A 137,485-nucleotide genomic window follows, 5' to 3' on the forward strand; every position below is an offset into this window, starting at 1 on the left:
AAATTTATGTAAAACACTACTCTTTACTCGTCAATAAAAAAAACCTCCAAACGCTGGCCCGTGAACCGAGCGGTATTTGTCTCCGTTTTATGGTTTTATGGTCACTTTTATGATCACCCAATCTTTCTGCCGGGGCATTCGATGGAATGGAAAGTGGACGATTATTACTATGCCATGGTCTATGCTCTCTGGCTGACCACCTGAGAAAGCAACGCGATAAGCGAAGGCGTTAAAATCAATTTTATTGAATTATCAATCTACCGGGCCCGAGGCCAACCTGGAACCCGGCCCCCGGCAGTCTATGCTAGATTGGTATTTATGTTATCGGTCAGCCCGTTGATCGGTTCTCGGAAGCTCAGCAGCAGCCGGCGGGCCGGTGGCCATTAAATGACAATCGCGGCCACGGCAAAGTGCCGAAGATTCGATTCGAGAGGCGATGTAATTCAATCTGGCAAACAGGGTTTATGCGCATGTCTTCGCCGCCGGCCACCGTCCATCATTATGCGCTACTCGTGAACTACTCGGAAGCCGCAAGCGGCTCGGTGGGAATCGGAAAGCCATTGGAATAAATAAAGTGTGCGAAGATATTGGCTGAATTCATAACTAGCTCCCGGTCCATCCCGGTTCCACTTCTGGCGGGTTCGTCGGGAATCTCAAATTTAGCGCCACAGCGCCGCGGATTGTATGTTTGTTGTTGTTTTATATTTGGGGATGTTTCTGGGGCGGATATTTAAATCATTTGCTAATGAGCCATAAACCGAGCGTGCTCTGTTTCTCTGCGCTGAAATACGGTCAAATGAATGATGATTTATCATCTTCGCTGTGGGCAAAACCGTATTGGCCGACCTACTTGGAAAAACAAGAAAAAGAAATTCAATAATTCATTCCCTATTCGATGTCCAAACAGTGATATTTTATTTAAAAATTATCAAACGATTGTCACTTTGTCTGGAGCTCCAAGATCATGCATGTCGCCGGGTACAGTGTGATGCGGTCCGTTAATCATTTGACGAAATGTTGGCGTCGTCGGCTCATCATTTGGCCAAATTCCCATGTTCGCCGACACATGCGGCGGAAACGAAATGTGCGACAAGCGCCAAACCGTTTCATTAGCGCCAATGTCCTCCGAGCAAATCAGCGCCTTCCAAGGAACTGCAAAGCCACTAGCGTCAAAGCGCGAGCGTCACCCGGGTTTATGCGCTCCCGTTTTTTATTATTATTATTATTTTTTCACTCGGTTTCGGTTGCCATGTTTTGGGGCCCCGTTTGAGAACCCGTCGCGAGATGCTGCGACGACGCCGGGATGGCTCATTTTCAGCACCAACCAAGCGTATCTGTTGCTATTAATCGTTGGCGCCAGGTCCCGAAAAAAATGCCCCCAAAAATCACGGGCCCCCAGCCAACGGCGGACGGTTCGGCCACGTTGCCGAGCAGCACGTTGCCGACTGAATGATCTGTTCGATGTCGATCGTCCCGCATCATCGCGAGCACCGCAAACCCTTGAATGGACAGACCGCAGCAAAAGCAGCGTGCCGAGCTGGTGAAGGTGAATGAAATGATTTATGATCGCGCTGTGAGTATGCAAAACACTGTGTCTTACAGGCCCTACGGGCGAACGGGCCATGGCCCGGGCTGGCCGGACTCGGCGGACTTGCAGTGGTGCGCTTCAACCCGCCCATCGCCCATCGGCCAAATGTGGTGGAGCGAAAGAAATTGAAGCGCCCGAACGGAAGAAAGATCGTAGACCTTAGGCCCGTGGCCGCAGCTTAATGGCCGTATTAAATTGGCAGTTAGCCGGGTGGTGGCCGAAAGCGGAATGGGCTAGCGTGGAACTAGCGGCTGAGACGCAGTTGCCCAGTTGGCCCACAGAAAAGCATGATCGTCGGCCGTGTAGAACATTGTTGTGCCGAGTTCGATCTCGAGTAGTCTCGAGATTATAGATGTTTGGGTTTTGCTAGAAGCATAATTAGAGCCGACCGGGGGTGCCCGGCCACGGCGATAGGGACAGACAAAGTAATCCTGGGGGAGAATCTTTTCCATATCTTCAAAGTATGATTATATTATTCTTGATCGGGCTGTGTAGCGTGTTCAATCTAATGTACCAGATTAGAATTAAGTTTAAAACAGGTAAAAATGCTGACACAATCTGAAATGTACAGCTACATGTCAGTTTATGATCTTAAACCTCTCTACGTAAACATGTCCAACAAAACGTCTCAACATTTCGAGCATCAACACGGATCATGCCTCACTTTTTCACACAAGTTCCTTAATATGATTCCATCGTAACATAAAACGATTCCAACGGGTGTGAACAACGAGGCGATTGAACAATTGAACGCACGCCACAATAGCCGCACTTCGGAGCACATGTTTAGCGGCGAGCTGTGGGCAAAACCGTATTGGCCGACCTACTTGGAAAAACAAGAAAAAGAAATTCAATAATTCATTCCCTATTCGATGTCCAAACAGTGATATTTTATTTAAAAATTATCAAACGATTGTCACTTTGTCTGGAGCTCCAAGATCATGCATGTCGCCGGGTACAGTGTGATGCGGTCCGTTAATCATTTGACGAAATGTTGGCGTCGTCGGCTCATCATTTGGCCAAATTCCCATGTTCGCCGACACATGCGGCGGAAACGAAATGTGCGACAAGCGCCAAACCGTTTCATTAGCGCCAATGTCCTCCGAGCAAATCAGCGCCTTCCAAGGAACTGCAAAGCCACTAGCGTCAAAGCGCGAGCGTCACCCGGGTTTATGCGCTCCCGTTTTTTATTATTATTATTATTTTTTCACTCGGTTTCGGTTGCCATGTTTTGGGGCCCCGTTTGAGAACCCGTCGCGAGATGCTGCGACGACGCCGGGATGGCTCATTTTCAGCACCAACCAAGCGTATCTGTTGCTATTAATCGTTGGCGCCAGGTCCCGAAAAAAATGCCCCCAAAAATCACGGGCCCCCAGCCAACGGCGGACGGTTCGGCCACGTTGCCGAGCAGCACGTTGCCGACTGAATGATCTGTTCGATGTCGATCGTCCCGCATCATCGCGAGCACCGCAAACCCTTGAATGGACAGACCGCAGCAAAAGCAGCGTGCCGAGCTGGTGAAGGTGAATGAAATGATTTATGATCGCGCTGTGAGTATGCAAAACACTGTGTCTTACAGGCCCTACGGGCGAACGGGCCATGGCCCGGGCTGGCCGGACTCGGCGGACTTGCAGTGGTGCGCTTCAACCCGCCCATCGCCCATCGGCCAAATGTGGTGGAGCGAAAGAAATTGAAGCGCCCGAACGGAAGAAAGATCGTAGACCTTAGGCCCGTGGCCGCAGCTTAATGGCCGTATTAAATTGGCAGTTAGCCGGGTGGTGGCCGAAAGCGGAATGGGCTAGCGTGGAACTAGCGGCTGAGACGCAGTTGCCCAGTTGGCCCACAGAAAAGCATGATCGTCGGCCGTGTAGAACATTGTTGTGCCGAGTTCGATCTCGAGTAGTCTCGAGATTATAGATGTTTGGGTTTTGCTAGAAGCATAATTAGAGCCGACCGGGGGTGCCCGGCCACGGCGATAGGGACAGACAAAGTAATCCTGGGGGAGAATCTTTTCCATATCTTCAAAGTATGATTATATTATTCTTGATCGGGCTGTGTAGCGTGTTCAATCTAATGTACCAGATTAGAATTAAGTTTAAAACAGGTAAAAATGCTGACACAATCTGAAATGTACAGCTACATGTCAGTTTATGATCTTAAACCTCTCTACGTAAACATGTCCAACAAAACGTCTCAACATTTCGAGCATCAACACGGATCATGCCTCACTTTTTCACACAAGTTCCTTAATATGATTCCATCGTAACATAAAACGATTCCAACGGGTGTGAACAACGAGGCGATTGAACAATTGAACGCACGCCACAATAGCCGCACTTCGGAGCACATGTTTAGCGGCGCACGTGCCGCTTTCACAGCACCACTATCGCTTGATTGCAACACTACGCCAAAACATACGCATCGCGTTCGATTAATCGGATCTTAAAATCGAACGATCGAAAGACGAGAGGGAGAGAAGAGAAAGAAAAATCACTTTTCTATCACAGGAAATGGAATGATTATCGGGCGAAGCAAAATAGAAGCAAGCGTAGCACAATGAGAACAAAAAACCAATAGAGTAATCCGGCCACCAGTTCGTGAGTGTTTGCTCGAAACATCCAGAACTCCGCTCCAGAGCTCCGAAAGGGCCACCGGACCGGATGTCAATCGGAATGGTCAGAACGGCCAAAAGCCAAAATATAGCCCCCCCCCCCCCCCCCCACCCCCCCCCCCCCCCCACCCCCCCCCCCCCCCCCCCCCCCCCGGGGGGCCTAAAGACGTCGAGTCGTCGTCTTGGCTCCTTAGAACGTCGTTGGCCCGCGGGCACCAGCGATGGTCCGTTTGTATCCATTTCCCATTTTCTAATTTTCAATTATGATTTTCTTCTTTCTCGTTCATCCCGGTCCCGGTGAGGAGATGATGGCCCGCCTCGGCAGCCTCGGCGATGTGGTCGGTAATTATCACATTTTGATTATGACGTTGCTGTTTTCCCTTGACTGATCGTTCCACAGCGATCACAGGACAAGGAGAGAGGAGGAACAAAACAATAGACAAGCGAGTAAAGAGGGCCAGAACTTCCGACGAAATCGATTACGCGTCGCCGCCGTGGCCACGAAAATGGTGGAAAATCATCGGCGTCATTGCGCGTTGATTAGCAGCACGGCGCATGGATGGATGCGCAGGTCCCAGGAGCAGCAACAGCATCATTTTTTGGCCAATCAGCGGGCCGGGTTCGAACCACGAACATGGAGCACGGTGGAAAAGGAAGGTACGAGCTTCACGCAAAACCGAGCGAAGGGTGATTTGCGGTGGCTGGGTGGCTCACCGATGGAGGCGCCTCGCGCCGGTGGTCGCCCGGAGCGCCCGGAGTGCGCTGGGCCACACGCAGACCGGCCAGGAATCACATTAACTAAGCCGCCTGGCCCCCTTCGGCTCCGGGGGGTGGGGGGCATAGATCATCAACATCACACTAGCGATGCCCATTAGCGGCATTCGGACTACTTTCGGGCGGTATTTTCATTGAAGAGAAAACCGGGGAGAGAGAGAGACAGAGAGAGACTGGAAGAAGGGTACCGGGTGCGGGGAGTAATGACTTACTTACTCGCGGGGATCTCGTTGACCGTTTGCGATCGACCCCCCCAAACCCGAGGGGGTGGGGGGAGGAAGCCAACCGAAGGAAGGGACCCCTTCGGCTGGGCTCGTTACGCTCGCCATCGTTAAGCTAATTTTCTCTAATTTCAGTCAAAACAGTCGGACCGTCGGGTCGGTTAAACGCAGAGTGGGGTCTGTGCGGGGCAGCAAGGCGCTTGTGGGACAGATGACAGCCCTGACACAGCCCAGCTTGCCCCCCTCCATGGAACGGCAAGATGTTACGTCGCGGGCCTCGAATCTCCGGTGGTCCGGAACCGACGGAGTCGTCTCCTCGTAAACGACATTTCCCCGAACGTGGGCCAAGAAAAACCCCGGGACGGTCGGGCTCCCGCAGTGAAATGGGGGGAAGTGAGGGCCGCGCACTCGTTGATTGTGTGCCTTGGGAAAAGGAAATGGTGCGGCACGCACCGATGGGAGAAGATTTTTACGGGGAAACCGGAGAGAGATGCCGTTTGTGACGTGAAATCGAAAGCCGAAACGAGTATAGCACGGCGATGGGAGCAATTATCGATGGGCACCGGGATGGGCACGGTTTTTAGGAATTTTGTTTCATCTGTCGGGCGCAAATGATCGGCCGTTGTGTCCGTGTTGTAAATATTGTAACAGTAGAGCGAAGAATATCAAAAAGTAATAAAAGCAAAAAGTAATAAAAAAAAGCGATCTTGGATCTCTCTTTAATTTAAAAATAAATAAAAAATTGACAAACAGACATGGATTTTAGCATTAAAATATTTCAGAATATTTGTAAACTCCCCACGAATGATCACTATTGAACTGAAGACAGATAAAATGGGTTACGTGTCAGTTCCGTTAAAACGTCCAATATTGCACTGAAACGAAGATTTATTTATTCGACAAAAGTCAACTATTAGAGAGCTTACTTTACACACGCTACCCTGGAATAGTTGCCACAAGGTCCCGCACTGTGGCGCCGCTCCGAAAGTGTCCCAAAATGCGTCCGCATTCAACAGCATCAAAAGGTCTGGCGCATTATGATGCAAATGTTTCGCAACAACCACCGTTGAACCGTTTCTCGGTCGGTCGCACTTCCGCGAAAGAGTGCCGCTGGGATGGCCCAGGTTTCTAACGCCGTTTGCATTCATGAATGGCATGCAGCGCCGACGAAGACGGCGACAGTCCCGCATTGGAACGGCACCTACCAGTCAGACACCCGCTGATCGCATCAGTTCCGAAATTATGCTAATTCCGAACCATGCAAAACCATTCACAACCTCCGCCGCCGCTCTTTCTCTCTCTCTGTGCCACGTTGAGACCATTGGGCCTGAATCCTAGAGCCATCTTGAGAGAAAGCGAGAGAGCGTGTATTGGATCAACACCAGACTCCGGCCGAGGAGCCGGGCTGACTTTTGACTCGCCGTCGGTCGCAAGGATTGCGGTGCCGCCAGCTTCCCGCAGCGCACAGCCGCCGCGTCTTCCGGATGGTCCGGAGTGTCGGTGTGTCCTTTGCACCACTGGCACCGCTGGACAGGATCCAGGGATGCTGCCGACGAGTGACACACCGACAACTGTGACGTATCGGTGGCGCGACAGCCTCCAGGCGCGGACCATTCATGCAGAAGATGCTGTCGGACGATACGGGCCCGGGGCGAGGCACTAAGTACCGAACCGGAGCGCCACAGGAAAACGCCCGACGCAGTTGACCCGGCGTAGCCAGAAGCCAAAAGCCAGCCAGCCGGCGCGCCATTCAGGCGGCGCATTGGTTATGCTTTTTTCCCATTCTCGCTTTTCTTTTTTTTGGGTGGAATCATTCTTTGCCGCCGGTTTGGCGCAGAGCTCTGCTCTCGTTCTCGAAAGCCATCGGTGTGCCATCGTTTGCCCGGTGGCCCGTTGCCGGTGTGGTGGGAACCGTGGCGCTCCTTTACGCTGTGGTCTGGCCAATCTCAGATCCGAGGCGAACTTGAGAGCATTTAAGATAAGAATCGTGTCGTACATGTGTCGCGACCGGCATTTTGTCAAACCGGGCCGCCAAGACGCGGCCAGCCTAGGCAGGTTCCTGCCGAGAGCCGATTCCTTTGCAGCTGAAAATGAGATTCAAAAGATGCGAATCAAAACATGATGGTGCGAAAATATCGCTATAAAAGCTAAACAATAGTTGTTTTAAATCAAACTTAGGCGAAATATAACGTGTTTTCACGAATGATAGAATCTAGAAAAGGATTTTAAAGAACTAAAATCGACGCTTTTTTCCAATTTTAAAAATCATACAATAATTTTTTCCTACAACTTGTCTAAAATTTTTTAAATTAAAAATCTTCAATGGAGTAAATTATGTATTTATATTTGTCGATGGCGCCCAAAACAGTTCTGGGTTTTGCAAAGAGCTCGAAAAGTTTCCGGCCATTTTAGAAAAAAATCATCTTCCTTATCGACATTACCTGTATTAGAACGGAATGTTCACTCATCTGATATCCACCGGAGACTCACATTCGCTATGGTAAATCGGAATCACTCAGCCATGACACTCTGCGAGTTGTCTGTCTCCTATCTATGGCGTCCGAAGGACAGCATAGTCCTCCGAGTTTTTTTTTGCATTTCCGTTCGAACAAGAAAACCCAAACCACTCGAGGAAGTGACTTGTTGGCGTGTCTGACGCTTCCAGCTTTCACCTTCCTTTGGTCGGTGATCAATTTTTGCCAATCATAAAAATAACATCCTTTCTATCCCTTAGGTGCGCTCGTTCTCTCTGAACTGAGTCCGCCGGCTCCTCCCGGACCGGAACGGGCGTGTTGTTGGTTTTGCTAAATTTAGGATCTCAGCTGGGCCGTGGCGACGGCCCTCGGCTTGACCGAGGAAAACCCGAACGCGTAGAGAGCATCGGGTAAAAGTAAAATAAATAAATAGCCAACCTTTCGAGCGTCATCCGTCAGCACCAACCAACGGCGTCCGGAATGGGGCGTGTTTGGGAAAAGTAGGAAATTCCAAACCTATAATTCCGGCCCGGGCGACGCCGCTGACCGCGCCACCCAACCTGGGCCCGAAAACTGTCCCAAATGTCCAAGGATCAAGTGACTGTCCGGCGGCGACTACGACGGCGGCGCCCGGTGCCGAAAGTGCACCCGAACGGCCAGCGCCTCGGACTCCGAGTGTTAAAAGTCAGATGGGAAATATGTGAACAAATCCACTTGAGAGGTATTAGTTTTCTCAAATTTGAAAATTGCACTTCACGGCGCCAGCGATCGTCGCTGATGGTGTCTGCGCCGTTGCCCGTTTCGGGTTTTGATGGGTTTCCTTTTGGGTCGCTTTTTTTTGTCGTTGCCTCTGCTCTATTCCTCTATTGTCCTGCCTGTCCCACTGACCGGTTGTTTGTTTTACGGACACAACGGCTGTGGCGTATGGCGTTTTGCCGCCCCCTGGAGTGCGTACTTCCGTTCAATGGACGGATCTTCCGGTGCCAAGTACCTCGGCACCGAGCACATTTTATTACCCTGCAGTCAATTGGGCAACCTCGTGACGATGACGGAGTCGGTCCATTTTCTGCAACGACAATTCCCGTACTGATAAGGACCTGCAACCGGAAACGTCACACGGAGGAATTTTGGAACTGCAACAAACCAACCAGAGGAAACGACAGACCAGATAAGGTTGCCATGCAAAGTGTGTATCGCCATTTCCGGGTTTCGTTGAGACGTGAGGAATTTTATCACCTTCTTTTCAGGTGGTACCTTCAAGGTCAAACCTGATCGGCGTGCTTCCGGTGTTTGAAAGCATCGAAAAGTAAGGAAGGAAATACTTTCACGGTTGCTCATGAGCACTGTTCACCTTGGGGGCCATGGTCAGAATTTCATTTTATGGTTGGAATATTTAAAAAAAACTGGTTTTTAATATAATTGGGTTTAAACACAAAACAATAGCTAAGGTTTCGAAGCGGCGCCATATCTTTCGGCCCCTTTGCCATTAGTGATCCCGTTGCGGCTGCCCGAAATCACCGATCGGAAATGGAACGATGGCGCCATTATCATTTCCGTCGTAAAGAACTAAATTAGTGGCACTTCGTTCGAAATTTCCAACCGATCCTGAGGTTCGCTTCGCCGTGTGGCGAAAAGATGACACCGTTTGGGCGAACCGAAGGAAGTAAATTAATAAACTCCTATCAGTGGTCATCTATATCGGAGGCTGTGGTCAAAGATGGCGCAACAACGGTGACGCCAACTGTCGTAAGAAATCAAACTTGACGGCGAGTGGCTCCGAAAGGCTAGCGTCACCGCCAAGAACGGACACCGGCGCGCCCAGCAGGGCAGCGCTGGGCACAGGATGCGAACACACGAACCCTTGCCCGGGGTGCCACGTCATGGCACGCAGAAAGAAGGCATAAAATATCAATTCGACCGACGATGGTCGGCCAATCGTTGGGGGGTCCCACCATTTGGGGAAGTTATCGTTCACAACTGGAAATTACCGCAGTGATGGAATAATTGTTAAATTTCGCTCTTCGCCAGTCGGTTCGCTTCTGGGGCCGGCCAAGATGGCGCCCGGCCGGTCGGGAGGTCGTGAAAAATGAAGAGTCCGTCTCGCCGCCAGCCGGTGGTCGCGCGGTGGGGCCCCTGGCGTGCCCGGGCTACGAGCAAGCGATGAAGATTAAGGCTCCACCACACGTCCTGCGCGGGGCGAACAGTGTTTGGCGAGTGTAGCGCATCAGTTTATCGTGTATGCTCCTTTTTTGGGGATTTGTTTTTCTACTCCGGACCGCCGTTGGGTCATTGGAAAAGTATCCGCGTGTTTCGACAGCACATTTCTAGCTGTAACTTTCGTGAAACGTTCTGAGATTTCTTCAACGGTGTTTGATTATAATGCTGCAGAAGCGATTTTTTTAATAAAAACCTTTGTAATTTGAATAATAAAAGACGACATAATTTGTCAACATTTTAGAAGCATTTTTAAGAGCTTGACAAATAATTGGAAAACATAGGACCAAGGACCATCTTAGAGAAACCACAAAACTTTGTGCTCAGTTGGAATCTTGAAATTACGCATAAAATAATAAAATTAAGGCTTGATAATGTTAAAGAATCCTTCAAATACTAGTGTGCTGTTGGACATCATTATTGACCTATTATTACTTAACTAAACAGGAAGTTAATGAACAAACGATGAAATATACTTAAAAGCCAACTACTAACAGAATGATTAACAAAGTGATTGTAAAACTTTCACAGAAAAGTGCACAGCTGCACCTCAATTCGGACCCTAGTCCTCCATTTCTGAAAATTATAACCAGCTTCAAAGGCTCGGTCGAAGATGATCCCTTAAACACACACGCTAACTGTAATTCCCTGTGCAGCCATCTTGTGGCCGAACAAAACAGGAAGTCAACGTCAGTTCGGGCCCGGTAATGAGGATCCTTCCTGCATTGCCCTACGCCGCGGACCAGTGTCCCAATCCCGTACCTGTGACCGCGTGTGGCCGCCCTGATCTGGGGCAAAGCGAAAAAATAAGGTAAAACAACCACCACCGGAGATAGCTTAGAACGGAATCGGTGAAATATTATAATTATGACTTGCCAGAAAATGAAACGAGACACGGGGCCGGTCGCTGCGAGCAGCAGGCAACAAGCGGAAAGGACCCTAGATCGGAGGAAATAGCCAAAGTCGAAAGGGGCGTGCGTGGAGAGGATGAAGTTCGAGCTAATAACGGTTGGTGAATCGAAAAACTAACAACACATTTACGATCCGCCTCGGGAGGACGAGCAACATCGGGACCGGGTCGGGCTGGGCCGGTGATTAATGGGTCCTAACGATCCGGTCCTCGATCCGGGCCCGCTCCGGGGATCGCGGCGGTGGTCAATAAAACAAACAAAAACCCCTACCATCGGAAGTGGTACGATCCGACGGGTCCCAGGATCGGGGCCAGTTCGTGGGCGGTACTCCCGGGTACTATCCGGGTCTCGGTCATTGGGCTTGTGATTTGATAGACTTCCTTCGGGGGTGCGTGTGGGAACTCATCGCGCAGCGGTCTAGAAGGACGAGGCACCGGCTGGAAAATGGCTGGCGCAGTTCGCAGCTCACGACGTCACGGTATCGCTACCGCTTTGAAGTGGCGGAACGTCGCGCCGGCCGTAATTGAATTTTAAGTGTACTAATTACAGCAAGAAGCGCCGGCCAGACCGGGCCTCGAGGACTCGAGAAAGGCGCAGAGGAAGCGTCCACTTTACGCACGGTAACGCGTCGCGTTTAATGTCGCGATCTACCATTTGATAGTCGGAAAATGGCGGCGCCTTTTTCGGTGATTTGTCGGTAGTTTTTTGTGTCACCAGAACATGTGTAGGTACATCGTTGTGGCACTTGAACAGCAAATTGAGATCGCGTTTGTCGGCAAAAGCGCCCGATCGTTTGCCTAATGCGACAAGTGCAACGAAGCAATGCGCCACTCTTGCTCTTGAACTTGGGATTCTTCAGCAGACTGACCTACTGAAGCCAGAGGATGACCTCATTTCCTTGGGAATGATAAAGTTTTCCCTAAAATGCAGCAGGATTCTTTGGATTGGCGTGAGAACACGCTACGTGTCGCATAGCGTCAAGTAAGTGGAATGTCATGTCCTTTTTATCTTTCCGAAAGCACCAACTTGAATAAGGCTATGTTTCTGATATTCCCGTCTGACTTTTTCGCAATTAATGTAATTTTAAAAAAAATCTTACATTATTTGCTGACAAATTCATACAAATAGTTAACTACAGAATTAATCCTTGTATAGCATAACAGACGTAAGACATGGCCTAATTATGTTCCGTAGTACATAAGCAAAGTTAACAAAATTTACAACCTCATAAAGAGTGTTTGTACAAAAATAAGCCCATATTTCATCAATGCTACTTTTAATCCTTATTAATACCCATAGCTATTCAAATGAAAATAGAAACCCATTGATTCGAAAATGGAAATTAAATTGAACTGAAATATTTATTCTGCTATAAAACTTACCCAAATATCATGAAAATATATTTTTTGGTCAGGTGCAGCTTATTAATACTCCACTGTGCCACTGTAAGTATTCATTTGACGGATGAACTCGTTCATTTGAAACGTCAGCACTTAAAAAAAAGCGGTGTTATGAAACACTATGGGAAAAAGGCGGTCAGAAACGTACTTTAAAAAGTATGGATTTTAGTTATATTTTCAATAAATAGATAAGGTAGCTAGGAGCTAATGGTAAATGATTGACACATAGATCGTTGAATTTAATCAAAACACATCCAAAGATAACAAAAGCGTAGATTCTTCCTAAAACAAAACATGTCCGCCTGTGCTATACAAATTCCCCACAGTGCATCAGCTTCGTAGGACATCTCCAACAAAACAAAACACTGTCTATTGGCTCTATCAGCTGTTCCCGTTGGAATATCGCTATCTGGCCATCGGGCGTTGTACGGAACGGAAGAATCCAAGGACCTCACGTAATCACGCGAGTTAGACATTTGTGCAATCGAAGTGAGAAATTTCAGGCACTAAACAATTGCGTGACGATCGTCGGCGTTTTGAACGTAGTCGATCATCGAAGCCTCCAGCTATTCCGGTTTCTGACGAGCAACGGGAAGCATAGTTCGTGTTCGTGTTGGTCTTTGATTGGTGGTGCCACGCGCGCCTCAAGGAGTCAATTACATAACGTTAAGATTGTGCACGACCGTGGAGTGATCCGTCGAACATGGCAAGAAACATTCTAAACATTGCCAAATGTAAGTGAACCTTTCCACCTTTCGGGACAACAATATTCACAACACATACACACTTTGGACTTTGACCCCTCTCCCTTCGAGTCCAATGTTTTGATCAAACGGCCACTTGTTGCCGTCGCGGTTTTTTGCTACTACCGAAGCGACGATTAAAAAACAGACCGTCCTCTTTTTTTATTGTAGATACCCGAACAATACTCGGCCAGCAGCAGTGCCGATGCTATTCGGATGCTTCGGCACAGTTTCCAAAAATTACGACCCATTACACGATAAGGCCACGAGACAAGGACTCGCGATGGACGGGTAAGCTAGATTCTCCTTTCAGTGGCTTGAACGAGTGTCTGTTTTCAGCTTGATGTTTATTTCTTCCGTAAAATAGAGGTCGACATGGAACGATTCGTCGACGAGGCGGATATCCTTATCGTCGGTGGAGGACCGGCCGGTCTTTCTGCCGCTATACGCGCGAAACAGATAGCGACAGAAAGCGGCAAAGAGTTGCGAGTGTGTTTGGTGGAGAAGGCAGCCGAGGTTGGCGGCCACATACTGTCCGGTGCCTGTCTTGATCCGGTTGCACTGAACGAACTGATACCGGACTGGAAAGAAAAGGAAGCTCCACTAAACACACCGGTAACGCACGATAAATTTTCCTACCTCACCACGTCCGCCAAGCTACCGATTCCCGTGTTTCCGGGATGGCCGATGGATAACCGAGGAAACTATGTGGTGCGCCTCGGGCACGTTGTCGCCTGGCTTGGCCAGCAGGCAGAAGCGCTCGGGGTCGAAATATATCCCGGAACGGCGGCCGCTGAAGTGCTGTTCCACGAGGATGGTTCCGTGAAAGGTGTTGCAACTGGCGACGTTGGAATAGGGAAGGATGGTGCACCGAAGGACACGTTCGCACGAGGCATGGAACTGCACGCCAAGACGACGATCTTTGCCGAAGGTTGCCGGGGGCATCTCTCGAAGCAGCTAATGGCAAAGTTCGGGCTAAACGCTCAAAACGATCCACAAACGTACGGCATCGGACTGAAGGAGGTTTGGGAAATTCAACCCGAAAACCACCATCCAGGGCTGGTGGAGCATACCATCGGATGGCCACTCGACAGGAACACGTACGGTGGTTCCTTTCTGTACCACCTGAACGAACCGACGCCACTGGTGGCCGTCGGGTTTGTGGTGGGGCTCGATTACGCCAACCCGTACCTAAGTCCGTTCCAAGAGTTTCAACGGTTCAAAACACACCCGAAAGTACGTGCTACGTTCGAGGGTGGCAGTCGCATCGCTTACGGTGCCCGGGCGTTGAATGAGGGCGGTTTCCAGAGCATTCCTAAACTAACGTTCCCTGGCGGTTGTTTGGTTGGTTGTGCGGCCGGTTTCATGAATGTTCCACGCGTCAAGGGAAGCCATTACGCGATGAAGAGCGGTATGTTGGCGGCCGAGAGTGCATGTGATGCGGTTCTTTCTGGTGCGACACAGGAAACAGTTGGGCTGGAACCCAAAGATTATCCGGAACGGTAAGAGAAAGAGAAGTTTTTTCCGGCGTCATTCGAATGCAAACTTTCGGTTTTTGTGTGCATTTTGCAGCATCAAGGAATCGTACGTGTGGAAGGATCTTTACAAAGTGCGCAATTCTCGACCCAGTTTCCACACGGGTCTTGGGCTGTACGGAGGAGTCGCCTACAGCGGTTTCAGCATTCTTGTTGGAGGCCGCGAACCATGGACCCTGCACCACGGTTCTCCCGATCATGCCCGCCTTCGGCCAGCCAAAGAGTGCCAACCGATCGAGTATCCGAAACCGGACGGAAAGATTACGTTCGATCTGCTCTCGTCAGTCGCCCTGACCGGCACCAATCACGAGGGTGACCAGCCTGCTCATCTTACGCTCCGCGATGACACGGTACCGGTGGCGAATAACCTTGCGATCTACGATGGTCCCGAAGCGCGCTTCTGTCCGGCCGGTGTGTACGAGTTTGTGGCGAATGATGAAGGTGGCAACATGAAGCTGCAGATTAATGCTCAAAACTGTATCCATTGCAAAACGTGCGACATTAAGGATGTGACCCAAAACATCAACTGGGTTGTCCCGGAAGGTGGTGGCGGACCTGCCTACAATGGAATGTGAGCACAGGTTGTCGAAACTTCGTTATGTCTCTCCAAGGCGCGAGCTGTGAGCCGAGTCGAATTTATTTTTGTAAGCAATAAAGTTGTCCGTGTACAAGTGAAAGCCTCCTCGGTGGTGTGGAATGGAATTACTTTTCGGCATTTTCAAAGAAACTCATAGGTAAAATTAGTTTTGTTTTTAACGAAAGAATAATTAAATAATCAACGAAAGAACCCGAAAATAAACACACACTTTGTCATCAGCTTATTACGCGTATCGCCATCAGATAATGCACCAGTATCGGGTACGACGACCAGCAGCAAGTCTCGCAATCTTATCTTCGGCAGCAGGAAGCAAATATGTCTCCAAGTCTTTAGCCACCTTAATACGCCTTCTTTTTCATAATTTTCATGAACATTACCATAACTAGAATGATGCAAAAGAGACAAATTATGAGGCGACGAATCGATGACATGCCTACTGTGTGCTACTCACAAATAAACACCATCATAACAAATGCAATCATCATCCACAGCCAACATTTGCATGCCTTTTTCGAGCTTTCTTGCAACTTTCCGGATTCCTTCTTCAGCGCCGAAGTGTTTTTGTCCGTCAAATTGCTCGATTTCATTAGAACCTGAAATGCCGGTCAAGCGTGAACGTTTGAGATATTCATTAAAGCTAACGCACCATACCTCTGTGTCATTTTTGATGATTTTGTTTGCAGTCTCCGTTTGCTCTTTTAGATTTCTTGTTAGCTACGAATAGGCAAAGAAACATATCATTACAGACAGTGCGTCGCACGGTCAAACGTTTTGCGTTTTACCCGTAGCATATCTTCCGCCAGCCGCTCCTGCTCGTTTGAGTATTGTTTTACCGTCTGCTCCAGATTTTCGGCCACTTTCTGTCCAGCTCGCCTTCGTATCGTCGAAAAGTTGCCATTAAACAGTTCGCTGCGTTGGTCTTTTTGATACTTTTCGTTATTGATCTGTCGTACCTCGCGCAGCACATCATCGCCGGCGGTATCGTTCCCTCGGTGCTTCGATTGCAATTTAAGTTTGTTTTCATCGGCTGAGTGGACGTAGTTTGCGGATTCCTTTAACGCAACAAAGCGCGCTTTATACTCGTCTATCGTAGTGGATTCGTTATGCCTGAAAGGTTATGCCAGTCATTTTAAGAAACATCCATCAAGGCGTGTACGAACTGCGTTCATCCGAAACTTACTCACAATCTTCCTCCAACTCTTTCAGCATGGTATTCAGGGAGCGAATATATTTTTTCAAGCGCCAGTCCTGCTTATCGACCGCCACCATTTCTTCGCACTGTGCTATCAGAGTTCGGAAATTTACTGCTAATTTCGATGTCATTGTTGTTTTCTGAGTCGGCTGTTCTTAAATCAACTGTTCTGCTCAAGCTGTCGTGATGGCAATTATTGCTTGGTTGTAAATACAAAGCATTTTTTGACGGATTGTTTCCGTAGAGCAAATAAACAAGTTAGAGATAGTGAATGTTTTTTTCACTGGGTTGCTCATCTGTTGCTCGTGTTTGAAAGTTCACAGGACAAATTGCTTCCCGGCCTGCTATTGAACAATTTGAAATTACTAACTTTCAACTAAAAAACATTGTTTAATCACACAAACGTTTAGTTTAGTGCTGTCTGTTGCTTTCACAAGATCATGAAATGAATTATTTGGCAACCCTTCGACTTTGACATTTTCCCTTTATTATCAGCTGTGGCCAAATTTCAACAGGGATGCCAGACGATAAAACTCGTCATACAAATTCCTTCACTATTCGCCGATTCGCTCAATAATGACCCTAGAAATATGTTTTACTAACTTTATTAATTCGTATGGAATTATTTTGCACCGTCCCTGATAATTTGCAAACGACATCGGTCCCTAGTTTAAATTTTAGAAATGCATCATGAATGGCCTGGCGCGAAGTTTACGCCATTTGGCAACACGGCACGACGTCTGCTTCGATTTGCATTTCCCTCATCAGTCTCGTTCAACACAGAGAGCATTGCCCAGAAATTGAGGAGTGAAAAACGTTTTCACACCGTGCGAAGAAAAGTGTCACCAGGAAAAGTGGCAAGTGAAAAACGTACCTCGGTCGTTTCACATTAATTCTGCACGTGCAGTGTCATTGGGATTACCGTGTTCCTCCGTGTGTTTGAGCGGCTGCCGAGCCGGAGGTCACACCACAAGAGCGCTCCGCACGACGGCGGAAAGTTCACCTTAGGCAAGTGAGCAGTGAGTGAGTGAGAGGAGCGGAGAAAAGGAAAAGAAAAAGGATTCACACTCAGCAAGCGGTCCACACACACGCACACGCGTGCACTTGCAAAGCCACAAACCGCACGAAAGCTGCTATTTGCTGGCCCGGAACTGTTGTGAAAGGCTCAGCCATCCTGCGCGACCATTTATCTGGTTGTTTTTTTCATTATTCGAATTGGTCTTCGGCATAAAAGGCCACGCGGCGCGTCTCCGAGAGTCGGGAAGAGTCGCTCGCTGGTCCAGTTTTCTGGCGCCACATTCGTCTGGGCTCACTTGTCACCCGGGCGCGGTGAAGAGTTCATCCTTAATCGCAATCGCAGCTTGCTGTTCTCTTCTCGCCATATCCGTGTGAACTGCTGGTATTGATATTGGTCGTGGTTTGCTTCGATAAAGAACAAAGGATACACCATCACCGGAGCGCGTAGTGCACGGCAGGATTTTCCTCAAAATGACGTGGGAACCGCAGCCGGATGGTCTGAGCCAGATCATAACGCTTCTGAAGCAGTCACAATCGACGGACAACGCGATGCAGCGTTCCGTGCAGATGGTAAGTGGCCTAGTTGCGGTTGTGCATCGTTCGGTGTTTAATTTTTCCTTTTGCCTGTTTCTCAGAAACTGGAAGAGCTCAACCTGTACCCGGATTTTAACAACTATCTAATCTACGTGCTAACGAAGCTAACGTCGGAGGATGAACCGACCCGTTCGCTGTCCGGATTGATCCTGAAAAACAACATTCGCATCCATGGAACGCACCTGCAACCGGCTATCATCGAGTACATTAAGCAGGAGTGTCTCATGGCTCTCGGGGACCCGTCACCGTTGATCCGAGCCACCGCCGGCATCCTCATCACCACCATCGCCAACAAAGGCGGTCTACAGAATTGGCCGGAACTGTTGCCCACACTGTGCGACATGCTCGACTCGCAGGACTACAGTGTGTGCGAAGGTGCGTTTGGCGCGCTGCAGAAAATTTGCGAAGATTCGGCCGACACGCTCGACAGCAATGCCCTGAATCGGCCGCTCAACGTGATGATACCGAAGTTTCTGCAATTTTTCCGCCACTCGAGCCCGAAAATTCGCTCCAACGCCATCGCTTGCATCAACCAGTTCATTATCAATCGCACCCAAGCGCTGATGGTCCACATCGACACGTTCATCGAGAATTTGTTCCACCTATCGTCAGACGATGATCGCGAGGTGCGCAAGAATGTGTGCCGCGGCCTGGTGATGCTGCTGGAAGTGCGCATGGACCGGCTGATGCCGCACATGAACAACATCATCGAGTACATGCTGGTCCGCACGCAGGACTCGGACGAAACGTCGCTGGAAGCTTGCGAGTTTTGGCTGACGCTGGCCGAGCAGAGCATCTGCAAAGAGGTGCTCACACCCCATCTGGCCCGCCTGGCACCGGTGTTGGTGCGCGGTATGAAGTACTGCGACATTGACATCATCATCCTGAAAGGGGACGTCGAGGAGGACGAAATGATTCCGGATCGCGAGGAGGACATCAAGCCACGGTTCCACAAGTCACGAACGCACACGCAAAAGTTCTCTGGCAGTGCTGTGGCAGGCCTCGGAGTGGGCCTTGGGGGAGATGCGGGCGGTACGGGCGGGCGCTCGATGGACGGCAATGACGAGGATGAGGACATCGATGATCCGTACGACGATATGGATGACGATACGAACCTGTCTGATTGGAACCTGCGCAAGTGTAGCGCGGCCGCTCTGGATCTGCTGGCGAACGTATTCAAGGACGACTTCCTGCCAATCTTGCTACCGATCCTGAAGGAAACGCTCTTCCACCAGGAATGGGTGGTGAAGGAAAGTGGCATCCTGGCCCTGGGCGCCATTGCCGAGGGGTGCATGAACGGAATGGTTCCCCATCTGCCGGAGCTAATACCGTATCTGATCGCTTGTCTGTCGGACAAGAAAACGCTCGTCCGGTCGATCACTTGCTGGACCCTGTCCCGCTACGCCCACTGGGTGGTCAGTCAGCCGCACGATCAGTACCTAAAGCCGCTGATGGAGGAGCTGCTGAAGCGCATTCTGGATGCCAACAAGCGCGTCCAGGAGGCCGCTTGCTCCGCGTTTGCCACGCTCGAGGAAGAGGCGTGCACCGAGCTGGTGCCGTACCTAAGCTTCATCCTCAAGACGCTCGTGTTTGCGTTTGGCAAGTATCAGCACAAAAACCTGCTCATACTGTACGATGCGATCGGAACGTTGGCCGACTCGGTCGGTCACCACCTCAACAAGCCCGAGTACATTAACATGTTAATGCCGCCGCTGATCCAGAAGTGGAACATGCTGAAGGACGAAGACAAGGATCTGTTTCCGTTGCTCGAGTGTCTGTCGAGTGTGGCCACGGCCCTGCAGTCGGGATTTTTACCGTACTGCGAACCGGTGTACCGGCGATGCATCTCGCTCATCCAACAGACGCTCAACCAGGACCTGGCCAGCACAACCAGCCCCGGGCAGTACGAGGCACCGGATAAGGATTTTATGATTGTCGCGTTGGATTTGCTGTCGGGATTGGCGGAAGGCTTGGACGGACACATAGAGACGCTCGTGGTGAGCAGCAACATTATGCAGCTACTTTACCAGTGCATGCAGGACACGATGCCGGAGGTAAGCGCCAACGTGCGCCAATGGCCAATGGACACCAGAGCTTTAATGTGCTTTCCTTTAAGGTCCGGCAATCGTCCTTTGCCCTGCTGGGTGATTTGACGAAAGCCTGCTTCCAGCACGTCCATCCTCACATCGCGGACTTTTTGCCCATTCTCGGTCACAATCTGAACCCAGAGTTCATCTCCGTGTGCAACAACGCAACGTGGGCCATTGGCGAGCTCAGCATTAAGTTAAGTAAGTTGTCACTGCCGGTGCCGCAACTGGAATCAGTAATTGTTGATGGTTATCTTATTTCACGCACAAACACAGCGGACGAAACCAAACCGTACATTCCGATGGTGCTGTCGCAGTTAATAGAAATCATCAACAACACCAGCACGCCGAAAACGTTGCTCGAAAATACCGGTGAGTGTCCGTTCGTGGCTTTTTAGAAATACGGAAATGATTTGCTTTTCTAGCGCTAGGATCTGTATTTGGGATAAACAGTGTGTATCTGTTGGGCAAAGCAACTAAATATTTTTTAAACTAGCGACTAACCGGGTTCGGAATGTCACTCATTCCCCAGCGGTGTTCATTCGTTTTTGTGGTAAATGTGGCACAGCGGTCCTGTTTCTGTTTTCTGTAGTCTGCGCGAATTGATCTATGTGTTATTATAGGCCTAATATTGTTTTTTGATTGTCCTTTTTCTTGTTGTAATAACACAAGTTTCATATTTGTGAATATTTGTCACTTACGGTTTCTCGCCGTACATTATCAAAAATGACAAGTCAAATTTTTGTTCTCTATAATTAATGGCGAAACCATACGAAACTAACTACAAAAAAAGAAACATTGATGTTGCAGCTTTTTTCGTGTGTAACGGTTCGATGAAGCAACACGTGATTCCGGTTTGTTTCCGTTATTGCTAACGCATGTTGTCCGCACTACGGTTCACCACAAAGGAGGCTGGAGGAAAGGAATTGGCCAACGGATGTGGCGAAGATATTCGGTTTGGCAATACCGAGCACACTCCTTGTGAAATACAGTTTTCCTTGCCGAAGGTTGCCTCGATGTGCTGTCATCGATTGAGGTGGCTCCCACATTAACAAGAATTTACCAAAAGTAAAAGATTATGCTAAAGCTATCCTCATCCATTGCAAATCCGTTTCCTGCGTCATATGTCATATGTAATGTGTATTCATAATTACTTTCCTATTTTCGTTTTCTATCTTGTTTCCGTTTTTTTTCTCTTCTCCCTCGTACAGCTATAACAATCGGACGTCTAGGTCTCGTGTGTCCCGTAGAGGTGGCTCCATCATTGCAACAGTTTGTGCGACAGTGGTGTGTAACTAAATTCTCTATTTTCATCTCCCCGCTCGTCTACTTCACTATCCTTCTCCCGCGCACTCCCGCGTTATCGGCTAGCGTTTTGTTGTGCTGTGTATACTTTTTATCATCGACGTGTTTGCTGTTCCGTCTGTTCCGTCTAACGGTGCTAAAAAGTGTCCCCGGTCGAACCAAAACGACACAACAAAATGTTCAAAAGGCTTGATTCGTTTGAAACCTGTTTGGAGGTTTTATTCGGGCAGAGTGGAGCAGCTGGAAAGGGGTTTGCCCCTTATTCTTACGTTTCACCATACGCAAAACTACCTTCCCCCTTTGTAGGTGCTCTTCGCTGCGCAACATCCGGGACAATGAGGAGAAGGATTCCGCCTTCCGCGGCATGTGCCAGATGATCACAGTCAACCCGGTCGGTGTGGTTCCCGATTTCATTTTCTTCTGCGACGCGGCCGCTTCGTGGATGAACCCGAAAAAAGATTTGCACGAAATGCTGCAGAAGGTAAGTGGTGGCGCTCAGCGCTCACCCGTTTACACCGTTGTCTGATGGCCTTTTCGAGTGCTTTCTAGATTCTGCAAGGATTCAAGATCCAGGTTGGAGACGAAAATTGGAGTCGCTTCGTGGAGCAGTTCCCACCGCAGCTCAGCGAACGGTTGGCCCTGATGTATAACATATAAACGGTAAATTCGGGGATTGCTATTATGGCTACAACCGGGTCTTAAACCGAGACCTTCTGATGGGAGATGAATTGCAGGAACGAATGGAATGTAACACACACTTAATTTCTTCCAATTTACACGAGAATCATGCATTGCCGACATTTTTACAATATCCCCCCACGTGGGGATGTTAACTTTTTGAAGATAATTTCTTTTAATCAAACCACAATGACTTGAGCCAATGATTTTGAATGGCTATGCATACGGTAGTTTTTTTCCCTCCTCCGCTTCAATTCCTTTTTAAATGTTAATCATGTAGAAATTCGCAGCAGGTGGATGGGAAGAACGGCACTCGGAGAGGAATGTGGCACCCTTTGGATGAACACATTGCCTGATGGCGAGGAATGAAAATAAAACGTTGAACCAAACGAGGAGTACTGTGTGAACCATACCACAACAAGACAAAAGCTGTGTCCAGAGCATCGTAAAGAGCGACCAGGGTCTCTACGAAGACACGGCACGGCGTTAAAGAGCAGCTCTTGAATGCCGCACCCGTTAAAGCCTCTGATGGAGGTCACATCAGAGATCGCATCGTTGGGCTTTCGCCGTATAACGCTTCGAAGGGTCATATTTATGTTTAGAGTCCTTTTACTTTACTGTGTTAAACCATACCAACCAAAACTGGGAGTTGCCCCGAGCGGTGTCAATACTAGTAGTAGTTTGCATTAGGAAATTCCCAACACAATGAACCTCCCCTTTTCATGTTCCACTTTCTATTCCCACAAAACATCCAAAGGCAACAAGGACCCCCTTTGCCAACCAGGAAAGAAGCAGGTAGGATGCCGCCCCGGACGGGCTGCAACGGTAGGTGATAGGATTAGGGCTGAAGACTCAAGTAACGGTAGGGCCAGAATGAAGGAACCATCGATTGAAGGCAAAGTGAGCCAACCAGATAAGGAAACATGAATCATAAAACTAGACGATAGGGGCTGTGCGTACTCAGTAGTATAATAGGAAGAATAGGCAGCAAGGTCAGTCATCCTTTGTTGAAAACATTGCCAAGGTACACAAAGAGAAGGGAGGAAAACGTAGCTTTGACACTAGGAGTTAGTAAGGGTAGGATTGTAACAAATTTTATTTAAATTCTAACAGACAGACTAGACACAGGGTATAAAAAGGGAGAAATAGAAAATTTAGTAGGGAAATTGCCGAATGTAGGTGTGTATGTGTATGTACTGTGTGTGAATGTGTTCCGTGCTGATCGTGATAATGATTCTATAGAACTATTCCTAACGAATTCGTTACTTTTGACATCCATTTTGTTTACGTAGGTTTTTCCCCGTTTCTTTGTTATAGATAACACAAGGCAGAGGGCAGAGAAGGAAGGTGATAGGTGATATTATGAATAGTAGGACAACAAACTTTAAGCAGGGAAACTAAGGCAGTTAGGGGTAGCAACAAACAAACAAACAAACAAACAAAGAATTAATCGCGCTCGCGTTCGGTTGTTCGTGTAATGTTATCGTCGGTATCGCGTCGCGTCGGGTCAGGATTTCGGGTCGTCGTACAAACAAAACGGTATCGCGTCTCGTGCTTAGGGTTAGGATCGCGTTCTCGTTCGTCCGTGAATGGCACACAAAAATTAGTCGTCGTCGTCGTCGCGGGTGGAAACTGTTATTGTTTTAAACGGGGTGGTATTATTATTTGGTGGAGAGTACAGAAACACGATACTGTAGTGTGCGAGTGTGTGTATTAATCGGTTTGCATACCTGAAACTCTATACGACTGTTTTCCGACTATCGCAATTTTGCATTTTTTAGTAGTTTATCGAGCAACTGGCGAGAGGAAAGCTAACAGAAACTATCGTTTTAAACGCGTGTGTACTTTTTTATGTAAGTAGAAACTTATTGTATCAAAATTACGTACGAAATACGAGGCTGACGCTCACTTTTCCCCAAGAGTGTAGGGTACTTAGAATTACTTGCTGCTGGAACTCTAAGATAGCAGGCCTATTCCAATCGGCACCCGGCTCTGCTCCGCGCTGACGGAGCAGTTACTTTTGGTTTGCACGGTTCTTAATGCTGATGGCGCCCCAATTTGCGGAGCGCGCTGGAGGAGCAAACTAAAATGAAAGCGAAAGAAATCTGTGCCATTAGATAGTGAGACATTATTTATTACACGTGCAAAACGAGATTTGGGATGGAGTGACCAGGAAGCTGTTAAAGTATTTTTCTCAAATCTACCAACCAATTGCCGCAGACCGCAGTGGCGTGGTGCAACATTAAAATGTCTGAACGTCTGTTCCAAAAGTAAAAAGTATTCTAAAAAGCAAACCAAAAGGACAACAATATACCGTGCAACAAAACAGGAACTTTACACTTAGCTACAAGTTAGGGACACAACCGGAGCTAACGAACTAATTATATAGGGACTATATTTGCTAACTATTTGCAAGCAGGGTTTAGAGGGCGCATCAGCCACCAGATTAGGGAAACTAATTTGTGAATATTAACTGAAATTCAACAACATTGTGGCCGAGGGAAGCGATCGCTCGCGCCGTTTCGCTTCCGTTGGCCAGCAAAAACAACTTAAAGACTGAACCAGTAACGCAGAACATATTTCCAGAACAAATTGAACAAAGAAGCTACACAGGACGCGTACCGAGAGTGGCGCCGCAGGGTGTCAACATACGAAAAAGGAGATAATTGCATCCGCCAAACAATAATCTGAGGGAAATTCATAGCTTCGCGCCGTTAAAGACTCGGTAGAAAATTATTTTCTTACTAGTTCCTTATTTACAATAGATGCTCTTCGTTGATGAGATTATTTGTTCGAATAAGTCAGCTAAAAAGTCACATTGAGCTTTCTCACAATAGGCAGCTACAATTGAAATCGACTCTTCTATCCACAGTGTTTTCACTCATCAATTTTTGCTTACGAACTCTCCCGACTCTCGGTCGGTCGCGCGTTGCATGTGATAGTGGTGGCTTTTGGGCCAACAAATCTCAGAAAGATAGGGTAACGGGACAAAGTAACACAAAACACAACAAGGAATCAAAGCCAAGCCAAATGAGTAGAATCCTACTAAACCACTAGCGTACTTAGGGTAATAGGGTACATAGTAGACACACGAGCACACAAAAAGCAGCAGCAGTTAGGTTTTTTGAGGGCAAACAGTGAACCAGGAAAACCTTTGAAAACGCAAAACAAATACGCCTGGCTGTGGGAAGAACTGAAAACTCTATGGTCTGGGATCTAAAACGATGTAGAAAGACAAAACTATTGTTTATCGCATGGTAGGAGTGCAGAGGAAAACGTTAGAACTATATGAACCAATGATAATGATGTTGGAAGTTATATTTATGGAAAGTTGATCAGAAACAAAGCAAAACTGAAGCACAAGTAGAAGCAGCAGCAGCAGAACGGAGAAGAAAACAAGGCCAAAAGAAACCCGCGTTACCTCCTGCCAGCGATGTTTCGCCAGTTAATCGACACGTGCCACACTGCGTGCGTGCTCGCGTTCATTGTTGTTATACTTTCCAGCCGTTTGTTGTGTTCCTTTCCAATTGTTGACATCAAAAACGCACGAAACTTGTCTGTTAATGTTTTTGCGTGTAACCAGGCGAAAGAAAGAAGTGGCAGCAACTAGCTTTTTCACGTTGTAGGGAAACACACTCCGCTGCCTTGTTTTCTGTTTCGCGTTGACGCTTTAACCGGAACTTAGGATCGAATCTTAGGGCTTAGGAGGAGAAGGAGGAGGGTTATGCAAATGAGTTAGTCCCAGTTTTCAACTAAATTAACCGTCTCCACCAACAACACACAATCCACACCGCCATGCCACCCGCGTCGGGTAACCGCGGTTTTCGCCACGTTAAAAATCAATACACCCAATAACTAGGCAGAGGACAGTTCTCTCGGGTCGTGTCGTAATTTACACCAAAACCAAACAAACCACCACCAACCACCAATAATCTCTCGTCGCGCGCCGCGTAGTATTCTCAAAGTGAAGCGTGGTGGTAATCAAACGTTAAATCGGGTAAAACTCGCGTATCAATCGCTCGTCGCGCGCCGCGTATTAGCGCAGTCGTCAGCTGTCGTCGTCGTCGGTATCGTATTATTCGTGATCGTGTCGGGTCTTCGCATCGTCCGTTAGGTTTAGGCCGATAGGTGATAGTAGGGATTTAAGCTTTAGCAGAATAGGGAAAATCAACTGAGATAGCAGCAAGAATATATAGTTACTATATACTAACTAGTAGGGCCCCAGAGAGTCTAGACCGAATTATTAGAAAAAAAAACTAAACAAAGACTAGGGAACCGGACCAGGGCTAAGATGATAGTGCTGATGAGTGAACAAAATCGGAACAAAACTCCGAACTTTATTAACCCCCCAAACACGTACTATTGTTTCGACAGGGTGCTGGGCGATCATTCGCTTTTCTTGGCGAGTGTTTGTGTGTATGCGTTTACTTGTGTGCATGTGTGTGTGGGTATTGTATTTTACACTCCGTGAGAAACCGTAATTTATCGTGCGGGACAGAGCCTTTTGTGTTTTGCGTCATGTGTTAACTTTTTGTTAAATTTTGTCATCAACTTCCCAACTTCGAGTGCCCAGTTTGTGTCCGGCAAATGTGGAACTTTTGTTACCACTCTCTCTCTCTCTCTTTCTCTCTTTTTCTCACCGGAAGCAATAGAAATGAGTTGCTGTGAATGTGTGTAAGGGATTTCTGTAATGTTTTGTCAACAAAAGAAACAACAAAACAAAAAAACAAATGTTAGTGAACCGTGTGGCGTGTCTGTGTGCCGTCTGGGTATTTAAGTAAGAATGAATGGGTCGGCGAGTGAATGAGTAACGAAATACCAACAGATTAGGAGCAGGCTAGATAAGAATATTGAGTGAAAATTACCAAAAAAAAAGTTACATCCCGTTCTCATTCCATTTTCCCCATTTCCCTTCCCGGATGAATCCCGTTCCCAATTTTCTAGTTTTATCGAATGCCACACCGATTGTCCTCTTCGCAGGAACCGTGTGTTGCGAACAATTGCTTCACCAGCATCTTCGTTCATATTTCGCTTCTCTTCCGTTGCGCAATGCACAAGAGCCTTGGTTAAAGAAGTGCTGAAACCACACCACCATCTACTACTACTACTACAAGGATGGCAAGCAATGGTGCAAAAAGGCCACGCGTATATCCTAAAACACACACCGCGTACGGTGTACGATGTAATACTGCAATGTAGAGAACACAACTAATTATCGTTCGAGAATCAGTGAACATAGTTTAATGAGAGAGCGAGGCGAGACAAAAACAAATGAAAGTAACGAGTAGATCATGCGGAAATTAGGAATTTTCAAACGAAGAATGTTTGTTGCTACACACCAATAACAACAACCACGGGATAATTGGTTCAGCGCGCGAATTATGCGCATTATTCTGAAACGAGTGAAAGAAGGTTGTTCTACGGATCGTTGTGTCACCACACACCGCGTATCTCGTTCGTAGTAATCGCAAAAGTGTAGGATAAATCGAGGAGATCTGTGGGCCACACTCCACAAATAGTGTGGAATCTTTCCCAGAGGAACTCTGAACCGGCAGCAGAAACCGTTCGGCCATCCGATCGGGTGTGCTCTGTCGGGACGGATTAATTCGCAGCGATCGCAACCGTGTGTAGCTCTTCCCATTGTCACGAGCCCTGGCGGCGTGTGGCACGGGAAGCCACCGCGGACATTAGCTTTAGATAGTGGCGCGCCCCTTCTATTGGGCCCCAAAGTGCGAACTACTATAGGTGAATCACTATATAAATTGGGTTTAGAGGGCACGGGCAGAACAACATGGCTACCACGTAGTATCATTGTATCACTGGTAATGAATTGAGGCAGTGAAGTGCTAGCTACTGAATGTAATACACATATTAAAAATCTATTGATAAAAGGACACCGACTGTGTATTCCGGGGTTGTTTTGTTATTACTTTACCGTCGAGAGTAGCATCGGCGATGGTATGTATGTCAGGGTTACTTCACTCCACTCGACTCCATTGTGTCATCATAACCAGCACCCACCCCGGAAGGAGGTGCACCAAAAAAAGCGACTCCGATTAAAATACTTAATTATACCTTTGTTTCAGTGTTTTTGCTCGATTTTTCTCTTTGTTTGTTTGATTCATCTAATCATAAAAACAAGTAATAAGAATTAATTTAATAATAAGTTTCAATCGCGCTCTGCGACCACACGGGCGACCACGAAAAACACCCCAAACCGGCGCGCTCAGTGGCCCCCGGGCGGCGCGCCCTTGAGTCTCGTTGTATTGTGACAATTCCCTTTTCGATAAGATTAACTTCTTTTCATTTCCTCTTTGATACACTGCTGTTGCTTTCCCTGCTATTGTTTTTCTCTTTCGATCTGTTTTCAGTAGTTCAATTCAGTAGTTTTTCCTTTCTGTTTCCTAGTTTTGCGCGCGCTGACAAACCTTTCTTCACATCTCTCTCTCTACCGCTTAACCGATATCATCCTGCCCTGGGTCGCACTTGGCCTTGGGTGACACGCCGGGCGATATGCACAGTCAGTTACTCGTTTTACTCCAACGGCCACACTTTTGCAGGATTCTGCTTAAGCTTAAGCTTACAATACAAAGTTCAAATTTTGTTACAAAAAGCGAAACAAGGTGGATATGCTTTTGACGCCGCCGAGCAACGCTCACGGTGAACCTGGCGCGACCTGTGCCGGGTTTCCGAGCCAGAGAGAGAGAGAGTAAGGTTAGTAATACGAAGAAACCGGGCACATTAAATTACAAATCTCATTTCGTCTCTCTTCCTGCCAAACTCCTCTAGGATCTACCTATCTAACGCTCCGTCGTGTCTATCTAACTCCGCTTTAAGCATGTTTTGAAGGCATTTGTGATTTTTATTCTTTTTTTGCGTTTTGCTGTTGCAAAGCTCCTGTTGCGCTGGCCGCTTTCACGTTACGCGTTTCCCTCTTCGGTTCCCGAAGTTCTTGCTGCTCCCCACTGCAGGGTAACAGTCTTCTGTTCGGGCGGCAACACCCATCACTCCGAGGTGTCTCGGCGCGCGGTCGAGAGTAACCCAGTTTTTTAGTTTAATTTCATCATTTACAAGCACAAAGCACCGGGGCGCAGCAGCTACAGCAAAGCTCTCTGATCAAAAGCGCAAGAGACGGCGCCACACGCAGCCATAACAACGGGCCGGTGGGCCGCGCAAGGCGATATGTGCTTCTCGAATTCGCGACAGAACGCACCCTGGGAAAACGAGGATTTTAGAGAAAATGGACGGGCAGGAAGGCAGACAGGCAGGCAGGCGGGCGGGCAGTCAAGGCACCTAAACTTCATCCGGAGCGATGGCACTGTGATAGTGACCACCGTCGTCGCCGGCGTTCGTTGGCGGGTGCGACGGAACGGCGGGCGGATGGTTCGCGGGAGAGGGCGACGAGGTGCTGTTGGTGGAGGCCACCAGACCACCACCGCCGCCGCCGCCATCCACCTCGGACATCCCTCGGTCGGTCATAACCTTTATCGTCGCCTCCATCGCTCGGATTCGGTTCTCGTGCTTCACGATGATTGCCTTTAGCTTCCGGAACTCTTCCTCGAACTTTGTCCGCAGCTCACCCAACTGTTGCTCCTGTTGAATACAGAGAAAGAGGATTAGGTTTAGCTTGAAACAAACGGGGGGACGCACAATCAGACTTACCGAAACGCCGCCGATTGTGATTTGCGGTTGTGCGCCATTGCTTGCGGGCGATGTGCTTCCTCCGCCGCCCGTCGTGCTGTTGCCATTGTTTACCGTCACGGGGGACCCGTTGGCCGAGGCGACCGTCGAACCGCCGCCACTGGCCGAGAGGCCCGATTTCGGTGATGTCTTCGAGCCCATCTTGTCGAGGACGTTCGATTTCTTCGTCACGGTCAGCGTGGTGCTTTGCGCCTGCGACACGTAGCCGCCCTGTACGAGAAAAACACGGTCCTACACTCAGCGGGTTTAAGAGAGGTGCCCTAGCGCTACGTATCGAAACACAGAGCTTACAAACTAAGCAAGTGTGTTGTGAAGTTTTGTTTGGCGCAGGGTATTTTTTGAAGCGTTTTCGTTTGCATGACGGATCGACCGCATCTTTCGGGCCTGTCTGGGGGCTCGTGACCATCGGGACACATTGGTTAAGGTGTGTATAAAGCTGGCGTAGTGTGGTCGATGATGTTTTTGTCCATTGTGGTGTTCAGGTCCCTTCCCTCCGATGCTTACCTTCAGCGAGATGAGCTGCGGATCGGCGTCGACGCCAGAAATCCAGTCCTCGGCCGAAACGGATGCTTCGTCGGCAAGCGTGTCCGGGTAGAGATCCTCCTGGAACAGTTCGCTCTTGCGCGGCACCGTCATCGAGATCACCTGGCACAGGCCACCGTTGTTGAGCCGATAGAAGCGAGCAACCTCGCACGTACTGACGTCGCAGCCCCGCTTCGGCATCATGCCGATGGCCCGCTGCGAGTCGGGCGTCTGGAACTGGTTGATGTAGTGGACGAACGGTTGCTCCGGGGTCACCTCGAAGTACCGGATCACCGAGTCACCCTTGCCGCACAGATAGATCATGTTGGTGTCCGGATCGTACAGCGGGAACATCACACCGTTCGACGTGTCCAGATCAACCATGACGATCGGATCGCCGAGGGCGTCCGGTGCCCGCAGCGAGTACTGCCGTTCGGACGAACGGTTAAAGCCAGTCGTAAAGATCAGTCCGTGCCGCAGGAAGATCGCACGCGTCGCTTTCGAGCCTTCGTGGGCCAGCGCCTCATTCAGCACGTCCCCGGTGCGCGGATTGAGGATGCGAATCTTCTTGTCCTTGCACGTCGTCACCAGCTGCGAACCGTCCCAGTTCCAGCACGCACTGTAGATCGTGTCCGGGTGGCAGTCCATACGCACCAGCACTTCGCCCATGCCCACGTTCCACACCACGATCAGGTTGTCTGAACCGGCCGTCAGCAGGACGTTCAGTGCCGCTGGGTGCCACAGGACGAGCCCGACGCGCCGCTGATGGTACACCAGGTCCACCACCGGTTCCGTCAGCGTTCGCGAAAGGCCTCCGTCCGGAATTTGCCACACCTGTTACAAGAATTAAAATCAATATAAATTGGGCCAGGGGACCGGGGACCTTGAGCCGTCAAAGTCGGTCAAATGCTCACCTTCACGACGCAGTCCTCCGATCCAGACGCGATAACATTGTCATTGTGCGGACACCAGGCAATGTCCAGCACCGGGCCCTTGTGTCCACCGACCAACGCATGGTCCGCCGCAATGCGTCCAACCTGTGAAATGGGGCGAAGGGAGAAGGATGGGCAGAAAATTTTACTTACGATCGTACAAAGTTAGAACAAAGAAGGAAGGATGTATGCCACTTGGCCACCCCCGGCGGCTCACCGACGCCATTAAGCATTGACCCAGTTTTTCTCCGTCCCATAAACCTTGAGGAGAAAGTCTTTTACCAACGTAAAAGTGATGAATGATCATCCTTGGCCTGAATGGAATTAAATGTTACCAACATCGATTTACTAATATCTCATTGCTTGATCAATTTTGGGCAACATTTCAGTTGGACTAAAAATGTTAACGAAAACATTGTTCAAATCTATATATATAAAAATCAAGTTGTGTCTGTATGTCTCAAGTGAACTCCGAAACTGCTGGACCGATTGACTCGAAATTTGGTATACAGGGGTTTTTGGGGCCGGGGAGTGCAATAGTCAAGGTTAGAAACCCCTCACCCTCCTCTTTCTTTGCCCTCCCATACAACTAACTGTTAAAAACATCAATTACTCCACAAGTTATTAATCGAATTTCATCAAAACTTGCACAATAGTTGATGGTCACCTGAGAAACCATGTGACAAAATTTGGTCCTTGCAGGACGAGGGGAAGGGGGGGTCCCCATACAACCCCAATCCTTAAAATACGTCCTACGGCAATATGGGTATCGTTTCTTAGGTTTTGGTGGTCTGTAAATCGATTGGTTTCACTTAAAAGCCTTTTCCTTCCTTCTTCCACCTATCACCACTCCTCATTCCATCCATCTTGAAGTAGTGTGATGTTGGGGGGAACTGCATAGTTTGCGTTTATTTTTGAAGAAGGTGCGAAAGAGAGGGAGAGAGAGAGGGAGAGAGAGATGGGGAGAGAGAAAGAGATAAAGAAAGAGAGAGAGTGAGAGAGAGGGAGCGCGAGATAGAGTGAGAGAGGGGGGGAGGGAGAGGGAGAAAGAGAGAAAGAGAGAAAGAGAGAGAGACAAAGAGAGAGAGAAAGAGAGAGATAGATAGATAGATAGAGAGAGAGATACAGAAAGAGAGAAAGAGAGAGATTGATAGATAGATAGAGAGAGAGATACAGAAAGAGAGAGAGAGAAAGATAGAGAGAGAGAGGAAAAAGAGAAATAGAGAGAGAGAGAAAGAGAGAGAGATAGAGAGATAGAGAGATAGCAACGGACTGGGGGGCTCCCATACAAACATAACATAAAATTCAGCATAATTCGGGTTATTTTCGAACAAATCGAAACAAATTCTGCAGGTGGAAGTTTTTGGGAAGAGAAAATGTTCTGGTGTATTTTTGAAACCCTTCGCCACTTTACAAAGGGTGGCTCGCATACGAAATTAGGGTAAATTGCAGCAAAATTCGAAAAGTGTTCAAACAATTTAAGTCAAATTTAGCTGGTGCGAGTTTCGCATGTATCAAACGGGAAGCGGGAAGGAAAGCCAATCGGATACATCCCCGGGAAGCCCTATCATTCGGAACAGAGTAACGGGAGGAGGAAAGGGAAACTGAACAAATACGTCACCGGGAAGCCCAATCGTCTGAAAAGTAGAAGTAACGGGAAATGCAAAGGGAAGCTGATCGGATACGTCACCAGGAAGTCCTTTGAAACGTCGGATAATCGAGAAATGAGGATGAAATGAGGCGTGGCAACGCGCGCCGGGATCAGCTAGTAAGGTATAAATAAGGTGTAAATTATATGTTAAAAATGTTAAAAACCTTTAAAATATCGTTGAACAAACTTTCATTTCACATGGAGAAGTTCACAGCCAGCGATCGCAACGCGCTCAGTGATCGACACGAAGGTTTCTACGGCCAACAGCCAGCATCCGATCCTCAGGCCGAACTAATTGAACCTGGCGGAACCTAAGGTTGAAGGTCACCATGTGGCGAATGACCTTCTTAAACATATCGACCTCCTACCAATCCCGCCCGGAGCGAACCGAAGCAGCAGCGTGGAAACGAGAAAAGTTTCCCGCTGGCTCTCAAAAAGAAGATCATATAAAAATAGTTTTGCACACGATCGTCCGGACACCGGCGCACTGTGGTCCGGAATTGGGGTTGCGATGAACGGGGCCCCAAAACGATGGATAAGATTCGGATTCTACAAAACGGCCCTCGTGACGGGTGCAACGGAACCTTCTCTTCTCGCCCTCAACAAATAGAGCAGAGATCAAACAAGGATCCCTAGTAAAGGGAGTTGGAAAAACTCCCGAAACTCAACGTACTAACCATGTTTATTTCGCAGCACGAAGGGCAGAAAAATATTTTCCAATGAAAATAAACTTGATCAAGATGATGATGATGATCCACAAGACGGCGGTTTGCTGCGCACTGCGCGTGTCCGAAGGGCTGTTCCATGCTCCTTTCGTCAAGGATGCTGATGACGCCATGGCGTAGTGAAGTGAAATGTGAGTCAAACGGTCGCGGAACGAAAATAGCTCCACGCGATGGGTGATCAACAAAACCGTCACCTTTAGCACCTACGCGCCGTCGCTTTAAATACGGCGTAGAACAGGATCATTATAAAGTCCTCCTGGCCTTTCCCGGCCTAAGGATCCGCTCCGCTCCGATGGCCGCGAATTAATGGGACCAGCAGCAAGTGGTCTCGCGCCATATAGGGAAATTTGTGGCGACCGCAGACAGTTTCGAATATAGAATATTACTGGCCCTACACTACTGCACCGGTGCCGATTGACCGGGTGCAGCGCCCGCCCGACCAACGTGTCTCGAGCGAGCGAGCGAAATATTTGGAAAATGGCACCCAATCAACATCATTATCCTGCCCCCCCCCCCCCCCCTCGGGTGGACCAGTTTTCCCACCGGCCATGGTGCGTTTCGCGGTTGCGGGCCACCGGCACCCACATGCGCCACGCGTGATCGCCCCACGGTTCGAAGGAATGAAGGACGAAATATTCGAAACATTTGGCCCATTGCCCGGCGGCTCTCGATCATTGGTTAACCGGTCGACCGATCGTAATGGGGCACACATGTGACGGTGGCGGACCGTTCGTTCGTCTAAGAACAGGAATTCGCTATCCTTTCGTGGAGTTTAAGTAAACAGTAAATTGAAACCTGCCTTCTGGAAGGCGCGGCGAGCAGCGTCGCTCGCCGTTGGCGGTCGAAAAGCATTTGGAGTGTACCAAGTGGTGAAAATATGACACCACACGTCCCACACGCGCACGCACACCGGGCAGCTACCAAGGGCAATGTGCATGTGTCGGTGCTTTTTTAACAAACCAAAACAAATAAACACAAGGCGCGGCACTACACGGTGGTAAACCTTGAATAGCGTTAGTTCAGCGTTAGAGCTGCTGGGGAATGCTACACTGTTTGGGTATTCGTTGGCGGCCATTGCCAGATCAGTTGGGTTCCATCCATCATCAAGAGGAGCGAAATGAGGGAGGAAGATAACATCTTACTATAAGGCTGGGGGAAAAGTCATGGACGTCTTTTCCTTCCATTTGCGAAATTTTGGCCAAAAGAAATTAAATCAACGTATATCTTAAACGGATGGGTACTGGGGATAAGAAATGAGATACATACGACAATATTGTCTAAAAATGATCGTGGTTTAGACCACGATTCCTACTGCCAAAAACTGAACCGTTCGAAGCTAGCGAAGTTTGAACCAGAAACGATCAAAATCGGCCAACGAAAGAGGTTTTGTGTTCCATCAGAACAACGAAATGTTTCAAACGTCTTTGGTCACTCGCCAGAAAGTCCAGGAGGTTGGTTGGGAAGTTTTAATGCATCCGCCGTATAGTCCGAACCGAACCACCAAGCGATTTACACCTTTTTCGCGCAGTACAAAATTTCTTGAGGGATGAAAAACTGAGATCAAAAAAGGGTTGTGAAAAGATTTTCCTCGAGTTTTTCTCCGACAACGACCAAGAATTCTACAAGAGAGGCATTATGAAGGTCATTTTAAAAAGGCAACAAATTATATTAGAATTGGTCTGTCGCAAAGCCATCAACAACTTATGGCACTAAATTTCCCAACGAGCTACGGACGAGCCATATGCGGTCCCTGCTGTTACGCAACCTTGAACCCATACGTTCTTCGAAGCTTTTCCGAAATCATGCGATGGTTTTGGTGAGTCTACCTTTCTATTAGAAACATTTGAAGTTCTTTAAGAAACATTCGGCGACTCTAAAAAAAATTGATCGTGCCCTTAACTAAACCCAAAACGCGAGTAACGCACGCACGGCGCACACTTTGCGCGCATTCATCCCGATCTCGCGACACACACACAGTGGCGGCCTTTCTTGAGCGAAGGGAAACTGCCGTTTTGCGCCACGAAACACGACGATAATGAGTCACGCACGGCTGTGATGGCGGATGGTGCGACTGTCCTTCCTCAACATCCGACACGTTCTCTGCGTCTGAAGAAGGTAACGGCGTGCGGCATCGAAAAATCGGCGCAAATCTCGCCGAAAACCCCCCCCGCGCCGTTGCGATCGATCTCACGTCACGATCAGCGTGCGAGCGCCTGCGTGTGTGTGGTCCGTGAATAGGAGTTTAAAATCAGAAGGAATGTTCCAATTTTAGCACCGATGTGAGTTCTATTTCGGTTACCACCCGGTGGACCGAACTTCGCCCGAGACCCGGACCTTCTTTCGATCCGTGCCGTGCCGTGCGTATTGCACTCGGTCCGGTCACGCGCGCGGTCATCGTGCAGCTCAGCGAAAAGGGAATCCGCTAAAGTGGCCCTTGCCGTGCCGTGAAGAAGGTGTTAGCGAACCACCCGAGAGAGAACCAGATATTGTTGTGAACCGCTCGCGTCAGACATTGCTCTTACCTTATTGTGAGGTAGTACGATGAAGGCACCGCCACCGGCCGACTCAACGATGATGGCCAGGAACTTTGGGTTGACGGCACAGAACGTCGAGTCCCAGCTGCTCTTCGAGACGCGTATGTTGTCGTAGCACTGCTCGCGCTTCAGTGCCTGGCCGTAGACGTGCCGGAACTTGGAGCTTCTAACCACACGAAACGACATAGTGGTTCTGTTGGAGTGGCCACGTTAGACTGCTTCGGACGGGTCGAGGGGGTCGCAGTGATGTTTGATTCGCAACGCTGAGCTTTCCTCCGCACGATCTTTGGGGTTAACACACAGCAACAACCGGAACCCAGCACGGACACCAAATTTGACACTGCACCACTCTCTGCCACTTTCTCTTTATCGACCCCGGGAGCACGTATTCCCAAGGCACACCGTCATTCGCCGCAGGATATTTTAGAGCTCACGAACGGGCGGGCACGAACACACGAACATAGACCCTTCTCAGTCACCTGGTCACACCCTAATCCTGTGGAAGGGAACAAAACGATGCGCGTCAGTGTGTTACCGCCGAAGCATCAAAGTAGCCTTCGAATGGCTGGCGCTAGAGAGAATGTCCATTTTTGGTCCGCTAAACGTCACTCGGGCGTTAACAAAGGGGATCGAGGGGTGAACATTAAGCAATGTCACGGCGTGCTTATCACTTATCCAGACCGGGCCCAGCCCGGGCCGGGTCCTTCCGTCGTGGCTCTTCCGGGGGGCGACGCGATAACATGTTACTACGCGTGTGCATTACAGAGCCCGGTTTTCGTCACCACTGTCGATCCCCGATCCAAGGTGGCTGGGGATATTCTCGCCTTTCCGACGCGGGGTGGCGATAAAGACGACTGCCTTTACTGAACGCTCTTGCCCAACGACGCACGGCACGGGGAGGGTTTATCGTGTGAATTGTGTTCCCCTATCAATTGCATTGTTTGCCCGAGAGATGCCCCGAGGAGGCTCTCGGACTTTGGTGACTAATTAGGGGAGGGCGGGCCAGGAAATGGTAGTGACACAACGGAGAGAGAGCCCATCATTCATTTGCTGGAGCCCCAAACGGACGAACGGTCGATCGAGTTTATATTAAAAGCCTCGGCGGCCAATGAATACTGACTGATTATGTAAAACTTCAGCCGTTTGGCGAACAGCCTCTCACAGCGTGTACCTCATTAAGTTTCGATTCCGATAGGATATCAATTTCCGGACCGGCTGCAGCGTTGCGGAAGCTGTTATGCCCAGGCATTGGCTCGACATTTCACCGAAAATCTATCCAACCATCGTCATCACAGTGTCTGCCGCACCGTAATTTCCTTTTTCGCAAACGCAAACAAAAGATGCGCAAAAGACGACGACGAATCGCAGACGGATTGGCCGCCACAATGTAACCCTCCCCCCAAACAGCGGTGTGGTGGGTTTACGTAGTTTTAATCACTTCATTCCATAACGCCGAAACGGTGTGCCCGCTTATCGCACCACCGCTGATGTGCGAAGCCATTTCTTGAACGGCCAACCGTGACGACCCGGGTGTAACACGAGAGATATGTCCCATTAGTTCGACGAATCCGCAGACAAGTCGCGGACCGGTCGGAAATTTATCGGATCGATGCCGAACGGGGTCGTGAGTGTGTGATAACGATCGAACGGAACGGGGTGGAGCATTAATTGCCGAGAGGTGCTTGGCCTCTACACCATCATCCCCCCGTGGTCTTTTGTATCATTTTAGTAAAAACAGTGACAGAGTCCGTCTTTCACTTTCTTCTGGAAAATGAATCCGAAATCCGGCGGGACAACTAGGTGAACCAAGGGTGCGCTAATATGATCCGCAACGTGCGATACACGATACCGATCTTTGGTCACACGGGTTTACGTCAGTGCAATAAATCTATTTGCTCTTCAAACCCCTTGTTTTGGGGTCGTACGTTATCGTGATGATGGAATCGACATTCCGAAGCAGACGGAATGGCAAGCCGCACCGATCATCGGGGTCGGGTAGTAACATCTCGGCACCAAACCTACCAATACATCATCGCCCGGGGGTTTACCTTCGGTCGTGAAGCACGGGTTCTGCACGGGCCTTCAAATCTCCGACCGATGACGTCACGATGGTGTCGGGATCAATTGTTGAATGGGCCCGTGTCGGCCGGGTCGGACGTCGAATGCTGCACTTCCTTGCCCTTGCCAGTCGTAAGACGATGCAAGCGGCCCCTTTCAGACGACAAAGGCTGAATGAGGCACACAAAAAGGCACAGAAAGTAGAATTCATTCTGCTGCCCGGCCAAGGGAGGCCCGTCGTCGCGTCAGCATTCCTCGCGGTTCGTGCGCGACGCTTGAGAAACATCATATCGGCGAATTATACAAAAACCGGATGTGTGGATGATATCATCAGTCAGGCAGTCAGTCAGTCAGTCAGTCCGTGTGTAGCGATGGCCGCCAATATAGAAGTCGCCACGGGACGTGCCTTGACGCCCGTAAAATTTCTACGATCGCGTCTCGCTGGAGGAGTCGCCAACTCTCTCGAAATGTGGTCCATTCTTTGGCACGAGCTGAGTTGTGGTTCGCTTTGCGAGCAACAACCGGCCAGACAACTGGGGCCACCTTTTCGTGACGCACTCGACCAGATTTACTCCGTGTAAAAGCCAGCTCCGTGGCGCGTCCGGAAGCGAAGGAAATTGGACGAAACGCGAAAGTGGTTTGCTGCCAAATACAGGCACAGGCCAGTTTCTCCGCGGCGTAGCATCTGCGTGTGTGTTGTGCGCGCACTCGGTACATCTTCTTTGCCATGCACGCGCTGGACACCCTCTCCATCTCACCCGGCCATCCCCGGGGGCCGCCGCGGCATCACACATCACCGGCTATTTGGAGTTTTGCGTTGCGTTTGCTCTCATTTCCCACAAATGCAATCAATACGCGAATCGAAACCGGCAGTCTTTTCCTTCGCACACTTTCTTCGCTTCCCCATTTTGAGCGGATAATTTCAAACGCCCCGGAACCGGTGGGCCGGTTCTCCGACGGAAAAGGAAGCGAAACCGCACTCTGGAGACACACTGGATTGCGTTCGATTTCTAGTAGCAACGTCCTGTTGTGTCCCTACGATGCCGGGAAAAGTTGACTCTTTTCGTCGTTCTTGTCAGCCCCGGACAGTTAACCATCGGCAGGTTGTTTGATTGATCGATTTTATGGTGGCTGACCCGTTGCGACATAAGCAACAGGATGAAGAACAGCAACCGATGCATGCTGCGATGGTGGTGGCATTTAAAGGGCCGTTTACACGTTGCGATATATCGCAGCAATCCCTTGTATCCATTATTCGTAGCGATATATTGCAGCCAAGGTGGAGCGTCTACACGCCACGATGTATTCGTTGCGATTTGCAATCGCAGATCTCGGTGTCATGGAAACAGCCATGGAAGAAACACTGTGTTTGTCTGCCTTTGGATTGTGCGTTTCGGTTACAAAGCAAAAAATAGAACGTACCAAGAGTACTAATCGGTCACGGTGGTCAAGGGAATGGCTTTTAAAGCGAAGCCATTATTCTCACGTTAAACTTTTGCTTTAAAAACATTCAAAACAACATGTCAAACCGCCATCAACACACGCACACATGTCTATCCACCGTCAGCACACGCACACATGTATGGAGATTGGACCGAAATTGATGCTCGGCGCATTCAATTTTTTTGATCTGCCGATCTGGTCGTATACAAGCAATTTGTTCCTTTTTTCCTGTCTACACGTAGCGATATATCGTGGCAATTGGTTTCATACAAGGGATTGCTGCGATATATCGCAACGTGTAAACGGCCCTTAACACTTTCTCTCCAAATGACTGTCATTAGCGAGTGTGGAGGGAAACAGGCAAAGTAGGCTTCCGATGGCTTCTATGTAAACTATGTTTAGGTTCTTTAAGCGACATTTGACCGAATCGAAACGATTCAAACGTAACATAACCGGTGACCGGTGTTCCGAACGATCCCATGAAGGTGCCACACTCTGGACACTGTCGGGCCGGGGTTGGGTCTAAAATGGGCCAACAAGTCAACCGTTGCCGCAGGGCCGCGCAGGTGTACGCGACCAAAATTAAAACAAACCACCGTCTTGCGGTTGCTGCAGAGTAAACAAAGTGAATAAAAACAATTTGAGAAACAAAACCTCAAACCACGGTATCAACCGCGGTCCATGGAAGTGGATCACACTCCACACCACCGGGCGCGCGGATGACCCAATTCTCCTGGCCACTCCGCTTCGCTGTTACGGAGAAAAGCGGCCAACATTATCATGCACACGACCGCGGCCCCTTGTCGCAGGCAGCAACAATTGACGGAACAGCAACAACCACCGGTGACGTGACCGTGGCGGGAGCAGAAAACGATGGGGCACACCACCACCCTTTAGAACGGCGGATTTCGTTGCAAAGCAGGCGATGGTGACGATGATGATGACGTGCCGCGTCTTGACGTTAATACCACTCGCAGAGTAATGTTCGCAGGAAACACCTCTCACTCGCGGAGGCTGGCTCACGAGACGGACCTTGGTCAAATATTTTCAGAACGTACTGCTGAAGAAGGAGCAAAACTGTGAAGAAAACGAACGCCACTTGATCGGTGACCGCGATGACTGGGTCTACGCTTTTAATGGCACTGGTTTGGTGGATGTGGTAGATAAAAACTTATAGGCCACGGAAACACACCCACTCGCGCTTGCCAACGTTTCACTACCTCAAGCGCCCAGAACCACGATCCGCGCCGCAACACACGATACGCGCTCGCTTTCGAGGATCAAATTGATGATTTTTTGTGAACCGTAACTCGTTGGCGCGATTTGTTGACGCAAGGAACACAAGGGTGGATCAGGAAAGGTACCTCCGACACCGGTACTTTAGGATCCGGCGATAGCCACACTACAACACGATACAAGAACCGATCGAGCCACAACGTTCGGGCCGTGACTGACCAACCGACGTGAAACGCAATCCGCCGCCGGAATCGTGCCACTATCGTGGTTCGGTGGTTCGCTTATCGCGCCGATTTCGGCGAGTGACCGGATCACTCGGAGACCCGCAATGTGGCGCATACACACACGCGAAACTTCCCACGTACGCGAACGGTTCGTTCGGCCGCGGGTCTCCGCCGGGAGCCGATCAAGGCCTGTCACCCTGCTTCGTTTACCCAAAATCTTTACGGCCCCAAACCGAAAACAAGGCGGCGGCGACTACACCGATGACGAACACTACGGCCTCTTGTTTATCAATCTTACACTCGCAACAAAATACACAGCAGCCCTCTACGGCGCGGAGCGAGAGCTTACTTACACGTTCCACCACACGACGATGTCCACTATTCAACTGACTCGGGGGTGGCCAGAAAAGTTTTGCAGCGGCGCACACACGAAAACTAATTTTTAATGTACCACGATCAACCCAAAAAAGGCAATGATCAAGCCAGTCCCGTGTATTGAAACGTCGCGAACTGTCAAACGCTCGCAAGCGGGAAACTAGTTCCGGTGCACGCCGCTAGGCTGTGACACTGTCCTGCGTTACGGGGCGTTACGCGCATCTGGTGAATTCGAATTTGAACTGTATTCGTTGCAAAAAAACCGGTAGTTGAAAACAAGGTTGGAAGAAAAAATCTGTTTTACGGTTAGATGTGCGATGCTTCTGATACATTCAATTTACGAATACGCTTACGTTCAAACGTTGACCGTTACTCGAACACGTGCCCGGTGCATATTTCCTCGATATACTACTCCAAGCATCAGCGTTTGTTTTGGATAGCAACTAATTCGAAACACCTTTCGCAGTACACTTCAACTACGGCAGAGAAAATGCGAAATGGACGTTCCGGTGTTGCTGGGGCGAAATGCAATTTGATTCTATTTTTAGTTCAGCTACATGATTGTAAGGCATGATGTCAGAGACCTGAGACCTTAACCTTAGGTGCATCCGAGCCCGAGAATCCGTTAATCCCTTCGACAGCCAGCCAGCCGATAAAAGTGCCACTTCGCTAGTAGGGCTACGAAGGGCACAGTTCGGTTTTTGATTGTAGCCAATCCTAATCGGTGTCGCCCAGCAGCTTCCCATTAATTACCGCCTACCGTGCCCGAAGACGCGTAATGGCAAGCAACGAAAATGTCAGAGATGGTCCATAATTCGCTGGATGATATTTTCTATTGGACCCCTCGTGTGCATCATTTATGCTAATCGAACGATTATTATTTGTTGATGTGCATATGGTTGGTGTTTGTTTGGCTCGGCCAATAAAAGTCGTGGCCCCGTAATTACGTATCACATTTTTCATTTATTTGTCCTACGTTTGTTGCGTTTCAGAAAGACCACGGACTAATGTCGGCTGTGGGCTAATTAAAGCCAAAGAGTATTGGCCTCCAGCGTCGCCCAAGCGCTGCACGTAAACGCGGCCAACTGCAGAAGGAGAATGCGGTGCGAATAGTATGGCATTTGCTAAATTCCAATCACCTTTTAATCGTTAGCATCATGCCAGCAAACCTGAAAACCAAGATGTTAAAATGAGGAAGATGTATCCCAAGAGCATAATTGAATTTCTACTGTACTAGAACTAAACTAAACAATTCATTAGGTTGTAATAACTCATGTGAATTGTCTTCCCAACTTCCCAAAGTATTTCAATTTAGAAAATCTGATTCTTCTCCAATATTCCATTATTTTATAGGAATACCGATATTGAGATCACGATGCAGGTTTTTATGTTTTCAAAAAATCGGATTAATATTCTAAGTCCTTACAGAAGAAATAGAACATGCATTTCCGGTACCGGCCATCTTGCCGTACGGTAGGGGACACTAGGAATAGAAACGCGCTCCAGCTACAAATAATAACACCCTCGCCATCCCAACGAGGTCGAGGCTCACATCAATCATCCTCCCAGACATGTGATCGCACGCCACCCCGACAACATTGTGCACTATTCCGTGGCGCATCCTCCCACCGCAGATCGGTGCGCAAAGCATAATCGATGGGCGATCGAGCAGAGCTCCCGTGCCTCCTTCCCGGCAGTGGCTAAAATGTGACTAATTATTTGGTGAACTATTAATCGCCTCGACTGCCGTTCGGATGATAAATGGACCACGATCTTGTGCCTCGATCGTGGTGCGAAAAGTCAGCTTCGCACATCGCTTCGCACTGGCGGGGGCGGCGCGCTGTAGAGCAAATAACGCGAAGCATTACTTTAAATTATCTCCACAATTAACATTGAACGGGTACGCGCCTCGTCGATTGGCGGTTGTGACCAGCTGCGTGGCTGGCCGCTCGCTCACTTTAACCTTTTCCGGAGGCCCGTTTTATCGGGCCACCGGCCAAGGCTCGCTCTGCGCAGAGCCACCCTGTACCGCGCACTGAGAGGGTATTAGAATAAAGTTCTCCTCCTTCTCCACGACATTGAATATTTCACTCAGGCAATCGCCCGCGGAAACGCCACGCGGATCAGTTGACGGTTAGTACTATTTTGCGTGCATCAGGTGCATCCCTCCTCCGCAGTGGGCCGGGGCGTTAGGGCGACCGGCAACTGGCTACTGCAGTTGTTTGCGTTTGCCCGTATCCTTTACTGCCCGTCCAACTATATAAAGCTGGCCAATTAGCTTAATTTTCATCCAGTATCGAACGAGCAGTACGACACTAGCGAGCTAGCATAACGTGGCGATCCTAATTTGTTTGCAATCAACCACTGTGTTCGGCGATTCACTCCTTAGCAAGATGTTCAAGTTTGTGTTGATCAGTGCCCTGTTTGTTGCCGCAGTGTTTGCCACCCCGGCCGATAACAAGCCGGGCCAGCACGGCGGCCAGCGTGGGGATGGTCTCGATCAGGCCGAGACGGCCTGGAACAATCCGGCCGGTTGGAACAACCAGAACACCTGGAACAGAGATCCGGCCGCTTGGAACCACCCGAATACGGCCTGGAACCATCCGGGAGCGTGGAACGCTAACAGCTACAACCGGGGCTACAACAACCGTAATGACATGATCGCAGCAAAGCCAGGTTTTTACAGTGTGACCGGCTTTAAACGTTTTTGAACTACCCTCTCGTCCGATAGGTTATGACCCGGCCAACCGTTGGCAGGCCGATCCGTGGAACCGTTGGGGAGGTGCTGGTGCTGGGGCTGGTGCGGGTTGGAACAACTATGCCGGACGCGGCGGTGCTGCAGCCGGAGCCCCGGGTGCTGCCGGATGGCAAGGCGGTGTTGCCAACCGCTGGAACGCCTGGTAAACCCGAAACCAGAACCAGTGATCCGGTGGCCCATTTGCAGTGCACCCTTCGTGTGGCGTGATCATTGTCACGATCTGTTTTCTTCCCCTTATATCTACACCTTGATGGAACAATAAATTCTTCAATCTGCACCACATGCTGTCCTTTTAGTTTAGAAATGACCAGCACTTAAATATCGTCGATTCGCCTGGTGTGAAACCACTTTACGGAGGCTCAAACACTCGCCACTCTTCAAAAAATTTAGATATTTGTGGATTCGATTCCATACGAAAGTCCCTTTGAAACGGTTGATTCGCGCGCGCAAAACGTGGGCCACGTGGTCCATGGCCATCTGGGCCTGTCTTAGCATCCGGCAGGAACGAACCAAAGTCTCGTCCTGCATCGATTGAAGCAAAATTGTTAATAAACAGTCACAAAGCCACACTTAAGGGAACCCCGGCCAAACGAAGCAAATAAGCGCCAGGCCGGTTTCGTAATTTAGGCGCATTGATTTGTTTTTGCTTGGTGATCCTTCTTGCCGAAGACACTTGAGGCCTCCACACACCGCCGACGTAAATTTCGGAAAAACGCGTTGTCTTGCATCAAAAGATTTAGAAGGGATGTCCAAGCGCCCGAAGTGTTTTAATAATGTACTTAAGTCGTCGATAAGTCGATTGATGTGCCCATAAACAGCGACAGAGAAAGTCGAATGAAAAAAAAACTTATTAATGAATGTGATCAAAAGGTTTTACCCTGCTTTGAGTGTGGGTAGAACTGTGCTGAAGTATTGCTGAACGTACTGAACTATATTAGAAAACCAGTTTGGGAGGTTGGACACGTTTTCCTAGTGGCTCATTCGCATCACGCTTTCGGATATCACGAAACAGAGCCAAAATTGCTATTATTAATGGCCATGATATGGTATGTGATTGGTATATAATTAAATAAAACTGAATATCTTCATTTTTTAACAATATTCATTTTTTTGTATTTGGCACAGTTCGATGAGTTGCAAGGTAAAGAGACAATAAAAGAATGAAAGAAAATCTCTCGAGGATCAAGCGTCGTTGTGTCCGTAATGCGAGATAAGGCGCAAGAGCACCGGTGATCAACGGAAACAACTTTGAAATACATTCTGCAATGTCACATACTCGTTTAGATGTTTTGTGTGTTAGATGTGTGAGGATGTAATCCTTCAGATGTCCCTCTTACTTTTCAAACTAAGACTTTATCTCAGACTAAGAATATCAATTTTCCACAACCTTACCATGCCGTTCGAATCACGTCCAGAAAGCCTGAAAAGAATAAAGAACAAGAGATACGGAATGAACAGACGAGAATACACAACCACTTCTGTTCCTTTGGCGATGATTAGCGCAGCGGCGAATGATCTGTTTCAGATCACTGCCTTCGGGGGGGGGGGGGGCATCAGCAGTGAAATTGTTAGCAGTTTCGTTCTTCTCCTCGACCGATCTACCATCGCCGCTGATTACCGGAATTACGTTAGGCTGTTAGGCGTTGAGCCTCAAGCAGTCGGTGCTGGGAGCGTGATGATGACGATGCTGTCTGCATGTTTGAAATAAAGTCTAACAAAAAACAAACCCGTCTAACCGGTTTGGTATTCGATAAATAGTCTTCACACCCTTCAGCTCCAGCCCTGGATTCCTTATCATCGTTCGGCTTCGCTCTCTCCTTATGGTTCCCAAATTTACTCCCAAATTGTGTGCGTATTTCTTGGCAGAGGGTAATTGGCCGAACTTCGGCTGTGGACCACCGGACGCTAAAGACGTATCGGATATAAGATTGTCTTCGCGTTTGCTTCGCGTAGTCGTTGTTCTTGAGCAGCATGTAAAACAGTATTCAAATATACATTTTGATGTTTTTTTATGGTTGATGGTTATTCCGCGGCTACAAGGATTTGTTTACGATGACCAAACATCTGATGTGACTCTGTCCGTTCTTGTTGATGAGAGAAGAATCAAACATTTGATCGCCTGTACCACCGTTTCCACGATCGACGTTAAGAGTTTTACGGTTTAAGAACTTCTGCGTGTTTTCGTTTCTCATTTTCTGCCATTGTTGTGCGACTCAACTGGCTGTTGATGATGATGTCAGTGAGCTTTTAAACATTTGCCACTATTCTCTTGGCCATTCCCATTTTTTTCGGCATAAACTCTTCATCATGCTGTCGTGCGTCTCACATCCCGAATAGGGAAAGCTTCAGAACTCAGGTTTGTGATATTGTTTACGCGTCTACAGAATTGAGCTGAGCAGTTAACAGTAAACCAACATTTATTTCGTAGTTTCAAATTTGCCTAGTATCCGTGTTTCTTGTAGCCGTGGCCGTGACCGCCGCCTCCGTGACCGCCACCTCCATGACCGCCACCCCCGTGGCCTCCTCCAAAGCCGCTCTGACCTCCGAAACCTCCTCCATGTCCACCGCCCCCATGGCCACCGCCCCCATGTCCGTGCTGCTGGAAGCCACCTCCATGGCCGCCCCCTCCGTGTCCGCCGCCGTGTTCACCTCCAAATCCTCCGTGTCCACCATGTCCTCCAGGACCTACAATGGTTGTAGTAATTTTGGAAGTTTGAGGAGCTCTTGATTTACTTTTTACGCTTATTGCGGTCAGTTTTCCTGGCAAAGATTTAGCTAAATGTACTTTATCCTTAAGAACACGGAAGTTTTGAATCACTGGTAACGTTAACATGAAGCGAAAGACTACTTTCAATAATCATTTTGAAACTGATTAGCCACTTGTGAAACAATTTGTTCATTCCGTTTCATGCACTTTGCCAAAAAAGGACATCCCACGAGGCACGGTAATTACCTTGGGCGCTAACCACCATCACGGCGACAACCAGCAGGAAAATGGACGAAACCTGAAAGGGAAACCGAAAAGTCGAACCGGTAAAACACTTGCTTTCACTGTACGCCCAAACAGGGCTCACGATCGTGCCGTAAGCTGCACTTCCGCACGTACCAAAAACTTTGCCATCGTGAAACAATAACGAACCGAAATGATCCAACTTTTAACGCACTCTGTTCGTGACTAATAAGAAGCTCAGTGATGCTCGTCTTCTTATATAGCCACCGATCTTGTTGATGTAAGCCGAACCTGTTTCGGCACACCGTTCGGTGGTCCATCCGGTGTGTGCGTGTGTGTGTGTGTGCACGGCAGATTCTGCCGTTTCCAGAACGCGGCAATAAACCGAAGCCGGTCAGATCGGATCGAAGGGCAACCTCAGATTGCACCGTATCTCGACTGCCCGACAAACTAAAGATGGCTGTTGCTTTTTACTACACTACTCTGCCCACAAGAAACAGAAACGGCAACGGCTCAAGTGGGCAAAACAGTAAACAAATTGAGCAAGAAAAAAAACCCAATCCGACCGACCGACGCGACGATCGTGAAAAAACAGAGCAAAAATCGTTTTTCAAAACACGGCCCAACGGAAGGTGATTAGAATGTTTTTACAAGATACCGGTTTGTTTACATGCCGTCGGATCGGGGGGGATTTCGGACAGGAACCATCCGCGCTGATGATCGCCCGCGCCCGCGGCATTATTCATCGCGTCCTGAGCCCGAACAAAATGTAGGTTGACTGCCAATCAAACCGGTAGTGTAAAAACCGGATTGCCCTAATCATCCCTACGAGTTCATCAATGACGCCCCATTTTTCAGCAGCAAATAGCCACGTCAGTTGAATTTATTGTTGTAAATGTCCTTGGAGTCGAGAATGCAATAAAACAGCAACTAAGATGTCGAATGATGCATAGGTGATCTTGTAAGTGGTACAATAAAACACTCCTCAAAGAAGGATACGGGGCTCAGTGTAGATCGAGCAAAGTGTCGATGATTCATTAGAAAAACTAAAACACGCATTGCAAAATTCAAGTCAATAAATGTATTCGTTTCTTGCAACATAAATCATACATGTTGGTTAAAAGTCTTTACAATTTAAGCAAACCAAATTGTGCACGGTCCAGATATTCGGCGATAATGCTAATGTCCAGAGTTGCCGTGATTGTGATCGTGGCTGTGATCGTGGCTGTGATCGTGGCCATGTTGGTCCTTGCCATGCTCTCCGTGATGTGAACCGCCGAATCCTTCACCGTGCTTCTTGTGCTTACCACAACCCTTTCCATGATGGTGGTGTCCGTGCCCCTCCCCTTCGCCATGCTTGTCTTGTCCATGCGATTCACCTCCATGCTCCGTTTCTTCCTCGTGATCCGCTGTAAACGAAGTAAGATCAGCTGTTTCAATTTGTTTGCCGTCTCGCTACAATTTGATGCTCTCACGTACCTTGCACTGACGCAATGGCTACAATCACAAGTGCAGCAAGAAGCAGAGAAACCTGATCGGAACACACATTGATTGTTGAATTTCGAAGTTGTGTACAATCTTTATGCTGCCCAAGGAACTTACCCAGAACTTTGCCATGGTTTTATTATTTGAATGATGCCACCGAAAGTGTAATCCACAAGTAGTGCACTATGTTTAAACGTCTTCCGAAGCCAGTAAAGTGATTCGCAGGGCATCAAGTCTGCCTCTTTTATAGCCCTCCCTCAGGCAATAGTTTCAGTCTGCAGCGGGAGCTTATCCGTGCAGCAATCTCTCCGCGAACTCAGCATCAGTATGTGCTGGATGTTTTCCAACGTGACGTGTACAAGTTTTATATAGTTTAGCAAGGCGCTTGTTGTGATAACAAGTGGAAGGAAACCCCCTGCCGAGCGGGTATTCCGCCAAGGGAATGCATTCGGGACTTCGTTGAATCAAGGCAGTCATTTCTGTTGAGGCTGATAACTTGGGGCTTACCTAAAATATAAATGGAATATGAGCTGAGATTCATGAACAAAATTTCCGCGAAGACCTGAAGTATGATACTGCGATGACACCAGGGTTTACAAACAAAGCCTAGACACAATAAGACCCAATTACGAAATGGTGCGACAAGGAATCAACGCACAATGCCAGTGTGAAAGGTTATCTCAAAATAGCAATTGCTGGGGAACCACCAACTGATTCAACCGTTTCACAGTGCGGAAAAGATTAATCAGTAATTCCACTCCGCAGCTGGAGTTTTAAATGATTGAAATATTGTTGAAGGTTATGGGAAATATTACCCATCGTTGAGTATGAGGACAACAGTGATGTTTATACTGATAGAATACTAAAAACGAGTATAAAATTAAGATTTTGATTTTGAAAAAAATCAAAAAGATAATCTCCGTATTTTAAGTACATAAAAGAATCTTAAAAGTAGTAATTGATTAAGCACAAATTTCAATTGTCTCGGTCATTCTGCTATGCTCTCAACGGTACTCAAGTGAAGCGTTAAATGCACGATTGAACTATTGGAAACTTTCGAAAAAATGCCTACAATTTCTTGATTGGTGGCTTGATCGTTGCATAAGAAGCGTACATGAGATGCGACCCTTTTTGTTTCGAAACAGTACAATTTTAGCCGCCGAAACGATTAAAGCACGTGTTTTAAAATTACCGTTGGCGTTGTGTGTATCAATAGCATACTTTTAGGCGCAATGCTGTCCGCGGATATTTTGGATTTCGGATTTTCGGATTTACATTGAATTACTAACGGTGTGAGTTTTGAGAAAGGGATTCAGATTGAGCGCCACAACCCATTTTATTATTGAAACATCAAGAAACGTTCTTTATTAGTTAGTAGTTCACTGAGACGGTTGGCAATGGATGGCTGTAAGATTACTGTTACACAATTTCGCGGGTACGCAACCTCCGGTGGCAATCTACTCCTTGGACTCGCTGATCCACTGTTCATCGGCAGTGGCGTTATGCGGAATGGACACATTGCGTCCCAACAGCCACGGATCGAAGCGTTTCAGCTCCTTAACGAAATCTCCGTACACTGGATTGGCAGTTTCCGTGGACAATTCGGGTACCTTGTCCTCGATGTGCTCGCCAAAATCTTTATCCTCGCTAATCAACGAATCGGCCGGACGTTCCTCCCGTTTGAAGACGGCATGTCCGGTCACCGACGGGTCAAACCGGGTCAGCACACGGATGTACTCGTTGTAGGCTGGGATTGCCTCACTTCCCTGCGGAACCGAGTCCGCAAACTCGACCGGTGTTCGTACGTGGCGCGTTGCACCGAGGGAGGCTGCTTCCGGTGGCAGATCCTGGTGCAAGGCATCCGTCACCGGGTCAGCCGGAATCGGCACTTTCTGACCCGTCACCCAGGAATCGAAGCGGGTCAAAACGTTGGCATAATCGTGGAACTTCTGGTTGTGATCGTTGTTCGGCACCGGATCGTCGAATGCTCCGTTCGGGTACTGCAGTTGGATGTTGGTTTGTGGAAACGACACAACATCATGCACCAGACAGACCAATAGAACCATGAGCAGCTGGAAAACATATCAACAATGACAAAGATTTATTAAACTTATCCTTGCTGGATACCCTTTCAAAAGGAAGCAGATGCATGTTTGAAATAGCAAAAAACACATGGCGTGTACCAGATGTGTTAAACTCGTCTCGTTGAATTCCACTAAAGGCAAAGGCCAACGGTTCCTGCTATTAACACGCCGAACTGCAACCGAAGGCTTTTGCCGGGCGAATCCGGTCTTCTAAGCAATCATGATTCATGATTGATTGCACAAAGGATCGGTGCGATTTGCCTTTGCAATTCCATTAAAGTAGAAATTTTAGCACCATTTGCGTAATGGACACTCGTCGAACTGGAAGCTTCGCTGCAAGATGTGAGCGTACCGCGATTTCGCCCGACACGCTTGATGACAATTTGGCACATTTCCGATATGCACGGCTTTTGGCATGGCGGGTTAAAAAGAAATGTTTTTAGCAAACATTATCTAACACTTTCGATTTTTATCGCCATTGATGTAGAAATTTGCAAATTATTGGAATTTTCGGTCGAAGAGGTTAACGGCAAACGGCAATCGGTCGCCATTTGGATGCAAATGCATTTAAACCCACCTTTCGGTTCCTAAGAAAAAGCCATTAGTTCCACTCCTAGGTTTTGATTAGGCTTCAAATTTTGTGCAAAACTTTAAGTCGCAGCTAGAGCGTTACGATCTCTTCTAAACGACGTGCAAAACCCGTCTTCACACTTTCACTCTTTTCTGTGCGACGGTCGTGCGAACTCCCATGCCATTGCGAACTTTTCCTTTAAGAACTCGAACCATCGAAACGGTAATGACCAAGCTGCCCTTGACAATATTATATTTCGCATCCGATGACACTTTGCCTGCGCACCGATGTCGGTCAGCCAAGTGCGGTTAAGTAACGCACCGTGAACCCCCGATTAGCGGTCTAACGCTAACAGGCCGGTTCGGTCAACCGTGTCCACATTCCTTCCTAGGAGTCGTCTTTCCGACCTGAGTACCCTAGTGCCCAAGTGCGAACCAATGCCGATAGGTAAGCCAACCAAATCTGCACATTTCCGGTATGAAACGATCGAGATCGTTTGGCTGGCGGAATTTCAGCGAATGTGGGATTTCCAATGATGCGTGATTAGCATGTTTCGTTTTGTATAATTTCTTGTAACTGCTCTTCGCTATAGCATAACAGAACGCCGGGGGACAGTAAGATACTGGAGCACTTCTCGCATCTAGAATAGCATTATGGAAACTAAGCTACTAAACTCACTTTCAATGATTGCGCCATTTTTCCCAATGCGATCTTCGGTTCCGAATCGACTGCACACACCGCAAAAGAGCAACCTCGAAAACACTTATCACTGAGAAAATGAATTCACTACGCTGGTACTGCCAGTATCTGATCTGATCTAGTATCTGAGCCTCGTGCAGCCACTAGCCAAGCTCCGATACGAGATCCGGCAGAGTCGACGAGTAAAAGCAGACTGACGGTGGCTACCGACCGGGTGATAAATTTTATGCAAAGATCATATCATGGATGTTTATGATATTTTTTCGCACCTTTCCGACACGCTCATCCATCTAGCCTGGAGGACGCCGGCCACCAGTTCGCTTGGGGTGATAGATGACGCTTGACGATGACGTGATGGACACACACCAAAGTGGTGCAGCTAAGCCAAGGTACCACCGGAACGGTTTTGTGCGATGCCGTGATAGCTAACCTATTGCTATTGTCGCCATTCTCGACCGCGCCGGAGAATCGACTCTTGGCCACGCGCACTTCAACCCTCTTTGGTCGATCCGGAACGAAGAACTTTCGGTATTGCATTAGCGCAGCCGGTTTTTTCCGGCTCCCCGGAACAGGGGCAATAATTGACCGGTAGATAACCGGTATCGAGTGGAAATGTTTGAAGTTCACCATATTGACCGTATAAATAGCATGCGACCTTCGGATTCCGCTCGCATTACCTCAGAGGACACCAACGACGCCTCACTCAGCAATCTTTAACTCTGCCACAAACACCGGAAGAAGTGCAAAATGTCAGCCAAACGTGCCCAACGACTGTCCGTGTCCACGAGAGCGCTTTTGGCGGCAATGTTGGTGGTGACGATCAGTGTGCAGCACTGTAATGCAGCCATTTTGTCGCGAGCGATCGAAGCACAGAAGACGCTAGTCGAACGGGAGGAGCAACTACTCGGGCAAGCCAAGGAGGAGATGTACCGGAGGGCACAAACCGCACTCGAGACGTCCCGGGATGCCGTTACGAACGTGGCCGAACAAGTGCGCTACACGCTGCTGTCCCCATGGCGTGTGGCTTCCGAAGCACTCGAGCGGCCAAAGTTGTACGCAAAGTATCTGCTGGCGAAATCGTTTCCCAAACCGGCGGACGAGGCAGCGCCGGCCGTAGTGGATCTGAACGATAGCGAGGCTTCCAGCTCGTTCAGCCAGCTCATCTCCAACGTGCCCGTCGTGCGGTTGTTCCTCAACGAAGGCTCAACTGAGACCAGCGTTCAAACGAAACCAAGGTAAGAGTTTACGCAGCATGTAAAAAGTCACTGAATCTCATGCACTTTGCTTATCTTTTGCAGTTCACTCATCGAACTCTCGGACCCTAGCCCTGCCGCGTCGGAAACATTGTTATCACCACCGGCGGAACCGGAAAAAATAACGCCGATGAAAGTGATTCTACTCTAAGCCAGCACGCCATCGGTTCACGAAACGTAGCGATATATTTATTGAAAAGAAATAAACCTTCAAGTAACACTAAAAGAACAATAGGCGCGTTTCGGTAATTTTCTTATAGAAAGATTTTATTGCAAAATCAATAAATATCCCACTTTAGAACGCTGACAGCCACTTGCGGCGTAGCAGCTTAAGATTACATCTTACCGTAGCCTACGGCTAGTCACGCCTGTTACAGAGTAGGCCGCTCTTTCCGCCCGGATCGGCGGATCACAACCTGCGCCGCCGAGTGCACGTTCGACACTCTGCGATTCTATGGAGTAGCTTTCGCTTCGTAATTACATTGCTCCGGACGTCGCATTTCTTATCGCTACACACCAGCGTAATGGAGGATTCCTGCTTCGGTTTACTCTGCGCAGATCGCGTATGGCATTTGAAAGAGAGCACTTGCAATATCATCTTTCACCCGGTTCCCCCCCTTCGTCGGTGGGTGACGGAATACTGATCGCAAAGCTGTGCACGGCGGGGCGTTGGGCGCGAGTGCGAAAAAATGTTCCGTTAAGCGACGCGTTCCGTACCACGTACTTTTGTTTTTGTATGTCCAGTAAACCCTTAGTCTAATATCACAATCAATTTTTCACAAATCTCAAGCTCAAGTAGCGAAGGTAAGGCTAACGCATCAACACCCGATACCGCTTGGTGACCTCCGGCGTGTGAACGGAAGCGACCGAGAGTAGCAGATCCATATCGTTGGCGGTGATGTCCATCGCTCCGGTGATGGAGCTCGTCGTGCAAAAATCCGTGGCCAGCATAATGCTGGCAATCGTTTCCGACTGCAGGTACAGTTCGCGCAGTTTCGATTCGATATACGCCATACACTGCAAAGAGGAGAGGAATAAAATGGAAAGTTAGCGCTAGAAGCTATTGTAAAGATTTAACGTTGCTGGAAGCAGATTGCCAGCCAATACATTACCTGATAGGCCGAAATACCCGCCGTCCACATTGCGCTGACGGCTTCCAGCATCGAGGACACCAGCTGCGACATCCCGACGGTGTAGCCGTCCACTAGCGATTGGGACGAGAGCAAACGCACCTCGTGTTTGTCCAGATTGGCGATGATGGCGTTGTTCTCGGTGAGGTGCTGTTCGAACAGCGTAAACCTGGCCGCCAAATTGAGATCGCGCTTCAAGGTCACTTCCCAGTTCGCAGGCGGTGCCGTTGTCGCTTGCAGCACCATATCGGGCATGTAATGGTCGGTAATGCGGCTGAACAGTGATGGCATGAATCCGGTGGTCCGATAGCAACGCAGTCCCTGTCCCTTGTCAGTCTTGTCACTCTCCCGCCCACTGCCCATTCCAGTCGCGTCCAACAAGTGGCTCGATGGTGAAGCGTTTGCTACGCCACTACCGCCTCCTCTACTGCCGCCGCTGTTGTTGTTCTCATCGTTTCCGGTGGCTCGTAAACCCTTGGGAAATGGTATCTCAATCAGCTTCAGGATGCTGCCCGGATGTTTCACCTTCAGTTCATCGTTCTCATCCAACGTGGCCATATGAGACGAAAGCACAATCTGAGGAATGTTGTGTTCGGACCACGACGGAAAGCTATCATGCTCATCGCATCTGTTCGGGTCATCACCGGCCTCCGGTAGCCCGACATCGGCCAGGTAGCGAAAGGTGGCTTCAGAAATGTCCCTAACAAACTCCGTTTCCGAAGCGTTCGTTGGTGTTTGCAGGCAAAACATGGACGGTATCTGACGGCATGTGGCACATTCATCCTGCTCCACGATTAGCCCACCTGGAGCCATTGGGGAAGTCTTCGGTGTCGAAGCATCCTTCGGTTTGCCGCGTTCCAGCAGATGGTAGTCGGGAAGGTTACGACTTTTGAGAAAGTTGGCCGCTATCTGACGGTACTTATCGAACCGGTTCAGCTTCTGATGGCAGCAGTACTTCAGCGGAGTCGCTACCGATTGTAATGGTTTCTCCTTCGCCGCCCCTGACGCTCCTTTCCGGTGGATATCTTTTAGCCGATCGTTGTCCCCGAGCACAAACACTACTTCGTCTTTGTTGTCCTCTTTCGGACCCACTTCTTCCTCTTCGGTATGGGTTGAGTTCTTTAGCAGATTAAACTCCCCACGTAGACAGTGGATATACTTCAACTGCTCGAAAACGATTCCTTCCTTTGTTTTCTCCAAACCCCAGACTAGCCGCTGCTGTGGTTCACCTTCCGGCTGAGATTGACCCAAACTGTTCTCGGTGATGAGATACGACAAGTGAACTGATTCTCGAGCCTGCTCTCTGCCGTCTTCGGCGGGCTGTTCCTCCAGGGCCAGTGCTTCCTGCGCGAGCTCGGCCGGTGGAGACTGTCGCTGGTGTTGTTGTTGCTGTAAGAGAACTGCCACCTGCGCCGGCTGCAGCGCACCCGTCTTGCCGATCTGATAGTGTGCCTCGAGGTACTGTTTCTCGCGATCGTTCATCACGATCCCGGTGTCCATGCTCTTGTTCCCGATCCGAAGCTCCTGGCGGACGAAGCGCGAATCACGGTACACGAGCACGTTTGGAATGTCGTTCATAACGTTTTTCTTGAGCGCTTTTTGCACCTCTTCATTGCCACCTTGGGCGGCCTCGGGCTCCTGAGTATCGTCTGCTTCTGTTCCATCGGCGAGTGTGGCCAGATTCTTCATCCGTGTTGCTGATCGTACCAACCCACTGGAAGCTATACGTGATAGTTTCGGCGATGGAAGTAAGCTTCCAGCAGAGGACCCCGCTGGTGACATTTCATTCGAATCGGACTGCAGATGATCCTCTTCCGGACTGCCGGTGACGTTGGCCACCAGTTGCTGCGATACAAACGCTGTCCGAATGTTGTCCTCGTCGAACGCTTCCACGTACACGGTGCGCTTGATTTCCGAACAGCGAATGAAGTACGACAGCACGTTCAGTATTTTGTCCATCATGTTCCGGAGCTGGCCGCTGCCGCAGATGATGGTCTTTGAGAGTTTCGTCGGATAGCCTACGGCACCGTACAGATCGCCTAGCTGCGCCCACAGCACACTGTACGGATGGTTGGCCGTTATCTCCGTCATGCGCGTCTTTTCGCGCCGTATTAGGTCCAGCTTGCTGCTCGCGGACGTATCATCGCTGGTCGTCATCGCCGCAATCGTTCCCACCCAACCGAGATGATGCGTCAGTACGGCCGTAATCATCGTGCTGATGAAACTGAAAAGGAATTAAATGAAGCAAACACTCGCTTAATCCATTGTAATTGTCAAATATTTCGTCATCCGACTTACAAGTTCGTGTCCTTCGTGTCGGCTAACGATAGGAGAGAACATAGGTCACTCATAAACGTGCCGGCCACCGTGGCCAGGTTGCGATCAGTCAGTGCACTACTGCTGAGCGTTAACCAGACTGGGTTGCTGAGGCGCGGGGCTGTAAAGAGATCACCCAGCCACTGTTGTGCGCAGTGCCAAGCGCCGAGCATAATCTGGAACCGGGAAAACAATAATCAATCGACCGTTGCTTAAGTGTGGCGCCACTGGTCCGCAGAAAAGCTTACCTGTAGGAACAGTTTCCAGCGAATGTATGCCTTTTCGACAGCAACCCTCACCCGGCACAGGATCGTCTCGAACACGGTCATGTGCTCCGAGCAAAACGTGTCCGTGTCCTGCAGCATCGCATCGTTGAGTTTGATGCAAACCGCCACCCCTAGGCGCTGCTTTTTGCTGGGCGCTTTCCCCTGATAGTTGGTGGCCGTCGACAGAAAGTCTCCGCTGATCGCTTTCCGCCGTGCAAGTTCGATAGTTTCGCTGTTACGACGGTTGCGTGTCACAACGCACCCATCGCTGGCAGTCACATTCGTCTGACCGGCCGCCGCCGACGCCGCCATCGCCAGCATGGGCCCCAACTCATCCAGGTGGCCCACGTGATCGGCGATCGTATGGCGATTCTCGAACGACGTCGAAAGGTTCTTTGCCACCCGCCGGTGGAAGCTTCCGTACGACTGGCAGTCACCCAAACTGACACAGTTCGGGGGCGGTGGAATGTCCATGCTGAAGTTGTCCGCACTCATGCGCCGAATGCAGTCAAAGTCGCTGTAGATCGACGACAGGCTGCTCCGGTGCGACGAGGACGTCGGATGGCGGTAGGAAGCGCCGGACGAATGGACCCACGGATCCGTCCCACCGTAGCCCGAGTCGACACCGCTGTGGGAAGAGTGGCGCATATCGGCGAACCGGTCAAAGTTACAGAACTCGACCGGCAACACCGGTCTAAGGCGGTGCTGCAGGGAGGGATCCTGTTGTGTGGCCGTGGACGAAGACACCGTGAACGAGTGCAACGATCCCGTCCCGAGTGAGCTGAGATCGCTGACCGAAGGATTATAATCGCCATTTCCTGTACCGGCACCCACACCACCGGCCATCGGCACTCCGATGGGGCTGTCCGACCCCGGATACGTCGAGACGGACGACTTCTTCGACCCGGTGTACATCGGTGCGGGAAAAACGAGGGAACACATTAGCGTTTTCGGCGCCTTCATCCAGTGCACCTTGAAGCTGCTACCGCGAAAGGCGATCGGTGCCGAGCCGAAGATCATCTCCTCAAACTGTTTAACCTCCGTCTTGTTGATCCCATCGTTTTGCTGGTGCGAAATAGAAGACAAAATGGTATTAATTGTCGTGCTAGAACTCAATTCTAAACGATTTTAGGCCCAAAACTGAACCTTAGCGGTTTTACTCTGTTCGCGTAATGTTACCTTCCGTACCCGGTATACCACGTTGCAGTGTTCACACTTCTGAACCTGCGGGATCGAGGCCGGATGGTGATCGGAAGCGTTCGTTGCGGCACTCACACTGTCCGCCGGTACCTTCTCGACCGCACTGGAATCGAACAGAAGCTTACGACCGCGAAGATCGCACTCTTTGAACAGCAAAATGCGCACCTGATCCGCACTGAACGGGAACTGTCTGTGGACGAAACGAAAGGGAACAGAGTAGATAAGCAGGGGGGTCTGTGTAAGCAAACATTAGCCTATCAGTGCCACGCGCTCTGATACTGCTTTTTATTGTTTTAATGCATTTCATAAAAATCTGAGCCAATCTTCTGGAACGGAACAGGGCGTGAGGAACTTTTAACGACGGGTCCCGCCTTACGATGTAGATCTGTTCACCCACAAAGAAGCCACGATAATTCTCCGACGGTGTCCCACACGAGCCGACATGCTATCCGCAATCCCAGTAGTCGAGGGCGGCGGCGGTGGCGGACACCCTCGGGTGGATTACAACCTTCACGGGTGGTTCGGTAGTGATTACAGTGAGGCTCTGCCCAAAGCCCGGGTATCCCCCCGGTGGCCAAAGTGTAGACAGTAGGCAATAAAACGATAAATGAGACCCGCCGAGTGTTGCAACCGGCAGGACGCGACTGTCAGGTTTGGAATTGTCGCGGTATCTGGCTCATATCTGGCCAATTTTGCTACCGCCATCCTTCGCATAACAACGCCAGGGGTCAATCGACGATGGTTTCCAAAGGTTCTCCCGTAAACAGGGTTGATTGATTATTTTTCAGCCCAATCTGTTCCGCTTCCCGGTAATCTTATCATTTGCTTTGGGTCAACATTATATCCCTCGTCCGATGATGACGTTGCTAAGTCAATGAAAACATTCGAAGCCGAACCAACGCAGTCAATGAGTTTTTAATCCTCGATACTCCCACGCCGGTCTTGTGTTGTTGAAGACATTCGGTTCACTTCTTCTTATCGCACTAATGGCCCGTGCTGCGCGTGACTTGGGTGTTTAGAAGTCACGCGAAATTCCTAACCACAGTCACATGACCGCATCCAGATTAGTTCACACACAGCGTCATCGTACCATCTGAACAAGCCCCTCGGTGAAGCCATACCCCGCTACGAACCGGTTATGCAAGCTAGCCCAAAACACACTCTGGCCAAACAAACTTCCGCAACGATGTGATAAAGCATTTACAGCACGAGCTAGCTTAAGCCCACCACACCCCGTCGTCTGCGGTCGCCCTCTGGCCAGACTGAACAAACTGATAAATATTTTGAAAAAAATAATAAAAAATGTCCATTCTTAACATGTTCAGGGAACCCCAAGCGACTGAAAAAACTGAGCAAATTTATCAGAACAGGGCAGGGCGTTGTGAAATGATCGTCTTCGGCAAAAACAGCGAAGTCGTGGGGCAAATCAGCGCAACTTCCCCGATAGCGATACGGTAGACAGCTCGGCTGCAGCCTAAATCGACAACCTGAGGTGAGGCCGGTAAGCCACGGTACTTGTGACGTCGGCCCCCAATGGGAATGACACGACAGCGGCGGAACCAGCGGAATCTAAGTTGGGCAACAAACAAACATGACGTTCATGAAGACGTAACGCGTCGGTCACGTGGCGATCAATTAACCAATCTTTGCACCGCCGAACACTGAACTTTGGGCACCTCGAGGGGGCACCTGTTGATGTGGGTGATTCCACCCTCCCGCGTTGGCCACCTTTTAATTATATCTTTCGTGCGGAGTGAAATGTGTGTGTCATTCCCAATTAATCTCGGGCCAGCCACTGGATGGCGCGAAAAGGGATTTTGAATGGGTTTTACAACCACTTATCGTTTCACTTCAAATTCTTGCATTTTTGGATTTTTTCTTCGTGAAAACCAGTTTCAATTGTGGCTCGTTCTCTTTAATACTGACTGCCCTGTTCAGTTGAAAAATTTCCGTAATACCTTGCCCATCGTCACACCATTAGGTAGATTAACGCAGGTGATATCGCTTAATTTACAACAGGTTCGGGGCTTAGAGTTTACCGACATTAGTAAACCAGAATTTGTTTCCAGAGTTGCGGTAGACTTACGCGCGGATTTTTATAGCATCCCAACAAAAACAGAGCGATACGCCGGGCGATAAATAGCTTTAGGATAATATTTGGGGTTCGCAAAACCCCAACGATAATAGACCACGCGGTCTGGTGACTACCGAGTGCATCATCCTGATAAAGTTTCACCATTCTTTCTAATGACGGGGAAGTTTTTATTCTCTCTTCACGTGCCGACCGACCGATGCGTGTTTATGGGCCGAGGAAGTGTTGTGTAAATAGTAGAGTCCCCGCAACGATTTATATCGCGATTAATTGCTTAACATAAACAGTCCTGCTGTCGAATGCGAATGAAGTGCAGTGCATCTCCTTCGCGCCAGCGCATAGTTGGAATTTTACACATTCCTCGTGGCCACCCAGTGACGCCAGTGGCACATGACACGAGACTGCACGAGTTAGTGCAACCGCGCAACGACCCAGTTCGCGATCATTGATCGAACAGCACGGCAAGGGTTCCGAAAGATAAGGGCGCCGTCACCACCGAGATCGCCATGAATGAATCGATCGGTGAGCTGCAGGATCGCACGGATCGACGCAAATTCGTTAGTGAAATTGTAACCTATTTAAAGATAGTTGAATACACCTATACAGAGCGAGGTGTCGAGGGTCTTGAGAACACTTTGTGCAAAGAGGGCGGTTTCATCCTGTTTACTCAGGTCGGGCTTTCATTGATCGGTCGCTCGGTGATTGGCAGATCATGTGCCATGATTCACATAACTTACCGTTCCCAAAATGGACAATATAGCGGGGTGTAAATTAACCAAAACAAACAACAGTTCATTTGGAGAGATTTACTTTTCAACAAAAGACGGCGAATAACAGAATGGCAGCTGTCGGACCCGCTCCGTTCCTGGTCCCGTCGCCGCCATGGTCCCTGGCCCACTTACGCAAGCTACGCGCGCGTACGCGTCTTGTGATGCACGGCTGTGAGCGCTGTCTTGTGACCGTCCGAGTGACGATGGGTCCGCGAAAGAAATAATTAACACTAACGCTTAAGACACGACACGGCTTGGTGCCGCGCGAGTCGCCAACAAATGCAACGTTTTGGCGAAAATTGGGACAATTCAGTTCAGGGTTCGGGGTGGGTGTTTCCGCACCCGCGCTTTGAGTGCGTTATTCATTTGATGCTGCCCACGCGAAACAGCAGACCATTAGCATCGTTATCTGCGGTGCGCAAAGAACGCAGTTTTTGGAAAAGATCCAAAGAGGTCTGCCCCAGGTCTAAGTAAATTAAAAAAAAAACCCTCACGACGAAGGTCGGTCGATAGATGACTCATGGAAGCCTTCGCTTTCGAAGAGGATCAACCGCCCATCGAGTGAATGGAGTCATGCTCGAAACAATACAAACTAATGTCCTCCGTAAGTAATGACGCAAAACGGAAGGCATAATTAGCTTGAGAACACTTGAGCGCGAGTGTGTCACTAGAGCATGCGATCGGATGTGCAACGGATGCGGTTCGGTTACTACCGGCATCAGTGCATGCGTCATCACCGATCGGCTCGAATGTTTCCGATTTTGTTGACGACAATAGAGGTGTTCCCCTTTACTGCGGTGAAACTCAACACCCCAGCTGCACGTGGTCCGTCTCGGAACACATACGAGACCTGCCGCTGATCGATGATCGACGGTGATCAATCAAGTGAAGCATATCGCGCGCGCGTCTGGTTCTACGCCTCGAGAGTGTGATCGTCTTCCCACTGCGGTTCCTTGTCTCGCCGCACCTTCCCCCCTTGGTCAGTTCCCGTTCACGTTTCTTGGCTGGTTTTCGGTTTCGTTGCGCTAAAAATAAGAGCAATATCAATGGCAAAAAACATACACACACACACGAGCGCGAACGAAACAAGACCACAAATGCTCCACACGGACGCCGCGCCATCGGTTATTCGTGGTGGCCGCAATCTAAAATACACGCAACACGAAACATACAACGATCCACCGCCCCGCCCCGCTTCGGTTCTTCGTGTTCCGACAAAACGGAATAAATTTGCACAACAACACGAAGGCGGCAACGGACGGCGAGGCAAGCACGTGATTTTTCGGTTTCCGTACGACGACACTCCGACGGCGCGGATGATTGATGCGGCGGCCCAAAAGGATACGGAAGTGTGCCGCGGGGCAAGGCGTGACGCGTGGAAACACCTTCCTCAACCGATCGCGCAGGACGGCGTCGGTGGGTAGAGGGTGGAATAGAGCCGTCGATCACCGTTGGTGTGTGCCGGACGTACAACACTTTCGCACGCATCTTGGCGCCTGTTATTGTAGTGAAAAAAGTGCCGACGCCGAAGGCTTATTTCTGAACGGAACATGATAACGGAAATTGGGGGTCTAGAAACTAACGTTAAATAAACGACGTTATCCTCAAACTAGTTTCGTTTTCAATTCCATAGATTTAAATATTAGATACTGTTTTACCGGGAAGCCAACTTCACCTTTATGAGACAAGTTCACCTCTTGGGGACAAAGCTTATCGTCATAAAACCGCTAGACAGAGGAATAGATTACAATAAGGAGACGAAACACTTCCTGCCAATCCATATTATCATCGGCAAGCCCCCGCCAAAAACAAAAAAAAACGAATCAGGAAAATACCCTCCACTCCGTGGGTAACAGAAACGGCACAGCGCGGTCCGCGGCGTGTCAGCCGGCAGAAAGGACAGAGACGGATAGCGAGGACAAGACAAGACTGGCAAGATTCTCGTGACCTGGTAGCGTCATCATCAAACAGTCGGATAGACACTCTCAACACACGCACAAACAAACGTTACGGAACCAGCCAAAGGGGTGGCCGCGAGCGCGAAACCGGCAACAGGCGTTAAAAGTGGTTGGCCGTCTCCCTCCGTGGCTCAGTGTGGCATTTGTTGAATGGTTTTTTTTGCTATAAAATGTACGATAACGGGTTTGCCAACGACAACGACTTCTTGCTTCGACCCTCTGACCGGGAAGCGGAGGGAATTAAGACTGTTTGCATAAGGGCGAGCCTCAAATTAAATAATCCAATCCGTTCACGCATTGTAGGAGGGGAGGAGGGTTCTGGTCGGGTTTTTCCCACGCCAATGATAAGATTCGCAAATGAAATTAGGTTGCGCACCATCCATCCACGCTATCGTGTCGGGCCAATTGGAATGTGATTATCATCGATTTGTCATCACCACTGAACACTGACCGGTGGAGTTGTAATTAAAATTTGTTAAAATTAACATTCGCTCTTGCTACTTTCACACATTGAGCGTGGTTGTAAATATTGGTTTTCGCTAAAAAGCTTTTAAAAGCCAATATTTGTTAGGTTCCAGCTGTACCGTATAGAGTTTGATGGGTCGCGGAAGATTAGGTAATTCCTATCAATCCAAAGATGTGCCGGTTCGAAGAGAAAGTGGAATTTGAGCGTTCGCCCAACGGAACAGGATATACGCAATGGTTTGGCACGATGGGACCATTTGCATCACAGTTTTCTCCGATCATCCAACTTGCGGCTTTCGCCGAAGTGACGATCGTCAATCACTTGATTGATCTTTCACCTTTAGCAATGGTCCGCTCATTAACATCCGGCGCTTAACATCCGAAAATCGTAATTCCGCACTGCGTTACGAGAAGCCATCCCGAAAAGACCGGTACCCTGATCCTCGTCACTAAACTTACCCCGGACTCGCCTTCTGCGACGTCGATGAGTTTGCACTTCGTTTCTTGTTGAACAGCAGCTTATTGAACAGTGCCATTATATATTAATAGTCCTAGAAAGTAAATCCTTCCCCGGCTTGTATTTGATCGCGCTTCGCGCACGATGAGCGTTCTCGATGATGTTGGCGTATGATGCTTTTTTACCATCGACGACGGCCACCGAAATTGAAAAACTAGGAAAAAGGTTTGCTTCACAATTCACATCCACTGCACACTTTGATGCTCCGTATCCGGGCTCTGGGCTTAATTTAATTCACGTTTTCAATCACAGCACCAGCTCCACATCGATGCACAGCACGCGCGCATCTTCTGTGCGACTTTCCGATCCATTTTCGGAAGGATCCACAACTATTCGTCAGCCATACTTTGTACCCTCCGTGACTAAGTTCGGTTGGAATATCGTTTCTCTTCTTACGCTAGACGCTCTATTCTGATCACACTGATAACCGCACGCTAATTTAATTCCAATCGTGCCTACATGGTAATCCTAGGAGTCCTTTTTTCACTGGCGCGCGCATCGCCCAAGAGGCGCCCGGGTCTAAGTAATGATATGGGGCACAAAGACGAGATGTTACCACCATCCGCTGGTGCTGTACGATCGCAACTGCCGGCAGCGCAGTCGGTACTGCCACCCGCAACATCGACGGCCGTTTGCAATTTAAAACGGGCAAACAAAAAATAAAACTCGTCGTCCCGAACCCTCGCGCGAAGCAGCTGTGGCGACGTTTGCGCACACCACTTCGCATATTTCGCGCACGGTTGATACGCGCAGGCGCGTACTGTGGCCACCTTTGGCGCGCGCGTAACGCTGGCGGTGGAGGATCGTCGGAGCTCCGGTCGGGCGGGAGTTGTTCACATCTTGCACGCTCTGCACGGCGCGCCGTTGTCGTTAGATACGTTGTTGATGCCACGGATCGCTTTCGTCCATCTTAGACCACCTGGTTAGGGCAACTCCTCTCCAGTCCACGCTGCCCGGCCTTTAAGCCGCTGTAAGACGAGAAGAACAATCGGTGAAGAAGTTACAATCGGTGTATGACAAACAAAAACAATCCTGCGTGACGCTCTGTGCTTACGTAGTGATGACCCGTCCGGCAGTCATATGATTGCTGTTCGCACACGCCGCACACCGTTCCGATGGAATTCTCTGCGTATGTGTGATTGTCATCAACTGAATCCAAGCCCCAACTTTCAACGAAATAAAAGAACGCAAAACACTAGGAACGAACTGTTTCGACACCAATTTTCAATTGGTCACATTTCGACGCGTTTCGCTAATGACCGCGTTAAATAAACAACACGTTTTGGAAGGCACACTTTGAGCGGAACATTTTATTCCAGCGCTAAACATAAGAATAAGATAACTGTTCACTTTAATATTTTCATGTCGATGAACACTTTAATGAAATCAAATGATACGGAACCGGAACCGAATGAAGGCAAAATGTAATCGAAACAAACGAAACCGAAAACGAAACCATCGATCGAAGCAAAAAATAATAAATTTTGCAGTGCCTGCGATCAGCTGTCATTCGCGCGCCGCTGAAACGTCAACTGCTGAAGTGTTAGCCCCTTCAGAAACGATTCCCTAAGTTCAAATGAGAAATTCAAAAGCTTTTAAAACATCGCGCGTTTTAAAAATTATTTAATTAGAACTGTTTGTCGTCTGATCAGCTGTTATCAATTATGTAATGGTGAAAAGAGTATGTATTTCTTAAACGACAGTCGGTCCTTGAACCGCTTACTGTCAGTTAAGCGGCGAGAATATGGATCTGCCCGCTTAACTGTCGCAACGACTGCGCTACTGGCCACGGGAGAGCGATCTCGCTTGAACGCCGATACTAATACCACCAGGCCGACCGGGTGAATGTCCTTGCCCGATCGGCCTGCGCGCGAGAAATTGTCTCGGGACAAGCGCCTAAGTGCCAGCAACGAGCGGTCTTTTTGGATTCGCACGCGATAGCGGGAAGACACGAAACTTTTAACCTCTGTGAATAACTCCGTGAATAAAGCCTCAAAGTTATAACGTGTTATGCAAGACGTGTTCTTAATATTGAATTATCTCCCGAGCGAAAGAATCCAATAGCTTACCATACACATAACAACCAAAAAAAGGTTGCCCGATTTACCAACACTGCTCACCATTGAAGTAGATTTAAAAATACTCAGCTTTTAATTTACTTTTAATTCATTTTATTTTTTAGTAACATCTCGGCCAAACCAAGAAGCCCACTATTCACCGCATACGTACGAAGAGAGAAGACGGAGTATTGATCAAACGGTATGCGCCGTTCTTGAACAAAGTGCACTTTGAAGCTCTTGCGGCATTGGAATTCTATTGTGCGTTAGTTGTAGAAACGTATGTAAATGGTAGAGGAAGAAAATTTAGTTTTGTTTTGTTATTGCACGGTGGTGGAGATGGTTTTGAAATGTATTCAGTTATGTGCAAGAGCTTCAAACTCTCTGGAGGAGTAACGGATGTTTAGAAACTATGCGAGACTTATGCTTTGCTTAAGAGAGGCAAGAGAGCTAGTCGAAAAATGCCCGGTTTTTGGCTGCCTCCTACCATATCGAGTTTTACGGACTATATATCATTTCTTGAGCTACCCTTTCTGGTACAGTTCTGGGCTGTGGAAGGAGATATAAGATTAAAATTAACCTGCGACCTTCGTTCTTGCCACCGCGACCGAATTAACCCTATCTACTGTCCTGTCCGCTGGTTCATCCAACACCTTTTCCAGGCTATCGGTTTAATACTTTCGCCAAACTCTACCAATACCCTACAATGGATGATAATAAATAGATCGAGATAACGGTATGAGGTAACGAGTCAAATGAAAACGAAACAGCATAACGTTGCACAAACTGCTGCTTAACTAGTGTGGTGGACAGAAAAACAAAACAAAACCTTTGAATATGCCGGGAATGCATTTATAACAAGGCCGCTCATCCGCTCCCAGCCTTTCAGAATAACTCTAAAACAATATCACAAAACACGCATTCGATTGACCAAAGGGGCAACCGGCACGATTGCAAGTGAGGAAAACACTTTACCAACCTCTTTAGCCCCACCGAATGTCTAATTAAGAGATGTTACCATAAATATCATAACCAACTAAACGAATGATTGAAAACATTCCCCAACTCACCACACGTTTTCAAACGCCCTTTGGGTTCTCAGAAAAACCGCCGCTTCTCAAGCACCCGCCAAATTTTGTAAATGTTTGAAACCAATTCTAACACCTAAATTCATAGCAATTTTACGGAAGCTTTCGTTGTCACCTTCGAGAGGAGAAATTTCACGCTACTATTCTCGTCGGCTTGCTTGAAGTAAATGTGTGCAAACGCAAATTCGTCCCCAAAAGGAAGAAACACCAAAGGGATCCCCCCTTTTAGAGGGCCTTTTTCGCTAGTCCCTTTGGTCCGTTGGCGGGCGGCTCCTCATCACCGACCGGAAGATGACGATTATTGCTGTCGTTGTTGTTCAACTTTGGCGAACTATTACCACTCTTTGGCAGGGCCGAATGACCGCTGAATGATTTACGCTTCAAACTGGCCACGTCATTGTCGGTGGAAGGATTAATGCTGTTGCTACACTTTGCCGGCTTTTTGTTCGCCTGCTTTGGTTCGAGATTGTTAGGAATCGCACAGGTTGGCTGAGGTACCTGATCGGTGACATCGTTTCCATCATCCGAGCATGGTCTCCTTTCCGATTCGCGGCGGTTCGTTACATGTTGGTAAACTTGCAGTCTAGCTTTCCAGTCCAAATTGCCATCGATGTTAGCGATCCAGATGCGTCGGGCCGTTAGCATGCAAACGTCCTTAACGTACAGGACGCAGCTGAACGCCTTGCACAGTACACCGTACACGGTGTCATACTCGTTCGGGATGATGCCATCGACCGAACTTTCGAAGTAGCTGAACATCGGAAACCATATGCGGGTCCGATTAGAGTCGTGTGACATCAGAGCCTAAAAGGAATGAAGAAAAACAAAACACAATCAATGCGGGAAGATGCTAGAAAGCGATTGTGACGCAAGAATCAATCGTTCCATTAACGCTTCGCGGTTCTCACTCGCTGTTCTGTTCCGCGCAGCCCTACCTGATTGTTAGCTAAAGTATGGTAATACAAAAACAGTCGCGACGTTATGTAGAACGCCACGAACACGTCGATGGAGTAGTGCTCGTGGGCGGCCAGGATGAAAAAGATTCCAAACATGTTCAGCAACCAGGTGAGCGTATGCAGGAAGTACAGGTTCCGGGGAGTATCTGTGGTTTGAAGTGAAAAAGTAACGAACGAGCCGAACCGTTAAGCCAATTTCGTAGGGAATTGAGGAGAGGGAAGAGCCGACGTACATTCTGTGATGAAAAAGTTCAACAGCGTCAGGGCCACGGTGTGTCCGCTAAACATGTAATCACCACAAGTCCGAACACCCTGAATCGACATGCCGAGTCCACTCCAGATTGTGTAGGCACGACTGATTCGGAGATAAATCATTTCTGTTATGCGAACGCTGTAGGAGAAGTGAAAGACAAAAGGTTTTAGTCAGTTCTAGGACGATAATTAAACCGGATTGGGCTTTTCTGGGACTTTTCTGGCACACACACTTACTTGCTATCGTTGAACTTATGATCGTGCGGCGTACACTCGAGGTGCGTCCCGGGAACACTCAGCGAGGTGATAAGCATCGTTACGCAGCGCAGCAAAAACACGGTTCCGGCCAGCGCAAAGAACCGTCGTAGGAGCACCATTCTACACACGGGGGGACAAAGAGTTGAAAAAAGTGGTTCAAACACGCGTAATCACTATTGCGACCGGGACGGCAGGACATCCAGAGCGGCGGCTTACCGATGCCTGTGGACCACCAGGACGCACACCCATATGCAAAACAGCAACGTTCCGGTCACTTCGCACATGTGGAACGCCCACGGAATGTGGGGCACGTTGTCGAGGAAGATGTCCGGCAGCGGGGGGTACTTTTTCATGTCCGGCACCCGCTCGTGCACGACCACCATCACGAAGGCCGTGATCCAGGTAACGAGAAAGGCATAACCTGCAAGTGAAAAAGAACGCAGACGGAACACATGAGCGCAATTTGGGACGGATGCAACGAGAAGTGGGCGACCGCCGGAGAAAGCGACGGCAAGTGGTGGCCGGTTACCGTCATCATTACCAGGCGGCAGTTTTCTGCACTATCCATCCATCAGCACACAGAGTATTATGTTGTATCACCACCGCCAAGCAGCACACCATCGGGTGGCCCCCTGGCCGAGCTTTTTATTTGCTTCTCAGTGGCGTGGTCAAGCCATGACACAACGTGCGAATACCCAGGCTCTCTCGGGGCGGGTTATGCAATGCGTAGACTCCGCGAAAAACATGTAGTAAAACAGAAGATCCGAGCCGAGTGCTTCTCCTTTCAACTGACTTTTCTTTTTATTACCCCAAACATGTCCTAAGCAACAAAGAAGACATGTATTGTTCAGAAGACACCAAAACCGCGGACGGGAACTGACAATGCTCAGAGTTTGGAGATCCAGCCGTACCCAGCGCGATGCGGGGTTCCCGGAATGTATTTTCTTTGTTCAAATGGTCAAACATCGTAAGAATTCCTGGTAGTGTCCGTGAAACAATGTGCCATTAGCGTTCTGTGTGCTATTTGGCTGTTATAAAACAAAAAGATGCATTCGTGGTACGTCTACGAAAATTACGACTAATGAGAACATAAAACGATTTTAGAAAAAAAATATAAACCAACAATCGGTGATTGATTAAACAGTATCAAAGCTGAAAATCAACACATCTTTTTAAATAGAATTCAACTGATTGGCGATCAATTCCTTCGTAGACGTTCGAGCATTGAATCGAGCAGCATTGTGGTCTCATCTGGCCTTCGAACAGCTGTTTTCGTGATCAGAGTGAGACATCTTGTTGAGCGGACCCAACCCAAACAACGGTCACGGAGCGCAACAAGGCGCGTGAATAATCATGAAAACCCATGGCTTAGGGTTTAACACTTGCCCGTTTATCTTATCGCCAATGCTGCCGAGGGTGCTTTCTTAGGGCCGGTTGCTTACGAAGGACCGGCCGGAACAAAGCGGCCAAAGGAACTCGTGTTGAGACGTGTTGTGTGAAGTGTTTCAGCGTGAACCGGGTGGACTTTACCCTCCATCAAACGAAGGGTAGACACACTTTCGATAACGCAACATCCAGACGGACGGGCTGACGCGTTCGGTGAATCGGTGATCGCGACGCGTTCGGTGAATCATCAAGCCTAAGCCATCATCAGCATCATCGAGGACTGCGAATGTGAGCTTTGTTTACTGCTCGGATCCGTATCAACAACAGCCGGGGTTCTATCGATTGCCCGGTTCGCTACGGCGCACAATCTTTGGCACACTAAAAACAATTCTGATAAACACTGATTACCGTCTAGCGTCAACAAACCGACCGAAGGCCTTCGAATGGGGCCCGCCTGTGCACGGACAGGCGAAACCAAATCGCAACGGGCAGTTGTTGTGGGTGATATAAAAAAGTAAATAAAGTTAAACACGCCAACGGACGCCTTTGAAAAACGAATTAAGGTCGTCACGCAACCTCACCCTTCCACCGATCGCGAATCATCCGTCGCGTGGCCGCGTCGGGTGCCCGCTTGTTGACCGCCGACATTTGCTCGGATGGTGCGCGAGAAACGTTCGATGAGCGTTCGATTAGGCGACGGATTGTCACCGCAATGCAAATCGTGACACGTGAACAAAATTCATTAACCAACGAGCAAGACCACGGGACACGGGACAGTTCAAAAAGTGCATCTTCAATGTCATTGTTCGAAGCACAAGAAGCGTGTGTTAAAATCGATCAAAAGAAAACTAATTGTTCTGTCCGTCTGGGGAAGCATCTTTTGCCCTCGTCAGGACGCGGTTCTGCATTCGCGGACTTTTGGGTTTCGCCGCCGATAATTAGTGATTATCATGCACATTAGCATTACACTAGGCAGCGCTTGGAGCTTTCGCGTCAAAGACGCCACTAATTGCGAGGCGCCTAATGTTCTTCTTTAATTAGATTCTCTAAAAAGGCGCGCTACGGCATTGCTTCTCGAATCGCGCGCACAGCGCAACGCCAATTGACGTAAATGGTTATCGTAATTTATCGATTAGCCAAGCACAAATCATTCGCGCTAAAATTGTTTATCGAAATAAAAAAGGAAAGCCGGGCGTTTTTGGCAAAACTCGTGTTCCGATGGCAAAAATGTGCCGTGCTATTTAGATATGCCCTACCTAATATTTTTTCTTTCTTTGCCCTTCTGCCGTGATAAGTGATTCTTGTTCTTATCCGGCAATTACAACGGTCTTGGCCTGCAACAAAGAAAATGTTAATCTCTGTTGTTTACTATAACGTCTTGTTTTTACGGAACCGGTTGTTGTCCCCACACTAACCACCCTGTCACGCCGGTCTAGGCAATCGATCGCAGGCCACCTGAGTGACTAACTAATACTAATTTAAGTAGCATAGTAGTACAATAGTAAAATATAAACATTTGTAGCATATTTAGTTCGGAATGATTATGACCACAAAAAGGGCAGATAGAGTATATCGTGTAAAGCATTCCATGTCGATTAATGCAAACTGGTGACGGTTGAATGTACTTGCAAGTAGAGCTTGTAAATTGTTTGCGTAATTTCTTTTATCGCTGACTGCGTCGGCTGCGTTGCTAGGCACCGATGCCGAAGAAAACCTGTTCGAACCTCCACCGGGCCCCCAGGATGGCACCACTTTACGCAGCACACTGCGATCAAATGACGCCGGAAAGTCATCCTTCGTGTCAGCAGTTCCGTTTAGGTGACGAAAAGTGACAAACGCCATAAATCGAACGGGAGATAAGCGACCGAATCAGTATTGCAAAAACCTCTGATAAGTTCTACATTCCCCCAAAAGGCTGACTCATTCGCTCACCAATAATCCGGGGTCCGGTCGGCTTGGGTGCCAAGAAATTCATTTCCGTCGATTCCATGGGTGAAAGCAAAACCAAAAATCGCACACCGGAACAGAGGAAAACGCAATTCGAAGAGTGCTCCTGTTCAGTGCGCGGCGTGCTGTTGAGGTCGGAACCAAAAGCGTGCAGTGCGGAGCACATAATTGATGCACTGATCAATGAAAGGTGCTGCTACCGGGCGGGGGCTAAAAATAAATTCACGGTACAATAGCACACCCAACGCCTGACTCGCGGGGAAAAGGTTTTTGCATTATAGAACTCTCTAAACCGGGTCGATGGGCAGGAAAAAATAGACGTCGCGTGTAGAACAACGCAATTACTGTCCGGGGAGCTTTTGCGCCCTCCCCCAGCCGCCCTATCGCGTGTCATGTTCGGTCGACAGAAGGCGCACACCGATCCGATATCCACCGGCATCTTGCCAAAGCCGGCCGGGTAAACGGGGTACGGGCAAATCATTCTTTTTATTTTTGGACATCAATTTTATGTTGGCGCTACAACTTTTTCATTATCAATATGCCACCGAAATGTAAGTTACCCATCAAGAATCATGCCATTTCGAAACGATCCACCACAAAACGTTGCATGAGCCTATGCTTAAATTATTGCCCTTCAGTTCTATCGATCCAACATATCTATCGTAGGAAATTGAATTAAAGAATGGCACCCCGAATGCAGGGGGCCATTTAACCGACCGCCAACCGTGTGCGGAAGTGGTATATCGGGTCATTGACAAACGGTGTGAGGCGGCCCTATTCTCGACCAATTTACACCGTGGCTATGCTTGGGAGTATTCTCCATGCTGCGGCCCATCAATTGAGAGCATTCACTTGCAGTGATGTATGTTTCCGACGTGCCGTTCTCAGGCACTTTCCACGGTCCCGACGCATCAATTAGGTTCAATAAAGGGCTCGCCACGTCCGCCAAGCCGACCTTACCGCGCTCGCTGCGGATGCATCGATAATCAGACTCACCCAAACTTATCATGGTTTTGAAAAATTCTGGCTGAATGCAGGTCGCACAACCGTCGATGGACATCGGGGGAGAGATCCGTTCCAGGTCACTGTAGCTATAACTAACCGATCCGTAGCTCGTTCCCATGCTGGCGAGCAGAGAATGGTGCAGGTTGGCCGCATGGTGCATCGCGGGATGCACTGGCCCATGAGGATGCGTTTGGTGCGGAAAGTGGTGCGCCTGCTGATGCTGTGGCTGGTGGTGGTGGTGTGGCATGTCCGGTAGCCCTCCAGCCACGAGATCCGCAGCCCACAGCCCCGTCAGCCCGAGGGGTCCCATGGTGGCCAAGTTTTGCCGTTGAAGGTTTCGTGTCGCAAACCAGAACCGCTTGATGTCGCCAAAGCGCAGTTCCGCCGAACAGTGCCGTGGCAGATCGTGCACATCCTGCTCGGTGATCGTCAGCAAACAGCGCCCGTCGATGTCTTCCTTCGCGATCCACTCGATGATCCGCCGCGATAGGCCTTCCCGCCGGCCCCACTCACTGACCGCCTCGCAGGTCCAGCTTAACACGTTCGGTGCCTCGGACATTTTGCCACCGTCAACACTGGGGGAGGAGGAGCTGTTTGCATTGTTTTTTAGCAACTGCCCAAAATCGTACGCCACCTTTTGCGTTGACATCGAAGCAGGCCAAGCATACAAATAGCAGCACCGACCGACCGAAACGTCACCACGATGTTCGAGACAGTGCGACGGGGTGATTTTGCTTTTTGTTTTGCAATCCGCTCCAAAAGGCACTTCACTGGCGGACGGAAATGTGCGTGAGCGGGAGGAAGTAGGTTAATTTCACTTTTCGGTCGCACACACTACGCGCCACGTAACGGCGATGCACCCGAATTGGCATCGGTAAGTTTAGCAATCAGTGCACACTGCGACGAAGGCAAATTTCTTCCACTGGCAGCTCTTGCGTTTGCTGCGATGCGCCACCTTTCGAATCCACGCTCCGTCTACGACACGACGCACGGCCAGTGTTTTCCGCAGGCCTAATATTGAAACGCACACATCACCTTTTGTGTCGCAGAAAATATACGACGTCTCCTAGCTACGAAAGTATGCGCTCAACAAAAACTCAACAACCCCATCGCCAGATTCCGTAATCTCGCCGTTTGACAGTCGAGGTGCAATGTTTTGTTTCTTCTTCTCATCTTTCGCGCAGTCGTCGGTGTCAACTGTCAGGGCGCCCAACGGGTGGGGGTTTTGGCTACCCTGTATTATTCAAACGTTCCCAAGAAACCGTTACCCGATGGTTTTATTGAATAAAAGGATACGTGCCTAAAATACTATACACAGCTTGAGGCGCCTCCTGCAATTGGCGGACGAGATGTTTCACTCCATTTTGTATGCAGCTGAGGTTGTCGAAATTGGTTTTTGGTCAATTGATGGGTCCATTATTTAGGTTGCACAGCCAAAATGTATTTCCGGACGAACTTTCTGCAACGCCATAAAACACCAAAAATGCAAACACATATAGCCACATTTATTGACCATTATTTATTTTTCCATCTTCTTGCATTTTTAAAATATAGCAAAAAATGTAATAATAATACAATAATATAGTATTCGTACTGATAAGAATGATTACACAGTAAGCTGTCGTGTCTAGTAATATGTAGTACAAAACATTCCCAACACGTCCGGATCCCTGTCTGGCTCTGGTTTTTAAAGTGTGTTTTGTGTAAAGAAACTCAAGCTAAACTCTTGCCGCAGTTCGTGGCGATCGACCGTTGGGGCGTTTTCCTCCCTGTTCCAAGTAAAATGTGCAGGAACGCGAACGCGGTGTATCACCGGCGATTGTTGGATATCAACCAGGCAGCTTTTCGTTTCGTTCCGGTTCAACCCGCCGGTCGACCGTGTGTTGGCCAAACAGTTATCGTGCTTCTCGCACGACGAGATACCGACCACCCTCAAAAACCTTCTCTGCCGTAGAACAATTTCGTTAACAGTTTCCATAAATTTAGCGCTAATCGTAGTCCAGGTTTAAACAAGCATCACATTTATGGCCAAAATATAAGCCGAACACAATCTTATAGTCTGGTATTTCCGTGGTTACGTGTAGAAAGACTTTGAAAAAAGTACAACGTGAGCGATCGTTTCTGTCACACTTGGGCGGGTTAAATATTTTAAGCGAGTTTAGATTCGGTTTGTATGCTTTTTTTCTCTCTTCTATTTCATTTGCATTCAGCACTCTTCGTTATTGCGCCTATCGACGCCTGAACTTGCTTTTTAATGCTAATGGTGTAATTGAAACAGAATAATAGTATGATAAGGCATCATAAATTGTAACACTACACGAGCCGAAAGTAGACCGGAAAATTATATCCTTTCAAGTAAGGTAGTGAAACAAGTATCGAAAGTACGTATTACAGTTCGCGTATAATTGTAAATAGTGCCCCACGTTATGCTAAGGATCGCAACGAGTACCAACTTTCAACGGACGACCATTGCTGTTTCCATCATTATCCCTTTACCTTGTTCTTTACATAATTTCTATTCATCTGCTTGTTTCATTTCCGAGCTTCGTAGGTCGTATGGGGCTTTGCGAAAGCGGATTACTCAGTACCTTAGTTCCGTACCATATCGGTAACGTTGTGTTTCGATTTTGTTTTCCGCCTTCCCCCGATAAAATAACATTGAGATACGATTCTTAGTCAGCTCAGAATGCATTGGATTATCTATACAACTAACATTACAGTAACAGCTGCAGTTTAACATTCGAAGTGAGAGAAAGATGCAATTGTTTCTTGTGCTGTGTTATAGCGGGTAGCGTGTTGTGTGTGTGTAACTTCCTGTTCCTGTAAGTTCCTGTTCGAACGCTGGCACCTATTTGATCTGAATTCCTTCGATTTAAGTTCTTCCCGATGTCGGTTTGAATACGTTACGGTCGCTAGCTATTCTACCCCGGTGGTAGTTGATGTTTATAGTTATATCATTCTGTTATGTTTTTTTTGTGTTACTGTTCTCCGTTTTGTAGCATGCTTGATTTTAAAAAGTACATTTTTTCTTGTCTTAGATGTTTTATCGTCTGAAACGGGTTTTACTATGCTTTTCTGTGCTAATTTTTTGTTGCTCGTGAAGCTTTCAGCTATTGTTTATGCTGTGGTTGCTATGTTTGGATTACATTCGACATTCCTTCTCTCGAGTTGTAGCACTATTGAGAGACCACCATTCCTATTGTGTTCGTGTGCAAGGTATGTAGAGAGTCCAAGTAGAGAAAGATAGTTTAGCGAATTTTTACCAAACAGAGTGCCCGTCACACGACGTGCTCGAATTTTTCACCTTCGGAATCATTACATTTATTTTTTTCATGCTTGCATGCCCATTGTGAAATTTGCGTTTTGCGGATTTTGGTGCTACATTTACATAGCCGAGCTATAATATTTAACCTTTTTTCATGTAGCTCCGCGTTAACCACGAACCATTCTATGGTTTCGAGCCAAACAGAAAGTAGAAAGACATAATTCTACCATGCTTACCATCGAACCGCGAACTTGGAACTAATTTACAAACGCGCTCTCTGCATTACCATTCATTATCATCTCCGGAAAAGGTGACACCCGAAAGATCCCCCAGTATGTATAATTTTAAATCCTTCGATTCGCCCCTGTAACGCTTTTGTTTTCTCTAACCTTGCCTTAATAAGTACGATGCGTTGGAACGTATTTCGTTCGTTGTGTGCTGACTTTGGACACTAGACGCACTTAAACATAAGATCCACACATCAAATTCGTTATTTCCGGTTTTGCATAACCCATTTCAACGTAAACTCACTCCCATACAAACACGACAATTACTAGTAACTTGTTTTGTTTTTGTTTTTGCATGAACAATTCTTTCGCGACATATTATCGACGTGTGCTGAAATGGAATAAATTCCCAAGAGGCATGACAAGTTGAAACATAAGACTACCTTTTCGAAGACGTTCGAGGAACATGTTCAGTACTGTAAGCATTCTACATATCCTGTTCCTGTTCAATGACGTGTCTTTTCCGTGTAGGATTCAAGATGAAAAAACATGAATCAAATAAACCGTGTACAAACCGGTGGCACGTTTTGCGCTTGGCGTGTGGTTGTTTTTGAATGTCTTTTAGATTACGGAGGTCACATGCTTCAGGCTTCCCAAGAAGCGTGAAACACACAAAAAACGCAGTTTGTTATTATGCACTGCACTGCATAATGTTCGGGGGCCAGCGGCAGTAGGTGAGGAGAAGGCTGATAAGAAATGATCACCCGATCGCGGAACGAGTGCGGTCGAATTTGCATGTTTGTGTGTCTTCGGTGATGTTTTGAGGAACTGTGTTAGCGTATTGAAGTTACAAAGAAATACAGCAGAATGTAAAGTTTTTTTTTGCTTGTTTCGAAAATTCACTCAAACCCTCAAACCAGCCGGCGGCACAGAACCAACCGACGACAAAAGGGATTCGGTCGTGCCGTGGCAAATCAAGAAACGGGTGGGGATTCGTACCACACCAAACCGTTCCTCCTGTCTCCTTGCTAGTTCTCCCGTACGAACATACATTTAATCCTTGCACATCGAGGTATCCATTGGACTGGCCGGCTGCACAAAGGACGTCGTCGACGCCGAAACCACCGTGTTAGGGCCGGTGAACGATATATTACTGCTAGTGTTGATCGAGTTCGAACCAATGCTATTGTTGAGCGAGTTCACACTGGCTCCAGTGAGCAACGGAAACAGATGGCCACTGTCGCCCGCGCCCTGAGCGCCACAACCGGTGGACGCGGCGGCCACGTGTGAGGAAAGCACGTTCGGTGCGGATGTGTTCAATCCGATCGGGATGGCAGGTTTAATGAACCGCTCACTGGCCCGCCGGCTGACGAATTGGCCGCAGGCTATGCAACGGGTTAGACCCCCGGGGCTGATTGGCCGTTGGCTGGCAAGGGCCGATACGTTTTCGTTGAACAATCGCTCGTCCTCGAACTCCAGGGACGACTCCGATTCGGACAGGTGCCGGGAGAGTGCCTCTCGCCGTTCGACCTCTTGTTGCAGCTTACGCTGCAGCCGCTTATTCTCGTCCCGAATGCACTTTTCCTCGTGCGCAAACTGTTGCGTCTTTTCTTGGCTTTCCTTTTCAGCCGCCGCCAAATTACTACGTAGCTGGTCGACCTCCGACCGAAGGTTGGTGATATGAGCGGTCAGTTTCGACGCCGTATCGTTACCGTGCTCATTCCCATGGTGACTGATCTCTCTGAAAGGGATATTTTTGCTAAACCAAAACACTTTGCTTGAGGACACGACAGAGGTGCTATGCTTACTTTGGACTGGTCGGATCGGAAACCGGTTGATCGAGCTTAATCTGCAGTGAGCGCTTTTCTGCTTCCAGTTTGTCCATGCGCTTCCACAGCTTGTTTACCAACGCTTCCTGCTCCTGTTCGAGAGTGTTCTCTAGCTCCACCATTTCGCGCCGTAGCTGCTCGAGGTGATTCTGCTTGGCGGAAGTTTCCGCCTCTAGCTTTTCGATCTTGCGCATCAACTTGTTGACCAAACACTCCTGCTCCTGCTCGAGTGTCTGTTCCAGCTTACATTTCTCCTGCCGAAGCTGATCGAGTTTGCGTGACAAATCGTTCGTCAGGCACTCCTCCTCGCGCTCGTAGTGATGTGCCAGCGTTTCCTTCTCTTTCTTTAGTGCCTGTATCTTCTTGAGCAGCGTGTTAGAGATGAACTCTTCCTCCTGCTCCGCCTTCGCTTGCTACAAAATACATACCGAAAGCGAACGAATAGACATGAATAGTTGCGATCGCAAAACAAACATAAGCTTGGTGATCGATAAGCGTCGTGCATTACGAAGAGCTGATCTTCCGCAGCAACTGATTCGTAACAGCAATTGTTTGTCAACTTACAATAAAAACGGATGCTTGGCGCAGATTGCGGTTCTCCTCCTGGATGACTTTGACGCGAATTTTATATGTTTCCAGCTCTACTTTCAGAACCCTGATCAAGGAAAGACAAACAGAAGTTTGTTGCAGATTAAAAAAATGCAGACAATGTCGAGTAATGGTCTATCCGTCTCAAGAGTCAAGATTCCCTGGTGGTGTGGTTATTGTACTTACTTGTTCTGCTGGGTAAGGCTCTCGATGCGCTTTTTCAACTGCTCCCGGGACACCGGGCTTGGTGGAAGCATGGCCCCGCCATCGAGTGAGCTTTCCGACTCACACGGGCTGTCCATTTTGTTGGTCTAGGAGATTTCGAAATTCATTGGTTAGAGAAAAACAAACTGCCGGTTTTGCATAGTCTACTGCAATAGAAAAGGTTGCTGTCCTTGGAATAAACACTATGCTGCCTACTACGTATTGCTTCTCTTTATCGTTGTTTTACCATTGCGAATCAAATCACCATTGCAGATAACGGGATTGGTTTTTATGTCAAAATTTGCAGCCTCTTAGTCATCATCATTCTAGGGCGTTATAGATAAAAGTTCCGAAAAATTGCACTGCCTCAATACGATAGCTCAAAAGCCTCGGTTGTGCCATAAGAGTTGCCATCGCGCTTGTCACATAGGATTGGTTGATACATTTTTTCACGAACCTCACCAGCCCACAAGGCTTTTCTTTTACTTCACTGAACAGCAATCGGTTACCATCTGGCAGCTGCGAGGATGATAGCTGCTTTAGTTTAGAAAGCAACGCAAACCAAATGAGCCAAAAAATTCACTTCCCCACCTGACCTTCTTGTACCCGTAATCTGACACCATCAGGAAAAGCAGCAACAAATGGTCATGACGGAAGGACAATAGATGGTCGAAACGGAAAGTGCATTCTCACAAACGCGAACTCTCGCACCTTGTTCGTGTGTTACGAATGCTTTGCTTTTCTTTTTCTTCTTCCTTGCTTTCGCAAGTGTGCCGTTGTTCGCCGAGACGTTCTTTTATTGCCTTTCCCTGTAGCCACACTTTGATCACACACTCGTCACAATCTAACCGATTTATTATCCATCGATGACGGCGGATGTGAGGGGGGGGCGATGTACCTGCCATCCAAAACCGCACAACCGCAAAACCTAGTCGAGCGAACTGGATTGAGGATACGAAAACCAAGAAGACATCGTACGTTCGTACGTTACCTCTCCCGTCGAGCCAATCGCGTGCTATTGCTTACGCCGATTTGCCCATGTTAATGCAAATGGTTCAAAATGTCACCAGCCAGCCGCCACCATGGGCAAGGCGAAAAAGGAGGCTATGAATTTGTGCGGAAACACTGAGTGTGGACTTGCGTATCTCGAGATGCACCACCAGCAACGTTGATCCGTCGAAGATCCCCGTCAGGAGCCCACGATCGACCCACCGCGGAGGAAAACCCATTTCCTGTGTGCAATGGTGAAGACGTTCCACTTCCACTTACATCCAACTTGACGCAAGAACCGTATGTCTTCAGGGGATCGATTTGGTTCTTGATTAACTGATTCCGATACGCCGTAAGATGCCTTTATCACTGCTAATTTGGTTCACTTTCAAAAGCTGAGACGAGCGAAGAAAGTTACCGATATTTTCAGCCCGTACTTCTTGCAACATCAAACATCAACAGCAAGACAGCAAGCTCCCGCGAAGAGGTCGACCATTTGACAGTTTAACGGTAAAAAGCTTCGTTCAAGCTTCTTCGTTCACGACGCACGGAAATCATATTGAATAGTTAATTTCAAGCACTTGCTTATTTTGGTGAGTAATTTTAATCATCGGGAAGTATTTATCAGCAAGTATTTGCTTATAAATAGTTCAAGTGTACCCGCATCTCTTTACATTTCCAGGCGTTCATGAAATAAAGCAAAGTGTTATCCTGCCATTAAATGCCAACGATGGAGCGGACGATATAGACGTATGCGTGGCGGAAGTAGAAAGGTTGAACAATTGCTAAAATAATGAATGAATATTGAAATAATATCCTCCTAAATGTGCCTGAATCGAATTAAGGAACCGGAAATGGATGGAACATCTAACCATTGCGCTAGGATCTCAACAGTTTCTTTTTACTCCGTTGGAATGTTTGAAATTCAACTCTGGCTCTGTTCTCGGTTTCTCTTAAGTCAGGGTTGAGCAAAAGTCTATCAAATAAAAGTTCAGTCAAACTAATGTAGCTAAAATCTAATCGAATAAATGTAAACAAGAGAATAATGTTAGAAATAGAACACATTTGAAAAAGAAAGGACAATTTGTTCCTCTAATCGCATTGTGCGTTAGACGAGCTTGTTGTCATGTCCGAGAATCATGGGCCGTAGTTTGACAGGCCAGTGTTTTCATCGTCACAACAGCAAAAATAAAAGGTGCCCAACGCAAGGCAAACAACGGAACCAGTGTGAGTCACAGGCATTAATTAAAGTGAATCTTAGCTTGTGTCCCCGGAAGCACACAGTTCCACCATGTTTTCCAGCGCACCGAACTACACTAAACTTAAAACGAACCTGCGGTTGGCCGTGAATCGGTTGAAGCTGCTCGAGAAAAAAAAGAGTGAGCTGGCGCAGAAGGCTCGTAAAGAAATCGCCGAATACCTGGAGGCTGGCAAGCCTGAGCGGGCCAAGATTCGGGTCGAGCACATCATCCGCGAGGATTATTTAGTGGAGGCGATGGAAATTGTAGAGATGTACTGCGATTTGATACTGGCCCGCTTCGGTATGGTAACGCAAATGAAGGAGCTAGACGAAGGGATCGAAGAAGCGGTCAGCAGCATTATTTGGGTAGCCCCGCGGCTGCAAGCGGATGTTCAGGAGCTGAAAATATGCTCGGATATTTTTACCGCCAAGTACGGAAAGCAATACGCGGAACAAGTGCGAGCGGCCATACCGCCGCACAAGGTATCGGACAAGTTGATGCACAAGCTGGCCATTAAGGCTCCGGCGCGATTGCTGGTGGAGAAATATTTGATCGAAATAGCGAGCATCTTCGACGTGGATTACAATCCCGATCCCACGGTGATGAAGGATGACCGATCGAGTGTGTTGGATAGCGATGATATACTGATCGATCTGGCCGATAAGAACAATCTGGATGGTTCCTCAGGAGGGGCGAGTGGTGGCGGGGGCAGCTCCGGCAGCGGAGGAGCAAGCGGTGGTGGTGGTTCGATGACGACAAACACAGCAACAGTTCCTCCCTCAATGGGATTTGTGGCTTATCCTCCGGCAATTCCTCAGCTTCCGACCGCTGCACCCGTCGTTCCATTCCAGTACCCGGTGAGTGGAGAAAAACTTGCCTTGGTGTTACCCATATTTTTAATTCCGATGTTCGTCCTCTATGCTTTAGGCCGGTCCGAGCGGAATGCAATTTGGAGGAGCATCTGCGCCCCCGTTTAACTACAACATCCCACCGAACTCGTCCGAGAAGGAGGAGATTAAGGATTTGAACATCAACTCAAACTTCATCAAGGAGGAGAAAGGAGCCAGCGACACGGGAGGTCCGCCGCCCTGCTATGCTTCCCTCAGTCCAGATGACAACATGCAGGTAAGTCAGTGTTGAAGATTCGCTATCCCGTTTCAAATGGCCAGCGTTTGCAGACCGTGGCGTAATATTTTTGTTTTCTTTGGGTTCGCTTATATTTTGGAATGATTGTTTGTGAGTATACGAAACCCAAAAGATTCATGTTCCATTTCGAGACCTTCGATGTAAGCTGATTCCTGGCCCAACGCAATCCTGACGCAATCCGGTTCAATAAATGTTTCTTTTTTGCTTCGCAGAACTCAACTAAACCAAAACCTCAGCCACGGTCAAAGTTTTCCCCGGAACTCAACTTCCCGCCACTGCCGAACGTGCCACTCGATCTGCCCGACATACCGGACGACAATGAGAACAAAAATGCCGACGAGGACACCATCGACTTCGATGACCTGTCGCGTCGGTTCGAGGAGCTGAAGAAGAAAAAATAAATGCTTTCGATTTTTCTGCGAGAGGTCAGATGAAGCATGTGCTTGGTGACCCGTGCTACATTACCGTTGATGTTAGATCTTTCCTTTGTTCATGTGTATTGTTTTGCCAATATGTTTACCATTAAGTTGATAATCAAATAAAGTATGAAATTACGGAAACTATGGTGTTCTGCCTACCATTTCTTTCAACTTTCCGATACGCTTTGTTTGGGTTTTGTACGAATTTTAGTATTGTTCATTCGGCGGTCCTAAATTTGTTCGCTGGCACTCCGCGTATTTTTTTCACGAAATCACCTGATCAAACGTATTGAACTGTTCGATTAAAAGCGCAACATTTTTATTACGTTAACAATTTTAGGCTGTAAATATCAAAGGTAAAGCAATCTGAAAGAATACGTAACAGTGCCGTTTTTTATGAAAATTTGAAACCAACCTCTATCATAAATGACCATCCAATAAATCAAAACTGGCCAACATATAATACAGAAACAATGAACCAATAAGCCCACTGAAGAAGTTTCACACTCAAAACCAAAAAATGCTAATAGAAACAACAAAGCAGACGTTACGAAAGGTTGACAATAAACATCCGCAGCCGTTCCTGAAACATCCGCACTGACATTCTGTGTCAGACGGCATTTTCACATTCGCCATTACTTGGAAGCCATCGTCCCAGAGAGGTGGTCCCGTGGTTGTTGGCGTTGGCGTGGTCCCTGTAGCATCAGTGGTCCCTCTAGCAGCCTTAGTGACGTCACCGATTGAGATATTGCGATAATACCTTGCACAAATACAGTGTAGCAACAGCGGAGCAGTGCTTCAGGTGTACAGCAGCCAGTGTGAACAGGGCGCACGCACAGCTCAGCATTAGCATTTGGGTATCGATCACAAAGAAGTGTGTCGACCGTGTGCGTGTGTGTGCATGCGACGGGTGCAAGCGCTTGCCCGAAGCGTACCCAAAAACTGTGGAGCATTTACATAATCTCGTGCTGGTCCTTTTCCCGTGTGCCAGTTGAGGAAAGTTGAAGTGAAATAAACTTTCTGCGAAAGAGCAAATTCACAAAGAGTATCGCAATTCGCTGATGGTATCTGCGCTTGCCAAGCCTCCCGTGTAATTCGCGTTCCTTAGAATCCCATGTAAGGCAGCGTCACTTTTCGTGACAGCGGCGAGTTCCAAAGGATTCCACTAGGCGGCGCGGCAGTGTCCGTCGCTACAATCGGTCGTGAAAAGCAGGCTGTGAAAGTGGGAGCATAAAGATGCTGTGAAAAATTCGTAGTGTCGCTGGAGTTTTTCGGTGTCCGTTGAGTAGCGATAGTATTTTACAATTTTTAATAGTAATGAGTTAAATCAGTTAGTCGAATAGAATAGAACAAATTTTTAATTACTTGCCACGCATCCTGTGCCAAGGGGCGAAAGTAGGAATAAATCTGTGGTCTTCAAATTGTAAACTAATACCGAGACGAGGTAATGGCTCGTTTGGAAGAATAAACACTAGCTAACGGTAAGCTGCTGTATTGCAATTCTGTACTCACCGCAAAATGGCTCAGTACTACCAAATTGTGGAACGCGAAGATCTAAAGAATATGTATCCGCAACTTAACCTTGACGAAGGAATCCAGCTCGTTATGGGCGATGAAGTGCAGTTTGGCCAGCAACAAGTGATTCTGTCGCAGGAGTCAACGAACGATCTGCAGCTGCAACTTGGTGGCGACTCCACCAACCAGCATCTCCAGCAAATCGTCTACCAGACTTCGCCGCAGACGGCACCACCACCACAGCAAATAGCTCTGCAACAACAGCAGCCGCAGCAGCAACAAAATATCATCGAATCGAATTATCTGGTGCAGCAAGACGATGGAACCATGACTGACGCGTTCGTTGGTGGCCCCGGCCAACAAGTACCCCCAGGGATGGGTATAGTCCCTCAGCCGCCATTGACACAGCTTCCACAAACGCAGCAACCACAGCAACAGCAGATTTATTACACCGACGACACAAACGGGCAGCTGGTGCACACGGGAAATGTTGCGCAAAACCACGAGTTGATGCATGATAATTCGCAACAATCCACACTCCATACGCTGCAGACGGCTGCTGAACAACAAATGCAAAACCAGCAACAGCAATTTTTTTCAAACCAGCAACAGGAACAACAACAAATACAGCAGCAGCATCACCAGCAGGAGTTGGTACAACAACCACAGTCCAATCATCCGCCAATATCATCGCATCAGGTAGTGCAGCTGCATTCTTTACAACGGCAAGGCATCATTTTTCGCCAAACCGACGCGACGAAGCAATCGGTTTCTATTAATCAATCGCAGCTGCAAAATGTGCTGAGTGCTCAACAGCAAACGACGCAGGTAATTTTACCACATCCCGGAACGAATCAGATAATGCACCGACAGCCGACGTTAACCCAACCACAGTCTCAAATTCATCAACAGCAACCAAATCAGCAGCCGCAACAGACAGTTCAGCAGAATCAGCCACAGATCGTTTACGAGCAAGTTCCTAACCAACAAAATGTTGCCATTCAGCCACAGATGGTGCAACACCAAGGGGTGACCGTGGCGACCACTATTTCCCAGCAGCAACGCATTCAGGTGAACAAGTCTACGATAACGTTAACACCGCAACAACACCAGCAGGTATTTCAGCAACAGCAGCAGCAGCAGCAGCAGCAACAGCAAACGATACACGGGCAGCAACAGCCCGGCACCGCAGGCAATGCGATACTCAACCAGAGTGGAATGCGTCACTTGCTTTTGGTTACGAAAAGTCCCCAGTCTCAGATCGGCGTAAGCCAGTCCCAACAACAGCCCCAGCACTCTCAGCAGGCTCAAGCCATTCAAGTTCAGTCGTCAATGGCATCGCAATCATCGTTACTGGTGCAGCAGCAACCACCGCAGCAAACGCAGGCTCAACAACAGCAAGTAAAGATCATCGTAAGCTCGGCTGCAACTCGAACTCGAGCCGCACGACCGCGGATGAGCAAGCCATGCGTCTCCAGGGCACCGCGACAGCCTGCTCCAGGTGTGGTGCAGATGCGAGCCCCGTGCGTAAAAGTTATGGCTGCAACAGTTAGGGCTCCAGCACCGCAGCAGCAGCAGCAGCAGCAGCAGCAGCAGCAGCAGCAGCAGCAGCAGCCACAATCGCAGCAGCAACAGCCTACTTTACAAATCACGGGCCGAGGAAACTACGTCTTCACTAATCCGCGTCAGAAGTTTTTGACGATCAATCGTCCACCGGCGACACCGAGACTGGCAATCTTCCACCGTCCCGCCAGTGGCCCGCTGGGTCAACAACAAGTACAGCCGATTCAACAGCAGCAGCAGCAACCACCGTTGCAACAAATAGGGGGCCAACCCGTTCAGCCATTGGTTGTCAGCCAGGCATCTGCCGGTCCGGCGAAGTCGCTGGTCGCGTCCAGCGTTCCCGGTGGCGACACTACCGAGCTGGGCGATCTGGAGGACAGCATTCAAGCTGTGTTTTTACAGAAACGATCGGCAGATGCTACGAAACCCCCGTCCGTAGCTTCGACACCGCCCGCGGGCGGTGTCGTCCCTGGAGTCATCTACCAATCACAGCAACCTGCGCAACAGCAAATGAACCAGCAGCAAGTGGCGATTCCGGTACAGTCGCAGCTTCCGGTGGCGTTGGCCGATGGCACTTCTCCGGAAGGGTCGACCAGCTTCATTCCGTTGCCCGATGGACGGTTGGTGACGCCGGCTGCGTACCGGACGTTCCAGGAAAAGCAACACCTTCGCCAGCAGGAAGCACGGATTGGTGGATTTAATCAGCAATCGCGTGTCAGGATGCCATCGCGAGCCATGGTCATTAGGTCGCGGGCGCCGTTGTCTCGCCAAACGGTTGCAATGCACGTCGCACAGCAACCGCCTACATCTGTGCCACAAAGCGTCACGCTCTCGTCCACGCCAATACAGCAACCGATACAAATTCCTTCTAACCAACTGCTGCAAACGATGAATGTCGGACAGTCTGGTTTACAGCAAATGCAGCAACTGCAAACGGTGTCCCTTCAACCACCGAGTCTCGCACCGTCGTCGGTGCTACCGACGATCCAAGTCGTACAGGAGCCAATCCAAGTGGTGCAGGAACGCGAAAGTGCGCGGATGTTGGTTATCCTGCAGAGCGGTGAACAGCGACTGATCACGTTTACGCTGCCCAAGGAAAGCTGCACGGTCCAGGAGTTGCTGGAGCAGGTGGGAGTACAGTACTCTCCGGACAGCAACATCAAGTGTATCGCAAACCTGGGCGGAGAAATTGACTACATCGTCTGTGTGGGTCTTGACTCGGAGGAAACGAACGAAGTGATCAAACAGGCAGAGAATACCATCAAAAACCATCAGCTACACAGCTTGCAGCAACAGCTACAGATGCAGGAACAACACTCGCTTCAGCAGCAATTGCTCCAGCAGCAGCAGCAACAGTTGCTACCGACGGCTGGCGTCACAATGCAGCAGCAACATCTTCCCCAGCAGGTGACGGTCACTCTGCAGCATCAGCTACAACCGCAGCAACCACCGCAACTGCCTACTATTCCGGTGCAACAGTCAGCACCGTTGCGATTCAATGATAGCTTCTGCCAAACGATCACTACCGGTGGGGTCTCGTTGGCAACGGGCGACTCGAAGGTAGTGTCGATTGTCGATGGTAGTACGCCCGAAGCTAAACGTGAACCACCGGCGAAACTGGTGCGAGGCTTTCTGGCCGTTTGCGCATCCTGCGGTTACACGGGAGCCGATCACGCCAAATGCCAACGGTGTCGGCGGGTGTTTACCGAGACACCGCGGCGTATCGCCGAACCGGACAAGGGATCTCCAGCTTTGTCGTCGAACCCACCGCCACTCATACCGACGGTCACTTCGACTCCGATCGTGGCCAGGAAGTACGACATCTACGGTAAAAAGCAATCGATGAGCATCATTCTGGCGATGCGCGGTCGAGGCGGATCCCGGAGCGGTCGCGGACGAAGCCGCAACGCTGCGGTGGTTAGCAAGTATGCCGATGCGGAACCGGTTGTCTTTACGCTGAGCAGCGATGATGAAGATTCCTCTTCCGCCGACCGATCGAAAATCGTCTATAAATCCATTAGCAACATCTCCAAGGTGAGCTACATTTGTTGTTTAGTTTTGGGCCGTTGAAAGTTCCCGTTTTTAGAATCGGTATTTATTGTGATACGTTAAAATATTTTGTTATGCCTGCCGCATTTATCGCATTGGTGCAAAAGAACGCTGGCAAGAACGGCTTAATAAGGGGTTTCGAATTAATTTATTAGAAAGGAAAACTTTCAAATCCGTGACATTATTGTTAACTGCTTTCTTCCTAAATCGTTTCCCATTTCGGTCATAGATCGCATCGCAGCCGTCGGAAAAGCGAGAACCTTTGCCGTGCGAACCAACCATCGGCGACGTCGAAGTAACCTCTGGTAAGTACTTAACTGCCTTTTCTTGGTCGCTATTACATTTCTGAAGAGAGTTGATGGATGTGAAAATGCACATTTAAAACAATCAACGATTGAATCTAGCGCCCTCTGGCGGATACCGAGGTGTACCGATTTTCGGGCCGCCTTCCACAAAACTGTCAGAGCAAATTGCTTGATGTACACACACACACACTCACACACATATTGCATGCACATTTCCAAACGTCAACTTTGACGCGACTTTTTGCAATGGCGCTGGTCCCCCGGTACTGCGACTGAGCTGGAAAGTGCTCGGTAGAAAGATTTATTTTCGGGGAAGGTGACAAGCCAAATTGTTCCAGACACGTTCGGTACAACTTACTTTTGTTGCCTCACTCGCTTTACTTGGTGAAAGGCATACAAACTATCGGCTAACTCGGGGACGCGCTTGCTTCGATCAGGTCGTCCCTTTTTCGGCTTCGTGTACCGCAAATAAAAGTTTTGCTCAGAATTGGTGCACAACTCACGCGAAATCCTCCGATCAGCGGAATGGGTGATCGATGTAAGCTGAAGGCGCACGCCCTTTCCTTGTGCTGGATCCGGGTCGTTTTCTGTTGTGTTTTTCTTCATTCCAATTTCTACCTTTTTGGTACGTAACCGTTTTGCAGATAAACCTCGGTTGGATGTGACAGACGTGAAGAATTTGCCGGACGGGCAGATTACACAGCTCGACTGTACGACCATTCGCATCGGTTCGCTCAAGTATGAGGCCAACGAGAAGGTAAGAAGTTTCGGTTCCCTCTTACTGCACCGCGGCGGAAGGAAGGTGTGTCGTTAGTTAACGTTGTTCTTCTGTTGCTCCCGTCGAAAGGTGACGCTCTCGTCGAAAGGAATGCGGATTGTGGCACCGAACGTAAAGCGTCCGGCCGAGTACGTCAGTTTGGATTTGCAGATGCACGAAATCGTGAAGGTTGTGGTACACTTCTCGAAGGCTCTCAACACAATGTTCGTCTACACGTTGCCCTCGTGCGGACAGTACGTACGCCAGCACTTGGAGATGGATCTGAGCGAAGAGAAGCGTAAGTGGAGAGTGTTCCCGTTCCGGCACAAGTTTTCGGCTCACCTTGACTTGGTTTCTTCTCCCTAGTTCCGTACTTTAATCCAATAAGTCGTGCGAACGAAACGCACAAACGAATCACACTTGTGATGGAACGAATCACGGAGGAATCAAAATCAATTCTGAAGAACATCTTCATCGGCCAGCAGCTGGAGGAAATAAGTGTGCGCGATGCGAACGAGCTGCTGCTTCGCTGTTCACCGGTCCGTTCCGCATCGCCGGCGTCCGGTGATGGCAATGGCAGTAGCCACGCCACAAATGGCATCGACAGCGCTGGAATGCTGGATGCCACTGAAATTCGTAAGATACTCATTTACCCGCCCGGCAAGGGTGGTATTTCGATCAACACGGAGGACTACATGTGCTTGGCGATCGATCAATATTTAAACGACGTGATCATCGATTTCTATCTAAACTACCTGCGTCTGGAGCTGCTCAGTGAGAAGGAGCGCCGCGCCGTGCACATTTTTAGCTCGTTCTTTTACAATCGGCTTACGACGGTTTCGGCACGCCAACGTGCCACGGCCGGCAGCAACAGCAGTTCGACGAACGAGCGAGACCCGAAGCAAACGGCGGCTCAAAAGCGACACGCCCGGGTCGCTAGCTGGACCAAGCGCGAGAACATTTTCGACCGTGACTTCATCGTCATTCCTATCAACGAGCAATCGCACTGGTTCTTGGCCATCATTTGCTTTCCCGGACTGGAGGGGCCAATTTCGATGACCAGTAATGTACCGACACCGGTTCGCAAAGCAAGCAAGTCCGGTGTGAAATCGACACCCAAAGTGTCGAAGCCGCCTGGCAACGTTTCGCTGCAGATCGGTAGCACCACTATTACGCCCGTTTCGAAGCGCGATCTGGAATCGATCAATCTGGGCGAGGACGATGACTGCGACGAGCGGGATGAAGCGGAAGGGGATGAAAGTGAGCTGGCAAGCGAAACGGAGGAAACGGAGGATGAAGAACCCACGGATACGCGGACGGCCGTCAAACAGTGAGTGACCGGCGAGGAATCTTTGTCCTTGTGTACCAGATTGCTTTCGGTTCCGACGGTTTCCAACCCTCTCTCTCTCTTTCTGTTATTCTACGCAGGCCATGCATTTTAATATTCGATTCGCTAACCGGTGCCTCGCGTAGTCGGGTAGTGGCGACGCTACGCGACTATCTGACGTGCGAGTACCGGGCGAAGATGCCGGGCAAACCACCGAAGCTCTTCAACAAACTCAACATGCCGGGCCACTGTGTGAAGGTGCCACAGCAAAACAACTACACTGACTGTGGCCTGTACTTGCTGCAGTACGTGGAACACTTTTTCCTGGTAAGTGGATTGGGCTTTGGGTCGTTGAACGCGCTTTCGGGGTGGGTCATTAAACTATGTCCGTTTCTTCACCATCCAGCAACCTATTACGGACTACAACCTTCCAATCAAGCAGCTGCAAAATTGGTTCGACACGCTCATCGTTACGAAAAAGCGGGAAGATCTATCGAACCTACTTAAAGAGCTGATCGGTAAACACAATCCAAGGGAGCTGCCATTGCCTAAAATAGAGTTCCCCACACAGGACGGTGTGTAAAATGCAAAAAGAATGACAAAGCCAAACAGTGCGCCTCTAATCGCTACGTTTATTTTTGTAGGAAAATTGGTTGTTGAATCCGAAGACGGCTTGAATGATCCCGAGTTCGAGGAGGAAGAGATGGAAGATGAGGAGTTCCATACCGCTCTGAACAACACAACCGACTGCGCTGACGCTGAACAACCATCGGCCGACACCGAGGCGGACGGCGATACCGAGAATAGCAGCGCACCCAACAACGTCACGGCCACGCCCGGTACCAGTCTCATCAAAATGCTCGTCCCGAAACGCACTTATCCAATCACGCGGCCCGTCAGACACACGTTCGTGAGCCGTACCACCGGCGGCGTCAGCGCGACCGGGGAAGGGGCTGACGAACCGCTTACTTCGCTGGTGAGCTTGAAGCGACCGATGGAGGTTACGGTTGCGGTTGGCAAACAGCAATCAACATCCGAAAGCATTAGTAATAGGTCCAAGCAACCACGGCTTACAGATAGTTCGGGTAAGATCGTATCGTAGACTGAAAAGGACGACGCAGGGATGTGCACAAGGATGCGGCCGATGATGGATGCCGCGGTGATGACTTGAAATATACTGTGACATAAAAAAATGTCGCTTATGTTGCGGTGCGGTAGAAGGAAGATAGTCAAGAGACTATTTTTCTTCTCATATTTATGCGACCGATATTATAGTTATTTTTGTTCGTTTCCTATTATCATTCGATTCGCCGGCATTGCGGTTTTGTTGTGATTGCCAGCGACGTAAGCACCCAATGTCTGCCAGATGCCGCGAGCTTTGGCTAGGTCACAGCCAGTTTTAGTTCGCCATCGTCACCATTTGATCGTTAGGCTTGTGATGCAGGAAATTCACAGAATTCAGATTCCTATTCATTGCAGTAAGTTAGCTTTGTTTTGTACACCTCCTAAGTTGTTTAAACCGAATTACTTTTACTGTATGTATGTATCGGTGCGACTGTATGGTGTAGGTATGTAAATAAATCCGTAATCCGTTTTCACTCTATACATGGCGTGCGCAATTAGCCGGGGGTGGCATTCGTACGAAGGGTGGGCCATGTTCCGGCTAACCTAACATTTAGGCGACAAACAAGGAACGTCGTAACTTGTAAGTTTCCATTCCATTCGTTGAAACAACGTGTCCGTAAGGTAAGTAGATCCAAGCAACTCAATAAAACACCTATTTTTAACATTTTCTTTGCTTCATGCTTCAAGGTCATACCATGCCATGTATGAGTTAAAATAGGAACCCCCTAATAGCATCCGTACCTGGAATCCATTTTTCGACTATACATGACATGTATCGGACGTGTGACGTCAGGGGACCTTTTCGGATCGTGCTCCATGTACGCACGCTATAATTATCGGCCTATTCACCACTACCACAGTGGAAAGGCGCAGGCTGTATGTATGGGTGCCACGGGCGGTGGGGTGGGGTGGGAAAAACAGAGGAAAGAAAGAAATCAGCCGAGTGGGGTGTTAATAGTGTATGTGCGTGCGTGCGTTTGTGGCGTGGCCGCTCTGTGTAACCATGGCAACCAAGGGAAACGCCGTGAACAGTAATCAAGGTATCGAGCAGAGGTCACTGTGAAAAGTGACTGTTTACATCCGAACCACCTAGCGCGGGGTTTTGCTGTCGCTTTTGCCTGATGCTGATACTCAAAATAGTACATGAAGGACATGCCGAATTGATTTGTTATGTTCGGTAAATATTGAAACAAAAAATACGTTTTTATCAATAGTATGGCTGAAATGCGGTGAAACTTCCCACATCAATAGTTTTATTTCAAATTTTCGACTATATTTTCATTGCTTCGCTAACTTGAAGTAAAAGTTGTTGCGCTGCAATTGGAAGCAAAAGTGGTTTAAAGTAGCGTAATGTCGATTATGAGAAAACTAGTATTCGACCCATTTAATTACAGAAAAAAGCAGAAGAGACGTTATCGTGAAACTGAAAGTCTAATTTAAAGTAATTCATTATGCTAATTAACAATTTGCTTCGTTCCTAAATTTGTTAATACATGCACGCCGTACATGGATCATCTCATAACCTCACTTAGTACGCGTGGCACACAACAAAATCCGTTTCGTAGCTATACATGGCATGTAGTACGACGGTGACGTCATGGATCGCCCCAGAAATATGCCTACACACTTCGCTCACCCCTCCCGAACGCTCACCCCTCGCTGCATGTATGCGTTGCGTGCTAATGCCGAGTGCGGCTGTGTGCGCGGACGTGCTTCTGTGTGTGGTGTGTAGCAACGCGTTGAGAGAACGCACACCAATGCACAAACTGGTTACGCGTCTTCGCTACTGTTCTTACGGTCTACGCGGAGATAGACTGTTGAAATCTCCTATTGGACCCCAGACGGTTATTAAAACAGTACTAGTGTTGAAATAATGCTAGGTAAATTAAATGGATTCATAACAAATGGATTCAAAATAACATTAAACATTGCGTAAATGGTTTCTCTCTCCGAATGGGCTGAAATAAAAATCGAACAAACCAGAAACTACGGAACCGGAAAGAGTAATGAGAAGTGATTTTTATTTTCAAATTTCCGGTGACCCGCTCCAGCCACCAACACAAACAACTAACAGCTCTCTGGGGGGACTGACGAGTGATCGCACTTTCGCCAACATTCGCTTCGTCATCCTCTAGTGTTCCGTCGTCACGGTAGAAAAGGCACTTCTGGCCGGCCGGCACCTGGCAGCGAATTTGGTTCCGGAATACACACCTAAACACTCACACACAAACGGCACACGCACGCAATTTGGAAACCCCCTTCCGGTGGTTGAAGAAAGTTTCTCTCGCTTTTTTGGAAGCGTTCCTACGCCCCGTGGAAAAGGCCACCCCTCAGCCCGCACCACTGGCGCCATCCATATCACAAATGCGGTTGATGTTCTTCGCTCTTAAGCCTCACTTTCTTCGGTGCCCTTGGCGGTTGCTTCCGGTGGAGCTTCGATAGTTTGGACTGTCCCATCGATTTCCTCGCCACCGCCGGCATCACTCGGCACGGGCTCGTCTGGGGCGTCATCCGGGTCCACTTCATCGTACTGGTCTTCGGCGGTCACCAGAAGCTTCTTTTTGTGCTTGACAATTTCGCGTATGATATCTGAAAGTTTGGCGTAAGTTAATGTTAAGGTAGCACTGGGTGGTTGGCACCACGACGCGGCATACCTTCCAGCAACTCCCGGGAATCGATCCACTGGCCGATTTCGTGCGCTACTTCCCGCGCCAGCCAGGGCGTGATCTGGCGTTCGAACTCTTCGCGGTCCTTCTCGCTGTCGAGCTGGTCGGCGGCCGCCATCACTTCCGGTACGAGATCGTCGATCCTGCCCTCCAGCAGTTTGGCCGCCGTAATGCGTTCCTGCATCTCGCGGTCCAGATCGCCGGTGATTTTGTCCTGCAGGAAGCGACGCTCGCGCTCCCGCTGGCGCTTCTGCTCGTCGAGCTCGAGCCGCCGCAGTTCGGCCAGTTCCGCTTCGCGCAGTGCCAGAATTTTCTGCTGCTGGCGGCGCATTTCGGCAATCTCTTCCTCATGCAGCACTTCCACCAGCGCCTGCTCTAGGGTCCGGCTGACGAGCACCTCGATGATCGGCTGTACCTCGGTGTCGAAGTCAAACAGCTCACCATCGAGGATCTCGGTGGCCGCATCGCAGCCGCTCTTGGCGGGAATGTAGGGCGGCGACGGCGGTCGGTGGAGGAACAGGTCCGTCTGGCAGCCGGCATCGAGCTCGGGCGGGTGCAGAAATAGCTGTTTCGGGGGGAAAATTTGAGGTTAGATTCCCGTTGGGACTTCGCCGAAGTATGTGGGCTTTCTTACCTCCTCGAGGTACTTTTCCGTTTGGACCGTTTCGTGCCGTCGGCCACGCACCGGAGGCGGTGTCCCGATGATGCCGCGCTGATTTCGGGAGACGTACTTCTTGCGCAGCATTTGCCGCCGTCGGGCTTCCGCTTCCTTCTGCGTGCTGTCGCCATCGCCCTGTGAACGAACGAACAAATTTGAAAACTCAGCAGCAGGTAACTTAGTGGACAGAAGCCCAATTGGGGACTGGCAGGTGCACAAGCGATGCGAACGGGGCCTTTGTACGGGGCCATGTACAACTCTTAACTATTGACGACGATACCAGACGTTTCTGGTGAATCTACTTGGAACCTCTCAATCACGGCCGTCAATCTAGTCTAAACTATGTCTAGTCGATACTCTAATCCAACGAAAGTATGCAGGGCACGATAGCAAACAATAATAAACCAATGATAAATGAAAAGATCGCTAATATAGCAAGGAAATGATTGGAAAAGAAAAGGCAATAAATAGGAAAATTTTGCCGCTCTCCTACTTGTTGCACCGCGATGCTCAAAGGCTAATGTGCTACAATCAAGTTGCAAATTAAGCTAAATTAAACAAGAAGAGATTAAACCAAGAAGAGGAAGAAGAAAGGTAGAAGAAAGTTTAGCACTAATTGTGGCACCCAGGATGCGTGCAACCATCGGAACTCTTCCGTTCCGTCTCGACTTCCGCCGCCACACGAATGATTGGTCGGCAAACGGTGCACCGAAACAATATTTACACCACCCGGACGCACCCCGGGGCTGGTCAATTTCAGCCAACGGAGCAGCCAAACCCAAACGAAAGCCGAAAAAGCGGGGGTCGGTGAGAAAAACCAAGGAAAAGCGCGAAGCAGCTATTTCTTGTATCAGGCGGCAGGGCAGGACCACGCTTATTCGCCAATTTACAGTGAACAACAATGAACCCGGGGCGCAATGGAAGGGCGACGAGACAGAGCGTGTGCGTGTGTGTGAGTGAGTTTGAGATGTTGAGATTTTGGTTTGGCATTCTTGGCCAGCTGCATCGCGCCCGACCCGGCCGATCACAAACTCACCTTTCCTGATAGAAGACCAGCGTAACCGAAATATGGATTCCACTTGGGCAACCCACAGGAGTTCGCATGTTCCGGCTTTTGGTTTGGTGTTGGGCGTGAAAAAAGGAAACCGCGGACAAGGTTTAGGGTTGTTGTTCCCCCAGGTCGCCAAATTGGGCCAACGAAAACGGAAGGATAAAAATGACGCACAAAAAGAGAGAAGAGGAAGTTGAGATTAAGAGACACCGTTTTGAACGGAGCACGGAACCTCGGATTTGATTAGCAACGGGGAGGTGGCCAAAGCTACTAACGAAAACGAAAGATTCACACCATTTTCCACGGTGGAGTACGAGAAGAAAACAAAAATGCCGACCAAACTATGAAGCTACGGGAAACATCGAAGGAACTGAACGTCACTACACTCGAGCACAACTGACACAACCGAGGACCCGGCTTTCGGCCGGTTTTCTGGGCCGGCCAAAATGGTCCCGGTCACGGTGCGGTCGGTCACACTTACCAGCTGTAGGTTGCTGCTTGAGGTATAATTGCTGCCGCGGACGACGCGCCGATCGTGCATCACGTTCTGGTAGTTGCCGCCAGGCTGCGATTGGTCCCTGGAAAATCGGAGAGGGAAAATGGTAACAATCACACACACAACCCGTCGGTCGGTCGGTCACCGAAATACGCAGTCGATTACGCATCCGCTCTCCCGCGAAACCCCTCCTCGCCGTCGCCGCCGCCGCCGACGACGACGCTAATGGAGTGGCCATTTGGAAAGGTGAACGATCCTTGGTTTCTTATGTACTAACGCCCACTGCCCACTGACCGTATCGACCCTTAAAGCGCGCGGCACGAGAAAAACTGGCCCCGCAGAGAAGAAAGTGGAGAAGCGAAGCGAAAGTTCTGTGAACCTCGGCAAACACAAATATGGATGGAGTTCTGTGGGCTTTTTTTCTGACACATTACCAGGGGCCCAAGTCAATGTGCTTGCCAGGAACTTTGCTACGGTTATTATGCCATCGCAATGGAATGGATTGATCTTTTTTTCTGTACTAATTAGGGGTTTGTTGAGTGTACATGCTCCGTGTATGTTCGTTTTCTATATGTTTCAACGTAGAACTATAGTACCGCCAGGTCGGCAGGACAACCGTTTCAAACCTACAGATATTTGATTGATTCATAAAACGAAATTGTGTTAAATTTCTTTCCAAAATTTAAGTCCATTCAAAAAAGTCCATTCATGGGATTAGCATCTCGGGAATCGGAGAGACAACAGCGTGTGGACGAAATGATGACACGTGGTTCGTTACCATTGCTTGGTTTAAGGCGCTTGGCAAGATCCATTACTCCAAGTAATCTATTATTTTTGTGTGAAGTTCCAATGGTCCGAAATGCTTCAAATATGCACCATTTTGTTGGAAAATTTGTTGCTTTTTTTAAATTTGGAAAATTTGGAACCTTCACAATGCCTCTCTTGTAGAAGGCTGAGTCGTTATTGGCGAAAAACTGGAGCAATCCATTTTCACGATCCTTTCTGGATCTCAATTTTTCATCATTCAGAAAATTTTGCAATTCGCGAAGAAGGTGTCAATCGATTGATGGAAGGTCCGGACTATACGGTGGAAAACACAACTCCTCCTGGCCGATGCTTTGATTACTAAAATACTGATCAACTATGCGTATTTCAATGCAACTGCTTATTTCTGTGATTTTAGCGACATTTTCGACGGCGGGCCTGCCTGTGCGAGGTGCATCTTTAACATCAAAAATAACTAAACCGGTTCAACGAAATTCAAATTGGACGTAACTAGCTATTAGAGTATCGGAACTACAAACATCATGCACAATTTCAGCGGCCTAGCTTAAAGTTTCGTCTTTTTTGGACAAAAACTGTAAAATGTACCGAATTTTCTCTTAGTTGACCTCCATTGTTAACACCCTGTAACTCACAAACGAATGGAACAAACAAAAAACAATGAAAGCACTTTTTTAAGTGTAAAGTATCTGCTTTACAACGAGCCTAAATTTGAAACTGTACGATCGATACTTCACGAGATATCGATCACTAAAGGCATCTACCGAAAAAATAATGGATTACTTTTTAGCCAACCTGATATTTTCTTGGTAATAAATCACATTGACTTTGACCTCAGACTCGTGTTTTTGTTGATAAAAACGGATAATTTATGAGTTTGTGTACTGGCAACTTCAGGCCATCAGAGAATCACAAATGAGTTCTTAAAATGAGCCGCATTTTCACTTTCCGATCCTTTTCAAGTGATATTACGGATTTGTGTCGTCCACTTACAGGGCACTTGTCGGTCCTACCGATTTTATGGTAAGATGCACCAATTGGACTGTTCTCGAGTTCTCGAGTTTCTGAGTTCTCGATTAAACAGTTCTCGTGCTGATCCCTCTATTGGGTATAGTAAGACTCCAATAGGAACTCCATTGTTTTGCGCTCCAAACTAATTACACACAGTCCAGCCAAATGGCACCAAGCAAAGTTCTATTACTTAAAGTGCTTCCACTTAGGCTTAAGCGGTACAAACTCTAGCTGTATTTAATGAGAGTTGATTTGCCCGCTGTTTATTACCTAATCAGAGGAACGCAACGAAGCAATCCTAACGACTCTGGTGCGTTCGGTGCCACCATTAAACTTTAATTCCGACTGGCGACTTCGATTGGCCGATAAAGGCTCCGGGATCTCCGACAAAATCGTGCTCAAGAAATGGACGTTGAAGTTGGAAAACCTGGTTTTTAATTGCCAAGCTAAGGCAGGAGGGGTGCTGTGGTTCGGTAGCAGGAAGTCGACAATTGTCGGTGTAGACCGTAGCCAGCTATCAAACCGGGGTGTCCCCCAGATATGTCACTCGGCTTGATGGCCCATGTTTGATTAATGTGCCCTCATCGAACCGACTCCTTAATGATCGTCTCCGGGTTGAAAGTCCTGGCTGGCCGACTGACCTACTGGCCAGCGAGACCAGAACTCTATCTGTCCAACCGCCGGGCGGCCGGACAATACAATGACCTGTGGTCGATGCTTTTTTGGGGTGCTCACGTTTCCGCAGGGCGCAGTTGCGTGAAATGAGACGATATGTTGACCGGGAGTTTGTGTCTGTGTGAGGAGTCCGTTTCGAGTGGTTTCGTAGTTCGGCAACATGCAAGCTGAAAGGATGACCCAAAAAGCCTACGCTGGTCGGAAGGCAAACTACACACTCTTCCGCACGTTCCGAGGCGATTCCGATTGGATGCGCCGCCGCCGCCGCTGGCGTATCTTAATTCGTAATCTCGGAACCATAACTTTGGCGTACCAGGCGCCTCCTTCGGTTTAGTTTGTTGTTTTTTCGAAATCGTTTTTGCAAAACTTGCTCCCCGAACCGCAGGCGGGGACTCGCTTTCCGTTTGTCCGACACAGACCACAAATCGATGCCGTTCTCGGAAATAGGCCATCCAGGGGAGTCCTAGACGGGCCACGGTGCCGACCGGAAAGCCTTGCCGGCACGGGAAGATTAATTATTGAAATCTAATCAACTGCGCGGGCTCCGGTGACGATGGAGTGTCGCACCCGGCGCCCTTTACGAAGTGGCGAGCCGAAGGTCGTGCGCCGTTTTTCGGAGCTCCCGGCGTACCGATCGATAGTTTGAATATTATATTACGCAGCAGTAGCAGCAGTGAGTGATTGGGGAAGGCAACCTGCGACTCGATCACGGACCCGTTTGCTGCCATTTTTAGCTCCTGCGGGTCCATCCCGCGTGTGGAGTGACATGCGAAATTCTTTCAACACAATTATGATACGGCACGCTCGGGTGCAATCGTACCGTTGCTGCCGCGGTCCTGACGATGACCATCTGAGTTTGCCTCTTCTCCTCTTGGAAGGTACCAAGTACAAAACAATATGCAAATATCACACCACGCCTTAAGGACTTTGTGGCGTTCGGGTCCTTTCGACTGGACTCAAGCACCGCGCGGGAAAAGGGGAATAAAATAACTCCGTTTTTTGTTACTTCTTAAATCATTAACTGCCCTGCGCCCGCTCCTCGACGGTAACCTTGGCGTGTGCGAGTGTTAAAACGGCAATTACCTTGCCGTACGGTGGCCCCGGCCGGTCGCTCCGATCGATTGCAGCTCCGTCGTCGTCGTCGCCGCAGTCACCACCTTTCGGACCGTGGTCTCCGTCGGCACTTCCGGTTGGATGCCGGGGCCACGGGCCAGCGGTTTGTTGTAGTGATGGCTGCCGTGCTTGCAGATGTACTCCAGGCCCGGATGGTTGTAGTTCGGGTGGCTGGTGTCATTGTTGTTGTTCGGAGCACCGGGCGGTTTGCCGGCAGGACCGTGGGCCGGCAGGACACGGGGCCGGCTCTCGAACGCGTACAGGCGGCGCTGTACAGGCGCCGGTGCGGACGCGTGCAGGACCGGCAGATCCTTGCACGGCTTCAGGAACACACCCTTCGGGACGGTCGTGATGAAGAGTGGCCGCTTCCTGGCGTTCACCTCCTGCGTGCTGCCCTGCGTGACGCAACCGGGGGGGGGGGGAGGTACGGGGAAAGGAGTTAAACGGGAGGTGGCTCTAACTCCAAGGTGGGGACATCCTGGCGGCAGGTGGCAGGTTTGTCTGTTGGAAGCCGGCACCTTCTCGGTCCACGCCGTTTAATGGCACCAAAGGGCCGAGCGGGCTTTAAAACGATGCCTCCAATTAGCGTCATGCAAGGGCCTGTGAAAGCCGGGCGAAGATAACACCCGGCCCCGGTCAGTAGGTCAGCTGGAGCACCCTTCTTTTTATTTCCTTCTAACAAGCACTCGATTAGAGGGTTCGAAAAAAGTTGCTTCAAAACATCAAAAGAATATTTTTGAGGACAAAATGAGTAAATAAAGAGTCACAAGACGGCCAAATCAAGTTGGTCTAATGACAAACGAACTTGCTGGTTGTTCCAATTCACAAGCCCGAATGATGGCGAGTGGATGTCATCTCCTTGAAAAAATCCACAAAGTGCTGTGTTTTTGTGCGACCGAACGAATCTGGGTTCCATCACAAGAATCCAGGATCCAAAAGTTCTTCCTCAGAGCCAATCAGAGCGGATTTCTGATCCCAAACGACTAAATGTCGTACAGATACATCGGAACGGTCTCCCTGTTAAGGGATCCACAAGGATTACCATTCATCGACTATAATAATGATTTTTTTGAAAATAATTTAAACATCATAACAGTACAAATGACTTTACGTAACGACTGTTTGTCTGCGGCTCTTCTAATTAGAAAACACCGCCGCTGTGAAAAATCAATCAATTTTCTGTTTTCCCTTTCTGTGAACTAACATATCATTAGGCAGATGGGAAAGTACGATAGTGCTCTAATTTGTTTACCACTTGGATCTGTGGCGTTTTTCAGCGAAAAGCGAACCAACGGCTATGGGAGGCCTCGGAAGGGCTTCTACATTAAACCAACGAAAGGTCCTTGAAACCTTGGAGGCCCTTGCATGATTTATACAACATCCATTTAAGCGATCGGCTTCACCGGCCTCCGGAATATTTCACTTGTCCCACCCCAGCGGCCTGTTTTCCATTTACTCCGCCGCCAGACGTCCACCGCCAGAATGTGGTTAAAAATAGCGCAGCGTTTGCTGACGCATGTGCGAGGGTCGATCAACTGGACCTTCGCAGGGACGGAAAGTCCTAAAGTGGCACCTACATTTTTCGACGAACGCTTCGAGGAGTCACCCTGCAGCATTCGAAGCTTGGCGTCCAGCTCGCGGCTAAACTCGTGCGTGAAAGGACGACTCTCCTGCTGCTGCTGCTGCTGTTGCTGCGGGTGTTGATGGTGTTCCTGCTGCTGCTGCTGCCCGTTGCGGTCATCCTTGGGCTCGCTGGCAGCGCTCCGGCGGCTCTTCCGATTGCTCCGGATCAGCTGCTGCTCGAGCTCGTGCAGAAGCTTGTAGTCCGGGTGAAGACTAACAATGTGCTGTCCTTCGATCACTTCCCGTTGCTGTTGCTGTGGCTGTTGTTGTTGCGGCTGCCCGGCATGTCTGAGGGGTCGTACGATCGCGTTCGGTTTACCGATCATGCTCCGCTGGTACTGATCGCTCGGTACGATCGTGAAGGCTGGACTTTCCAGTTCCAGCAGCTGTTCCGGCCGTTCCTGGGCAGCCGGTTCCTGCTGGCGGTGCGCCGATAACAGCGGCATCCTGTTCGTTTTCCGGTCCGAGCCTGGTCGCGGTGGGCTGACACCGCGTGGTGACGCCTCCAGTTCCACTTCCGCCTCCAGTGTGTGGCAAGTGGTGGGATTTGCGCGTGCCCTTCAATTAGACCTTCCTAATCGCCGTCATAGCACGGGATTTGCGGTTCTGATGAATTATGCATACGCGCTTTCCGGACTAGAAACTAGGGAATTTTGCTACTTTGCTTCACCAGGCACCAGTCAGGTCTGCATCATTAATATGGCCAATGTTAAAGCGTCGCACATGTTCATGGCCTACATCGTGGCGTAGCCGTCCTTTTCGTTGTGTGCGGCAATTGAAGAATATTTCTCCCTGTCTCGCTCTCTGGAACTGGAGTGACCCAAATTGCAGTTAACCTCCGACGGCTTGACCTAACCTCCAACTGACTGCGGATGTGGCTTCTGGGGTTCAATCTCGTATGTCACCGGGTGCGGCCGGATCTGGCAGGAAAGCCTCATGACATCCGAAGGCTCTTGCGGCTCAAGGTTTTCGGCCCACGCCTAGCTATGCACCGGGGAGTCGCACTAAACCACAGTCACCATCACTAACATCACTGTGGGGGCACCTACAACACAAAGGACACTGGCCGCAGGACTCGACCAACTCGGACCAACCGCACTGGCCAACGATCCGACTACGAATGGCCCACGAGTGGAGCCGTGCGCTCGGTTATGTGGTGCTGGTCCGTGGTCAACCTTGCTGGAAGCTCTTACACTGGAATTGTAACCCGACCGACGGAGGGAGTTGAGGAATTTTCCGAGCTTTCGCTTTCCATACGTACGAATCGGTAAGGTGTCGAGTGAAAAGCGAATGAAGCTATGTAATGTGTGTCCCGGTGTGTATGTGTGAGTAATGGGCAACACCCTACGGGCCTAGCTGTTCCGCCGGGGGGTCCTTCTTTGGGGCGAGGGAAGTAAATGGAAATTATTAGCCCGATGGCAGGTTCGCGTGACGCTTGACCAACGGCCACAACGACGTTCTGCGGTCCCGAGCGGTCAACGGCAAATAGCGTCAGAGTCGCAGAGGCACCGTGCGGCACATCGCCATGGAACGCCCAGGATCGGTTAGTACATAGGGGATAGTGTTTTAATTACCACCAACACAAGTGCGAAACTTGGTGCGCAAGGGGAAGAGAACTGTCCACAGGCACGGATTCTTTTGGCGCGATCATCCTTTTTATTAGTAAAATTATGTGCCTTTTTCTTTTTGGAAAATCATGAGCTTGCCTTTAGAATGAGTCTTTCAGATGGGCACGCAACAACTGTAACGATCGGTTATTGTTGGCTTAAAACCACTAGACAGACATTTTAATATGTTCCTCACAATGACCACCAATTAGCAACTAACTAATGACGATTGAATAGACCTGATTATTAAATTAGGGAAGGATTGTGAGAAGATATCAAAATATAAGTGAACGATTTGGCGTATTTAGTTTATTTTTAATTTCATTTCGTGGCTTCCGAAAGCAGTTCAAAACTCGCGCCGCTGTTGATTTAAATATAATGTTAATAAATAAGGCAATCGAGACAAATTTATTGTGTCGCGGCGCTACAGTCTGGAGTTTCTCGGCTTAACCCTCGCCATCCGTAAATCAGTTCTCCGGACGGGTGGTCCGTTGGACAAGAAACGGCCATTTGCTGCCCACAGGACACCCAAGTTCGTGCGAACTGACCAGTTAAGACCGGATCTCCCGGTGGCCAGGCCGAACGGAAATGATAAACAAATGCACGAAACGTCGGCGACCGCTGCGCTGCTGTCTCCAACCTCCCCCACTGAGGCCCCCTTTTTTCTTTGGGGGTCCTTACGTTTAACACGCAAGCCGATTGCGGTGACGCATGAGAAACGCGTTTCTTCCGTTTGGCGAGAGGACCCTTAGAAATAGTCGTTATAATTTTTCATCAACTCCGTTGGCTAATCCGTGTAATTTTCAAGTTCATGATCAATTGGCCGACTCCGGGTGGTAATTTTACACTGGCCAAGCCCGAGCCCCCCTGTTAAGGGGGCAATGACTTTCGTATTGTTGTTTCGGATGCCGATTTGTTTCGTCCGCATCACGTCCCTTTATCTCACGACAGGATGTCCATTAATTTCAAGGTTATGCCGGGCCGGTCGGTGAGGTCATTTAACCAGAGGCGGGCCAGAACCGGCATGACCGCGAGTGACCGGCCAGTGGGCGGGCGAAAGGATTTTCTCAAACGCAAAGGAGTCTGAAGTGCCGAGGTCCCAGCGGAGGTCCTGCTTTTCGACGGAGAGCGGTCTGATCGAAAATGGAAATGCTCCGAAGGTGGTAATGTAAGTGGAAGTTGGCTGGGTTTCGGGAAGGTGGCGAAAGACTCCCAACACGTGCCTCACCACGGGAGTTCTATGAACCTCCGGGTGGCTTAGAACCTACGAATCGAATGATGACCGATTCGAATGGAGGGGCAGGAGCCAAGTAGATTTACCAGGCCTCCGCCTTGGGGCCCGAAGTAATGGAGGAATAAACCCTTGACCTTCAAAGGACAAACTGTGAAATGTCCTGCCGGTAGTTGTGTTTTGGCAGCCCGATTCGGCTGACCCACCCACCGGATGAACGTGCCGTGGTCGTGTGGCTCTCGAACCGGCCGACGGTGGTGGTGATGATGATGGTTATTTATACCGGCCACAATGTTCCGACACCAACGGTTGGTTGTGGTTTTTGTGTTTGGCGAACAAGGCGGCGACATGACCATTGGATCGAAAGGAAATGTTCAGGTTATAAATTTGATACAGTAACAATAAATATCGCAAAAACTCCTTCAAACAGCGACCTGTTTGCAAATTGTCTGGTCACTTTATAGAGTGGATATAACATTCGTTTCAGTTAAAATTAGAAGGCTTTTCGAGTGAATATAAATACAAACATGAAAGACGATGCAAAAAGTGGTCAAACTCTACACGCGAATGCACCGTTCAGTTTAGTCGTTCTTGTAATCCGCAAAGCCGGCCAACGAATCGTTGAAAGGAAAACCGTTGCGAAAGTGATCGAATGCACCCGGAAGGAAACTATTCCTGGGCACCGACGCCATTTGCGCCAAAGGTGCTTGGCACCCCCACATGCGGTAGCGGTAGGTTGACATATTTCTCACGGTAACACAAGAATAGGTTGCACCGTAAATCAGTGACAACAAAATTGTCTTCCTTCGCCACCGCTGACTGGCAGTGGAACCCGGCGGCGGTTAAAGGTTGAATTGTAATGACCATCCGTCGGCTATAAAAGTGTGTTTTATTTTTGTGTGACATTTACGCTGCGAAGTCTCCTTTTAACTTCGACAGACGCTCCTTCGACAGTCTATGTTTAGGCTGGGAAGGATTTTCTGACTCAGTCGAATCGCTTCGTTTTATCCCATCTTTATTTAGAAAATACTTCGAGTTTAAAGTGAGCCCAAGAAGTATTTTTAATTCAGATTGATTCAATCGATTGACGATGGCCACGAACATTCTAATTCTAATGTTTTATTCATCTCACGCTCACTCGTTGGTAGGTTCACTGTACCATTAATTTATTCGACGTTTGGACGATTACCGCAATTACCCTTGGGGTACTCTTGGACGTGAATGATTGATTGTCCTTCCTCATACACGCCTGAGTCTGAGTTCTTCATTGGATTAATTTGTTTGTAAGGTTTGGTAAAAAATGCTAAACTAAACTGTTAGCATTTCGTTTGTTGCGAATTGCCTCGTGAGTGATGCTGTCCATTAAAAGTAACAGTAAAAATGTTCCGTTAAGCATTAAACTTCAAATCATCCGTACGGAAATTCATGTCCAATTTAGAGTTATAGGTGAAAGGTTACAAAATCGAACCAGAACTTACCCCCTTCGATCGGTGCCCATTCGCATCAGTCTTTTGTTGTTGTAGATGGCACGTGGTGCACTGATCCAGGTGTACACGTTGCGCGATTGTTGCTGTTGCGCCTGCTGCTGGCCGTTGCGGCCACATTTGCTCCACTTGGCATCCGGTTTGGGGCCGGTTCCGACGTGATCGGGAAAGTTCGGCTCCAGCAGCTGACTCACTTCTGGTTTCCCGATTCCGCTCGGTGGGCCACACTTTTTCTGGGCCATCAGCGGTGCGGGACACGTGGTTGGCATGGTCACTTAGTTGACACGACCGGGACCCCTGCGGCAGGACGTACGACGTTGAAATAGTTTACCCAAAACTTCCTCTTCACAACCAGCGTTCACCACGAGTCCGGGACGCCTTTTCTTGGTGGCCACAGAGAATGGAACGGAATGGAAACGGAAATAAAACAGCGGTGGGACTGAGACACTTCCTGCCACAGTGCTACGGCATGGTGGCCGCAGGGAACATTCACTCGCGAATAGAAAATAGCGTCTCCAGCTAGCAAACGGTGGCGAACATTGCTTCGCCTGAACGCCTCAATTGGCGGTGAGCAAAGTAGGCTTGAAGTGCCACGCGAAGCGAAATTGCAGCGCTATAACTCAGCCGCGGCTTTCCGCACGAAAACTGAAATTCTTTGTCGCGCCAAACGCGGGGCTGCCATTAATAATTGTTGCACTTGAAAACTATGCTAAATGTCACTGCGAAACATGCAAATTACTTGGCCCACGCGGATGGGCGAACGATTTGTGGAATGCCGCTCTGCCAAGGGCGCCCCTCACTGGAGCGCTGTGTGGAAGGTCAATTTAATGTGCACCTCACCTTCCGGCTAGAATTCTTTCCGAACGATTTTGGTACTCAGGCGTCACGGTTTAATCGTCACAGCACTATCTATCTGGCAGATAATGTAGCATTGATTGCTCTTATCGTTTCGGCACCGAAACTGGGCTCGTCGTTCGAAATGTTCGCCAAGATTCCTACGCGGCCGTCCACTCTGAGTTGCGATTTTCCACTCTTTGCGCTGTTTTGCTGTTTGTAAACTGTTTACGCTTCCTACGACCGAAAACCATGGAAACGTTGTGCGTTCGCGCGCCATTTAAAATCACCATCGTCGGGCTGCGTCCCATGATCCTGAAATTCGAAAATTTGATTTCTTCTTGTTTGTTTTTTCTTCGTTTTTGAAGCCAAAAGCTCTCCTCAAGTACGCAGCCGCGTAAAGCTCCTTTGTGAGAGCTTTTCGTTCTGTATCGTAACGCGTAACGCCAGAATAGTAACGGAGGCAGCGTCATCTGCTTCCTTATTTATTGGGCGTCCCTAGCAAAGCCGTTTATATTTTGAATGGCTTTTTAAACTCACGGTTCAACCGAATCCCTTATCCCGAATTCTTATTTTCAGTTTCACGCTAGCAAGAGTTTTGGGCAGTGTGAAAAAGGCTAAGATGTTCTTACCGTTTGAGTACGCGCCCTTTATTCGGCACATTTCCGCCTCGACTATATCGCATTACTTTTCGCATATCGGAACCGGAACGGTTGTTCAATTCCTTGCAATAGGCAACTGAGCGAACTGGGTACTCGAATTTACATTAAGTCAGCTCCGGTTAGCCGTTACAGCCCATAGATAGTCGGCTTCGGAAAATGTAGAATAAATCTGTTTCCAATATTAGCACTTGGTTAAGTGTAGCAGCAGCACGTCAACGTTTTCTAAATTATAAATTGAAACTTTTTCCGCAGTGACTAAGGAATTGGTTTGAGCGTCGTTGACTACTTAAAAAAAAAACAAATAAAAAAAATTCATCTGGAGCAACTTTTTCCAATTCTTGAGTTCTACTGGCAAGCCTTACATTTATTTACGTAAGACAATACATTTGCGGAGTGCGAAGGGTTGTAATTAGAGAAAAGTATGTACTATTGGGCCTAGAACTTAATTTTCTTATCGCCAAAGTAAATCTGCATTTGAGGCAATACAATTGCACTTACGAACAACCCAATTATTCATTCTGATTCTTTTTAAGTACCGTTTCCGGAATTGTTTTCGGGGTTTGAGTTATAGAAATAGGAATCGGACAAGGTCGTGCATATGCTTTTGGTAAGACCAATGCATTAAAATGGGTGTTTGGTAAGAGGTCCTTGATGATCAGTTATTTTACACAAAACTCACTCGAACTTGGCCGCCCTCCTACTGGGTTGAGTTTATTTTTCACAGGACTAAGCGCACTAAGTGATCTTTCTCCCGGCTCCTCGAGGCACACACACCGCGCGCAGTGACCTTTTCCCCATTAACCTCACCGGTAGTGGAGTTGGGCGCTTTGTAGACTTTGGCGCTGCTTCCAAAATGGTAACAGTCCCGGTGCGGCGGTTGTTAACGACGTAACGACGTGTGACTTTTTGGATCAATCGTGCACATCACGAACGGGGACCGCACGGGGCACTGCTTGCCTTTCGTGTCCGACGGTCCCACCACCCAACTTCCAACCGGAGCCGTGCGGGGGAACGCGAAGTGCGAGGTTAAGAAATCATGACTTTCATCTGCACGCCACGCCGTTTCACACCTTCTGCGTGCTCCACCGTTGTTGTGCCGTGGCCGATCGATTTTGGATCTCGCCAGCATTGCTCCGAAGGGAAAATCGACTCCGAAATCATATTCAACCGTGGCCCAAACACACACACATGCGGGAGCAGACCTCGATTCAGGGCGCAAAACATGAGCACGAGCACGAAATCCAAATAAGAATTAAACATTGTCCGTGCCGTGTCCTTCCCGCGCGCGCATCCGCGGCCGCAGTGGCGCGCGATCACGTGGCGAGAGTCGCGGGCAGACTCGGGCGGTCGGGCAAGCGGCGAACCCGCGCCCGCGTCGAGAGGATGTGACAAGGTTGGGCCCACGAGGGAGTGCCGGACTGTGCCCACCGCCGCCCGGGGGACAACGACATAAAACACATGATATTGTAATTCGGTAGCAACAAACAATTGCTACCATTTTTTGTGTGTGCCCCCCCCTTATCCTGCCGCTCGATTTCGATTCCGAGTGCACGAGTGGATGAGCGGCGCTCAGGGGGGAAAACGGAGCGAAGTGCAGCGATCGACGCCGGTGGAAAAGTAGCTCCAGAAATAATAATCGATCGAGTGGCGCAGCAGAGTGCAGTCAGTACATGGCGCAAAACGGTTCAATTGAATTTGTAGTCCCATTCGGTGGGTCCATTCTTGGCGGGGGATGGGTCCATGGTGGACAGGTAGGCACCACCACACCCCCGGAGGGACCGGTGAGTCGGGGTTGCCATTTGGGTGGTGCTCCTGAGAGCTCGTTTCGATCATATTAGTCGCCGCAATCTACCTGTCGCCAAAACTATTCTTCGAAAGCTCCGTTCAGTTGCTGACATTATCTAACAAATCGTTTTGAAAGAAAGTTTACCTTTGTTCCGGTTCTTGATTCTAATATAATCTTAAACCTGCACAGCATCGACTCTAACTTATAGTCCGTATCGGGGTATTCTTCCATTCTGGTGGCTTTAAGAGAAGTAAATCGTCTCACTTGGACTTATTAATCGTCTATGCGCCCCGGAGACTGTCCGGCCGTCTTTCGGCAGGACCATTATCAATAGGACACGCGCTGACGCTGGTGGGGCTGAACAAGAACAACGGGCATCGGTCTGCATGTGTGGTTCGTTTCGGACCAACCCGTTGTTTCGTGGTCAGCAACCACACAAACAACCCATAAAGTGTAGCGAGGTCGCCCCTAAGGCCACGATCCGGCCGGCTCCGCGGGCCCGAGGGTCCGAGTGTCCAGGTTTATGGCCGGCATTCGCGCGGTCACGCAGCGCCTGGTTTCGTGAACAGTTTTGCCAGCCAGCATGGAAAATACCGGTAGCACATTTATAATAGTCGACAAGTAGCCAAATATGAATACGATTGTCGTCCTCTGCGTCGTCGTCGTTGTTCTCGCCGATTGTGCCTGGCAGGCCATTCAGGTTGGCCGGCCGGCCCTATCGTAAGGGCCCTATGGGATGCGTCGGGAACGGCCTTCGTTACGGTGGTTCGGGGGCCAAAGCTTTAGGATGGCCACGCGGGTTTGCCAGGACGGATTTCGTTTCGATTTCGGTCACGACTTTTGAACGCGCGGTGGCGCGGTCTATAAGTGAGAAACGTGTCCGTCCGGCGTGTAGTGCCGAGCGCACGAACGTCATGTAACGACATCGGCAAAAAAAATCGGGAACTTGAGTGTTTGATACAGTAAACCGGGAGCCCTCTGGGCTCATCGCTTCCAAGGTCTGCAGCGCTATTTTCGATCGAATTTGGATGCTTCTAGCATAAGTCGCTACGACTGCCGAAATGATTGATGATATTTGTTCAATAAGACTAGGATGTTTGGTCTGCTGCAACCCTTAAAACTGTAACAAGAATTACAGAAAGTGTTTAAAGGTGAATTTGATTCAAGACATACACATAAATAATATAACATTAATGTTAAAAAATCAACAACGATGAAGATTAGATTCTATTAAAAAGAATTCAAAGTTTGCTTCGACAAATTGTTATCGGCAAGGCCTCATGACCGCCCTGAGGTCCAACCAACAATTAATGGTTCGCCGATTAAAACCATTAGATGCAGGAATTGCCTAAATCAGCCAACAACGTAAGTATTTTTTGTAAGTCTTTTTATCTTTTTTAAGCATTTGAACATGCCAAGTTTTGTTCCTGGTAAAGCGTTTTGGCTTGGAGTGCTTTTTCATTACTGCTGGCACGGCAGAAAAAAATGGATTCTTGTACCGAATCGTCACTGGTGATGAAAAGGGGAGTTAATACAATAATCCTAGATGCAAAAAGCCCTGGATACAGCCTGGTGAACCATGTCCACCGCAACCAAAGCGAAATATTCATTGCGCAACGGTTATGCTGTTTTGGGATATGAAAGGTGTGTTGTACTTTGAGCTTTTAAAATCTAATGAAATTATGGAAGGACAATCCAATCAACAACAATTAATGCATTTGCAGCAAATGGGATATAAGACATGATAAGCTGATTTTTCAAACGCTTCAACGCTCGACCCCACATCGCCAAACCGGTCAAAACTTATCCCGAAAATGTCGGATGGGAACTGTTAACTCACCCGCCGTATTCCCCAGATGTTGCACTTTCGGACTAGTATTGGTTCCGTTACATGTGTAACGATTTAGCAGCACAACGGTTCACTTCTTATGAAAGTATTGAAAATTGGAACTCTGATTGGATCGCTGATAAAGATGAGAAGTTCTATCGACACGGAATCGAGGAACTACCTAAAAGATGGCAGAAAGTAGTAGCTAACGACGGACAAAAGTTTTTTTTAAAATAGGCCTTCGTTTTATTTGTTGTGGGTGGGTCACAAATGTTGAATAAAAACGGCACAAATTAACTTGCAGACCTTAACAAACTTACTTAATTTCACAAAGTATTCGAAGATAATGAAGAAAGTCAACGAAGAAGGTCGACACCAACATCCGCCGGCAAACAACGTGTGTTGGTTCGGCAGTTCGGTGTCTTTTTACGGCCTGCACAACGTGAAACCATTTCGGAAGCGGAAAATTGCACCAATTTCACACATTTTTTCCCTCATCGCTTCGGCCATTTTTCGTCTCGGTGTCCACCGTGGCCGGTGAATTCCTGGCACGACGCCTGACATAAAACGCCTCCCGCTCCCGGGTTACGACCGCGAGTTTGCGGGCGACAAGAATGTGGCAACCGTAAGTAGTGCTAATTACACGAAATGGTCAGCTCATTACCGGTGCGCTTTGGCTTAAGCCTGCGCCCTCGGGATCATGTTGGGGGCCGCCCGCGGGACTCCGGAGTCCGACCCCGGGACCGCTAACGCGCCGATCGTATACGCGCGTGCGCTTCGTCCCTTTCGGCGCAGCACAGATCATCTCGGCGGATACACACGACAACCATCCCGGGGCCAACACCGGGGCGTGTGTTGCGCGGACCCCCAGCTCCTGTGGCCGCCGCCGGATTGGGCCGGGAAATTAAGATGTTTCCCGATGATTTGCTGCATTTCGTAAATCTCGGGAGCGCACCTGAAGTGCGGTGGGCCGCCGAGTGTTCCAAGGTTCCGCTGCCCTCTTCGCCAAACATTCGCCGACCACGGGACCCATGAACGGTCGTGGAGTAATTTATCAGATTGCGCTTCGGTTGCGATGCAATGAGCCCGTCCCGGGGCCCCGTTCTGCCCTTTGGGTGTTTGGTGGAAGAGAAAAAAAGCGTGATTTCGGTTGTTGCTGCCATTAGCGCGCCGCGTGTCCTATGGCGGTGCGCGGTTTCGCTCGATTTTAAGCCCCTATCTTGCGCTTCCCATCGAACCGTCGCCAGCCTGCCTGGTTTCGTGACGCCAGGAATTACAAATCCTGCCTCTCGGTCACCCAACAGTCTCCTGATCGGCAGGGCAGGGCATTGGCATACGGGCCGGGAGGGATCACACGGGAGTCCCGGTGTTCGATCGCGGCTCGCGGATTGCTGGCCGGTGATAGGCGAGGTAATTAACACGATTTTTTGATTTTAATTATGTTGTACTGTCACACGGCGACCAGTCCGCCAGCGGGCGGGGCGGTGCAAACGGGGGCAGCGGTTTCGGAATGTCAGCATCCGGAACGATGAAACGGCCGAAGCTACCGAGTGATTGGGGTTTATTTTAAACTCATTTCGAAATAACAACTATGCAACACTTTAATTGATAATACTCCACAAATGCTTCTCTTAACTCTTGAACTCTTGAAGGTACTAAGAAACAAAGATTACACATTTTACAAAGGTCTTATTGTTGGTGGCCGATTTTTCGTTTATCGTTAAATTATTGGTACTAAATCTCATCTAGCATAAAAAATGAGGCTCTGTTTTATGTGTTTTTAACGTGTTGCTGCTTAATACTAAACGTTTCTACTTTCATGTTGCTAACTTGGCTGTAAGTTTAGCAGTAAAGGTTTGAATATTCATTGTTCATATTCATTCATTCAATTTTACTTCATTGACTCGATTGGCTCCAAAACTTTGCAGAAATTGTAAAGTAATGTTCCATTTTATTCTTCCGACATAATTGAGGCCCGCTGATGTAACGTAGAGCTTGAAAATTTGAGCTATTTAACGGGTAAAGCGACAATATGTTAAAATGTATTTCAAATTGTCTACGGGGCTACCGGATCGAAGAATCTGTTTAACTCATCCTAAGTGACTGAAGTGTGGCACCCCTTTTCCCTGGTAGTTCTTCTTCGTCGTGGGCGTTCTCAAGACGGTAGAGCAGGACTACCCCATTGCCCACCGTTAAGGCTACATCAATCTCGCCAAAACCTGGACTTCCACATCAACGGAGGACATCGGGTTACGCACCTCGCCGAGTCGGCTGCTCCACAAAATGCTGCAAGACGAATTATCCACCCCACCGAGCAGGACCAATCGTTCTCCGCTTTTCTCTCTCTCTCTCTCTCTCTGTCTCGCTCCCCGTTTGAGGAGCGTGCTCCGATGGGGCGGATTGCGGCCGGCAGATTGCGCAGCACAAAAACAGTAGCATCGACATTAGCATATCGCGCTCGGCCTATCATCGCGCCCCGGTCGCCAGAACCCGCGAAGAACCGGGAAGAACCCGGGGAGGCGCATAAAAAAATCCGCAACGACGGGGGGCGGGGGTTCGCGATCGGCGATGTCCGCCCGCTGGCAATGTCCTTACGGGAGGCCACCAGATCTTCGGCTGCGGCGGCGACCCTGGACCGACCGGCCGCCCCGTTTTGCAGTATAATGATGCAAACCGTGGATAAAGCGAAAATAACCGGTGTCTGCGTCGGTGCGCGAGGGGCCCACCACGTAGCCTCCCGCTTGCCGTGGGGCCGAGTTCCGTCGTCGTTGTCGTCGTCGGAGAGAGAGATGATGAATTTTGATTAAACGCTTCTTCCTTCCAGTGACATTTATCTACATATTTAGCTACATTCTTGACATGTACCGTCGCCCGAGTGGTGGTGGCCAGGGGACTCGGTGAGGGGCGGCGGGGGGCGGGGAAGTGTGGTTCCTATCGGCACCGATCCAACCCCGGGCCTGCGGCCTCCCTCCCGGCATACCCGTGGTGGTAGTCCTCGGAGTCTAGGGGTCTTTCTGGAGCACCACGCACACCACACGGTGTTGGCTGGATAGGGTGTCCCTGGTAGGGTAGGGAGGTGGTGTGTAAGCCGCGGCCAACCATAATTGTGCAGAGTGTAGCACGCACATTCGAGATGCTGACACCGATAGCGTGCAGCGAGCGGAGCGGATTAACGTGTCCACCGTCGCCCGGTCGGTTCGTGGGCCCAGCCCTGTAGTTCTTGCAAAGGATGTAGTTGACTTCTTTTCTTCGTGCGCGGCCGTCGGGGTCTGCGGTCTGACGTCAGCGGATGTTTGCCGCGAAGCGGTGAACTATTAAATCTTTTGCTATGAATAATATTTGTGCTAAACTCCTGTAGGCTCCTGAAAGCCTCCGTTGGGTCGATAAGAACTCGCGAGTAAAGGGCTCGTAATTTGTCCTTCGGGACCGGGGATCTTGTGGAGTAGCTCTAGAGTTCGCCATTTCGCCGAGTTAATATTTGCCGCACGAACAAAGGTGGCCAATATTTGTGGAATACTTGTTTTGATTATAACTCTCGCATTTCGATGGCTAACGTATGCATAAATAATAAATAAATTTCCTTTCTTTTCAGGATATGAGTCCTTTCTGTGGATTGTTCGAAAGCGAACACGAGCGGACCTTGTTTTCCTTCGTTTATGCGATTGCTCTCAGTTGCTCTAATTGAAACCCTTTGGGGGAAGCCCTGTGGCCCAGGCAGTCCGCCCGTCCGACACAAATGTCGTTTCGGGCGGAATAAATTGTCCTTCCCTGCGTACACGGTTCAATTGAATTCCGGCAATCGAAGCGTAGCCGACGAGCAGGAGCATAATTTAAACTTTATCATCAATTCATCGCGTTCGCGCGTGTTGCGGCTAGTGGCACTCCATCACTCCGCCCGAGATGCGTGGTATCCGATTCTCCGAACACACGCACGGTCCGGACCGAGCCTTCGCGCCGGTAATCGGTAATTCAAATTCGAAAATGAATGTTGATTAATGTCGTTTTCGCCGTGGGCAGATCGATCGAATTTTCGGACTTTTTTTCCCTGGGTTGTCGCCGAAGGAAAAAAAGGGCGATGCTGGACGCGGAGTGTGATCAATCGGACAGTGGGCGCCCGGACACGTGAGGGCTCCTTCCCGGAAGGTGGGCCGCGATGATACATCCACCCGACCACTAATGTAAGCCACGTGTCCTTTTCTTGGTGAGGCCGGGGCCGGGAAAGTATTTAAAACGTTTAGCCAGCTCATTGGTCTTCCCACAAATCTCCAAGAAACAAGCCAAGAAAGAAACAATTAATCTCCTTTGGGTCAAACATTTAGCTGCTAAATGACCAGTGACGTGCAAGACAGCAAAAGAAGATGGAACTAACCATCAAAGATCAACTTCTATTCCAATACTGAATTGTTGCAGTTTTGAACTCGATTACCAGTGAGTAGCGATGAGTTTTCTTTGGCAATGATTGATCAATAAAAAGGACAACCAATTGTCCTGGCGTTGACAGTCACTCGAATCGGTTGTGCCTTTTTCGAGGTTCTACTTGGAAGGAAAAGGGAAATTGTTTAACCACATTCAACGGAGTGATCGCATGAATAAAAGTACACTTCATCAAGCGGAACATTCCTCCGTAAAATGGAGTCCAAGATCGCACCAACAAAAACACAAACAAGGTGCCATCGAATGGGTGTACCTCATCGGCTCATTAGATATTCGCCAAGGAGCGCGCAAGAAATGAATCCTAATGGTGACAAAACACAGCCAACCACCCAGCCAAAGCAACAAAAAACAAAGCCAAAGCTCGGGGCGGGCGTCGGGTTCGATCCAAATTGATCCTAATAAAACTTTTAAATAATACGTTCCGCTGGGGAGCCGGCGAGCCAGCATAAATATGGAACAGCGAGAACAGGAATTAAATTAAACGGAGGCTGCGTGGAAACACCCGAAAACCGACGGGCCTCTGTGTGTGTGGTTTTTTCTTCCATTTTCTGGTGCAGCCACCCTGGTCTGGTGGGTGGGTTGCACGGGAGACGGGCGACCCCAAAAGGCGATCCCGGGGTGGTGAGAATAAAAAATCGTTTAAAACATTTGCTACCGTTCCGTGCGTGTGTGTGTGTGTGTGTGTGCGCCACAGTGCGGTTCCGTTCTCACAAACAAACCATTTGCTGCCACTCATTCGACGGCCAGCGACGGCGATACATTATGCATAAGCGATTAACATACTTTTATACGATGCTCGGTTCGGTTTGATCTCCGATCTGCATTCGGATCCCTGTGGCCGGCGCACGGAAGTGGCCCGGCCTGGGCGACTCTGAACCCACCCCGCGGTGCCCGGCCCCGGGCGTCCTGGCGTTTGCCTGGACCGAAATAATTGTGGCCAAGCGGCGCGAAAGGGTTAATCAATAAATTTGTCCGACTTCTGTCGTCATCACCTATCTCGGGCGTTCCCTCTCTCTCTCTCCTTCTCTCTCTCTCTCGCTTTGTCGCGAGCAATTAATGCTGGAGCATTTCATAATGGAATCCCCGAGACCGGAGAGTGATCGATTGGGATCGAAACGGTGGCGGCGATGTGTCGAACTGACCCGCAAGTGTTAAATATTCATCCGCGCTGTCCGCGAGCCGTGATCCGGGGCGTTGATCCGCGGTCCGGCCCGGTGTAGATTATCGTAAAGTCGAGAAAGTAAACGCGATCCGGCCAGGCAACCAGCACCCAGCATCTCGGGGTTGATTTAAATATTGGCCGCAGAGATTCGCCCCGTTCGGACCGCTGATTGATGGTGTGTTTCGTTTTCGGAGCTTCGCTGAGAGTTTGGCTGATGAAAGTCAAAACGGGGCCCGCCGGCCGCCGGCTCGAGGTTTATGCTAATCCGTGGTACGATTGCATATTCTACAAATTGAGCATTTGCAATTGGTGACGATGGCGGCCCCGGGAGATGCGCGTGTGCGATCGTGTTTTACAAATCGCTCGATCAGTCGCGGCACGTTTGGGGAGCCGGATCCGAAGCCCAACGGGATGGTCACCTGGTTGCCAACATAACCCAGTTTGTGGAGATGTGTCTAAAATTAGTTTTCAAATATCCTGCTCAAAGAGATCGCGCAATACATGGGCGGAAAAGTATCGGGCCTAAGAAAGAAAACGCTGTTTTTTTGTTCAAAATACGTCGTCACGTTTGAAGTCATCAAACCAATGTTACCAGGGGTGTGCGTTGACAATGAGACTGTTAAAAAGATGGCTGTACCTGTCGATTGGGACTTCCCAGTTTAGCGGTTCATTCATCATTACCTTGTTTTGACATCAGGTAAATGATTTCAGGTCGCAAAATAAATTATTTCGATGTGCAACCCATCATTGAAAGGGTTAAACTATGTCAACTTTTGTGCCTGAAAATGACGTTTTGCGGGAATTATAATTTTTCTGCTCCTCTTGAAGAAAACTGCTTCGGAATTGCACCAAATGCTTGTCGAGACTTGTGTTTGGAAGATCGCAGTGCTTTAAATGGTTTAAAAAAATTCAAAATGGCGATTTTGACTTAACAAAAAAAAGCGTCGAAGGACTCCAAAAAACGGACTTTCTGATGGGACAGAAAGGTGTGGTGTTTCACAAGCTCCTAAAACCTGATGGAAACGTTAATTCCGATCGCTGCTGACAACAAATGATCAATTTGAACCATGCATTGATCAAAAATGACCAAAAAGCCGTTCCAGTTTTTTTAAATGGAGGCGCCTGGTGCTTCATGAAGTGAAGCTGACATGTGCCCAAAAAGCAAAACAATTTCAGAAAATTATCAAATCACTTGGATAGGAGCTGCTATCCCTCCCCGCGTTATTCAACAGACTTGGCTCTTTCCGAATATCATTCATTTTCATCGATGGGACACGTATTGGCTGAGCAGCCCTTCGTTTTTCTACGAGGAAGACGAAATGGGATGACTAATTAGTTTACTTAAAAAAATGAAGAATTCTTTCGTCTGGGAATCCACGATTTAGCAGAGAGATAGGAGAAATGTATAGCTAGCAATGGCACATACTTTGAACAATGTAGAAAATCGCATTCAAATTTTATAAACATTTTTTGTGTGTTAAAAACAGTCTCATTCTCAACGAACACCCCTGGTATATTGTTGTCTCTTATGACTGCGGAGTCCTTATAACACTTTTTAAGCCATTGCTTCGCTGATCCAGAATTCACAAACTTATGAGTCATGAAGTCATGAAATTTTAACTGAAAAGGCGGTGAATTCAATAAGACTAGCGCAATCTTGTTGTTTGTTGGGTGGCACAATTGTTGGATGATCCTCAGCCATATTAGATTCCATCTCACCAGGAGGAACGACGGTGTTCAAAGATACAGGACCAAATTACGAATACGCCTCTGAGCTGATCTTGATTTTCAATTTCAGTTCATCAAACGAACGTTGCTCAAACTATTTGTTACAATTTTGCAAAGTGCATTAGGCCTGATGCTCCTGAAGATGCTCTTCACTCATGTGGCTAAGCAAATTGTCATCTGTTGGCTCCGTTTGAAATGAAGAGAATGATGCATGAAACGATAAAAAATGGGCCGATGTACGGTATAATAATCTCTCTGAATAACCTGAATTTATGTTATTCTTTAAAAAAAATCGCTAGAAAATCCGCCCGACTGAAGCACACATTCGGCGATACAGTTTTTGTGTGCTCCACAAAACACCTTCTCTGATTATTATTTTTTATGCAAAAACCCGGCGCAGAAAACTGGTCGCTTGCACCTTCGGTGGGTGATTGTTTTCTTTAAGGGGCCGCGCACACCCGGGCGGCGGAGGGGGGGGAACCGGCGGCGGACAGAGGGAAACACGGAACACCTACCTGCGCCAGCCCGCGCAAGACATGTTTTAATTAAAATCGACCGACCGACCAACCGACCGGCAGACCCGTCCCCGGCAAAAAGGATGCTTTATGAGCCTATTTCCCTCCCGGTCACGCGGCGGCACCGGGCCATGGCCGGGGCCCTGATTTGGCCCGGTACGCGTTGACCGATGGCATGAAATGATCGGCCGATAATTATGTTCTGGCTTCTGGCGATACGCAAAACATGATCGACGACGACGACGACGACGACGATGGCGTCCCCGCGCGGTCCGCAGCCTGATGATCGTGGTGTGCAGCCGAGCGGAGCAGCCGTCTGAAGATGATAAATGTTGATAAACACGGTGCGTATGAAGATGATTGCGGAACGGTAAAGAGAAAAAGGAACCGACGGCAAAACGGGCGCACAACGCAGCTAATAGGTCGGTCGCGGTGTTCTGGTGTGCAATTAAACGTTTATAAGATTTTATAATACTTTGGAAAATGGAGGTATTGGAGCAGTGGCCAGAATCCAATTTCATGTGTTCCAAACACCGGGCTAACGTAACGTAAACTGTCTGCAATCAACTGCAGAATGAAGCACCACGGCTGCACGTCAGTAAGACAAAAAAGCACAACAGAGTCTCCGTTTTTGAACCGTGGATGCGTTTCATTCACAAATTCAAACTCAACCGGTAGCGGTAGCATTCTGGGCATTAGAATGTGTCATACCGAGAAACGATATGCCGGCTTATCGTGTCCAGGATCGCAGTTTCCGCTTCGCTCAACAAACCATAAATTCACCGAACAACACAATCTCGGGTTCGGGCCCTGCGAAAGACGGTGCACCGCTCCGAAGGTGCATCTTAAAGCAAAGAACGAAGAAACACAATCTTTACGTGTGATAAGTCCCGGTGGCAGGCCCCGGTTTTGGGGACGGTCACATTTTTAAGTACCTCCCGAACCGAAAGAAACATATTTCACGTACCGCTGCTGGCTGGTTTATGCTCGCTACGCTGCGTGCCCCATTCATATGTGCTATCCACAAGCGCACTCCTTCGCCGAAGAGATCATAATCGGACGGTCGTTCTATTGCTTCCTTCAATGGCGTACCTTAGATGCGGGACAAACAGTAGTACGCTTACGCGTTTAACGATCGCCGCTGCTAAATGGTTGAATGTTAATGGCGGACGCTGCGTAATTTCTCGGAAGCGCCAGGAAGTAACACCTCCACGTGGTGGCGCACTGAAATCGATCGTCACGATCGGTTACGCTCCTGCTGCTGCTGCTGCTGATTGAACAACATCCCGTGGACACGTGTCCCGGTCTCGGTCTGTAGCATGTAATCGGTTTGCAGCCATCGTTGAATATAAAATCAATATAAAGTACAGATGTACAACACGGTGATGGCTTCGAGCGGCTGAGGCTGGCTTATTACACCGCTCGTCCCGTAGGAGGGCATCGATAAATCACCGACACGACTTCCAAGAAGGGACTCGCCGGAGTTGATGAAATCATTTCCAGCTACTCGGACCACAGCAAACGGGAGATCCTAGGAATGGTGCGTAAGATAGTGGCCGTCACTGGAGTGTGTCAAATTGGCTGCAGCAACACCGGAAGCGCATCCGAAGCACTTCCGCCGGAGCGCCGGACCAACCCTGAGGTTGGTTTCAAGTGAGCAAACGGTGATCGGGCTCCCGGTGGGGGTTTACAGATTACACACCGGATGGGTGCTGTTCCTTGCGAAACCCAAACAGGACGCTTCAAACTTTCGGACTCGAATCGACGGGTTTTCACGGAGGACCTATTGAGCCAATATCCCTAGCATGTTGCAGCAACAAAAATTCGTCAACTATTATTTAGTTTCGGAAGTCTAAGTCAAACTAAGGTTAGTGACAAATGGAATTGAGTAAGCCAAGAAATCAATCCGAAAGCCACGTCAGTTCCATCACGTAGTGTAAACGAGTGCTAACTACACAGCTCTGCAAGACGTCAGTTTCGAAAAGTTCCCCACCAGTTCCTCACAGCGTCGGAACAAAGCTCGCTGACTTCTTGAGAATTTGATAGATGCTTGCAAGAACACAAGACCCTCCTGGGTTCCCGGGTGCCTCCTGCCTCGTTCGGGAACTTTGTCGAGGAATTAATTAATAAAATTATGACATAATACGATTGGTACAATGCGCCCCGGCAGCCAGCCAGCCAGTCAGCGAAAGCCCGAGGGTTGGCGAAGAATCTCTGCCTCGGAAGCCTTGGAACTTCCGTGCTAACTTTGTTTGCGTAGGAAGTCGGAACGGATCGTGGTACGGTTCGGTGGTTTGTCTAACGATGGTTCGGCCCCGGCCTGCCAGCTACATACAGATTAGTGAGCCCCACACACCCCACACAACACACAGCAACCCACTTGGACCGCCAAGGAGCTGCGGAGGGCTAGTTTTCGGATTTCTTCAGCTTATGCAAACGCCTTGACGGCCTCTCATCCGTTGGCGGTTGTGTGCGGCAAGACTTTCCGATTCCGATTAGTTTGCATAACTCCTTTCGCTCCGGTTTAGTTGCAATTGAATAGATGATCTGCTGCCGGAAAACCGGAACGGGTCGAACCGGCATCCGGTTCAGAACTCCAACGTCTACTCCAACTCCAGCAGAACAGAGGCAATTAATTCGAACCAATGAGTTTGTCACAATGCAAGACAAACCGAGTGGGGTCGGTTCTGGATTTGGGTCTGAATGATCCACCGTGCAGAAGCCGCCAGGAGCAGCACCACCGTGCGGTAGTCATAATTCACGTTACGTAACGTATCCTAAGTCAAAGAGCCTTGCCTTCTTGGTGCGCTGCGTGCAGCCGACCGCACCAATACCGATGGGGCGATGTCTCGAGATGAAGGATAGAGTGCTGGGGCCGAACGCATCGGGCCAGATTTTATTTATTCATGTGCGACTTCTTACGACGCCAGGATCTGCAAGGAAGAAGCCTACAGGTTTGCGGGGAGCCGTGAGAAACGTTGTATTTGTCTTTTATACTATTCTTAACTCGTATTCCGAGTCGGCTTCTAGTGGCGTCAGCTAAAAGAAACGATTCTAAGTTTCCGAGTAGATCTGGTGGCATTACAAGTTGATTTTCAGATTGTAGACAATCCACCGAGAAGTCAAATTTGCAGAGAAGTGCATTTACAGCAGTTGGCTCGAGGAAGTTTGCATAAGTCGTACTCTAAGTCCGTAAACCGAATGGTATAGCAACATTCTATTCCTTTTTCTTTTTTCATGATTTTATTTGTAGAAATTTATTGAAATCATTAATCAGAAAACGATAGGATCTGACAGTTTAGGACACTAGCTACAAATAAGAGGCATGATGTAAATCTATTTGGCTAAAAAATAATGGTTAAAAATCGACTGTATGACTAAGCTTTATACTTTTCCCTTTTTCGTGGCATGAGCATCTTACTAATGCGGCCAGAAAATATCAGGAACTCGTTTATAACTAGGAACGTTTTTTAAATTCTTTTAAATCTATATCAAACGGTCGGAGGAGTTCTTTTTTGGAACGTACTTGAACACATTCTTTCCTACGGCTCCTATTTTAACTATTGCCTGTAAAGGTATCTCGGATCGGTCTCTTGACTTTAGTGAGCCACGATAACCAAAGAAAGCTGTTTTCCATTATTTGTTGGTCACAGTAGTATATCGTGACATGTCTTGAACATATCTCAAACCTTAACTCAAAGGTCATATTTAATATTTAAAAATGCTGTAACACAGTAGAATGCACATTTAATTAATGGTGTAAATATGTAATCAACAAGAGACCCGAGTGTTTCTACTATAGACGCATATTTTCGAAGAGAACATGCTCCACACTTGTGGTGAGTTTTTAAAACACCCGCTCCAAAATAACCTCTCGCGATTATCGCAAAGGAAAGCTCGTAATCCCCCTCTGCGGGAAAGCAAATTTTCTCTCGCCACTTTAAGCACCAAATATTGCGTCCAAAAATCGTCCCGACGGCGGATCGCCCTGTCAACCAGCGACGGTCCGCGCGATTCGGTGTGCTGTGGGTGCGTCGCCTGCGAAGCGTCGCTCACAGTGATTGACAGCTTCCGCAGGAGTCGCTGTCGCTGCGCTGTCCCCAAAAAATCCCTTCTGCGCGATGCGCTCTAACAATGGTCAAGCTGACCCTTACGGTGTGGCCTAACGGGAGTTACTCCGCCGTGATCGGGGCGCGTTTCTTAACATGTTTATTCGTTATCGAACCGCCCGACGGCCGCTGACAAACCTGGGCACATTGCTTCCATTTTTATGCCACGTCCCGACCAGGGCGACCCGAAATTCGGCCACCAACCTGCGCGGGCCCCGAAAACTCAGCCCCAAACCAAACGGGCGAAGGGCGCGAAGGACCACGGCTGCCCACCCCCCGCGGCAGGCACCTCCTGGTTCCACGTTGACATTTGCCGGGACCGCAGCGGCCGTCGTGTTTTTTTGTTGCTCCTTTTCGGTCTTCCGTTTCTCGGTGCACTCGCGAAAGCAAAGTTGGCAAAAATCAAAACTCAGAGATTGATGACGGACCAAGCGGAGACGTTGACGAATTCCGGATTCGTTCGCGGGAGAAGGGGTGTGGTGCTCCCAGCGGGGGTCGATCCTCTTCCGATCGCCGCTGATCGGTACATCCTGTAGCCGGTCGCCTTCGGCCGTGAGGTTCGTTGTTTTGCGCTCCGAGGGCCAAACTTAAGAGTGTGGAACAAGGCAGAGCGACAGGAAAACGGAACGAAAATCCTGCATCGCGGGGAGCGGAACACGCAGAGGGGGGGAAAGGACGCAAGCTCGCGACCGAGAGAAGACAATCGAAGATTTTGGTCGATAAAAAATTCTTTTGTTATGCGACGGAAGATGCTCCGCGTGCGGGCTGCGTGCGTGGTCGACGGAGGACGCCGTCAACAGGACGCGTCAATCGTCTGGCAACGCTCACGGGCCCCCGGCCCCGTGGGCCACGAAAGAAAAATGGATGAAGAATCGCGACGAACCGCGCGGAAGAAGATCGTGTCAGGTCGCCCGTCCAAAAGTCGTGATGTCCTCGACGTCGTCGTCGTCGTCGTCGCTTTTTGCTGTCGCTTTCTGGTGGTAGATCAAGGAGTGGAGATCCTGGGCGGACGGCCAAGGCGAAAGAAAGTCTGGTGCCCCGGTCGCCCCGGTCTCAGGAATCTCGTTTTCCGGTCGCTAAAGTGTGTCTGCGGTGCCTCGGTGTAATCACTAATTAACTCTTTCGTCGAAAACGAACCAAAGGACAACACGGCCAAGAAGGGCCGGGAAGAACACCGGAACGCAGAAGTGGGAAAAGTGAAACCACTTCAATTGCCACCACGGCCCCGGGTAATTGCAGGGGCCGCGCGCTCGATGAATGAACATGTTGCGCACCCTTTGCGAACACCGTCTCGCTCGCGCCGCCGTCCTGACGGAGCGGATTGGCGTGTTGCGCGAGGATGTAAATTGAAATTCCAACCACCCAGTTAGTCGACCCGGGCGAGAGAGAGCGCGGGTTTCGGCAAAGAGCGCAGCGTAATTTTCTATTGTTTCGGCTGAAGAGGAGGTCCGATCCGTGAGCCTTACTTCCTGCCTGCCGGCCGGTCTGCCGTCTGCGGCCTGTCAATCACCGAGCCGAGTGAAAGCAAGTCTTTCGAAGGAACCACGCGGGAAACCCCCCCCAGTTTGGGCAACGCTGCGCTGCGAGCTGCGCGAGTTTATTAGAAAACAATGCGCAATCGGAATGTCCTTTCGGGCGGCAACGATGGGACAGTGAGGCGCAAGGAATCGGAAAATTGTCAAGAATGATGGACCGATGGAGCAGGAGTTGACGAAACCGTTAGCTGCGTTAGCGGCTTAGCATCGCGGCCCACGTCGGCCGAACCGATTTAATTATTTATGTTTTCGGGATTCCGGGTTGTTGGTGTCTGTGGAGCCCTTTGTTTCCGGCAGAACAGCCTGCCGAACGACAGCACGTGCCCTGCGCCGGTGATCTTTGACTTTGGACCCTAGGATGATTGGTTGGGACGCTCCGCCGCAGGCGCAACATATTTTATGGCGGAGATACGTTCCGATTTCCTGCCAGGAGCCTCACGCACGGACCGGACGGGCTTCTTTGTTGCTTGGGTTTTTTTTCTTGCACCACTCTCGCGGCCAAAGGCCACCGGGAATGTGGTCCGCCGTTGCAGGAAGCGGTCCTTCGGCGATCCTCGACGACCCGGCACCACCCTTTTTCGGACCTTCGACACACACGATCGCGATAAGGCTCGCTCGCTCGCGTCGCGTTGCGTTTCCTTTTCCGTTCCCGGGAAAAGGTGTGAAGGAAGCATTCTAAATATTTCCTACTCGAAACGCGCGCTTATCGCTCGATCTCGACCGCCGGCACGTCTCCGGTACGGGAGCCTTCCGGCGGGGTCTTTCGCGGCGCGCAGGACCATCGCGCGGTGGCACGATCGCTAATCGGGCTCGGGCCTGTGCGTGCCCATAGTTTGGAAGCGAAGCACAGAGAGAGAGAGGGACCGGGAGTTGAAGTGAAAAATGGTTCCTCCTCGGGCCCACCAGGGCCCGAGCCGCGACGAATCACGAACGCTTATGATTGACTCCTGGTGGCTCCATTGTGCCACGGATCCTTTTACGGCACAGCAACACAGCATGTCGCGATCGGTACGCGGAATGTTTTAGCGTTTTTGTTGGCGTGGCGAGGGCGCGCGCCCGCGTTGATGCTTATGATGGCCGAACGGTTCGGTTCGGAATTGACCCTTCCAGCCCGGCCCAGCTGCGTGGTGTGAGAGAAATTTAATAAAATGTAGCGTGAAGTCATCGGAATTGAATGCGATCGATTCCGCTCTTCCGCTCTCATTCTGGCGACAAATACGGTTATGCTTTATGCTGCGACATTACGATCATAACGAGCGATCGGGGTTTTTTTTTGTTATTTATAGAATGTGTTACGCGTTCAGTTCAATTATTCTGCCTTTATAAGTGCTTAATGAACGTATTTCGCTCGCTTGGCATACATTCTCAGCGTCATCAACAGGATAAATGGAGCAAAGAGAAGTATGACATTTGTTGTGAATATTTGGTCATCTGATCGTTACAATGTTTGCTCTTTCTTTTCATGTGTGCTCAGCTTACCAATGTTAACGGTGACGTGAATTAAGATATTTGAACATAAAACTGAAAAGCACAAATTATCTAGAGAAAATACTCCTGTGTCTAAAATATATCGGGAATTCGCTTACAACTCAAACTTTCTCTATTTGTTCTTCTAAATCTATGTCATCACCTTTAAAATAATCCCTGCTCTATCCAATACAACTAACATGAGCTTTTGACTTAAGGAAAGCTCATGTCAACTAGGGTATTACGTTCGCGCCCATGGTTGACCAAAGGCAACAGCATGTTGATGATTCTGAGCAGGGTATGCCGATGTTCAAACGTAACAAATCGGAAAAGTTGGCGTTGCAAATGGCAAAGAAACATTTTTTTCAGAAATATCGCTCGAATGAAGAGGTTTACGCTGTTAACGCTGGAATAATTGTGTGGCTCTTGATGGGGGAATTACGTTGATGAACAGAGTCAATTTTGAACAACAAAAGACGCGTTTTCTTTCTTAGGCCCGATCCTTTTCAGCCCAAGTGTTGTGTTTATATTTGTTCTAATTTTCGAAACGGATCTCTTTTGGGAAACGGAAAAAAGAAACGAAACGGAACGAAAGATCTTTTTAGGAATAGCCTTCAACACAATATTAGTTGAGGTTCTTAGCTCTACTATTGACTGTAAAAAGTGTCCTCGGATAGGTCTCTTGAGTTTAGCGAATAGTCAGAAGTCACATGGTGCTTAATCAGGTAACTACGGTGGTCATTTGGAAAGGATTCACGATGAAGCGTTTCTCGCCATTTTTTGGCCACAGTAGTATGTTTCATTTAACTTCAATCAATTGACTTGCCGTGCATGTTCATCCCGTTCAGCAGTGAGACCCGCAATAAAGCTCGTGGGTGTTCAATAAATTTGGGACCCATCGGCCATGTTCACATCGAGCCTCCACACATCAAAGAACGGGCGAAAGAGCTCAAACGAAATGGAAATGGCTTCCCATCACATCCTGCTACTCGGGCAGTAACTCGTACTTTTAATGCTTCGCACGTGAATCGGTTGCCCAGAGAGCGCAGTTCTACGATGGAGCGCCGCCACACGTAGATCGTCGGTTGGAGAGAACCAGAACGCGGCTTCCTTTCAACAATGGAACATTACAATGGTCAACACACTGCAATCCTTCCCGAGTAAGGGTGTTAGATCAGCACTCTGTTCCCATCCGACGGCCGCCGATTGAAGTTTCGCTCTCGGTCCTATTCCGAAGCGGCTTAAGCGCTGGCGAAGGTATTTTAATTGTCACACACCTTTTGACTGTCAGACCACGCAGTACCTTCGGCCTTTCCCACGTTGAATTTGGCTGCAGGAAAAACGCCATTCTACTAGAACGAAAAGAAAGTACAATACTTCAAAGAAGCAACGTTCGGTGGACCACACTCTCGTTAGGGATCGTCGCGCATTTATGGTAAGCGAAGAATGGCCGTTCCCCGATCCTGGTGGTTTGGTGTACTGGTGGACCGGTGATTGATCTACTCCTGTCCCCACCCACCCGATCCATGGGCCCACCCTGAGTGGACCCAGAGTGTTCTGGATCTCAATCCTCCGGGCGGGCGGTAAGTTTGCGAATCACAGACCACAGGCAGCAGCGATCGGGATCTTTCGTTCACCGTGATTCCCTTTTTCGGCCGACCGGATGGTCCGGCGGACGATGAATACCATTTTATTTAAATTTTCATATGCTTATTTGACTTGACATCAGGATCGGGATCGGGATGATCGTGAGTCGCCCCACCCGAACCGAATCGGGCGGTCCGCGGCGCTGCCATTGGTCGTCGAGTGCTGCCATCCCAAACAATCGGTTCGGTTGCCGCCGGACCACGGAGTGTCCTTCCCGTTTCCCGGAGTGCGCTTTGCATCCAATCGCCGATGGAAGGCTAAACGGGGCAGGACCGTGACTCGCGAAGACGTTCGCCGCGATCGCTAATCAGCTTCGGATTGAGTGACAGTTTCGAAAGAGGGTGCACGTTGCACAAACCTGAGATTGCCGGCTGCTGGAGCAACAGCGAGTAGCTACAAAATGGCCGCCATCGGGACGACATATTGTGTGATTCTGAAAACGGGTGAACTGTCGAAAAGGGGACCGATGTCCAGGGCTTAACATGTCTCTTATGTTTGTTTGTCTAAAACCCATCTTGCTATCATGTTAACATTATAAACAACGTTTGTCAATCCGATAAGGTTCACAAATTTGTTTTCGTTAGATTATCAAAAAAATACGTAGGCAATACCAAAGCAAAGCAAAAAAAACGGCTCGTGGCCACCGTATCGCTTGCACCGATCGTGCTGCGCCGATAAATGTGTAGCAGCGAACAAATGAATTGTTTTCATTGGATATTTATTGGGGTCCTGGCGGTCCGGCTGTCTGCTGGTCCGCCGGTACTTTTCGCCTCCAATAATTCCGGCCGAACCGAGCCGAGGCAATCGTAATATTCCTTGCAGCTATTTACAATAAATTTTACCAGATTGTCCGTGGGCCCGTGACCGGGAAGTCGGGAAAAAATGGGGAAATTAATTACGACGCGAAATATCGCGATACTCCCCCCGTTTCGGTCGCAGGGGCCCCGAAGCCTTGCGTAGCGTAGTGCTGCACGAGGACAGCATCGCGGGTCTTATGCTCCAGCTGCTGCTGCTGCTGCTGCTGCTGCGTGTACTCTGTGGTGCCGCTGGCGAAACCGGTGCGGTAATTTTTTGTGCTTCACTCCTGCCGGCCGGCCGGGGACTCCTTTTGGGCGGCGGTGCGTTTTGCGAGCGCGAGTTTTAATTAATAAATGAAGCGTATAATTTCGCTTTCGCAGTGCCACGGGATATTTGAATATTGTCATTATCCGGTTCGCCCGCCGTACGTTGATCAATGGGTTGCCGGGATTTGAATTATAGTCCTGCGGGATGGCGAAACCAGAAAGGGCGCGCTCGGGCCCGGGCACGATCATCATCATGACCGTACGCGCGCGAAGGCGATCTCCTTCGACTGCTATTGTTCTTGTGCTTTAGGACAAGTACTTTTTCGAAGTGTCCCTTTAGCACTTCACACCGAGACTGAAATCGAAACGAGCAAAATTTTCAGCCTCAATAATATTTCGATAGGTCCCAAAAGAAGATTGTTTTTTCCTCTTAATCTGTAGAGAATGGGCAGAAATCCTTTCGTAACGTTTGATAAAAGAGACACAAAAATATATAACAAACAAGTTGGACAGTTCAGACGTTGGACAGACAAGGATTTGTGGGACGGAAAAAAGAAATGTCCGCGGTCGCAATCATAAACGGATCAAACCGATGGAGCGTTAGCTCGTCGACCAAAAAAGAAACACCCAAAAACGTTCAGAAAAAGAGCCCAGCGTCGGCCGGGGCCGCCGGTTCTGGTTCTGGTCGGGCACTAAGCGGCATTAGCGCATCCGACATAAATTATGATTTGAAGCCCCCAAACCGTTTGGCGGTCTAAAATAAACGTCTAAACGGAAGCCCACTACCCGGAGCCGGTGGATGTCAAGAAATATTTTTGCATTCCAGCGTTGATCGATTCCCCTCGGGCCTTGATCGGGACCCGATTCCGATGCTACTGCTGTTGCCGTCGCGGCCACCGCTGCCGGTGCCTACTGCAGTCATAAATTAATCGTCAAATTGTGATGCTGCCAAACGTCCTTGTTTTTTGGGTGGCTTTTTTTTGCCTGCGAGGTTGGCCGTTCGATCGATCGCGACTAACGAGAACCCTAATGATCAAAACTCATCTAATGCCATACGATCGACAGATTGATGGATAATGGCGGGTCTTCTCTCTATCTTTCGGTCCTTATTTCGCATCGCAACACATATTCTAGGGAAAAAAAATCGCGAGGCGATCGTGGTAGATCGCGAACGGATGATCAATTTGTTTTCTAATTCCTTTGCATAACATATTTTTTATCTACTTTACTGACACGGCTTTACTGTAAATAAGTATAAGAAATTGGAAACTAATGAAACGATGAAAATTTGGAGGTCTTTTTAAAAAGTATAGAATCCCTGTCCCTTTCGAAGAAAAGTGAACCAGTTTCGCACAATCGGATGTAGCATTTAGTTTCACACCAAATTCAACACCAAACTGATGGCGGCAATTAACGACCTGCCCGGGGGAACATTTTTCATCGCATGAACATCGGCCCACCTCTCTCTCAATTCATTTATTTGACAGCTACACAGTCGGTAATTAGTTAGAACGCCGCCATCGGGCCACATTTACATGCCCGCCATCATTAGTCAACTACACAAGAAGGTTTCCCGGCTTCGATCGGCTCCCATTGGTCTTCGCGGGGCGCTCGGGCATAATTAAGAGCTAACCTGGGCCTTACAAAAGGACCTACAGCCGGAGCCTGTTTGCGCCCAACACTGGACGGTGAACGGGGCGGGGTGGAACTGGAGCTACCGGTGTGTGTCCGGTGCGAAGTAGCAACCACCACGCGGGCGACCAGTTTGGTGCGGACCAAAAAGATAATTTTCTCACGCAAACTAGCGCCCACAGCGCCACTCGCGCCGTCGGCTCGGGCTGCAAATGGAAATCGAGGTGGAAAATCGAGTGGTCCGCGTGTTGGGTCCCGGCGCGCATTCCCGCCACATTTGGACCCGCCAGTCTCCGATCCCGATCGGGTAGAGGGCTTCTGTGTTTACGCAAAACGCTCCACTCCACGCTGCCGGAGGATCCGCTGCCCTTATGTTCGTTCGCGAGCCCAAAAGCGATCGATGCCGCGCTCGCCAGAAGGGACCAATTAGCCGTGCCGTGCGCCTTAGAAGGTCAAATCTCATTTGGTCTCATTACGCGATAAAAACCGCGACACACACACCGGCATAGTGTGTGCGGTGTGCTATCGCCGGGGATGCTGGATGCCGACCATCGGGATCGAAGCCTCGTTCAAGGCGCGTAATGTATGCAACGAGCGATTAAATTGTACAAATAATTTTAATTGACCGTTTCCCATGGAAACCGGTGACAGTTTGTCACGATACCCGGGCCCCCGACGGGAGCTAGACCAACCTCAGAGCCCCAGATGGCCGCCGGCGGCCACGCCATTCTGAGCCACACCGCGAGAATGCGGTCCATTTTTGCAATGCTCCTGCGGCCCAGCAGGTTTGTGGTTGGAAATGCAAAAGTGCCAACGCCGCACAAACACACACACACGGGGCTTGGTATTAATCATTCGGATGTCTTTTAATAGAGACATCGGCCCGTAATGACCACCGGTGTTGTCGGATGAGCGGGATGTGCAGTGTTCGCGATGTCCTCAGCGCCGCGCGAAAAGGAGATGTGTTCTGATTTGAATTTTTAATTCACGCACCGCCTCATATGAGGGCAAAACATGACGCGCCAATGAAATGGCGGCCAGCGGAAAAAGCCTTCCTCGGTAGGTTGGTCGGTCGGTGTTGGTCGGCAGGGAACTGCAGAAACCGAGTAGCAGCAAAACACGGGAACATAAATATTAATGTTTGTTAGGAAAAAAACTTCAATTCGATACGACTTTTTGGTGCGAACATTATGTTCGGTGCTTTCCGCTGCAATGCTTCCGGGGGGAAAGTCCTTCAAAGCTGTCGCTTGTTGAACAATGTTTTTCGAATGTTTCAAAACCCCCTTTTTAGGAGCAAACACAATCACTATGTTGCGCACAACTTCTTTATCAAACACATTAAACATGTGTGTGAGCGTGTGACTCGCGTGTATTGACGGAACGTATCAGCATTCTTAAATGAGGTGCCGTTAATTAGCCGACTACCGAACCGAGCACCGTGCCGAGAAAATATCTGCCGCATATCTGCCGTAATTCTTTCATAATCATAAAATTGCCACACGGGATTGCCGGGATGTGTGCGAAATGGTCATAAAAACTCCGGCGGCGGGAATGCACATAATGCGCGGGCGCGTGCCGAGCATCTTTCGGACTTTTTCTTCTTTGCAATTTATTGCACATTCTTGCCACTGGCTTGGGCGCCAGGCCCGTTTTTTGGGCAATATTGTGTGCACGCATGCGCCGGAAGTACTGCGTACCGGGGCCGCGTGCCTGACCGCAATTTGGCGGCGCAGGAATCGAAGCCTGCACCGCGCAAAGGGCACGATCGTGTACGACGATCTGCAACCGGCCAATAGCAGAGCGGGTGAGAGAGAGAGAGAGAGAGCGAGCGACAGAGACCCCGCGAGAGGGGCGTCCAAGCAAAGGGAGGCAGAAATAAAACAGAGATGATGATTATTGTAATTTTATTAATTTATTCATATTGGAATCGTCTTAATTAAAAGACAATTAGAATACAACTTGCAGCACGCCCGGGCCCGGGTCCCTGCGTTGGGCTTCTTCGTGTTGGGCGCCGCCGTCGGTTTCGCGTGCGGGGCGCTCGGTGGGCTGCTGTTTTTCAAGACTGTGAACAATTTATGAGCAATAATTTATGGCCCCAACCAGCGCAAGCGCGAACGGCTGCGCGATCCGGAGCTGGCTGCTGGCGATCGGCGAAATCGAAGCCACTTCACACCTCGCGCCTTCATGACGGGTCGGAGTCGGCGTGGGGGGTGGGGGCAATGCCTAGCTTAGCGCCAGGAGCCCACTACCGCACGTCGATCTAGTTGGTCGGCATAATTTATGCCGCCGCAAGGTTATGTTCTTACATTGAAAAATTAACCATAATGCCGTTTGCTGACTAATTTTTCGATCAACGAGCTTCGCTGCTGTCGGCGTCGACGCTTCGCTGAACCGCTGAGCAGTGTTAGTCTAGGAATGTTTCTGTCAGGGCTTAGGCTGCTAAATCCTAGGCTGCTCCTCCTCCAACGACACATTCCAACCGATCGGTGCCGAGCGATCGAAATCGATCGGCGTGACGGGCGAGCCCGATCTCGGGTCATAAAAGAGGAAAAGTTTTACATAAAATACTAAGTGTTTTATTAATTTTTTATTGCTCGTAAAACGGTCCGATTTTGGGTGGCCATAAAAGAGTGCGTTTATGGTGGGGCTGGCTCGTAGTGGTCTGGGTGTTTGGGTTTTGGGCCGTGCCCACAACACAACACGGAGACCCCATCACCGGCATTTCGGGGTCGGGTGGTTAAGCCATCAGAGTCTGATTCCTTCATTGCACCCGCTGGAGAGTGAAGATCATCGTCCCGATCATCTTTGGGGGGGCCACTTCGATCCCGAGCCCCACCACCCCGCGAAGCCCCCGAAAGCCTTCAGCCGCCTCCTACTCCAATTGACAGCTTGACGTTTCGCGGACTGTCACAATTTTGTTGCGTCGAAATGGTTTTATTGCACTCCCCCAGGCTGCGGGGGTCAGTTTTAGGGGTGGGACGACCGGTCGGGGGTTTATTTTTCGTGCGTTTTATTTGATGCTCGTCCGTTTGTTCGTTTGGTATTTTGGGGAATTAAGTGATAAAAAAGTGAGGCGGCTTTCGCTGCTAGCCGGCACCACCTAGCACCGGTCCGTCTGCGGGGCACGTTTCGATTTCATCCTGACGCTCGTGCCAGCTTCCCCGAGGGCCCGACAGGACCGGAGAGACAGTTTGGTGTCTGAGAACCGTTTCGAGGCAATAAATCAAACGCGTTTTATGGCCGCGATGAGTTTCGGTAACCGATCGCCGATCGATAACGCCGGGCTCGGCCACGCCGTTCCAAATGTCTGTATTTTGTTTAAAGGGACCGTTTTTAATTGGTCCCAAATGCTGTTGGGAAATGGGTACGGCTAAGGTTCTAGTATTGGAACACTGTGCCCAAAAAGTAACGGGATTTTGAACCTTATTTGGTCCTTTTGTAAACAGTTAAATGTGAGTTCTTCGTGTTTCAAATTGTCAGAAACTTTTCCACAACGCTGATCCAATAAATTTTGTGTGGGGAATGGAAGTTTTGGTGCCAAAAAGGTTGAAAATGTTGCAGAAGGCATTCGGTGAGCAAGTTCCATCGAAGATAAGAGTTCAAAAGTGGTACAAAATGTTTGAAGAAGGTCGGGAAAGCGATGAAAACGAGGCAAGACCAGGACGACCATCAACATCAACTGATTAGCTACACGTCAATAAAATGAAATAATTAATGCTCCAAATCGTCGATTAACAATCCGAGATCTTACTGACTTTGTCAGAGTATCGAAAGGATCAGTGAAAACCATTTTGAGTGACTTTGCCGTCTAAGAAAATAGGCCGTTCCGTGGACACCTTTTTAAGTCAGTAGTTGAGATAATACATTATTAAAAGCAGTACGAAAATAGCGTTGCTTGTTACTAAACCAGCTTCCAAAAATAATGAGGAGCTATTTTTGGATGCTTGAAGTGAACATTTCACTCATCGCTCGAAAACACTTGCCACCTTTGGGGCGGATCCACGAAGGTGGATCACGTTCGAGGCACACCTTTCGCGTACGCTTTCGCCATTCCCTCTCCGCGATCACGTTGCTCTCGGGGTTCGGGGAAACAGCTGAGCCTTAGCGAAGAATCCGTCCGTACGGCCAACGTGAACGGGCGGCTCTGCCCGCGGGCCTCCTAATGCGAGGATCCACGGCAGGGCGCATTTTATTGCACGCATTGCGCCACGACTCTCGCCCCCCTCCGGCCACCCGCCAGAACACCGACCGGCCGGCCGGCCGAAGGGACGGGCGAGAGAAATTAATTAAGTTATTGAACGCGTAGGCTTTGAGAGGAAATAAATATTTATCGATCGACGGCACGCAGCCGCGAGGGGCCACCGTTTTGTGCCGAGAATTTATTTCTCTAGGCTCTGGCTTTCTGTGTGTGTGCTTGAGTTGGAGTCCGTTTTTTTCTTTCCACTCTTATGCTGGCCGCATCATCGGGCCGGAATCTGGGACCCTCTGGGAGCCACTTCGTGAGATGCGCTTCGATGGGCGTTGGGTTTGGGCCGTAAAAATCTCGCCAACCCTTCAAGGGCCGGTGGGCCGTATCGAAAGATCGAACTGGTGCATTGGATGTGGATTTATGATAAGATTGGTTCCAGGCGGAGAAGCCGATCGTGCGATTAGACTGTGGGCGCGAGCGTCCGTCGCTGGAGGTGCCACGGCAGCTGCTGGAGCGGGTTTCAAGCATTGTTTTAGCGTTTTAAGGTAGAATACCGTAGCATTCGCGTAGTGTTTGCAATAAACGGTTCGGTAATTTAGATGAAATAAATTCGCTACAACGGAACAGCCAAACGGCATTTGGACTACAATTTCGGCGAGCCTCGCCAACATGTTGCAGCGCGGAACCTGGTGCGGGCTGGTGTGCTTGTTTCGAACGAAACTTTTAACGATCGGGTCCTTTGGTGAAAAAACATGAACAACGCACACGGCGAACCAACCGATACCTGGCCGTAAAATGTGTGTAATACGTGCCAATTGTTTTGGAATGCTAATTTGTGTACCGTTTGCTGTTGGCCCTACACTCCTTTCTTTTGCTTCGATTCTTTTCCACGTGGGCCCTCTGTTGAAACTTCTCGATTAGAGCCCTTGATTGCCGCAGCCGACGAGCACGTGCTTTCTGGTTACCAAACCGAAGGACTTGCTGTTAATACCTAACCGTTCCGTTTGTAAGTTCTGTAAAATGCTAGAAAAAGTAATAGGAACACATGCTCTGTATTGCGGGAGTTAACTGGAAAACGATGCCTAAATAGTAAGGTTATTAGATAAGAATAAAGTTAGAAGTTGGGGCACCAATTCACAAGAAGGAAAACTTTCATCTGTGCCGTGTCCATCGTGTCACACGTAGTCACCTAACACGGGCCAAGGTTGCGCAACTGTTTGATTTTATCCTTGAAAACTGCTGCATCAATTTTTTCAGGCCATTTTAAAGACCCAACCGTCAGCTCTTACCGTGCTCAAATGCTTTTTCGAAACTTAAAAGTGCCGTTCGGAATTTTCGAGGGCTTTTGTGGAAGAAAGGTTCTTAATCACAACATATCGGAACAACATATCTCAACGAGCAACAAACTAACTTCTGCAGCAGATAGTAAAGACATTTTTTCATTCCTACGCTTTAAACAAATGGTTGTGGAAATCAGAATTGAGAATTGATTGATGAGAAATGGCCGTTCAATTTTGTTCTCTGAAACTCACTGGTAGGTTTTTGTTTTTCTCTGGTGATAAGTTTCTTGAACATTTGCAGTAGAATACAGAATACATTTTTGACCCCTTAAGTCGATTACAATCGGAGAAGGATGAGTGTCAATAGGTATGTAACTGGAAGGTACAACGCACTTAAAGAACCATCGCTTTTGTTGTAATAATCCACAGAATCATTGGTTGTGCGTAACGAGATATAGATACAACCACTTCTTCAACTTCTCGGCCATGTGTAAAGAGGTCGAATTCTCAAGATATTATTGTTCACGGTGGCAACCTTCTCGTACTCGTAGCCAACCCGCACAAAGGATAATTGCTGTCGACAAGTATTCGACTCTTCGAACGGGCGCCCGGAAAAGTACATTTCCTTCACGACCCAAGTCCACCCGGTTTGAACACTGAACATGTCGGGGCCGGCCATCCGGTTTGGTGTCGATCGTGGTCATAACCGGGGGATGGCGGGAAGACTGTGTTTCGTCGGAAAGGCCGGTCCGAAGCCGAGGCACCGGTCCGATCCTTACGCGCCTCTGCGCCGGGTCCTTGCAACGCAGACGCGACGCGTAAATTTCACTTATTTACTAGCGCCACGGTGCCACGGCGAAGGCGCAGCAAACCAACGCGGTAACGGTACGCGGGAAAAACTCCGGAAAAGTGCGGACATCGAGAGTGTACAACGTGTATTTATTGTTACACGTTTTTCCCGCTCCCAACGCATTACAGCGCGTTCCGTCGTCGTCGCAGTCGCAGTCGTGGCCGTGCCGAACCGGGGAACCGTTTGGCGTATTTAGCGCAGTTTGGGGTTGTTTAATACGATGCTAATTAGGCAGCTAAGAGGGGGGGGGGGGGATAGGCGAGGGCGATGTGTGCCGCAACAAAGTTGTAGCGGATCTTTTGGATCTCGCCCGCCCGACAGCCGCATAGCTTAATTGGACCAGAAATGAACGTAAAACTTTGCACAGTTTTCGGTGGAACGTTTTCCCACTAACATCGGAAAATTGGGAGAAAATTCGGCAATATGCTGTCGGCTCAATGATATTTTCAAATCCTGTTCCGATACTCGTTCGTGTGGCCAAGAAGAATGGCTTTTAGCTTCTTATTTCAATTTTTTTGCAGATATTTTTATTAAATAAGGATTTAGTTATTGTTTATTTTAGTTCAATGTTCTACATCAAAATTGAGTCAAACACCGTTTAAAGTTCACAGAAAGGGTGAGTTTGTTCAAAACACCAAAAGTTCTAGTTCCGCAAGAAGTTTCCGAAGTCGGACCAGACATCGCCGAACGCTGCGTACGTTTCCGGGCTTCGCGTGGAAAACGAACTACGAAGCGGCGTTTCCGCCGTGGCTTGGTCAGTACCGTTCGCGGTCCGGGGTCACAAACTTATTCGTCACACTTCCGGTGGTTTCGCCGGGCTGGTTCCGGAGCGCCGGGCCACCGTCATTCACCGTGGCAGCTGCTGTTGATTAGCGGCCGACCCAAAGCGGGAGTCCTTTCGAGACGCCTGCAGGGACCTCTCGCGCACGATGGCGGCCGGTGTGGGGTGAACAGTTTACACTCATAACCTCATCTTTCGCCCTTTCGCCGGTGACCTCCTTCTGGTGGG

General features: G+C 49.0%; 15 protein-coding genes across 24 annotated transcripts; 6 read left to right on the forward strand and 9 right to left on the reverse strand.

The window, feature by feature from the left end:
• The first annotated feature begins 12,592 nt into the window (after positions 1–12,592).
• LOC128269023 (electron transfer flavoprotein-ubiquinone oxidoreductase, mitochondrial) lies at positions 12,593–15,160 on the forward strand. Its single transcript, XM_053006358.1, has 4 exons — positions 12,593–12,927; positions 13,108–13,227; positions 13,304–14,438; positions 14,509–15,160. Exons 1-4 carry the CDS (start codon positions 12,897–12,899, stop codon positions 15,044–15,046), a joined length of 1,824 nt encoding a protein of 607 aa, XP_052862318.1. The 5' UTR covers positions 12,593–12,896; the 3' UTR covers positions 15,047–15,160.
• On the reverse strand, positions 15,122–16,439 carry LOC128269024 (vesicle transport protein USE1). The gene is made up of 5 exons (XM_053006359.1): positions 16,250–16,439; positions 15,852–16,176; positions 15,721–15,783; positions 15,521–15,662; positions 15,122–15,451 (listed from the first exon to the last, which is right to left on the reverse strand). Exons 1-5 carry the CDS (start codon positions 16,390–16,392, stop codon positions 15,408–15,410), a joined length of 717 nt encoding a protein of 238 aa, XP_052862319.1. The 5' UTR covers positions 16,393–16,439; the 3' UTR covers positions 15,122–15,407.
• Positions 16,440–17,749: 1,310 nt separating this feature from the next.
• Positions 17,750–26,953, forward strand: LOC128268713 (transportin-1). Its single transcript, XM_053005908.1, has 8 exons — positions 17,750–17,848; positions 17,914–19,926; positions 19,989–20,160; positions 20,236–20,331; positions 21,171–21,246; positions 21,571–21,745; positions 21,814–21,924; positions 26,923–26,953. Exons 1-7 carry the CDS (start codon positions 17,750–17,752, stop codon positions 21,919–21,921), a joined length of 2,739 nt encoding a protein of 912 aa, XP_052861868.1. The 3' UTR covers positions 21,922–21,924; positions 26,923–26,953.
• Positions 26,954–28,012: 1,059 nt separating this feature from the next.
• On the reverse strand, positions 28,013–41,399 carry LOC128274970 (coronin-1C-A). 3 transcript variants are annotated; one of them, XM_053013345.1, is made up of 6 exons: positions 41,322–41,399; positions 35,996–36,503; positions 31,080–31,202; positions 30,148–30,999; positions 29,605–29,853; positions 28,013–29,535 (listed from the first exon to the last, which is right to left on the reverse strand). In XM_053013345.1, exons 2-6 carry the CDS (start codon positions 36,191–36,193, stop codon positions 29,236–29,238), a joined length of 1,722 nt encoding a protein of 573 aa, XP_052869305.1. In that variant the 5' UTR covers positions 36,194–36,503; positions 41,322–41,399; the 3' UTR covers positions 28,013–29,235. The 3 variants fall into 3 exon arrangements, with proteins under 3 accessions (XP_052869305.1, XP_052869288.1, XP_052869296.1); XM_053013328.1 differs by having other exon boundaries at positions 29,605–29,874; XM_053013336.1 differs by having other exon boundaries at positions 29,605–29,874; positions 41,267–41,341.
• Positions 41,400–43,618: 2,219 nt separating this feature from the next.
• LOC128278034 (bifunctional endo-1,4-beta-xylanase XylA-like) lies at positions 43,619–44,381 on the forward strand. Of its 2 annotated transcripts, none has more exons than XM_053016668.1 (2): positions 43,619–44,019; positions 44,075–44,381. In XM_053016668.1, the coding sequence occupies exons 1-2, from the start codon at positions 43,737–43,739 to the stop codon at positions 44,245–44,247; spliced, it is 456 nt and encodes a 151-aa protein (XP_052872628.1). In that variant the 5' UTR covers positions 43,619–43,736; the 3' UTR covers positions 44,248–44,381. The 2 variants fall into 2 exon arrangements, with proteins under 2 accessions (XP_052872628.1, XP_052872629.1); XM_053016669.1 differs by having other exon boundaries at positions 43,620–43,992.
• A 2,125-nt stretch (positions 44,382–46,506) lies between these two features.
• On the reverse strand, positions 46,507–47,489 carry LOC128268133 (uncharacterized). Its single transcript, XM_053005153.1, has 3 exons — positions 47,208–47,489; positions 47,055–47,106; positions 46,507–46,786 (listed from the first exon to the last, which is right to left on the reverse strand). The coding sequence occupies exons 1-3, from the start codon at positions 47,220–47,222 to the stop codon at positions 46,542–46,544; spliced, it is 312 nt and encodes a 103-aa protein (XP_052861113.1). The 5' UTR covers positions 47,223–47,489; the 3' UTR covers positions 46,507–46,541.
• A 628-nt stretch (positions 47,490–48,117) lies between these two features.
• On the reverse strand, positions 48,118–48,793 carry LOC128268110 (urease accessory protein UreE-like). The gene is made up of 3 exons (XM_053005128.1): positions 48,654–48,793; positions 48,531–48,582; positions 48,118–48,460 (listed from the first exon to the last, which is right to left on the reverse strand). The coding sequence occupies exons 1-3, from the start codon at positions 48,666–48,668 to the stop codon at positions 48,231–48,233; spliced, it is 297 nt and encodes a 98-aa protein (XP_052861088.1). The 5' UTR covers positions 48,669–48,793; the 3' UTR covers positions 48,118–48,230.
• A 1,124-nt stretch (positions 48,794–49,917) lies between these two features.
• LOC128267999 (uncharacterized) lies at positions 49,918–52,048 on the reverse strand. The gene is made up of 2 exons (XM_053004984.1): positions 51,870–52,048; positions 49,918–50,608 (listed from the first exon to the last, which is right to left on the reverse strand). Exons 1-2 carry the CDS (start codon positions 51,885–51,887, stop codon positions 49,994–49,996), a joined length of 633 nt encoding a protein of 210 aa, XP_052860944.1. The 5' UTR covers positions 51,888–52,048; the 3' UTR covers positions 49,918–49,993.
• Positions 52,049–52,637: 589 nt separating this feature from the next.
• Positions 52,638–53,294, forward strand: LOC128279084 (uncharacterized). Its single transcript, XM_053017806.1, has 2 exons — positions 52,638–53,125; positions 53,189–53,294. The coding sequence occupies exons 1-2, from the start codon at positions 52,638–52,640 to the stop codon at positions 53,292–53,294; spliced, it is 594 nt and encodes a 197-aa protein (XP_052873766.1).
• Positions 53,295–53,408: 114 nt separating this feature from the next.
• Positions 53,409–64,540, reverse strand: LOC128269259 (uncharacterized). The gene is made up of 6 exons (XM_053006668.1): positions 63,800–64,540; positions 58,035–58,245; positions 56,838–57,920; positions 56,572–56,765; positions 54,256–56,497; positions 53,409–54,160 (listed from the first exon to the last, which is right to left on the reverse strand). The coding sequence occupies exons 1-6, from the start codon at positions 63,874–63,876 to the stop codon at positions 53,954–53,956; spliced, it is 4,014 nt and encodes a 1,337-aa protein (XP_052862628.1). The 5' UTR covers positions 63,877–64,540; the 3' UTR covers positions 53,409–53,953.
• A 1,481-nt stretch (positions 64,541–66,021) lies between these two features.
• LOC128269195 (ceramide phosphoethanolamine synthase-like) lies at positions 66,022–73,791 on the reverse strand. Its single transcript, XM_053006588.1, has 6 exons — positions 72,798–73,791; positions 68,685–68,889; positions 68,448–68,588; positions 68,192–68,349; positions 67,938–68,104; positions 66,022–67,806 (listed from the first exon to the last, which is right to left on the reverse strand). The coding sequence occupies exons 1-6, from the start codon at positions 73,453–73,455 to the stop codon at positions 67,228–67,230; spliced, it is 1,908 nt and encodes a 635-aa protein (XP_052862548.1). The 5' UTR covers positions 73,456–73,791; the 3' UTR covers positions 66,022–67,227.
• Positions 73,792–74,316: 525 nt separating this feature from the next.
• Positions 74,317–80,240, reverse strand: LOC128268861 (coiled-coil domain-containing protein 6). 4 transcript variants are annotated; one of them, XM_053006141.1, is made up of 5 exons: positions 80,189–80,240; positions 78,902–79,026; positions 78,692–78,782; positions 78,107–78,540; positions 74,317–78,039 (listed from the first exon to the last, which is right to left on the reverse strand). In XM_053006141.1, exons 2-5 carry the CDS (start codon positions 79,015–79,017, stop codon positions 77,352–77,354), a joined length of 1,329 nt encoding a protein of 442 aa, XP_052862101.1. In that variant the 5' UTR covers positions 79,018–79,026; positions 80,189–80,240; the 3' UTR covers positions 74,317–77,351. The 4 variants fall into 4 exon arrangements, with proteins under 4 accessions (XP_052862101.1, XP_052862100.1, XP_052862098.1 ...); XM_053006140.1 differs by lacking the exon at positions 80,189–80,240 and adding an exon at positions 79,769–79,773; XM_053006138.1 differs by lacking the exon at positions 80,189–80,240 and adding an exon at positions 79,516–79,619.
• Positions 80,241–80,980: 740 nt separating this feature from the next.
• On the forward strand, positions 80,981–82,826 carry LOC128277761 (IST1 homolog). Of its 4 annotated transcripts, none has more exons than XM_053016274.1 (4): positions 80,981–81,104; positions 81,171–82,007; positions 82,078–82,275; positions 82,509–82,826. In XM_053016274.1, exons 2-4 carry the CDS (start codon positions 81,201–81,203, stop codon positions 82,695–82,697), a joined length of 1,194 nt encoding a protein of 397 aa, XP_052872234.1. In that variant the 5' UTR covers positions 80,981–81,104; positions 81,171–81,200; the 3' UTR covers positions 82,698–82,826. The 4 variants fall into 4 exon arrangements, with proteins under 4 accessions (XP_052872234.1, XP_052872236.1, XP_052872233.1 ...); XM_053016276.1 differs by lacking the exon at positions 80,981–81,104 and having other exon boundaries at positions 81,115–81,861; positions 81,922–82,007; positions 82,078–82,197; positions 82,506–82,826; XM_053016273.1 differs by lacking the exon at positions 80,981–81,104 and having other exon boundaries at positions 81,115–82,007.
• Positions 82,827–84,233: 1,407 nt separating this feature from the next.
• LOC128279085 (uncharacterized) lies at positions 84,234–91,810 on the forward strand. Its single transcript, XM_053017807.1, has 9 exons — positions 84,234–85,778; positions 85,815–87,827; positions 88,072–88,147; positions 88,792–88,904; positions 88,995–89,202; positions 89,271–90,234; positions 90,333–90,558; positions 90,638–90,806; positions 90,876–91,810. Exons 1-9 carry the CDS (start codon positions 84,234–84,236, stop codon positions 91,331–91,333), a joined length of 5,772 nt encoding a protein of 1,923 aa, XP_052873767.1. The 3' UTR covers positions 91,334–91,810.
• A 1,932-nt stretch (positions 91,811–93,742) lies between these two features.
• On the reverse strand, positions 93,743–101,878 carry LOC128279086 (radial spoke head protein 3 homolog). Its single transcript, XM_053017808.1, has 6 exons — positions 101,387–101,878; positions 99,780–100,204; positions 96,213–96,309; positions 94,657–94,815; positions 94,011–94,587; positions 93,743–93,945 (listed from the first exon to the last, which is right to left on the reverse strand). Exons 1-6 carry the CDS (start codon positions 101,876–101,878, stop codon positions 93,743–93,745), a joined length of 1,953 nt encoding a protein of 650 aa, XP_052873768.1.
• Positions 101,879–137,485: the final 35,607 nt, after the last annotated feature.

Source organism: Anopheles cruzii, chromosome 2 (genome assembly GCF_943734635.1).
Source record: "Anopheles cruzii chromosome 2, idAnoCruzAS_RS32_06, whole genome shotgun sequence".
Classification (NCBI taxonomy): domain Eukaryota; kingdom Metazoa; phylum Arthropoda; class Insecta; order Diptera; family Culicidae; genus Anopheles; species Anopheles cruzii.

What these genes read in the sequence shown, in the direction of transcription:
- LOC128279084 (XM_053017806.1), top strand. Translation starts at nt 52,638, where the DNA reads ATGTCAGCCAAACGTGCCCAACGACTGTCCGTGTCCACGAGAGCGCTT. An exon ending in AGCGTTCAAACGAAACCAAG is followed by an intron (nt 53,126 to 53,188) that starts GTAAGAGTTTAC and finishes TATCTTTTGCAG; the next exon opens with TTCACTCATCGAACTCTCGG.
- LOC128279086 (XM_053017808.1), bottom strand. Translation starts at nt 101,878, where the DNA reads ATGCCGCTGTTATCGGCGCACCGCCAGCAGGAACCGGCTGCCCAGGAA. An exon ending in CGAAGCGTTCGTCGAAAAAT is followed by an intron (nt 100,205 to 101,386) that starts GTAGGTGCCACT and finishes TGCGTCACGCAG; the next exon opens with GGCAGCACGCAGGAGGTGAA. An exon ending in CGGGGCCACCGTACGGCAAG is followed by an intron (nt 96,310 to 99,779) that starts GTAATTGCCGTT and finishes CCGATTTTCCAG; the next exon opens with GGACCAATCGCAGCCTGGCG.
- LOC128268713 (XM_053005908.1), top strand. Translation starts at nt 17,750, where the DNA reads ATGACGTGGGAACCGCAGCCGGATGGTCTGAGCCAGATCATAACGCTT. An exon ending in CAACAGTTTGTGCGACAGTG is followed by an intron (nt 21,247 to 21,570) that starts GTGTGTAACTAA and finishes CCCCCTTTGTAG; the next exon opens with GTGCTCTTCGCTGCGCAACA. An exon ending in TGCACGAAATGCTGCAGAAG is followed by an intron (nt 21,746 to 21,813) that starts GTAAGTGGTGGC and finishes AGTGCTTTCTAG; the next exon opens with ATTCTGCAAGGATTCAAGAT.
- LOC128268110 (XM_053005128.1), bottom strand. An exon ending in AGCCATTGCGTCAGTGCAAG is followed by an intron (nt 48,461 to 48,530) that starts GTACGTGAGAGC and finishes CTTCGTTTACAG; the next exon opens with CGGATCACGAGGAAGAAACG.
- LOC128269023 (XM_053006358.1), top strand. Translation starts at nt 12,897, where the DNA reads ATGGCAAGAAACATTCTAAACATTGCCAAAT. An exon ending in CAAGGACTCGCGATGGACGG is followed by an intron (nt 13,228 to 13,303) that starts GTAAGCTAGATT and finishes TCCGTAAAATAG; the next exon opens with AGGTCGACATGGAACGATTC. An exon ending in CCCAAAGATTATCCGGAACG is followed by an intron (nt 14,439 to 14,508) that starts GTAAGAGAAAGA and finishes TGCATTTTGCAG; the next exon opens with CATCAAGGAATCGTACGTGT.
- LOC128269259 (XM_053006668.1), bottom strand. Translation starts at nt 63,876, where the DNA reads ATGGCACTGTTCAATAAGCTGCTGTTCAACAAGAAACGAAGTGCAAAC. An exon ending in TGGTATACCGGGTACGGAAG is followed by an intron (nt 57,921 to 58,034) that starts GTAACATTACGC and finishes ATTTCGCACCAG; the next exon opens with CAAAACGATGGGATCAACAA. An exon ending in GACACGAAGGACACGAACTT is followed by an intron (nt 56,498 to 56,571) that starts GTAAGTCGGATG and finishes ATTCCTTTTCAG; the next exon opens with TTTCATCAGCACGATGATTA.
- LOC128274970 (XM_053013328.1), bottom strand. Translation starts at nt 36,193, where the DNA reads ATGTCGTTTCGTGTGGTTAGAAGCTCCAAGTTCCGGCACGTCTACGGC. An exon ending in TCGTACTACCTCACAATAAG is followed by an intron (nt 31,203 to 35,995) that starts GTAAGAGCAATG and finishes CCCATTTCACAG; the next exon opens with GTTGGACGCATTGCGGCGGA. An exon ending in TCACAATCGGCGGCGTTTCG is followed by an intron (nt 29,536 to 29,604) that starts GTAAGTCTGATT and finishes TGTATTCAACAG; the next exon opens with GAGCAACAGTTGGGTGAGCT.
- LOC128279085 (XM_053017807.1), top strand. Translation starts at nt 84,234, where the DNA reads ATGGCTCAGTACTACCAAATTGTGGAACGCGAAGATCTAAAGAATATG. An exon ending in CGACGTCGAAGTAACCTCTG is followed by an intron (nt 88,148 to 88,791) that starts GTAAGTACTTAA and finishes ACCGTTTTGCAG; the next exon opens with ATAAACCTCGGTTGGATGTG. An exon ending in AGAGTTCCCCACACAGGACG is followed by an intron (nt 90,807 to 90,875) that starts GTGTGTAAAATG and finishes TTATTTTTGTAG; the next exon opens with GAAAATTGGTTGTTGAATCC.
- LOC128269024 (XM_053006359.1), bottom strand. Translation starts at nt 16,392, where the DNA reads ATGACATCGAAATTAGCAGTAAATTTCCGAACTCTGATAGCACAGTGC. An exon ending in GAGTTGGAGGAAGATTGTGA is followed by an intron (nt 16,177 to 16,249) that starts GTAAGTTTCGGA and finishes ATAACCTTTCAG; the next exon opens with GCATAACGAATCCACTACGA. An exon ending in TGTTATGATGGTGTTTATTT is followed by an intron (nt 15,452 to 15,520) that starts GTGAGTAGCACA and finishes GCATCATTCTAG; the next exon opens with TTATGGTAATGTTCATGAAA.
- LOC128268861 (XM_053006138.1), bottom strand. Translation starts at nt 79,542, where the DNA reads ATGGTGTCAGATTACGGGTACAAGAAG. An exon ending in AGCCTTACCCAGCAGAACAA is followed by an intron (nt 78,783 to 78,901) that starts GTAAGTACAATA and finishes TTCCTTGATCAG; the next exon opens with GGTTCTGAAAGTAGAGCTGG. An exon ending in TCCGATCCGACCAGTCCAAA is followed by an intron (nt 78,040 to 78,106) that starts GTAAGCATAGCA and finishes TATCCCTTTCAG; the next exon opens with AGAGATCAGTCACCATGGGA.
- LOC128278034 (XM_053016668.1), top strand. Translation starts at nt 43,737, where the DNA reads ATGTTCAAGTTTGTGTTGATCAGTGCCCTGTTTGTTGCCGCAGTGTTT. An exon ending in CATGATCGCAGCAAAGCCAG is followed by an intron (nt 44,020 to 44,074) that starts GTTTTTACAGTG and finishes CTCGTCCGATAG; the next exon opens with GTTATGACCCGGCCAACCGT.
- LOC128269195 (XM_053006588.1), bottom strand. Translation starts at nt 73,455, where the DNA reads ATGTCAACGCAAAAGGTGGCGTACGATTTTGGGCAGTTGCTAAAAAAC. An exon ending in GAACTTTTTCATCACAGAAT is followed by an intron (nt 68,105 to 68,191) that starts GTACGTCGGCTC and finishes TTCAAACCACAG; the next exon opens with ATACTCCCCGGAACCTGTAC. An exon ending in ATACTTTAGCTAACAATCAG is followed by an intron (nt 67,807 to 67,937) that starts GTAGGGCTGCGC and finishes CATTCCTTTTAG; the next exon opens with GCTCTGATGTCACACGACTC.
- LOC128277761 (XM_053016274.1), top strand. Translation starts at nt 81,201, where the DNA reads ATGTTTTCCAGCGCACCGAACTACACTAAACTTAAAACGAACCTGCGG. An exon ending in TCGTTCCATTCCAGTACCCG is followed by an intron (nt 82,008 to 82,077) that starts GTGAGTGGAGAA and finishes TCTATGCTTTAG; the next exon opens with GCCGGTCCGAGCGGAATGCA. An exon ending in GTCCAGATGACAACATGCAG is followed by an intron (nt 82,276 to 82,508) that starts GTAAGTCAGTGT and finishes TTTGCTTCGCAG; the next exon opens with AACTCAACTAAACCAAAACC.
- LOC128268133 (XM_053005153.1), bottom strand. An exon ending in GATGGTGGTTAGCGCCCAAG is followed by an intron (nt 46,787 to 47,054) that starts GTAATTACCGTG and finishes CAACCATTGTAG; the next exon opens with GTCCTGGAGGACATGGTGGA.